Raw genomic sequence first — 135,296 nt, 5'->3', positions numbered from 1 at the left:
TACAACATTCGTTTTCTGTGAAACTGAATAAATCTGTATTATTCATCTGTAGAATTCTGAGGTAAAACATTAGCAGAGAATTCAGTCTGCAGTGTGAACAGGCATCAAAATCTTTATTTAAAGACTGAGTTGTTGTCTGTGCAGGTGATGAAACTTTAGATCAGTTTTTTTGTTAAGGGTTTTTCACATTTACTGTCCCGTGTGTGGACGCACGTCCTGTCCTAACAAACTTGAAAATGGAGTGTTTAAGCGTGTGTGTGTGTGTGTGGTTGGTTTAGGAGGGAATGGGTTTCAGTTTTTTAATGAATATCAGTTTCTAGTTGAATTTTAAATGTAGTGTTTTTGGTAATAAGCATTATATATTTTGTCAATTGTACAGAATGGCTTTGTATTTATAATGATTATTTGACCGAAATAATTGTATTAGTGTAAGCGTGTAAATGAGCTTCTGTAAAACAGGCAGCACTTAATGTTTTCCAATGTAATGGTATTTTTTTTCAATGAATAAAACCCTGGTGTGATGATGGTTACTTGTTGTCCCTTCACTGGAACTAAGGGGCCCAAACCCTGAGAAACAGCCCCAGGTCATTATCCCTCCTCTACCAAACTTACTGTTGACACTATACATACATCCACAGAACGCTACTTCCAGTGACGGCCTGCTTTACACCACTCCAGTCGATGCTTGGCATTGCACATAGTGATCTTAGGCTTATGTGCTGATGCTGCTTCAAGAAGCAATTTGGAACTCTGTAGCGAGTGATGCAGTAGAGGATACAAAATTTTTATTTGCTGGGCACTTCAGTGCTCGCCAGCCCCATTCTTTAAGTTTGTGTGGTCTACCTCTTCGTTGCTGAGCTGTTGTTTCTCCTAGACGCTTCCATTTCACAATCACAGCACTTACAGTTGGCAGGGGTAGATCCAGCAGGGCAGAAATTTCACACAACTGACCTGTAGCAGAGGTGGCATCCTGTGACATTGTCACATTTAAAGTCACTGAGCTCTTCAATAAGACCTTACTGCCTGTGTTTGTCTATAGAGACTGCAAGGTTATGTTCTTGGTTTTATTCACGTGTTAAAAAACCTGGCCAGACATTAAATTAAATACTTTCTCATTGGGTCATGTATAAAAACACAGTAAGCCTCAAAAGTGAATATATGTACAACCCCAATTCCAATGAAGTTGGGACGTTGTGTAAAACAAATAAAAACAGAATATGATGATTTGCAAGTCATTTTCAACATATATTTAATTGAATACACTACAAAGACAAGATATTTAATGTTTAAATGGATAAACTTTATTGTTTTTTGCAAATATTCACTCATTTTGAATTTGATGCCTGCAACACGTTCCAAAGAAGTTGGGACAGGGGCAAGAAAAGACTGGGAAAGTTGAGGAATGCTCAAAAAAACACCTGTTTGGAACATTCCACAGGTGAACAGGTAAATTGGAAACAGGTGAGTGTCATAATTGGGTATAAAGGGAGCATCCCTGAAAGGCTGAGTCGTTCACAAGCAAGGATGGGGTGAGGTTCACCACTTTGTGAACAACTGTGTGAGCAAATAGTCCAACAGTTTAAGAACAACGTTTCTCAACGTGCAATTGCAAGGAATTTAGTGATTTCATCATCTACAGTCCATAATATCATCAAAAGATTCAGAGAATCTGGAGAAATCTCTGCAAGTAAGCAGCAAGGCAGAAAACCAACATTGAATGCCCGTGACCTTCGATCCCTCAGGCAGCTCTGCATTAAAAACTGATATCATTCTGTAACTGATATTATCACATGGGCTCAGGAACACTTCAGAAAACCATCGTCAGTGAACACAGTTCATCGCTCCATCTACAAGTGCAAGTTAAAACTCTGCCATGCAAAGCGAAAGCCAGATATCAACAACCCTTTTTCAGGGACGTCTCTGCTTATTTCAGCAAGACAATGTCAAGCTACATTCTGCACATGTTACAACAGTGTGGCTTCGTAGTAAAAGAGTGCGGGTACTAGACTAGCCCCCCTGCTGTCCAGACCTGTCTCCCACTGAAAATTTGTGGCTCATTATGAAGCGCAAAATATGACAACAGAGACCCCGGACTGTTGAGCAACTGAAGTTGTACATTAAGCAAGACTGGGAAAGAATTCCACTGACAAAGCTTCAACAATTAGTGTCCTCAGTTCCCAAACGCTTATTGAGTGTTGTTAAAAGGAAAGGTGATGTAACACAGTGGTAAACATGCCCCTGTCCCAACTTCTTTGGAACATGTTGCAGGCATCAAATTCAAAATGAGTGAATATTTTTTATAAAGTTTATCCGTTTGAACATTAAATATCTTGTCTTTGTTGTGTATTCAATTGAATATAGGTTGAAAAGGATTTGCAAATCATCGTATTCTGTTTTTATTTATATTTTACACAACATCCCAACTTCATTGGAATTGGGGTTGTTTTCCTCGCTTCATCTGCAAATGCATTAATAGATATACATTTTTCAGCGGTCATGTTTTCAGATAAAACCTTTTATCTGTATGCTGTCGGCCCCACCAAGATGGATATATTCATAGGCTGGGACTCTTAGGGACAGCGATTGTAACAGTCAAATATGTCAAACTATTTTCCACATAAAGGAGGAAATTCAATGCAACACGTTGTGTGGCAGTTGTCAATCAGTTCTTGCACTCATTGCTTTTGACAAGACCTTTTTTCCAAACTTATTGGATCCATGTTCAGACAGTCTTCTGGAGCAACTAACAAGTGCAGGATTATTTTGATGCATAAGGATTTAACAATAGTGTTGAAGGCAGGAAGTTAAACCAGGTAAAAGAATGCTCAGATTTTTTTAAAGTAAACCAACAAGGCTTTGCATAGACAGCAGAGTCTGAGGCTTAAGTCACAAAGACGTTTGCTGACTTAACACATGTGCAACAATCTAACTCAGTACTGGAGCAAGGTTTGGGACATGGGACAATTAGGCCTACATACAATTGGAATGTAATTAGACGTTCCTTGAATTATTTTAACCAGTTTAGGAATGTTATAGGAATGTATATGAACAGAGGCCACTGTAGTAACAATCTGAACATTAAAATGGAAAAGTGAACCAAACAAGATTACTGAGATGCAGATGCTGAAGAAAAAAAGATCTCTGACTCCGAAGGATAGAGTCTATCAAAAATTTGATTTAGAAGAGCTGGAATTCTAGCTTACTGCAAACAATGGAAACGAGACATTTTATCTCAACCTCTTTGTTGTGTTTGTTTACTTTCTACTTTTTCTTCACGCTGTTATGATGACAAAATCAAACTTTATCTGCAATCTTGTTTTTTTCATCCACACTGCACAAAGTCCCTCCCCTCTGCGCTGATTGGCTAATGGTCTATAGTTTGAGTATTCTCAGTTTCTTTTCTAACATTCGTCATCAAAAAGAGCTGAGTACCAGCAGGTAAGTAGTTTTCTAACTTAATCACAAAACTGTTAGAATGAAACAAATTTTTCCAAATGAGATGAGAATAAAAAAAGATCAATGTGGTCATGTGCATGACTCAGGATAAAATATGCTTTAAATGGTTCAAAAGAGAAATTATAGATTGGTAAAATAATAGAAAAAGATATGATTTGAGCATTATATTTCATTTTATTAAAGGGGAATTCCAGTATTTTTTTTCTAAACAAACCTACATAATGAAATAATTAAAACGTAGACAAAGTTGTTCAGACTGGTTTGGTGTGAAATTCTGTTCTAGAGAAACTGAGTGAGAATAGTTCACAGTGATGGTGATAGGAACCAGACATCTGCCTCTAAAAGCTCAGAAAGTTATTACATGAAATGGTTATGAATTCACTGCCTGATGTCTGAGACACTGTTTTATGATCGTTTTGAGAAGATTTTGGCCTTACAATCTATTCCTGGTGGAGGGATACATAACATAAATGATGTGATGTGAGGCAAAATAGTCCCCAAAAAGCTTTTTTTTTCAGATTTATTACTTTCTATCATAAACATTCCAAACAAAACTCAGAAGACTCATGGAGGTTCACTGGTGGGTTGGGATAGTAAATAAAATTTCTACATTTGTGTTGTAGTTATGTTGACCCCTAGTTCTTATCTCTACCACTGTAAAGAAATCTGAGTCTTTGAATGTTATAAACTGTATCTAAAAATGAATTTGTCATCTTTTTACATTTTTCTATAGGATAACAAGCCAACTGGAGTACAACTGTAATGGACTCACTGTACAACAGGGTAAGCCTTTTGCTTTTAATATTAAGTGATAGTTTGTTAATCCCACAAACGGGGAAATTCCACCTCTGCATTTACCCCATCCGTGAAGTGAAACACCACATACACACTAGGGAATACACACACACTAGGGGGCAGTGAGCAGCCCTATCCATGGCACCCGGGGAGCAATTGGGGGTTAGGTGTCTTGCTCAAGGACACCTCAGTCATGGACCGTCAGCACTGGGGATCATCCGACAGCATTCCGGTCACAGGGCCAGTTCCCTAACCTCCAGCCCACAACTGCCCCCTTAGTTGTCTGATTTGGCTCATGAGTCTCAAAATGCCCTCGAAAATGCATTCCCAAAATGACTTCCCAATCTCTTAATCATACCATCTTGATGGCGCCAACAGCACATAGATAAAACACTCTATCTGAAAACATGGTAGCTGAAGAATTTACAGCTACTTTCATGTTAGCAGGTGAGATGAAGCACAGCAATATATAACCTTGTGAAGCTCACTCTGTCTGTATACGTGTACTTTATACGAGATATATGATAAACACAAGGCAGAAGTTGTCATCTTATTCATAGCTTATTTTCTGAATTTTCCATCCCACCTGAAACTGTGCAGCAGATGCCTAAATGCACCAGACTGTAACTACTGCACCATGTAAGGGGCACTGTAAAAAAATGTAGTTGTCAGGCTGCCTTAAAATTTTGAATTAACTCAATTTGGAATCGTGTGTTAAGAGAAACATACTGGAAAAATATGTTAACAGAACAAGAATTTGTGCTTTATGCCCTACTGTTACCGTTTGAAGTTCAGAAAAATGTAAAAACTCAAAATTTTAAGACAGCCCGGACTCAAACTTTTGTGAGAAAAGCTGGTTTTACAATTTTTTTTCACAGTGTCAAACAGAAAGATTCCAGTTGATGTCATTTAGGGCTATCTTTTACAAAAGGAGCATCAAATTGCTTTACCATCACCACAATCGCTAACGTTAATGTGCTGTGTAAACTGTGGAGAGCTGCAGAATAAAGCAAGTTAACATTACATTCCCAAACAGGGCCTCTCTACTGCTTTTACCAGCTGGCTAACATGAACCAGCTCACTGTGCTACTTACATACTACTCTTTTTTTAAATAATATTACTTTTACTTTTAGTATTTAGCTAACTTTTAGCTTTGCAGTTGCCTAGCTGGCTACAGGTGCCAAACTAGCAGTAGGTGGCTGAGTTGAGTCATATTTCAACCAAATTCAGCTAAGGGGTCTCTAAACAAATGCCATATAATGTCATGGGTCTATCATAAACAGAGATAATACTGACACACTGCGTGACATTCTTATGAAACTGTAGGACAGTCAGACTGTGTGACGACATACCACTAGTGCTAGTTTAGCTCCTGTAGCTAGCTAGGCTACGAGCTGAGAGTTAGGTAAGTATAAACAAACAAACTCACACAGCATAAAAGTTCTGCTTTACTTTTAAAATAAATGTCAGTACTAGTCTACCAAATGGTACATTAAAATCACAGTACTGAATTAGATTTTTCATTTTGAGCCCACAGTGCATGCATAAGTGGAAAATTTAAGTATAACCATTCAAATGCATTGCACTTTTACATAATATGTTTTCATTTTTCTTTTGATACTGATGTCTTTTCATGACTTTTCCAGAATGCAGAATCCAGTGACTGGTGGGAAGGGCACCAGAACCCCTCGCAACCCAGCAGGCGAAGCTGCTTAGAAAATGTATGTGTGTGTGTGTGTGTGTGTGTGTGTGTGAGTGTGTGTGTGTGTGTGTATCCTTCCATATTTGACAGCATCATCTATTTTGATGCTTTTTGTTTACACTGTACTGCTTAATTTCAAACAGGACCTCTTACTGAATGTTGTGCAAAATAGGGCAACCAATCAAAACAGTACTCATTTAAATATTATATATTAAACTTAAGTTTTTTTTTCCTGGTTCACAGCAAGCAACGAATAGTCCAGCTGCTCCAAGAGATGGTGCGTCCCTGGCAGGCACCTCTATTGAGCAAATATCCCGGAGTATGAAAACATGGAGAAACGTCACCATTCAAATCTCCAATTACAGCACAACTTACACCTTAGTAAACCCAAGGCAAGTACATTTTGATTATTGGTCAATGAGAAATATATGTCAGTGTAATGAATACATAATGACTCATCATCTTGAAATATTTCCCTTATTCATGAAAGTTGAGAATATGGCAAAACCTGATTGCTAAATGAGCGCTTGTAAATTTCACAGAGAGTTTTGTTTTTCATCAGTTTCATCTTTGCTGTATCTGTATGATCAAACTCACGTCTGGAGGGAGTGAGTGTAAACTTGAGCATAAGAGACTAACCAAAACCATTATTAGTACCTTCTGCAACATCTAGAATAATAAATAACCATAATACTAATAATTTGTGCACGTGGCAATCCAGTACAAAACTATATTTATTTAATGTACTTATTTTATATGTATATTAGTATAAACTAGTATCACCTACCATGGTGATATAATGATGGATTAAACTGTGCTTATGTTTTATACTACTGACCCCGCCCACAAAATAAACAGTATAAGGCACGGCTAATATCATACACATAATATCATAAATACAGTGTTTAAATATGGTGTTTTCTAAAAAATAAGCGCACAAGCCTCTCATGTCATTTTATTTCACATTTTATTCTTTCCAGTCGCTGTAATTTTAACACTATAAAGTTTGCTCAGTAGGGGGAATATGAACCTACCAAAACATCTGCATGAATTAGGGCATGATTCATGTAAATGAAGTGCTGGAAGGCCGGTGCTTGATTTCACGCACTGAAGCTGATTCATCATTTGCACTCAAATCTCCACTCAATTCAACGACATACGATAGTTTCATGAGTCAGATGCAGAGCAGTGCATACGCCCTCAAAGACAGTCAAATCGGTGCTCTTTTATTTGCAACTTGAACAAGAACATGCAAAGTTATCCTATCTTACCTGTGAAGGGCTGGTGTGGGTGCAGGTTTCACTCCAGACAATTTAACGAGTTGGTCTGCTTTGTTGTAGTGAAAACCTGCATCCACATCAGCCCTTAGCTGATAAGATTGGACACCCCTGGTTTAATGCAACAAATATGCCTTCTGTTGTAAAATATTATCTGTCTTTCTGTGTATTAGGATCCACACCACCCAGGGATACTGTTTCCATCCTCCACAGCCTACGATTGAAAAAAACACTAGAGAAGCCTGCTGCTTCTCCAAAACCAATCATGTAGCTCGTGGAGCTATCGGAGTCATGACGTACCAAATTTGTACAGATGATAAACGCTGTTTTGGTGAACTGGCCATTATGTTCTCCGTGCCTTATGACTACAACTTCTTTAGAAACTGGTTTGCTCTTGGCATTTATGAAAGGCCCATTTCATGTGATTATAATCTGTTCTATCAGATGTACTATAATAATGGTTCATTCACCAGAGCCAAAGGTAAAGGAAACTCCATAGACTATACTGGAAAACATGCTTATGTGACAGGAACGATGTCTGCTTTTGGGCAGTCAATAATGAAAGTTGAATTTAGGGATCGTTAGTCTTGCTGCCATTTACATCTATCCCTAGAGTGGAGATCTCATGTTCGGGCGGTCTGTCCTTTTCTAGTGGTCTGCAGGCTGCAGGGCTGGAGAAATAGCATTAGAGACATAACATAACCTGGAAAATGCCTTTATCTTAACATAATCATGACAATTAATATGAAACAAACTAATGCTAATTAAATAAGATAATTAAGCTAGATAACTAATCCAATATTTTTGAGCATTTCCTGCATCCTCCTCAAATGCTTTTATGTGATTCATGTATGGAAATGTCTGTATTTGTAAACCCAATAAGCCTATTAATCATCAATTTGAGGGGTCTTCTGCTTTAGCCTCTAAATCACACAATTATACCTTTGAGTGTAATATTTACAGTTTGTGTGTATATTCATGTGTTTATGTATTTCTTTAGCAAACAGTAGACTGGCCCTAAGAATAGGTGAACCTGTGTCTATAAAGGCAGACACAACATCAAAAATGGAAGGAGAAGAACACGGATAGGAGGCAGAGCAAATGGCTTGTCTCCTCCTTTTGTTTATCTCTTTGTCTAAACATATTAAGGCAGGTATTCATGGATTATATCATTTACGGCATTTGGCTGACGCTCTTATCCAGAGTGACTTACAATTTGATCATTATACATATAGGCTAAGGTGGTGTTAGGAGTCCCAAGGACCCTTATTGGTATAGTGTAGGGTGCTTGCCCTGGTGGGGGATTGAACCCCAATCTACAGCGTAGAAGGGAGAGGTGTTAACCACTACACTAACCAACCATTATAAGGAATATAATAATAATAATATAATATTAATATTAAATAATTATATAATATTATATTATTATTATAAGGAAGGAAGGAATATGTAGATTTGTGGTTTGTCTTCTGTTGGTCTAGTGAGATACTGTGACTGGGAAGAGTATTTGGTTTTACTTCATCATCAGGGCTTATATACCCCTATTCTACTTCTATGTGAATGTCTTTATGTATTAATAAAGAAGCATATAATAACACTAATTGTCATTGTTTGTGTGGCGCTTCACTGTTCTGTGACTCCTGCATGTTGCATTAAGAAGCTACTGTGGTCAAGGTGAAGATATGCTTGCAGGCCATGCACTTGCTGAATTAGGATGTGGTCACTGCAGAACTTCATGCACATGAATTACAAAGACCTCTCCTTGGATCACCACCTTATCGTGGTGGAGGGGTTTGCGTGCTTGAATGATCTTAGGAGCTATGTTGTCTGGAGCAAAAGCTCCTGGTAGGGTCTCCCATGGCAAACTGGTCCTAGGTGACAGGTCAGACAAAGTGTGATCCATAATAACCCCTATGAAGACACAAAAACAGGACTTGTGTACCCTGCCCGGAACAGGGTTACCGGGGCCCCACCCTGGAGCCAGGCCTGGGGGAGGGGCTCGCCAGCGAGCGTCTGGTGGCCGGGCATTTACTCATGGTGCCCGGCCGGGCCCAGCCCGAAGGAGTTACATGAGTCCCCCCTCCCATCGACCCACCACCAATGGGAGGGGCAGTAGTAGGGGTTCGGTGCGTTGTGGATCGGGCAGTGTCCGAAGGCGTGGGCCTTGGCGTTCTGATCCTCGGTTGCTGAAACTGGCTTTTGGAACTTGGAACGTTACCTCACTGGCGGGGAAGGAGCCTGAGTTGGTGCGCGAGGTTGAGAGATACCGGCTAGATATAGTCGGGCTCACCTCAACACACAGCTTGGGCTCTGGGTCCAATCTCCTTGAGAGAGGCTGGACTTTATTCTTTTCTGGAGTTGCCCATGGTGAGAGGCGGCGGGCAGGTGTGGCAATGACAGTGAGACCTGGAGGGGTGTGATTGGGAGGAATGGCCTCTCTGATCTGAACCCGAGTGGTGTTCAGTTTTTGGACTTCTGCGCAAACCACAGTTTGTCCATCACGAACACCATGTTTGAACACAAGGATGTCCATAAGTGCACATGGCACCAGGACACCCTAGGCCGCAGTTCAATGATTGACTTTGTAGTCGTGTCATCGGACTTGCGGCCATGTGTTTTGGACACTCGGGTAAAGAGAGGAGCTGAGCTGTCAACTGATCACCACCTGGTGGTGAGTTGGATCAGGTGGTGGGGGAAGATGCCGGTCAGACCAGGCAAGCCCAAACGTATAGTGAGGGTTTGCTGGGAACGTCTAGCAGAAGAACCTGTCAGATTGATCTTCAACTCACACCTCCATCAGAACTTTGACCAGATATCGGGGGAGGTGGGGGACATTGACTCAGAATAGGCCATGTTCCGTTCCTCCATTGCTGAAGTGGCTGACTGTAGCTGTGGCCGTAAGGTAGTTGGTGCCAGTCGGGGCGGTAATCCTCAAACCCGGTGGTGGACACCCCAGGTGAGAAATGCCGTCAAGCTGAAGAAGGAGTCCTACCGGGCATGGTTGGCCTGTGGGACACCAGAGGCAGCAGGCAGGTATCGACAGGCCAAGCGATCTGCGGCTTCAGTTGTCGCCAAGGCAAAAACCCGTGTATGGGAGGAGTTTAGTGAGGCCTTGGAAAGTGACTTTAAGTCGGCTCCGAAAAGATTCTGGCAAACCGTCAGGCGACTCAGAAGGGGAAAGCAGTGTGCCACTAGCACTGTATATAGTGGAGATGGTGTGCTGCTGACTTCGACTGAAGACGTCATTGGGCGGTGGAAGGAATACTTTGAGGACCTTCTCAATCCCACCGACACGTTCTCCATTGAGGAGGCTGAGTCTGGGGACATGGGAATAGGCTTGTCTATTACTGAGGCCGAAGTCGCTAAGGTAGTTAAGAAGCTCCTTGGTGGCAAGGCTCCAGGGGTGGATGAGATCCGCCCTGAGTTCCTCAAGGCTCTGGATGTTGTGGGGCTGTCTTGGCTGACACGCCTTTTCAACATTGCATGGACATTGGGGGCAGTGCCACTGGATTGGCAGACTGGGGTGGTGGTGCCTCTTTTTAAAAAAGGGGACCGGAGGGTGTGTTCCAACTACAGGGGAATCACACTCCTCAGCCTCCCTGGCAAGGTCTATGCAGGGGTACTGGAGAAGAGAGTCCGGCTTATAGTCGAACCTCGGATCCAGGAGGAACAGTGCGGGTTCCGCCCTGGTCGTGGAACACTGGACCAACTCTTCACCCTCTCCAGGATTCTGGAGGGTTCATGGGAGTTTGCCCAACCAGTCCACATGTGCTTTGTGGATCTGGAGAAGGCATTCAACTGTGTTCCCCGGGGTATTCTGTGGGAGGTGCTTCGGGAGTACGGGGTACATGGCTCTTTGCTACGAGCCATTCAGGCCCTGTACAAACAAAGCAGGAGTTTGGTTCGCATGGCCGGCAGTAAGTCAGACTCGTTCCCAGTGAGAGTTGGACTCCGTCAGGGCTGCCCTTTGTCACCGATTCTATTCATAATTTTTATGGATAGAATTTCTAGGCGCAGTCAAGGGATGGAGGGTGTCCGGTTTGGTGACCTCAGGGTCACATCGCTGCTGTTTGCAGATGATGTGGTCCTATTGGGGACATCAGGCCGCGAACTTCAGCTTTCGCTGGATCGGTTTGCAGCCGAGTGTGAAGCGGCTGGGATGAGAATCAGTACCTCTAAATCCGAGACCATGGTTCTCAGGCGGAAAAGGGTGGAGAGCCCTCTCTGGGTCGGGGATAGGCTCTTGCCTCAAGTGGAGGAGTTCAAGTATCTCGGGGTCTTGTTCATGAGTGATGGTACAAGGGAGCAGGAGATTGACAGGCGGATTGGTGCTGGGTCAGCAGTGATGCGGGCTCTTTACCGGTCTGTTGTGGTAAAGAAAGAGCTGAGCCATAAGGTAAGGCTCTCGATTTACCGGTCGATCTACGTTCCCATCCTCACCTATGGTCATGAGCTTTGGGTAATGACCGAAAGAATAAGATCGCGAATACAAGCGGCCGAAATGAGTTTCCTCCGCAGGGTGTCTGGACTCTCCCTTAGAAATAGGGTGAGAAGTTCAGTCATCCGGGAGGGACTCGGAGTAGAGCCGCTGCTTCTTCACGTCGAGAGGAGCCAGCTGAGGTGGTTCGGGCATCTAGTTAGGATGCCTCCTGGACGTCTCCCTCGGGAGGTGTCACAGGCGAGTCCACCTGGGAGGAGACCCCGGGGAAGACCCAGGACACGCTGGCGCGACTATATCGCCCAGCTGGCCTGGGAGCGCCTCGGAATCCCCCTTGGAGAGCTGGTGGAAGTGGCTGGGGAAAGGGAGGTCTGGGCTTCATTGCTTAGGATGCTGCCCCCGCGACCCGAACCCCGGAGAAGCGGAAGATAATGGATGGATGGATGGATGGATGGATGGAATTACAAAGACTTCGAAGTGAAAACAGTAAAGTGTGTTTTGGTTTAAGTGTCATGGAAACCAACAGCTAAAAGCTTAGTAGCCACAGCTATAAACACTCCGCCCACAGAGCTACACAGACTGTTTTTTTCATTAGTCCAACAGGACTTTTCATTAACCAGCTTGTTGCTATCTATTCACCTTTAGCAAGCAAATAAGCAAGATATAGAGGCAGGATTTAAAAAGGTTTACTAACAGAGTATTTCCAAATGACCAATGCCACTTTTAATGACTTCCCTGCAGAAAAAAATTGGCTTAGTCCAGCATGAAATCCACGCTGGTCCAAGCTAATTTATCCTGGTTAGTGTTGGCCTCGTGCTGGTTTAGCTGGCCTGAAGCACCAGAATGTATGTGCTCCACCATTTACTGTGGACCGGGGAAATTCAAACGAGAAGAGGTGAAGAGGCCGATTTCAGCCTCATCTATCTTGATAACCAAGCAGCACAAGGACCACAGAGTATGAATGCAGTTGTGATAAGTTAGCTAAGGTTAGCTAACCTTAGCTGAAGCTCAATGCTTACATGTCCAGGAGAAAATTACCCAACTCGATATCCATCTTAAAGTCTTACTGGGCTCTAAACTTTCTCATTCCTTCAAATGCGCCACAAATATATACTCAAGTTTTACTGCATCTCTGGTCATGGAGGTTTTTAGAAGTATGCAGAGGTTTTATTTAGTTTGGGTCAAATTTGATTGCTTTCATGGCTGCAGCACACTGCACTCGCCGGAACAATGTGATACACATCTGGAAACCCAGGGCGTCAAAATGATGCTGGGAAATGGGCAGTGGGTGGGCTCACAGGCCAAAACACAAATAGACTGTCCACTCTGAAACGGAAATAGCGCTGTTGATGGAGAAGCCAGTATTTCAACTTAGCATGTTTCCTTAATCTCTGACGACACCTCATGGTCATTTTATGATTTAGTGCAGTAAATATATTACATATTGCTCCTTTAATACTAATGGAATAAACACGCTGTTATTTACATTTATTCATCAAGTTTAATAGAGTCTACAAAAAATAAGAGAGTGGGATGTGTCTAATAACATCAAAGGTTTCAACCCACAGATGCTGAAGAGTTTTCAATGACAGATCAACTTACTACACACTTGAAAAATGGTTCTTGAAGGGTTCTTTAGAAAAGAAAATGGTTCTATATAGAACCATGAACACTCATTGCATGGTGAAGTGGTTCTTCAGATAGATGGAGAATGGGCTGTAGGTGGTTCTATATAGCACCAAAAAGGCTTTTTCTATTCGAGCAGGCTTGATAATGTAACACTTTTGGAACCTTTTTGGTGCTATATAGAACCCTTTTTAAAATGGTTCTATATAGAACCATATACAGCATGTTCTCCATCAATGTGAAGAACTATGCAAAGAAAGTTATATATAAAACCATTTACTTTGCTAAAGAGCCCTTGAAGAACCGTCATTTTAGAGTGTACAGTAGCCTTTTCTTTGAATGTTAAAAAGGATTTTCACAGAAATGTATGTCTTTAAATACTGGACTGGAGGAGAGCTTTGAAAATGGTTACTTCCCACATAAAATCACAATGTATTATTATGCAGGATATGTCAGGGATAGAGGAGGAAGAACAAGGACACGCATATATATATATGTGTGTGTAAAATTTTTAAACAATTTTACCTGAGCGGGCGGCACGGTGGCGTGGCGGGTAGCGCTGTCGCCTCACAGCGAGGAGGGCCTGGGTTCGATTCCCCGGCTGGGCGACCGGGGTCCTCTCTGTGTGGAGTTTGCATGTTCTCCCCGTGTCTGCGTGGGTTTCCTCTGGGTTCTCTGGTTTCCTCCCACAGTCCAAAGACATGCAACTGGACATGCTAAATTGCCCCTGGGTGTGAGTGACTGTCTGTCTGCCCTGCGATGGACTGGCGACCTGTCCAGGGTGTATCCTGCCTTCCACCCGAAGACTGCTGGGATAGGCTCCAGCCCCCCACCCCCCCCCCCCCTGGCGACCCTGACGGAGAAGCGGCTTAGAAAATGGATGGATGGATGGATTTACCTGAGCAGTGAGATTATCACAATATACATAAGAATAAAGTCATATTTATAATTCATAAAAACAATAAACAGTAACAAGAATTTCTTGGGTCCATATTTTTCCTTGACACCTTGACACCACAGAGACTTGTTAAGATCATCAATTACATCATGAGCACAATTTAATGAAGCACTGATTGGTCAAACCAGGAGCTGCTTTTTAACTACATATAATACTGGGCTTCCTCGAGTAGAGGTTTCAAAATGATTAAACAAACACAGTAACGTCCATAACACCACTATTTATTATTTAATGACCAGCACACCAGAAACCATTCTTTTGATGCTCTGTGCCTCACAGAAACATGGCTTAGACCCAATAACCTAATATACTTGATCAAGGAACAAATAAAAACTCATTTTTATTAATTAAGATTTACAGGCCTCCTGGGCTGTATTCTCAGTTCTTACAAGAATTCAGGATGTTCTATCAAGCTTAATAACATTTTCAAGTAAAATCATAATTGTTGTAGATTTTAATATCCACATTGACAATCCTCATGATGCACTAAGTAAGGCATTTTTATCTATCATAGACTCCATAGGTTTCACCCAAATTATAAAAGGGCCCACACACCACCACAACCACACTCTAGACTTAATACTGACCTTTGGTGTAGACATAGATAACTTAGCCATTCTCCCCCAGAGCACAGCGGTCTCAGACCATTACTTAATCTCATACGAAATTCAGTTTAGTGGTAGTATGCGTTCATCACCATGTTATCATATTAAGAGGACTATAACTTCCCCCACAGCTTTATCAGAAACCTTCCGCAGTTATCAGCTTCTGCCAGCTGTCCATCTAACCCTACCGAGTTAGATATTTTGATCAAGTGCCTAGAGGATACTTTTCGATCTACCCTAGAAAATGTGGCTCCATTAAAATATAATAGTACGGCAGAAAAAACTCGCCACTTGGTATAATGATCATACCCAAGCTTTAAAACAGACTGCCAGACAACTAGAGCGAAAATGGTGACTGACTACATTAGAAGTGTTCCAGTCCGCCTGGAAGGTGAGCCTTATAGAATATAGAAGAGCTCTTTCTGCAGCACGCTCAGCCTATCTCTCCTCTCTCATAGAAAACAATAAGAATAATCCTAGACTACTATTTTGCACAATTTTTAAAATAACAGAATAAAACAGTTACTGAGATGCCATTAGCCTTTAGCAGCAATGATTTTATGAATTTCTTTAGTGAAAAAATTGAAAAAATTAGGCAGAAAATTCTGAATGCACAGTTAAACTCTACAAATCTGCTGGTTTATAATGCTAGTCTAGAGCCTGAGAATATTATAATCACTGCAGAGAGGCTGGAATCATTTACATTACTTCAAGAAAATGAACTAGTTAAAATGGTCTCTTCCGCAAAATCATCTACCTGTATTTTAGATCTGATTCCTACAGGTTTACTCAAGGAAGTTTTACCAGAAATAACCAAGCCTATTCTGTCAATAATAAACGCCTCTCTAAGTCTTGGATATATCCCAAAAACTCTTAAACTAGCAGTAATTAGACCGCTGATTAAGAAAACTAACCTCAATCCCTGTGATTTATCAAATTATAGACCTATCTCGAATCTCCCCTTTATACCTAAGATCTTGGAAAAAGCAGTAGCAAAACAATTAACCTCTTATTTGCATAGGAATCATCTATTTGAAAATTTTCAGTCTGGTTTTAGGCCACATCACAGTACAGAAAAAGCACTAGTAAAAATTGTAAATGATCTTTTATTATTCTCTGACAAAGGAAATGTGTCTTTGCTAGTTCTTCTTGATCTTAGTGCAGCATTTGACATAATAGACCATGCTATCTTACTAGATAGACTGGAAAACCTTGCAGGGATAAGAGGAATAGCTCTTTCCTGGTTCAGGTCCTACCTCACTGATCGCTATCAGTTGGTTAATATACAGGGTGAATCATCTGTCCTTGCAAAAGTAAAGTATGGTGTTCCACAAGGCTCTGTTTTAGGGCCTATATTATTCACAATTTATATGTTACCATTGGGCACCATTATCAGAAAACACAGTATAAATTTCCACTGCTATGCCAATGACACTCAGTTATACATATCAAGCGAACCTAACATAAAATCAAACTTGGCAAGATTGAGGACTGTGTAAAAGACATAAAAGACGGGATGTCGAGTAACCTTATCTTACTTAACTCGGATAAAACAGAGGTCCTGCTTCTTGGTCCAAAAGCAGCTAGAAACAAACTTCACTCTTAAACTTACCAATTTCTCAGTTGCACCAAGCTCATCTGTTAAAAATCTGGGTGTCATGATAGACCCTGATCTGTCCTTCAATGCACATATAACTAATATCACTAAAACAGCCTTCCTGCATCTCCGCAATATTGCTAAATTAAAAAATTCATTATCGCTACAGGATGCAGAAAAACTACTCTATGCTTTTATTACTTCAAGGTTAGATTACCATTATCTTAGGTGTGAAAGTAGAGGAGGCAGTGGATAGGGCAAGATGGAGGCAGATGATCCGCTGTGGCAACCCCTAAAGGGAGCAGCCGAAAGAAAAAGAAGACTGTAATGCCCTGCTGTCTGGCTGTCCCAGCAAAAGCCTCAACAAGCTTCAGCTAGTTCAGAACACTGCAGCCAGAGTCCTCACAAGAACCAGAAAATTCAACCATATTAGCCCAGTTTTATCAACCCTGCACTGGTTACCAGTTCAATTTCGCATTGATTATAACATTTTATTATTGACCTATAAAGCTCTAAATGGACTCGCCCCTCAGTACCTGAGTGAACTTCTCTCCCACTATGAACCATCACGCCTGGCTTAGTGCTGGTACCTAGAATTAATAAAGTTACTTCGGGGGGGAGAGCTTTCTCATACAAAGCCCCCCAGCTCTGGAATAATCTTCCTGTTAATGTTCGAGACTCAGACACAGCCTCAGTCAGGCTAAAAACTAACTTGTATAGTCAAGCCTTTGGTAATTAGTCTTCCCTGTCAGATCTTGACCTGCCCTAGTCTCTGCTGCTCCGTTTACACCATGATCTGTGGTCAGCCACTCCTTACTGAACTGACTCTATGTTTTCTTCCATTCTTTGCTGAGTTGAACAGCTGCCCATCCTGAGCGTCTGATGCTGTTGGCCCTTCTGCCCTGATTGGGTGCCACTGCTCACCAGCCATCGGCTTGACCACCACTGTTGCTGCTGCTGCATAATCATAAGCTAATCAAATTAAATTTAAATTAAAACAAATTGAGATGACACCAGACGCCAGAGGGTTAATATTTGCTGGCAACAACTGTTCAAATGAACTGCAGTTGAACTGAATTGAAGATGCTAAATTGCCCCTAGGTGTGAATGTATATGACTATGTCTGCACTGTTCTGACGTGATGGTGTCCAGGGTTTTTCCTGTCCACTGCCTAATGAGTGCTGGATAGGCTCCAGCATTGACCCATTATCATCATCAGATGAATTTATGAAGGAATATAGGATTTTGGTCTGGTCTAACTGCTGTCACCATTATTAGGATGCAATCATCCAGCATTCTGTGCTGGTAACCAGCATTCCAATATACTAGTGCCCAGAACACAACATGCTGGTCTTGCTGGTGAGCAGCATTTGTTGTGTTTCAGAGATGCTCTTGCTGGTGACCAGCATCACCAGCACAAACCAGCAGCTATGTGACCACCAGCAAAAAAAGTTGACAACAAATGCAGTTCACCAGCATCATGTGGGTCCGTGCTGTTTTTTACAGCAGGCTTTGTTTAACCAGTGTGTCTTCATTCCACATGTACGATAAGCGTATCGTCATTCCCAGCCAGCATTGTGCAGATTCTGCAACTGTGTGACCTGTGCATGTAGGGAAGATTCTAGAGATAGACCCTACAGTGTTTTTGGGGCTGAGACCGATACTGCTTTAAAACATTTATTGCCAAACTCTGCAATCAGAGCACTGACTGTGTGCAAGTCTGTGAGTTCTTGTGTATGCAGCATGGCACTGTGAGGAAGTTAGAATCGACTGAAATGTTAAGCTTAACACAGATGTGGGACTGATATCGTGATTCTTTTATCCTTCTGACTGTTACTGCTGTATGTTTGGTATTGGTCAAATGTGGTCTGCATAGTTTTGTGGCTTAATTTTGGGTTATTGTTGTGTTAGTGGTCTTCACTAGCTCTGCTGTCTTCTGATACTGTACTAGGTTGAGCGATGTCCTCTCAAGCATCGTGGGGTTAAAAGACTTTACTTTGAATCTTTGAGTCACATAGGGTAGAATCTGCCAGATAAATGATGTTTTCTATCAGCGCTCACAGCGAAATCCAATAAGGGGTTTCTGAAGCCCTGCACAAGGCCCACTGGAGAACTTCATCTTAAAGGATTCGCTCAACTGTGGTTAGTGAGTGCTAGTGAAAACAGACAATCATTGATGGGACCAATTCTGTTTATAACAGTTCTACCTGCTTTCGATAGCTGGAAGACAGGAAAAAACATAAATTAAATCCATTACATATTTGGTTACGTTTGACATCAAAGACTGAAACACAACAAGAATTTACTCCATTTGGTTATGTTAACATTTATTGCAAATTAAGTTGTGAAAACTTCCACCTGAAATGTTTACAAGTATTCTGATTTTGTCTATAAAGACATACACTTGGGAGTAGAATTGAATACAAGAGAGTAAGCCAGTGGTGGATGAAGTAAAACTAAACCTTTTTGCAGTGATTTAATAGACTAAAGCCTACATACTTTGTTCTTACTGATAAGAAACCAAAATACTCCATACCTGCTGACTTGATGTGTCTAGACAGGAAAGTACCCTACATGTGCAGCAGACAAGCCTTACCTGTATAACTACCCTAACTACTAAGCTAGAGTTCAGACTATTGAAATGGTGTATCAAGAAAATGTGCTCCAGTGTGTCAATGTTATATGTTTGCCTTATTACCCATCTTTAATTGTGTTGAAAGGTTACATTTGGGTCACAATGAAAAATGACAGACACATTTTTCTGATTATTTTATTGTGTTGCAGTCTCCTCCCACATTTCCCTCCCACAGTCAACTGAAATATGGGGACATCTTTTTTTTTTTTTTTTGACCAAAAGCAGCAAAACTACATGTCCTGTAATTCAACCTTCATGAATGATAGACCAGCAGCAGCCATCATTCCCCTCACAAGAGCAGCTTTTCCAGAATACCTGATGGCATTCCCAGTACCTCTGCTTCTGGTGAACAGACCAGTGTCATAGTACATCTACTTGAAAAGGTTATCATCACATGAAATGGATTCTTCATGAATGCTGAGAGCAAACCAGTTCTCTTACCAGTTGCAGTCAAAAGGCACAGAGAACATGACGGCCAGTGCACCAACAGTGTGCTTCTCATTTCTGAGCATTGGTACATCACGATCCCAATGGCACCACCAGCAATGAATGCAGTTTTGGAAAAGGAGCACACTGCTTTGGTGGGGTTTTTTTTGGGGGGGGGGGGGTTTTACCCAATTTTCTCCCTAATTTAGTCATTTCCAATTCCATCTGTTAGTTAGGACTCCTCCAACCACATGATACTATCAACACTAGGAGGGTGAACCACCTTCTTTTAGAACTGACTCTCACGCAACGTCCCTGGACAGCCGAAAGCGCTCGGAGGAGAGCGCCAACTGCCAGTTCTGATATGTCAGCTAACAGATGCCTGTGCTGACTAGCATCACGTTGAGTGATAGGAGGAGAAGGAAGGTCATCCTACCCACCCAGAGAGAGCGAGGCCTATTGTGTTGTCTTGGACTCCCGACTACGGATGGCTGTAGCATCACCAGGGATCGAACTCGCAATCTCCTGATGATAGGGACAACGCTTAGACGATTGCACCACTAGGGAGCCCTCACTGCTTTGGTGTTTTATGTCATTGCTCTTAATGTCATTTCATTTACCGTTGTTGAATTATAGAAAAAGGCTTCTAAACATGATTTTTCGCTCAGTGGGTGGGAGTTAAATATTCATTAAATATAATATTGGGGCATGAGCTTATAAAATGGAGATGGAGGAGATAAAATGAGGATAACTTCATGCATTTTGGAGCGCAAGCTAACTTCTTCTTTCGGCTGCTCCCTTTAGGGGTCGCCACAGCGGATCATCTGCCTCCATCTTGCCCTAACCATTGCCTCCTCTACTTTCACACCAACCATCTCCATGTCCACCTTCACTACATCCATAAACCTTCTCTGAGGTCTACCTCTTCTCCTTCTACCCGGCAGCTCCATCTCCAACATTCTTTGCCCAATATATCCACTATTCCTCCTCAACACATGTCCAAACCATCTCAACCTGGCCTCTCTGGCTTTATCTCCAAACTGCTCCACCTTCACTGTCCCTCTGATCTGCTCATTTCTAATCTTGTCCATCCTTGTAACTCCCAACAAAAATCTCAGCATCTTCATTTCCGCCACCTCCAGCTCAGCCTCCTGTCTTTTAGACAGAGCCACAGTCTCCAAAACATACATCATAGCAGGACGCACTACTGTCTTTGTAAACCTTCCCCTTCACTCTTGCTGCTATTCGTCACACATCAGCCCTGACATCCTTCTCCACCTACTCCATCCTGCCTGCACCCTCTTCTTCACCTCTTTTCTACACTGTCCATTGCTCTGGATGGTTGAACCAAGATATTTGAAGTCATCCACCTTTACGACCTCTACTCCTTGCATCTTCACCCTTCCACCTGCCTCTCTCTCATTCACACACATGTATTCCATCTTATCTCTACTGACCTTCATTCCTCTCCTCTTCAGTGCAAACCTCCACCTCTCCAGATTCTCCTCCACCTGCTCTCTACTCTCACCACAGATTACAATGTCATCTGTCATCGTTTTCCTCATTCATTAGTTCTTCAAAGTACTCCTTCCATCTACTCAACACTCTCTGTTCACTCACTAGAACATTTCCCTCTCTATCCTTTATCAGCCTAACCTGCTGTACATCATTTCCAGCTCTATCTCTCTGTTTAGCCAAATGATACAAATCCTTTACTCCTTCTTTACTGTCCAGCCTCTCATCCAGCTCATCATAGGCCTGAACCTTTGCCTTTGCCACCATTCTTTTTGCTATGCGACTAGCCTCACAGTACTCCTGCCTACTTCCTTCATCTCTCTGGTTATCCCACTTTTTCTTAGCTGCCTTCTTCTTCTGAATACTCTCATGGACGTCCTCATTACACCACCAACTTTCCTTGTCTTCTTTCCTCTGACCTGACCAAACCTCATTCTACAGACAACCACCCTATGCTGCCTTGCTACACTTTCCCCTGGCACCACTTTACAATCTCCAATAATCCACCTGTGTTCACCTCCCTCCACTCTTGTATGTCACCCTGTGTTCTTCCCTCTTCTGAAAATACGTGTTCACCACAGCCATTTCCATTCTCTTTGCAAAATCTACAACCATCTGACCTTCCGCATTTCTGTCTTTCACACCATACGTACCCAGCACCTCTTCATCCCCTCTGTTCCCTTTACCAACATGTCCATTGAAGTCTGCACCAATCACTAATCTCTCCTCTCTAGGGACACCATCTACCATCTATTCTCTTCCTCTCTATACCATGATAGAACAGTTTGAATCCACCTCCAATGTTCCTGGCCTTGCTTCCTTTCCATCTGGTCTCCTGGACACACAGAATACCTACCTTCCTTCTCTCCATCATGTCTGCAAGCTCTCTGCCTTTACCAGTCATTGTCCCTATGTTCAGAGTCCCTACTCTAACTTCCACACTCCTGCCTTTCCTTCTCTCTCGCTGCCTTCTAACCCGCCTTCCTCCTTTCCTCTTTGATGGTCTTCGACCTACAGTAGTCCAATTTCCACCTGCACCCTGCTGGTCAACAGCACCGGAGGCGGTCGTTGTTAACCCAGGCCTCGACCGATCCGGTATGGCAATCATATTTGTGATCCATGTGATAGTTTTAGTACAAGTTTTACGCCGGATGCCCTTCCTGACGCAACCCTCACCATTTATCCGGGCTTGGGACCGGCACCAGAAGTACACAAAGTACAGCCCTAATGGCTGGTTTGAGCGCAAGCTAACATAAGAGTTATTTTCGTAATGTGTCACTATAAATATGGATTTATATCACATATTGGAGACTTTAAAGAGTAAACAAATATAAGACTTGATTGAGTGTTTGCAGCCTTTGTGATTCTATTGACTATTATCTGATCATTATGTTGCACTTTAGTTGATTTTGGATTAATGGCAAGAACCACTGGGGTATTTAACTTGACCTAAAGACCCCCTACAATAAGACAGTACCCCCACCCTGCACCCTGAGTCTCAACTCCCTGAGTTTTGCCATTCTTTACCTGTTTCTTATTTTTAATAAACAAAACATTAAGCTTCCCAGTGATGTGGCTTGTGAAACATATGAAACATCATATTGTTATTGTTGTAATCTTTAGTGATGGTATGTAATTTAGTAATTGCTCCTGCTGACTTGAGCCAGCTGGTTTTTCTTCTCTGTGTCAGTGGAGAAACCAAACATTTTATTCCTTTCTCAGAGTGACTGAAGCATCTCCATGCAGCAGAGCAAATCATGCTGGGGACTCTGTGCAAGGACAACATGGAGAAAAGGGCACGGACAAACTGCCTGCCAGGCTATTCATGTTTGAGTTAGTTATAGCTTTATTTAATGAATCTATTTGCATAGTAAAAAGACAAGATACATAAATTATGTTTTTTATGTGTACAAGCAAATATAAATAGATGTGTTTATCATGTCCTGTCCTGTCCTATCCTGTCCTGTTGATGTGATGTGTTTTAATGTACCATTTTAAACAGCAGATTTTTGCATATGCAACCCAAACAAATTTCTTTTTATTAACCCAACATGTCAAAAAGGCAAGTAACAATAGCTGTTTAATCCTTAAATAGTAACAATTTTTACTTGTAACTACATACACATGTATGTAGTATGGTTTTCTATGTAAATATTGTAAATCAATGCATTTATTGACTGCTAAGTACCAAAAGATGCAGTTCTGTCCTTCTGTTTTTATGGGTTTAAATTGCCCGGAAAGAATGTCCTGGAACTATCACATGACCATCAAGCATTCAGAACTTCCATTGACGCTACTCTCTCTCTACATGGCTCTGCTCAGAACCCACCCGGATCCACCTATCACCATTCAGCCTGTCCGAACTTATAATCATGATCACCTGTCTTCACTGTGAAGTATCGTCACCATTTGCTGTGCATACTGAGCCTTTTGCCATGTTTGTAACTCAGTTTTTGACCCTGAGTTTTGCTTTGTTGTGTATCTTCGCTTTAGGGTTTCTGAATCAGCGCTTTGTTAGTAAAGCTCATAAAACTAGCCTCGTCTGTGAGCGCCTGGTTCCATCTGCTACCATTACACACAAAAAGGATTGCAACATTCTTTCAGTTATCTTGCAATCCAATGCAACCTAAATGTAAAGTACATATATGATAAATACCTAGCGAGACTGCTAACATCTGCCATTCACTGTGGACTAGCTCATGGGCATAGCCACAGGTAGGCCTGGGTGTGCTCAGGCCTACCCAATGAAATAAGGAGGAATATTTATTAAGACGTGTTTTTTTTTTTTTAAAGATAATGCTATTTGACTTGTGTTCTGTAAGTTCTGTCATTGTATTATGGCCAATCAAATTATTACTTTCCCTGCCAAGTTTTTTGGCTTCTCTCTCCAAAGTTAGCTCGCTCTTTTTTCTTTCAACTATCTTAGCTCCCTCTAGCCTTGTAAAAGCAAAATTTCTAAAATAAAATATTATTTGATGAAGACTCAATCAGATTATTGTGAGTGAAGACTAATTTTATTTGAATAGTGGTAAAGCTGGTCTGTCTCTCTCCATGTTTAAAGGTTGTTGAGAGGGTAAACTGATAGATGACAATCTGTTGTTCATGTACAGTCACTGAAGAGCCAAAATCTTTTTCTTGAAGAAGACATTTACAATATACTCCTGGATATTCCACAAATCTCCACAAATGCTCTAAAATATGTAGCTTAAAGAGAAATGTTTGTTTATGCCAAATGGCTACAGCCATCATTGCCTCCCCTGAGAGATTAGTCTAGCCATATACATACAGTGTGTTTTAAATGTAAGCAGGGTTTGAGAGCCAAATTAAAAATCTTATCAAAGTGCTTGGCAGCATCTCTGGACCGTCGTCATAGGACCCACTTTGGGGAAAGTCCACCCTAGAGGGTACATTGTGGTGGAGATTGTAGGGCACTTAGTGTTTTCATACTTGGAAGGGCATCTAAGAGGCACTGCATGAGTTTTTATTCATCGGAAAGGACCCATGTAGGGGATCAAGTGTATCGCATTCTGAGGACACCTGTATGGCACCACATCACATTTTCTCCACTTGAGGGGCAGCCATTCAGAAACCTCATGCATATACAGATGCATTTTACAGCACTGCTTCACATTTTCTCCACTTTACAGGCACTTTTCCATCAGAGAAGTACCTACTTTGGTGCTTTATCATGTTTTCCCATCTGTAGAGCTGCTGTACAGCACTTTATCCCATTTTCTCTACTGGAAAGGACAACTTTTTGGACACTGTCATGCATAGGTGGCATAGGGGGCATTTCACAGAGGCACCTTTTCCATTGGAAGGACACCCACAGGGAATGTAAGGGAATTATAAGGGCACTGTGTAGGGCACTGCGTGAAGGGCACTCATTAAGAGACATTATAGTAATTTCTTGCTCCAGATGGCACATCATAATTTATTATAAAAATGGGCAGCCTAGAAGGGCACACCATTTTTTTCTCATGTGAAAGGCAGCCACGAAATGTGTGATTGCGGTTCACAGGAGCGCGTGAAATAGGACTGGGCTTATGTTTTGGGGTTTTTTGTTTTTTTGTTTTTTTTTCAGACAAGACATTCACAGTGTCCACCACAGAGATTGGCAAGACAAGGTCTATGGTACAATAATAAAGCGGACAGCAATACATTGAACAGAATTAATTTTAGCATGTAAACATTTTAAATAAATATCTAATACATAACCTCTATATGCATTAGAGGACATGTACAGTGAGATTCACTTGAAAGAGGCCCCAAATATTCAGTAATGGCTCGCTAGGACAGAGCAATCTGAACGAAACAACATGCAATGTGCTCCTCAGTATATGGAGCTTGGAACAAGCTGGGATGCCCCTGTGTCGGAGCGATGAGGTAGGCACTGGATAGCCGTAACCTCCATTTGGAACTTCCAGGTGGATACCCCCCGTACCCCTTCATGTGTTTGTCAGAAAACAGAGATCACATCCACTATCGCATGTATTGCAATTAATTACACATACATCAAGGTAGGTAGTATACTGTTTGGTGGAGATTGCTTTTATTCAACGGGACTCTTTCGAGTGAATATACAGTAAATGAGCATAATTTGTCATTTTCCACAACACTTTTTGAAGTGCCTGATCTTGTCTCTTCTGCTTTTTAAAAGCAAATTCTGCCTTAAACCTGCCTCATCACTTTCGAAATAGGTCACAGAATTTTGATATTTGCCAAAACTAACCTGACTTAAATAACCCAAAACCCTGCTGTCTGGTAGATTATTGACGCCACGTCTTCCTGAAGAACCAGTTGCACCTTAAAAAAAAACACAAATATTTTAAATATGGCATAATGAACCTTTGCTGTGAATCTGTTTGTCATCAGTCATGCAAGCTTTTTTCCACACCCAGTCACACCTATGTCGGTCGGATGACACCCAGGTTTCCTTTCGATCTGATGCTGTGATAAAGTTATGAAGTTAGACTTTGGCTAATATCCTGATACCAGCACACGTACATTTAAATGTATTTTGCAATTGTAATTGCCCACTAAATGTGGATATCCAAAAATTATATTCAGAAGCCTTCACGTTCATATACACCCTTGTGTGGTGTTGATGTGTTTATTACGATGGTCTAGTTGACCCACCGCAGTATTGTTTTTTTTTTTTTTAAATCAGTACATCCATAACAATTCATGTAAAAGTACAAGATGTTTAAAATATCACAAGTGGCCAGGGTAGGTTTCTCTTTAAACAGCTGTAGCCAGTCATCAGCCTGTCCATGCTGTCCAACCTCACATGCACATATACAAACACATACACAGAGAGACATACACACTAACAGCAGGCCATGTAGGAGGAGAACAGAGTGAAGGGACAGCACCTCCACACGTTTATTCCCTGTGGGTTCACCCAACACCACATGTGGAATATAAATGTGTAGGGGGTTTACAGTTTTCAGAAAATGTGTCATTTTATATGTTTTTTACAGGAAATGAGCAAAGGCCAAGAAATCTGAGGTAATGTTTTCTTCTGCTAATCATTGAAAATGGGTCCCACAGACCTGAACACCACAAAGGGGCTAAAAAGACTGCTTTGAAAGCCATGACTGGCTTTAATTATGATCATATCAAGGCATGTTTTGCACTTCACTTGTGCTCCGTCTGGATCTTTAAAGTTTTAACACAAATAAAGGTCACTGACGGCAAGGATGGCACAGCCACGTGAGTTGTCACATTTAGAGTAGTCACGGTAAGCACACACCCTCCAAAAAAACTATTGTTATTTGTTAGAGTAATGATGTGATGTGTTTTTTTGTTATTTTGTGTGGGGTATGGGTTTAGTTAGTGTGGTTTGTGTTGATGGTTGGTCTGCCTTCAGTCTGAAGCATATTGCTAGTGGTGACCTCCCCTGCAAGTTCAGCGCTTTGTACATGCCTTTCAGCTCTAGTGTTTAATAAAGAGCACTTCTCATAGTGGAATCAGGGCCTCGGCAGTGTCTTACTCTAAGCTGATGCAACAATATGTAACCCGAAGGCTGATATACCTGATTTACCATTATTATTTAATGCAGTCTAAAGTTCCACAACATAAAGCTTTTCAGTGCAAGTTTACTGAGTCAGTAACAACAGTAGCTTGAAAAACTTGAGCACCTGATTTGGAGTGCAAGAATACTTCACCAAACGAGCTATAACTTTCTGTAGGGCAGAACATGCCCTGGGATCTGGATCGAATACACCGGTATCCATGGTGAGACTAAGAGGTCTCTGAGCTTTGCCGATACGAGCATCTACATATGTATATTTGGATTTCTCTATTTCTCACGCAGCATGGGTTTCTGCAGTTCTACACACCCACACAAAGTGTACCTTTTTTTTTTGCAATTCTTACAGATCACTACAGCTGCTGAATATTCAGATAGATTTTGCCAGGTGTTTTTCCAAGCCACAGTAGGAACATGAACTTCCTTCCCTGCAAATTAAAATGATTTACCTTGCTGTATTGATGGCCTCATTTAATGTACGATTGTCGTTCAATAGCAACCTATTTGAGCATTTATTTATTGCACTTTAGATTTACATAATTTACATAAAAATGTATGCTTTGTACAATGTATATGCCTTATGCCTCACAAAATAACATAACAGTAATTGTGGCCTGTGCAAAAGGAGCAGCATTTGATGAAAAGAACACCTTGCAAACTGTTAAGCATGGGAGTGGATCTATTATGCCTTAGGGACATATAATAGCTAGAAGGACATGAAACATTGCATGGGTGTATGGAAAAATGGTTGCAAGAAAATATCAGCAAGTTCTGGATACAGTCAGGCAAAACTGAAGCTAAAAAGAGGCTAGCTCCTAAAACAGGACAATGATCCAAAACATGCCTTAAAATCCACCAAGAACTACTTCAAGAAATATAACCTGAAGCTTTTGAAATGGCACTCTCAGTCCCTTGACTGACCATCACTGAAAATATGTGGATCTAAATTCCTAAGACAAGAATAGAAAGGTCCTTGTGCTGGCAACAAAAAAGCATTCACAAGCTGTGATATCAGGCAAAGGGGATGTTTCTAGTATTCAGGCTTTTGCACAATAAAATAACTTAATCAAATATAAAGCAACTCTGCATTGACCTTTATAATGTTAACATATATATTTTTAATTAATAATAAAAAAAATCATCCAAAGGGGATGAAATGAAGGGATGGTGGTTTTTCAAGCATGTTCTTTGTCAACTTTTATACATCCCTTCACATCCCCCCTCAAATTGAGCCCTGATTACAGTTGTATTTCACATCACCTTAATCTGTCATTATTGTTGAAAGGACAATCTAATATTTTCCATAACAATGTGCACTCAAATAATAATAACTTCAACATTGGAACTGATTGCGGTTTTGTAAGTACGTTCTGCGCGTGCGCGGCGCGTCACAGCGCGAGGTTTATAACGTTCAACATGGCGGAGCAGAAACTGGTCTGCTGAGGCGACGTTTACGCTCTGAGCTTTAAAAGACGGCGGCGGGACGGACGTCCAGCTTATGTGTCTCAGAGCACGACGTCTTCCTATATAAGCGCATGTGAAGGACGTTTCTCTGAGCCTGACGTCAGTTTAAAGCCATTAAAAACACAAGCGCGCCAACTGGAACCTCATCTCACGCCGACTGGACCTCACGTGATGTTCGCTGTCATGGTAACGTTTACATTAAGCGTTACTCCACGCAAGTACATCACTTTGCCTCGGATTACTTGTAGCGAGCATGTAAAGAAGATTTTCCGTCAGACTGTTGAATAGAGAGCATATAAACACCTCAGTCTGAATGTGTAATCCGATTGTATTCAGTCGGACTGGCAGAAATCTTTGCATGTAAACACAGCCAGTGACTATCTAAACAGAAGGAACATGTCTACCCTTATGTCCACATTTTTATAACAAATTTCTTTTGTTCTAATCCTCAGACATAGATTAATCTAGGTTGCAGGCACTGCTCTTGGTAGCTTTTATTTCTTTAACAACTGATCATGTTAATTAGAAAAGTATTCAGTCTGCAGCTGACGCTAAAAAGTGAGTTTAGCATGAGATGAAAGACAACACACACACACACACACACACGCACACACTAGCAAATCCATAAATTTGTGAATCTCTTCTAATCTTAATACACACAAAAACGAAAGAACCCCCTGAAACACAGTAAGAAGGACGAAGCTGGAGTTGGCTTCTTATTCACCAATTTATTTTCTAAAATGAAGAATTTTCAATGTAAATTAGCTAAAATATAAGCTAAAGCTTATGGTTGGGGTCTCCATTGTTGGGCCTTTTACGTGGAGTACCTGTTTAGCTCAGCTAGCTTGGCTAACACTGCCTCAGGCTGAGTCGAGCTGTGAGAGCGGATCTCAGCAGGTTTCGTGTTTGGTCGATGATGATAACGTTTTCTTTAGTTGTTAAATGAGCACAGATGACCATGTGGTCGCGGTCTGTTCCTCCTGCGTGCTGGTTCAGTTGTCCTCTGTCCTCCATTAAACTGGACATCTCGGTAGTGTTTTTCGTAGCGGAGCCGCTGTTTTTTGATTGGTGAATCTTTTAAATTTAACCGCGCTTCGCTGTTATTGGTTTCAGAGCTGATACTTTATTTTTACTCTGTAACGTTATTAAAAATGAACTCAAGTACGAGTAAAGGACTATAATTTAATTCTACTCCAAAAAAGTACCATTACAGGGAAAACTTAATTACAGTAATGAGAGTAAATATAATTTATTACTTACACTTCTGCTTAATTGCATAATAATAATAATACATTTTATTTATATAACTCGTGTGCTGTATAAAGAGCTTTATAATGATGAAGGCAAATAAAAAACAAAATTTTGACAAAAAAGTCAAGGAAGGATATTAAAAACGAATGTTAGATAGTAATGAAATGGGACAACAGGAAATTGTAGCACATAATAAAAAATGTAAATACAATAGATAATAAATAAAAGTAGAGAAAAGTTTTAATAGATATATTTTAAGCTGCTTTTTAAAGATGCTAGCTGAATATCTTTGCCATGTATTCTGTGCGAGGGAGTTAAGCAGATCCAAGTTGAATTTCAGTTTTGTCCTCATTCTTTAAAAAAAAACAAAAAAAAAAAAGCTGTTCCTTCAATGTGTGTTGCAACAGAAACGCAAAGCTGTTTACTGATGGCTTGGCCAAGTGGCAGCATTAAACCAAGGTGAACAGAAGTCCCCGTTTTCTGGAGACAGGCCCCTTTTTTTATTTCCTGTCCCTAGCTGGAGCTGTCCCTGGGAAATGTCTCCGTTTTTAACTGTGAGCCCACAGCATCATCACACACGTCTTTTCAAAGCACAAGGTGACCCAGGGGTTAAAGCAGAGGTGGAGTTACGGGACTTAATACTCCCAGGTGATCAGCGGGCTCTGAGTTGTACAGACATACAGTCTACTTGAATGTCACTTTGAGAGCTATAAATACTGCATCTTTTTTTTTTTTTTTTAGATTGTGTCACTTTTTAGAGGCCCACGTATGATATACGTACGGAAATTTGAAGAGACCATGAGGTGGCTAAAAGTTTCTGGATTGTTATCTTGAGATCACAACTTTGACGTGGGAACGAGATTGCGGCTTACTAAGTCGTGGCCACGCATTAGGATCTCATTCCCATGCTTTACTAAGTTGTGGCCATGCATTATTTTTCATTCATACAGGATGGCACCAGCCGGGCGTGGTACTCTTCAGACTTCCACAGGTATCCTAGAGTTTCAGTCACATGATTTTTCTGTTGTGGTTGCCATATTTGGGACTGAATTTCTGGCTTCGCTGCTCCACACAAATGTAACTAGAGGTAAAGATTAAATTATTCAGAAGTGTTACCTCAACAAAGTCGATAAAATAGGCTGCGATCCTTGCGATTCCCCCCTGAACTCCTGGTCCCACTTCAACTGGTGGAAATCTACCAAATTAGTTTTCCTGACATTTATATTTATCTCATAGACAGCCCCTCTCCGTATTCTGGAGAGTCTCTCGAAGCATTTAGAAGCACAGAAGCCCACCAGCTCTTCATATCAGAGTGGGTAAAGCATCTCATGATGTTTCATAAAGAGGAGAAAAAACTCTTTGTCATCATGTTCAGGGTAAAACTACATCAGCTAATTAACTCAGATGTGACCAGTGCCTTTAGATAACTTTTGCTTCTTCTCTAAAACTCATTCAGATTCATCACCTAAACTCAATTGAATATAAACCAAACAACATGTATACACATTTTATTTAAATTGAAAGATTCTGACCTGCCCTCAGGGGATTTTTGAATTAACTGCGTGCTTTGCACACAGTTAATACGTCATGTGGAGACAACTAGGAGTGGACAGATCTTATTTAAGCAAAGGACTGTTTATTTTGTTTGAATGTTTTGTCAATATTCAATAAGGACAGCAATAATGCTCAGTTTCCAGTTCCCTCAGGCAGAGACATTGAGCTCAACTGGCCTCAAGAACAAGTTCAACTTATCCCAGACCAAATGGTGTTGAGACAGAGACGAGACCAAGTCCAAATGATGTCGAGACCAGATCCAAATGATGTTGAGACAGAGATGAGACCAGATCCAAATGATGTCAAGACAGAGACGAGACCAAGTCCAAATGATGTCAAAACAGAGACAAGACCAATTCCAGATGATGTTGAGACCAAGTCCAAATGATGTCAAGACCAAATCCAAATGATTTTGAGACAGAAATGAGTTCAAATCCAAAAGATGTTGATACCGAGAAGAGGCTGAGACCAAATGATGTTGAGACCGATCTAGAGACGAAGACCAGACTTGAGTACTAAACACTAGCTTTAGTATTAATATTAGCATTAACTCCTTACTTAGGCCTTCTTTGTTATTTACATCTTCCCCTCAGTCTGGTTTTGATTTCTTAACCAGCTGTTAGCATCTGTTAGCCCCACCTAGCTATTCTTTCCTTTGTTTTTTAGGCCTTGGTGTTTTGTGTCTTGGTATTCTCAGTTCATGTTCTTTTTTCTTATTATGCTGGTCATAAATTCTCGGATAAGGGTCTTTATCTATCATACTTACATCTTCAATGAAGACGGTGTATGTTGCTAATTCAAGCTTAAAATGCTTAAAAGAGCGTGTATACAGTGTACAATGTGGATGTCTTTCTAATCATCATTCACTATGATACATAGATCCTAATTGAACCAGTTGCAGTGGCTTTGTTTAGCTGCGATTTGGAGTAGAGTCCACTCCATTGGAATGTGGCTGCTGTTATTTCATAAATTCCATTAACAAGTTTGCTTCATCCATACACGATCACGAAGCAATATAAAAAACATTCCAAAACTCTGCATTCTTAAAATAAGTACAGTTGTATGAGTGCTCTTTGAAAATATGTTGTGTTTAGTTTTTTCAAAGTTTCTCTAGCAAGGACAGTCATTCTGCATAGAACCATGAAAACTTAAAGAACCATTTACATAATTAAATGGTTCTTTGCAGGGTGACATGGTTCTTCAGATTGGTGGAGAATGTGTTGTATGTAGAACATTTTTTTTTTGTTTCACCAAAAGACACGAAAAAGGATTGACAAGCTTGACACTGTAACAATAGCAGAAGCTGTTTTGGTCAACGGTAATGTGTGGATATTTTATGAGACCTTTTTGTTATTACCAAATGTACTTCAGTCACAGTCATCACAGTCAATCTTTTTTTCACATTTCCTTTAACATCACAATGTGCACCCTGAGAGTTGCCAACAACCTTGGAATTCACATTTTGACTCCTATGCTAAACTGCTAATGTTTGTTTCTTGCAGTTAATATGATTTGCCAGTAGAGGGCAGGAGTAGACTGGTTTGCGCTTTATTTTGGTCACAGAGTTGATGTTGGTGCTTTTTGGCAACATGCACCATATAAGAATACACAACTCCTCTGTGTTGTGTATAACAGTGGCACTACAAATAACAGTGTTAACTAATATAATTGTATCTATTGAATGATTGGTTTATTGTGGCACTGTGCTACAATAAACCAATCATTCAATAGATACAATTATATTAGTTTACATCTAGATATACAACCCCATTTTCAAAAAAGTCAGGATGCTATATAAAAATGAAACAGAATGCATTGATGTGCAAATCATTTAAGCCCTATATTTAATTGAAACTAGCACAAACACAAAATATTAAAGGCTAAAACTGAAAATTGTTGTAGTTCCTCAAAAATATATGCCCATTTGATGCCAAAATAATGTACCAAAAAAGGTGGGATGGGAGCAACAAAAGACTGGTAAAGGTTGTGCAGTGGCTAAAAAAAAACACCTGGTGGTTGATTGGCAGCAGGTCAGTAACATGACTGTGTCTTTCAGAAGAAAAGATGAGGAGGGCTTCACCACTCTATGAAAGACTGTACAATCGAATAGTGCAACAATTCAAGAATGTTTCTCAATGTAAAATAGCAAAGAACTGTTGTTTTTCATCGTCTACAGTACATAATAACATTAAAAGATTCAGAGAATCTGGAGAAATAGAAATGTATGCAAGGGACAAGACCAAAAACCAGTATTGGCTAGCCATGATCTTTGGGCCCTCAGGTGGCACTGTATTAAAAACAGACTTGATTCTGTGGTGGAAATCACTGCATGGGGCTCGGAAACACTTTGAAAACCACTCTTTGTGAAAACAGTTCATAGCTGCATCCACAAATGCAAGTTAAAACTCTAAAATGCAAATAAGACATTACATTTACACTCTATACAGCACTCTATACACAATCTATACAACTTTTTTGGAAATCTAGATTATCTCGATCCAGATCTTTCTGCTACTTCACTAGCTTTACCTTGCTAAACACCTTATATAACTGCTTCACAGTTCTGCATATCAGTGGTCAAATCCAAAAAGACCAACACTTTACCATTCACATATACGGCTACAGGTAATTGTAACACTGTTTTTGTATGTTCATTAATCCAAACTAATGTTACAAAGGGATTTTGTTGTTCTTCTTCGTCTACGTAGTAACTTTACTAACCTTTTTGATTATATTAAACGCAAAGTGTTTGATTAGTACTGTTGTGATAATGCTAATTTAGCTAGCTATGGGATTCAATCTATATGGGATTTACCATGTCACTTTAGCACCAAGCTAATGGTGGGGCACATTCTCTTTCCCACATTGAGTTTAATTCTGTATATAGTATTATTCATTCACTCATGACATTTGGCTGATGCTCTTATCCAGAGCGACTTACAATTTGATCATTTTACATAGATAGGCCATGGCAGGGTTAGGAGTCTTGCCCAAGGACTCTTATTGGTATAGTGTAGGGTGTTTGCCAAGGTGGGGATTGAACCCCAGTCTACAGCGTAGAAGGCAGAGGTGTTAACCACTACACTATCCCAACCACAACATTATATATGTATTCATAAAGTTCAGGCTTAAACACTAATGTTTGGAGTTTGTAAAACATATTTTTTATTTTGTTTATTGCAGTTTTTCGTTAAAATGTTTAGTAATTACATCAAATTAAAGCCAAACTGTTAGCATTTGACAGAGTAGCTGTTTGCATGTTTAAGACCTGACAGTTGTTTCTTTTATTAGGACTTTACAATATTACAAATTTAATGCAGTAAATTAAATGCAATTTAACTGCTGCTTCTTTTATCATTCCGGAACGTGCGTGTGCACATATATGATATTCAGAAAAGGGGAGATTATTGATAGCAGTCATATATTGCTGTCAATGTGTAGTCTTAGAGAAATGCAATTCACTGCATTTAAATGTACAGTGTGTCATTGCTGTAAACTAATATTACTGTATGAATCCTGTAAATATTCATAAAGTCTATTGCCAGTAAGTCACTATAAACCTGCAGAGTAAACGTTACAGTGCAGCTCTGGCAATGATTCTGTGTTGAGCTGCTAGCGAGCAATTAAACCAGTCCTCATCTCTCTACAAAGACGGTTATGTCAGCTGCAGCTTTCTTCACCTTGAACAATCCTGTACAACTGACACAATAAACACACAGCAGTTAACCACAACTAAAACATTTCTGATTTAGTAAATCATACACATTTTCAGAGTTACTGAAGAACAAAAATACTACCTTAGATTTAGCACAGGAGCTACATTAAACCATACTCCACCAATTAGCGTGATGCTCTTTTCAAGATGGCTACTGTTTATAGTTATGTTACACATTGGTTCCATTTTTATTATGTTTTTAAAGTTTTCTTCCAACTTTTGCCCATGTGTGTGATGTTACAGGGCACCTGGCACAATGCTAATGGGTGCATATAAGCTTCTGTTACTTGTAAGTGATTTGATTTTACTGCTTTAGATTTAGACACTGAAAAATTCCTCAAAAAATAAATTGTTGCGTTAATTCAATTATGCCACACATTTCCATTGAGTCAAACTGAGTGGAATCAGTAAACAAGAATAAAAGAGAAAGTTCAATTATTGGAACAAAAAATTGTAATATTTAAATGCAGTTTATATGGGATACATTTGCATGGATTTGTTTTGGGATCAAAATAAATACTTTTCATTTATTACATTTTTTTTGCCCATTTTACGTAAACCACAACACAAAGACAACATAATTTGTTTATTTTACAAGGATACGTTTTCAATTTATAAGTCAAATAACCCGCTGGTTCATTTTTTTGAGTATAAACTGTTCATGATAATAATCAATGAATTGGTTAATATTTGCTGAAACAGCTTTAATTTCAATAATTCTGCGAAAAATGTAGTTAAGAATGTTCATATTTTAAGTTTAATTGTACATTTCAGCTTGTGCATTGGTTACATGTTGCCCAGTCAGGTGATTTCCACTGATTCGATATTTTAAAAAGAGCAATGTAAAGTGTAGAAAGGGATTTGTAATCATTTGCGCTTGTAAACTCCCTGTAGAAGCCGGTCCTAACTGGAATGCCGCTGGGGAAAGTGTCTGCTGTGAGGAAATAGAGTTAGCTGGGGTAAAGTGAGTGTTGTGGTGAGGAACGCTGACTAGTTTGACAACAGATTTCCCACGCTGACGTTTCTCCTTCTTGGCGCAGATGATTCAGTCAGACAGGTAGACAGCCACACTAATCCTGACTCAGCCTTCGTCTTCTAAGCCGCCACCAACCGACAGCCTGTAGGAACAAAAAGGTCAGAGGAAAGGTCAGAGGTCAGCGCTGTTGTTATTACAATTTAAAACAATATAACATCATTTGTGCTGTAAAATCATTGCATCATGTGTGGGAACAAAACCTTGTATCTATTTTACACAGTTTGAAAATAGCAGCTGCTGTTTATGCTGTGTCAGTTTCACAACAGACAAGTCAAGAAAAATTTTCCAAAATGACTTAATAAAATGAAATAATGCTACTTTGACTCACATTAAAAGTGAAGAAGCCTCCGTTTCCTTTGAAGTAAATAATGATTTTATGCATAGTCAAATTTTACATATTTGTTGTTGCCTCTCCAGTTTGGGTCATGTAGCAGTTTGGGTCATCAATGCCTGATAACACGACAGTCTTCAGTCTATATCTGCTGGACGGGTTCAGACCTGTGACCTGATCCTGCTGTTCACTAAAGCTGCACTATCTGATAAAGAGATAGCATCCCTTACTGGCTTATCTGTCTCACTAACAGCCCCATTAAAGTTCACATCACTGTGCCAAACTGCTCAGTATGATGGCAGCGTTGAAAGATTAATTTGGCAAAAAATTATATTTAACCCCCCCACCATGCTGTGGCTGTGGTGAGTGTGGGCGGAGCTAAGCCTTTGTTAAGGTTTTTTGAAAAACACAGTTAAACAAGGGTGGATGCTGAAATAGATACATTTCTGTAGAGCTGTGAGAGTTTCAGTATTACATTTTCCAGAATAGACCTTTTCCAAACATCTGAATAATGATTAACAGGACTGAACTCATCATTTCTGCCCACAGAGTCTTTACCTTAACATGTTTTCTGAGGGCAGAGGGGGACGAGGGGAACACTTTCTCCACATAGGATGGTTGTTCATGAAAATACCTAGTCAATATTATTGATAATACTTTCCAATAGGTCTCCCATACTAGTCATATTGTGTTGTCCTTACAAGCTAAAACAGAGGGCGGGACAACACTGCCTGCACACCAAACTGCCAAAAAGGGTCTCTGTCATTGTGCAGCAGTGGTCAGTGAAGCAGCTAACCCAGGGGTCTGCAACATGTGGCTCCAGAGCTGCATGCGGCTCTTTTACTGCCCTGTTGTGGCTCCACAGCAGAATTAGATTTGTAGGTAAAAATAAAATAATTCTCCTTTACAGTAAAATAAAACTCTGTTGATCATTTTAACACAGTTTCACAATAAATGATCTAAAAAGACACTAAAAAGTTGCCAGCTTCTTGTTTGAATTTTCTCATTCCATCTAAAATGGTGCTGCAGTTTTCTGGCACCCCAGGCATCATTTAAGGCGGAACAGGAAAATTCAAACAAACAGCTGGAGAGTGAGAAACTTCAGCTTCGTAAAAAAACGTAGTACATTTGAAGGCAAATACTTCTGTATTTTTACTAAAGTGGAGGTCTAGAGTAAGGACTTCTACTTTTACTGGAGTAATATTTTACCTTGGGTGTCTCTACTTTAACTCAAGTACATGATTTGTGTACTTCGTCCACCTCTGATTGAGAAACTATTCCACTATTGTAGGAAAAGTTTCCTGCCAGAGATGTGAGAAAGCAGCTATAGCTGATCTTAAGCTTAAAGCAGAGCAAAGTCTGTGTTTTCATTTGTTTTATGTTTGTTAGCCTATATTAGCACATTTGCACATACTGAGACACATTTACAGCCAAGATGGTGGGTTGATTTTCGTGAAAAGGACAAAATGGCTCTTCTTAGCATTTGGGTTGGGACCCCTGAGCTAGCCTAACAGCTAACTTCACTAGCTTTTATAAATATCAGAAGTACTTGATTATTGTCTGTCTACACTACAAAGAGTCCATGCATGTCATTTCTGTTAGTAGTATTGCTTTGCATTTGATGAGAATTTGGTCAGTTGCAGTATTTTATTTACCCAGATTTATGTATTGTAATGTGCTACAGGTTTCAATATCGATATCAGAAAAGGAAAAGTGGTATCGTGTTTTGTGTGCTAGCATTCTGTGTATGGTGTAGCCTCTTGATGTTGAGCCCCGTTGTTGAACCAAATCTGTACCTCTTACCATCTCGACACAGTTTTAGGAGAGCATTTAATGATTTAGCTATGCAGTTAGCACCATGCTAACAAGTGCTTCCATATTCTTCTATTACTTGTTAGCTACTTTAGCCTCGTAGCTCCGGTGCTAAATCTAAAGAAGGAGTCTTCAGACACCAAGCATGCCTTGGCTGATCATTTACTTTTGAGATAAAGTGTGTAAAAGTGAACAGATTTGAAACAATGAAACTATCCTTAGAATAATCTACAGTCCTGCTTCTGGTGAGTGAGGGAGTTCTGGTATTTTTCATCCTCTAGTTGGTAGCTCTGTTCGATTTTTAGAATGAGATTTTTTGTTCTTTGTCAGAAGAATTTCAGGAATGTGCTGGTGGCGGTTCCCTGTGGGTATACGCACGTGTTGACTGCATGCTTTTCAAGTGTTTAGCACTGATGGACTGCTTAGGCCTGTCTGAGCAGATCTAGCTGAAGAATTCCTGCAGGTCCTGCAGCAGGTCTATCAGGATGGGTTTTAGTTTAGATGCATTCTATAAAGTGAAGTTCACCTTAACCCTCTGGGGTGGACAAACTCCCCCACATCAAATCTGACATTTCTATATGTGTTTCTGTATCGCTGTAATAATCCAGCACAGAAATACAGTTCAAACATTTCCTGAATCTGTAGAGTCGCCTTTTCCATTCCATATTATCACAAGACCACATGTGACTCACATCCAGAGTTATGAGGCTATGAAGAGGGGCTGAGATACACATCGTCTGCCTACCGTGTGGAACTGGTGGATTTGTGTGTCCGTCTACATTCTGTGTGAAACTGACCAATGCGTGCTCAGGACATCACTAAGGACTGACCCTTCATTCAGTCCACAATGGAGACACATGTGAAATGGTGTGCAGAGAGTTTACAACTTGAAGTTGCTGCAGCAGTTTTGGAAAGTAGTAATGAAGATAACGGAGCATCTTGATATGAAACATATGAGTATCATGCTCTATGAAGGGCCTTTAAAGGAGAGTTTAAGAAGATATGAATAAATTGAGAGAATGACCTCAGAGCCCAGAGGATTAAAGGGCTCATATCATGGAAAATTGAACTTTCCTCACTTATTTGAAATAAGAATTATGATTTAGGATGTAAACTTTATTAATGTTTCAAAATGTAGTCATTGTTTTGGTGACATAACAAACATATTTACTTATATTTGTCTACAGCTATTTAGGCCGGCCCATTCAGAGTACAAAAGCTTGGAGTGTTCTTGTTCTGAAACAAAGAAACTACTCTTCTGGGAGGGCTTTTCACTAAATGTTCAACATTGCTGTGAGGATTTGATTGAGCACCATCCCAAAGGCATTGGATGGAGCTCCATCACTCCACTGAACACAATTCCACTGCTCCACAGACCAATGCTGGGGGGCTTTATACCCCTCTCCCCCACTCACTGAACATGGTGACCTTGGCTCATGTGCGGCTGCTCCAGAGCGCCTGTAGGGCTGTCTAGATGAACGCAAAAGTGTATTGCTGTCCAAGTACGTAGACACTGATCAAAAGAACCGTTACTCATCACTTTCAGTTTCCTCATCCTTACAGTAAGTCCAGTGGAGTAACTAAAAGTGGTTCAGTTGGTCTGGGCTGGGTTTATTAAACATGTTTGAACACAACCTATAATTTAACACCCGCAAGTGAGCATTTGGCAATTTCAGAAAGGCACTGATTTCAGACCCAGCCACATCGTCACACCCTATATGGGAGCTCTTTAATTAAATGAATAAAAAACTGATTGTTTCCTTGTTTGGCAGATTATTCTTGTTTATTGGCTCTGCGGATTTGATAGTGACTCGAAATGGAAGATAAGAGACAGTGTGTGTGTGTGTGTGTGTGTTTGTATGTGTGTGTTTTTGTGTGTGTGAAAGAATGTTTTGGCGGCTCTTCTTGAAGGGCGTGGCTCAGTGACACATGCACTGCTCTTGTCAACGTTTCATTGTTGTAGGCGTTTCAGCAACAACTTATTTACTTGCTATATAGACACCATATACACTATATTGCCAAAGGTATTCACTTACCCATACAAATCAATACATTTAGGTGTTCCAATCACTTCCATGGCCACAGGTGTATAAAACCAAGCACCTAGGCCTGCAGACTTCTACAAACATTTGTGAAAGAATGGGCTCAGTGAATTCCAGTGTGGTACCCTGATAGGATGCCACCTGTGCAACAAGTCCAGTTGTGAAATTTCCACACTACTAAATATTCCACAGTCAACTGTCAGTGGTGTTATAACAAAGTGGAAGTGATTGGGAAAGACAACAACCCAGCCATGATCTTGTAGGCCACGTAAAATGACAAAGCAGGATCAGCACATAGTGCACAGAGGTCACCAACTTTCTGCAGAGTCAATCGCTACAGACCTCCAAACTTCATGTGGCCTTCAGATTAGCTCAAGAACAGCGTAGAGAGCTTCATGGTATGGCTTTCCAAGGCCGAACAGCTACATCCAAGCCTTACATTACCAAGCACAATGCAAAGCGTAGAATGCAGTGGTGTAAAGCGCCACCACTGGACTCTAAAGCAATGGAGATGTGTTCTCTAGAGTGACAATTCCCATCTGGGAGTTGAATTAATGACTGGGTTTGGCGGTCGGCCCCTTAGTTCCAGTGAAAGGAACTCTTAGTGCTTCAGCAGACCAGGAGATTTTGGACAATTTCATGCTCCTAATGTTGTGGGAACAGTTTGGGAAGGGCCCCTTCCTGTTCCAACATGACTGCGCACCAGGTCCAAAAAGACATGGATGAGTGAGTTTGGTGTGAAAGAACTTGATTGGCCTGCACAGAGTCCTGACTTCAACCCGATAGAACACCTTTGGGATGAATTAGAGCGGAGACTGCGAGCCAGGCCTTCTTGTCCAACATCAGTGCCTGACCTCACAAATGCGCTTCTGGAAGAATGGTCAAAAATTCCCATAAACACACTCCTAACACTTGTAGAAAGCCTTCCCAGAAGAGTCGAAGCTGTTATAACTGCAAAGGGCAGGCTGACATTATATCAACCCCTATGGATTAAGAATAGAATGTCACTCAAGTTCATATGTGTGTGAAGGCAGATGAGTGAATACTTATATAGTGTACTTTCTATACGTATCCTATAGACACTGTCTATACTTACTCTATACACCCTCTATACAGTCTATACACTATGTGCAGTTTATACTTAGTCTATAGACATGATATTCAGTATGTACTTGCCCTCTATACACCATACACACTCTATACTTACTCTGTAGACACTATAGAGACATTATATACAGTCTATACTTACTCTGTAGACACTATACACAGTCTATGCTTGCTCTATAGACATTATATACAGTCTATACATACCTTATAGAAACTGTATAGTGTACTTTTTTGTATAGTGTAGTCTATATTTACACTGTACTTACTATGTACAGTCTGTACTTACTCTGTATACACTTTATACAGTCTATACTTTCTCTATAGATACTATATGCAGTGTATACTTAGTCTATAGTCACTATATATACATTTTATACTTATCCTGTAGACACCCTGCATATATCTATATATACTCTATAAACACTATACATACACTATATACAGAATCTTTGAGATTCTATCTGGACCTGTTTTAGCACTCATAAAGAGGACATTGTCCTTAAATATGAGGACATACGCTCACTCTGATTTATACTCTAGACCAGAGCTGCCCTAACTGTGGTGTGCAGTATAAAACTGGTCTGTGAGGACGTGTCATTTGACCCACGTTACGTTACGTTAACACCCACCTCACCCTGCCGTTTTAAAAAAAGGTGTTTTTTCAAGGGTTCTTTGGTAAATAGAGCACCGTGAGCACTCAAAGAACCATTCACATGCTTAAATAGGCTCTTTGCGCAGTGAAAAGGTTCTTCAGATTGATGCGTCGACGATGCAATGTATGTGTGTATTGAAAATGATTCTTTATAGCAGCAAAAAAGGTTCTGCTATTTTTACAAGCTTGACGTCGTAACAATAGCAGATGGCTCTTTGAGTGTATATGTATATATATATATATATATATATATATATATATATATATATATATATGGTAATATATAGAACCAATGACTTTACTAAAGAACCCTTGAAGAACCATCTTTTGTAAGAGGGTAATGAGAGAATAAGCATATTTTTATACTGTCTGTAATGGTAACATACATAGTTTACATATAAACATAGTTTCATGTGTTAGTCTCCCCCCCTCCCTCTCCCTCCCTCTGGCTCATACGCTCTTTCTCTTACAGCCTTAAATCACTCGCCATCTCTCTCTCTCTCCCTCTTTCTCTCTCTTTCTCTCTGCACTCTGTTTCTCTCAGTTTTTATGGTAAGTGCGGGCCCCCTCTCCTGTTCTCTGCAGGATAACTGATAGCCCTTCTGCTGGCTTGAGTCAACAGTTCTTGGCGGTGCGGCTGGGGGTCATTACTGCCTGCTGGGAAATGTGACTACACACGCTCTACACACTCTCTACTCTCTCACCTTTTACTGGAAACCTTTAGCGTAGCCAAAACAAGCTGCTTTCAGGAACACTTTCTCTCACCTCCCGAACCTCGACTCAACTCTGAATTAACCCCCTCATTACATATTCAGGCTTATTACTTAGGGACTTCAGTCCAAACTGGGCTATTCATAGCTTATAGAAGTGTGTAACAAAACTTTGAGCCTGCCGATGGGCCCTGGCCATTTAAGGGGTTAAACTCTGACCTGACCGAGATTCAGTCCAGCAGGATTCTTTAGGAAATGATTCAGCAAATCTCAGATTACACAACTAGATTTATTTTTATATATTTGCATGAATCAGGGTCATGTTTAAAAACACACTGAATGCACAAACACAGCTGGAGGAACTGTTTACATAGTAGAGGAATAGACAATGAAAACAATACACTGAGCTTTTATTTACATTCAGCAAAAGCCTCAGAAAAAAGTGCATCATTAACTGAGTACTGTTATCATTTATTATAATTCATTATCAACTATGATTGATAATCAAAACACCTGTTGTGTCATTAGTTCTAACATTAATAAAAAGATGGTTCTTCAAGGGTTCTTCAGTAAAGACAATGTTCAAAGTTCTACTGAGATCCATTCAAATAATCATTTGCATGCTGAAATGATTCTTCAGAATGATGGAAAATGATAGGGTCCTATATAGCACCTAATAGGGCTCTGCTACTGTTCATATGTCAAGCTTGTATACAATAGGAGAACCCTTTTTTGTGCTATATAGAATCATATACAGCACATTCTCTATCAATCTGAAGGATTTCAGCATGCAGATTTTCCACTGTTTTAATAAAGGACCCTTGTAGAACCATTTTTTTAGGTGTATATGTTTTTTCTAAATTCTGCCTGTTTTGCACATTTTGTAATTTATTTTGATCATATATAATTATGATGTTTGTTGTGGATAACAAACATAACTAACAACATTTGTTGTGGACAACAAAACATAGAGAGGAAAAATAAAAACACAAAGTAACAAAAGAATATTGACGAGAATGAAGAATATTCAACCTTGAAGACAAAGAGCCCAGAAAAAAATGGAGAAGAATAAAAAATGTTGATACTAAATTTCTGAGAATAAATAATCCTGATAATAATACAAAAAAGGAATAGAAAGTCTTTTTAAAAATCTATTTTTTTTTCTTGGTTAGAAGAAATGTTTAAAAAGAATAACAGGTCTCATCTCCCCTCCCCCACAGTCGAACTAACCCAGCCCCCGCCCCACACAGCTCAGACTCCGACCAATCAGCTGAGGAAAGGGGCGGTGGCTGGGTTTAGGCAGTGAGCTGAGGGCTGGGTGAGGTGAGAGAGGGTCTCCGGGTGAGTGATGGAGGGGGAGAGAAGAATGAGAGAGAAAAGGGCAAACAGCGCTGAGTCATTGCAAACACTGACCGCAACCAGAGCTTAACAAGAAACGGCTGTTAGTCTTTTCTAAACGCTCTCTCTTCTCCCTGAGCTCTCTCCCCCACTCACTTCCTCTGCCCTACACATCCCTCCCTCTCTCTCTCTCTCTCAGTACACACACACACACACACATATTTGAAACATACAGTATCAGGACAAGGGCCAATGTGTAATAATATGTCCTATGTGTTTTACTGATTATATATCACTTTAGAGGAAAAAACATTCTTAACTTTTAATGGAGTTAATGGAAAAAATCTTTTATCAAAGTCATTTTGGAGCATTTGGTGTGTTCAAAGTTTTAATATGATAAAAAGCATGTTCACTGTTTTTGTAAACAAGTAAAACTGACCAAAAATGCATAACCACAATGTTATAAGAAATAATAATGATTCTGTGATGGCCGATGGCCTGGCAACCTGTCCAGGGTGTATCCTGCCCTCCATTGCAATGGGCTCCTGCAACCTCCCAAGAACCTCTTTGGAGATACAGTGTGTGTGTGTGTGTGTGTGTGTGTGTGTTAGTATTGTTATTTCTTGTTATTTATTGATTACAAAAACAGTGAAAGCACTTTATAAACATAATGAACACACCAATGGAAATGTTCCAAAATGACTTTGATAAAAGTCTTGCTGCATTTAGTCCCATTATAAGTTAAGTCCTATATATATATATATATTGCTCTGGTTTACTTTTTGATAGTTTTTTTTTTTTGATAGTTTACTTCATCAACATACATGGTTGCACCACCTACCATTTTTAGACCTTTGAGGCAAAACAATGCACACACACACCACACAGACACACACACAATATAGTCAATGTCCAAAACACATGTATCTCCATTTTTGTCCTTTGTGAACACAGCAGCTGTACTTTAATTAAAATCATTTGTTTCAATTTCAATGAAAATTCTCCAACTCATAAGACTCCTTTTCATTGACTTATATTGCAAGTATAATCATCTGTCCCTGATCTCAATTTCAGGAGCCAATTTCCGTTTTCCTGACATTTCTCTCTTCTCTGTGTTTGTGTGTCACTTTGTTTTTGTGTTGCACTTTACACACACTGTACACAAAGTGTGTGTGTGTGTGTGTGTTTGTGTGTGTGTTAGGGGGGGGCAAGGGGGGTGACCTACAAACCAGGAACCTACCAAATTCCCCCACAGAGCATCTGTTAGCAATGAAATAATGAGCCAATAACCCAGTGACCCGGAAGACCACTACTGAATATGAGACCCCCACACCTTCACCACCCAGAGGAACAGAATAGAACAGAACAGAGCTTTATTCAGGACAGAGAGAGAGGGCGAGAAAGAAACAGAGAAAAACGAAAGAGGGAGAGACAGAGAGGAGAGAGAGAGAAAGAGAGAGAAATGAAAGAGAGAAAAAGGACTGGAGGAGAGGATAGAAGGAGAAAGCAAAAGAAAGAAAGAAAGAAAGAAACAAAGAAAAGACAGTAAGAAAAGGATGGAAAGGACAGAAGGAGAGAAAGAAATAAAAAATGAAATAAAGAATGTTTTTTTAAGAAAAAGTCTCTGTTTTCTGTTCTGACTGCAGCTGATTCTATGCCAGTTCTGTTCTTTTAAATTAATGTGGCCTTGCAATGTGCATCATAAAATAATTAAAATCTCTAAACTGTACATGAGCTAGCCATTTCTCATCGGTTGTGGTAGATGCTCATTATACCAAGGCAATATAATGAGTCCTGTCAAAACAATAATAATAGTTAAATTAGATACCAGCTATAACAGCAGAAATTAGAGTTTAAATGTTTGGGATCACACCAGCAAGAGGACTTCAACATCATTCAGTCTGGAAAAGACAAAAACTGCTCCTTCACTCCAGAGAGGTTCAAAAGAAAAACATGGCTAACTGTGAGTGTAGCTAAAACACTCGTCTGCTTTCCTTTGATCACTGGAATTCATTCATGGATTGGTGGACTTGGAGAGAAAAGTTTTTGACAAGTTTGCCCAGATGAAAGATTGTCATACATCTTTCTCTTTCGATCAGTGAAGGTCAGTGCGAGTCATGCATTATTACAAGGTGCATTATTCCCAATTCCTGGAAAGTGTGTTTCCTGCTCTGATATGTATTTGCAGACCACAGTGATCATATACTGCTAGATAACTTTGGATTTGTAATGCGAATGCTGTTTTAAGGTTTTGTGAGATCTGATTATCATATCCCTCATGTTCTCCACTTTCATTCCTGCCTTAAGTTAATTTGTGAATTTGTGATTTAATTGATTGAGTGTGTTTGTGTTTGCGTCAGGTTTGTGTGTAGTTTCATTGATGAGTCGCTGCTGCCCCTACAGTTAATTGTGCCCCATCAGGCTTTCTGTGCCAGAGACGCCACTGGATGTGATTATATATACATACAGAAAATTACACACAAGCCTTAAATATCATATCAGTGCCGGCTGTTTGAGTGTTAAGTGAGTAACTCTTTACCTTTATTTCAGCTTCCATTCTTTTCAGGAGATTCACTTTCAGTTCCTCAAAGAATCTGCAGACACACCTCCAAGGTTCAGTTTTCAGTGTTGAGGTCTGGACTCTGGGGTGGTCAGTCCATTGTGCAGCTTCTTTGTTTGATGTGTCTGTCTCCTTTTCTCAGCAAGGCTTCTTATCTGATGGGAGGCTGTTTTGGTGTCTACCAGGTTTTCCAGGTGGTTGTTAGGAGCCCTGCTTTCTCTGTAGCTTTTAATCAGTTTTGGAGCTCCAGTTTTGGAAATTTTTGAGCAGTTTAGCCCTGCCTATTAACACTGAAGTTGTAAAGAGTGTTTCATCTGCTTTTTGCATGAGGTACAGTGTTGGGCAGCCATTCAGAACAGAGCTCAATTGTATATATCAGTCTTAAAGGCATAGTAACAAAAACACCCTGTTAGGATAAAGACAGGCTGGACAAAGATTTTGGTAGATCAAATCACACAAACATTAGGGCTTTAAACCATCATATGTGATCAGTTCCACTTCATAAATGCACATATTAGTGTTGTTTATGTTGTCCAAAAAACAAACAAAAAAATCTTCATTGATCAGTGGAACACATGGAGACTTCTCGGGGGCTCTGCTCTGTGGGGAACAGCACAGCTGCTTCAGACTAGCTGCACTCAAATATACTGTACTTTCAGTTCGATTGAGCTTTAACATGGTGAGTGAAGCGGTCAGCACTTCAAAGAGACTCACAGACCTTAATGCGGTCAGTGATCTTAAAAAAACACGTCCTGTCTGCCTCAGGGATGCTAGCTTATGGTAAATTAACCCTGACAGCATGGGAAACGGCCGGCCTGAAACTGTAAACGTTCCTGCTTCTTAAAGTCAGAGGCTGGGGAGCCTTAATACAAAACAGCAAGGCTGTAAAATCAGAGCTGCAGCTGATTTGTGGGCTTTACATTGTGAAACTTTCATGTAACTTTAATTGATTGAAATCTAAATGAAACTAAATTGTTCTGGGTTGAAAAACCTAAAGTGTCCTGCAACTCACTCACTCAATAATAAAAAATACATTTACAATAAACAAGTAAATAAACAACTAAATAAAAATATAACAAATATAAAAATAAACAATAAAAAACATGCAATATATAATAAATACATTTAAAAAATATTTATTATCATTTATTTATTTTGTATAGTATATAAATACAAAAAACAGCAGAAAAAGGCTTAAACATACAGTAAAAAACCCTAGCCAGACAGACAGACAAAGAGACAGAGAGAGAGAGAGACCAACAGCTAGATACATAGACAGGCAGATAGATAGACAGACGGACAAACAGACAGACAGATAGACAGACAGATGGACAGATAGACAGACAGACAGGTAGATGGATAGATAGACAGAAAGAGACAGACAGGTAGATAGACAGAAAGACAAACAGATTGATAGACAGGAGACAGACAGATAGATAAATAGATAGAGAGACAGATAGACAGACAGACAATGGATACAGAGAGACAGATAGATAGACAGACAGTCAGATAGACAGAGGACAGACAGACAGATAGATAAATATAGACAAAGACAGATAGAAAGACAGACAATGGATAGACAGACAGACAGACAGACAGACAGAGATAGATAGATAGATAGATAGATAGATAGATAGATAGATAGATAGATAGATAGATAGATAGATAGATAGATAGATAGATAAAACAAACAAATGTAATAAAAAACCTGCAAATGCATAAATTATACCTTGTGGATGGCGATGCTCAGCACTAACCATGCTAATGTTGGCCTGTTTAGCTGAGTGTCTCAGTCAGGGGTTTTCAGTCATGTTTCAAATGAACATTAAAGTGTCTGACAGGGGAGGCGAGTTGTACGGGACGCACGTGTGAGACAAATGATACCAAATGCTAAAATGTGGTACCTTAAATTCCACCTTAAATGGATCTATCTATCTATCTATCTATCTATCTATCTATCTATCTATCTATCTATCTATCTATCTATCTATCTACCTACCTACCTACCTACCTACCTACCTATCTATCTATCTATCTATACATTTATTACGCTGAAGGCTTACAGCCCTAAGAACTGATATGAACTTGTAATGCAGCTCACACAAATAGACCCTTCACAACCTGCAACTTCATATATTCATTATTCATCACTATACAATCTTTGTCATCACATCAACGTCACTCTAACGTTAATTAATATTAGTGTTACGTGCTAGTGGGTGGAGTGGCACATGTTCAGACCATCAGCTTTAGACTATAACAAGTAAAGAAGAAAATGACTCACTGACAACCTTCGTCATTCTGCAGTTAGCGTCAAGCTCTTATTAGCACCTCTGGGTCTAAGCTAGTTTCCTCTATGGGGAAAAATGAATGGCATTTCCAGATTTCGTCACCCTGTGGTGAACAAAAAGAAATGCTTATTGGCTTCTATGAGACATCATAAGTGCACAAAACTACCCCAAATAAACCAGTGAGCTCTGTCTAGTGTGGTAGTTTAGAGGCTTTGGCAGTTTCAGGCTGCAGTTTGAGTTTTAGCATATAACAGAGCGCAGGAGTGTTAGCTCACTATTAGCATTGATGTAGCAATGTTCATTTGGCTCCTTGAAGACCTTGTAATTCAGACAATCCAGTGACAAACCATGTAAAACTGTAAGTAGGACAAAATGTATCAGGCTTGGATCCTTTTCGTTAACAACACCTTAAGGTGAGTTTTTAGAATCCCATTCATTTTCACCATCCAGAAAAGCAGCTTAGCTTATGTGGAGTCGCTAATATGAGCATCACATCAACTACAGAATGACAACACGTCTTCAGATTCAGACGTCTGCGGTCAGTTTTTATTCAATAAAGTGGGGAAGGGGGGCGGATGTGACGACTCAGGCATGCAGTTAGCACCATGCTAATCACTAGATATATTAGCTTCCCAGATAACAAGAGGATAGCGGTCAGCCCGCTGACGGCAAAGCTGGTGGCCTACACAACTCAACACACTGGTGGTGGGTAATTACACAGTTAGACTAAATGTCTTTTTGGAAATTTTTCCATGCATAGTCCAATTAACTTATTTTCATTCATTCCTTTTTTTTCATTATTCTTTATTACATTGTTTAGAAAATATTTTTAATCTAGCACATTGGCAACAACGCCATATTCATCAAAATCATTATATATTGGGCCTCGTCATTCACTTTTCTCACAGACACGTGGAATTTATGTTTATTTTTGCAAAATAAAAGCTTGTGAGTGATTGAAATCTGTTTGAGGAGATTAAAAACTGGTTAGATGTTGTATGCAGGACTGTAGACATACATTATCTCACAAAAGTTAGGACAATCTTCACATTTCTGCAAATATTTTATTATATCTTTTCATGGGACACTATAGAAATTAAACTTGGATATAACAAAGTCGTTAGTGTACAGCTTGTATAGCAGTATAGATTTACGAGACGAGACCAAGATAAACTTGTTTGGCTCAGATGGTATCCAGCATGCGTTTTGGTACCCTGGTGAGGAGTACCATGACAACTGCCTCTTGCCTACAGTCAAGCATGTTGGTGTTAGCATCATGGTCTGGAGCTGCATGAGTGCTGCCAGCACTGGGGAGCTGCAGTTCATTAAGGGAAACATGAATTCCAACATGTACTGTGACATTTCTGCTAATATTTTAATATATCTTTTCATGGGACACTATAGAAATTAAATTTGGATATAACAAAGTCGTTAGTGTACATCTTGTATAGCAGTATAGATTTACTGTCCTCTGAAAAGAACTCAACACACAGCCATTAATGTCTAAATAGCTAGCAACACAAGTGAGTACACCTCACAGTGAACATGTCCAAATTGTGCCCAATTGTGTCGTTGTCCCTTTCTGGTGTCATGTGACTCGTTAGATCTAAAAGGTTCCAGGTGTGAAAGGGGAGCAGGGCAGTTAAAATTGGTACAAATATGGTATGAATTTTGGGTACAATTTGTACTGGCCACTGGATATTCAACATGGCACCTCATGGCAAAGAGCTCTCTGAGGATGTGAGAAATGGAATTGTTGCTCTCCAGAAAGATGGCCTAGGCTATAAGAAGATTGCTAATACCCTGAAACTGAGATTTAGCACACTGGCCAAGGTCATACAGTGGTTTCCAGGACAGGTTCCACTCAGAACAGGCCTTGCCAGGGTCGACCAAAGAGTCCACATGTTCAGTGTCATATCCAGAGGTTGGCTTCAAAAAATAGACACATGAGTGCTGCCAGCATTGCTGCAGAGGTTGAAGAAGTGGGAGGTCAGCCTGTCAGTGCTCAGACCACATGCCGCACAATGCATCAACTCTGTCTGCATGGCTGTCATCCCAGAAGGAAGCCTCTTCTGAAGCTGACACACAAGAAAGCCCACAAACAGTCTGCTGAAGCCAAGCAGTCCAAGAACATGGATTACTAGAACCATGTCCTGTGGTGTGACGAGACCAAGATAAACTTGTTTGGCTCAGATGGTGTCCACTATGTGTTTTGGCACCCTGGTGAGGAGTACCAAGACAACTGCCTCTTGCCTACAGTCAAGCATGGTGGTGGTAGCATCATGGTCTGGAGCTGCATGAGTGCTGCCAGCACTGGGAAGCTGCAGTTCATTAAGGGAAACATGAATTCCAAAGTACTGTAACATTTCTGAAGCAGATGACAGCATGATCTCCTCTCTTCGGAAACTGCGCCGCATGGCAGGTTTCCAACTTGATAACGACCCCAAACACACCTCCCAGATAACAACTGCCTTGCTGAAAGTAAAGGTGATGTCTCCAGACCTAAACCCAACTAGGGGCATCCTCAAGCGGGTGGAAAAGAAGCACAAGGTGTCTAACATCCACCAGCTCAAAAGCACACAATCACATATTGACACTTTTGGACATGTTCACTGTGAGGTGGACTCACTTGTGTTCCCAGCTATTTAGACATTAATGGCTGTGTGTTGAGTTATTTTCAGTGGACAGTAAATCTATACTGCTATACAAGCTGTACACTGACTAATTTAAGTTATATCCAAGTTTCATTTCTTTAGTGTCCCATGAAAAGATATAATAAAATATTTGCAGAAATGTGAGGGATGTACTCACTTTTGTGAGATACTGTATATGTCTACAGTCCTGCATACAAGATCTAACCAGTTTTTAATCTCCTCAAACAGATTTCAATCACACACAAACTTTTATTTTGCAGAAATAAGAGAAATATATCTGAGAGAAATATATAAGACTAGGGCCAATATATAATGATTTTGATGAAAACGGTGTTGCTGCCAATGTGCTAGATTAAAAATGTTTTCTAAACATTGTGATAAAGGATAATGAAAAAAAGGTGCTTTGGCTGCTTCAGCCTGTTTCTGTGATACGTCAATGTGTCCATCATTTTGGTCTGAGCCAGACTGGCCTGTAAACAAAAACAAGCAAATGGGGGATCTGCAGTTTTTCTGGATAAAAAGCACTCGTTTACATTTCTCAACTGATTTCAGTGAGTCATTTTTGTATTGATGGGTTTATGTTAAATATATAGTATTATATATGTATATAAAGTTTTGTCTCCAGTTACTTACATCTTGATAGTCCTCATCACTGCTAGTTGCTGAAGAGAGGAGTGTGTATCAATATCAGGCTCACGTGAACTGAATTGTTAATGAGGTGGAAAATAACTCATCATCAAACTGGCTTATTTTCCTTGGTTAACACTTGTGGAGACTCTTAATTTAAAGCATATCGCTGCTGTTGAAACAAAACCTTGTGTCTCCATTTTTGTCACTCTGTTTTTGACATAATTTGAAAATGTTGTTCTTTACATTGTGTGTAAATTTCATGATGAACGGACCAAAAGAAACACCCCAAAATTACTTGGAAAACGTCTGGATCCATTGACTTACGGTATGTCTTTTTCCTTCTCGTGTAAAGTTACCATTTTGGAGATACGAGGTTTTGCTCTGACAGCAGCGATATGAAATGTGTAGAAAGTGTTTTATATTGTGTAAATGGCTTTTCCGCCACTTTTCATAATATATCAGTCACTCAGCCGATATGAGTAGCTTGTCATAGAAATCAGTTTGGAGAAAAACACTAATTTAGATGAATATATTGATTATGGCCACTTTAGTTTCAATGCTTAACTATAAAGTCTCAAATGTCATAGCTAGTTAGCGTTATTGCTAACATTAGCTATTAATAATCTAACCTTGTTGGCTAGTTAGCTCCCCAGCTAGCAGGGAACGTTCCCACAACTTTGGCTAATGTTACCTACAAGTTCTAATAATAGTTACAGGAAACCTTTTAATCTAATGTTTAAAAACATTTTAAGGATGTTTAGCATTTCAAATAATGTTCCTATAAGGTTTCATGTTAACTAAGACATTTTAGCCTTTTAAATGCAACATTCACACAATGTTTTAAGGATGTTGTCAGGGCCACAGATTGTTATAATATTGATCCAGAGGCCAATGCAGCATACGCGTATACTTCTATGTGCAGGACAGTAATCTGGGTCAGCAGTCAGTGGGGTGCTGACCTTATCAAGCCAGCAGACTGATAAATGCTTGCTGTGGGTTCTATTACTTGTCAGTGAAATTAGCCTGGTAGCTCCAAAGAAGCAAACTTCAGACACCGACCATGCCTTGGCTAATCGCCTGCAGATGAGGTAAGAGGGGAAAACTGTTCACCTAACTATTCCTTTATGTAATTAAATATCCTATGAAATATGGTATGAATAAGCTGCAGGACTGAGAATGTAATAGTCATCTAGCAGAAATGGCCCTCAGAGCTCCTGCAGGTGGCAGGTGACAGGTGACGTAACACCTGTGTAGGCAAGAGATTTTGGCAGAGCTGCAGACGCTCTGAGCTGTAATGCTACACTGCTGAGGTGCAGAGCTAAGCACAGGTAACTGGTACGGCTGATTTGCCTAAGGGGACAGGTGTGCAGGACGGCACAAAACCATAACAGTGATAAAAAAATGCTACTTATCAAGCTTCACTGCTTGAAGGCAGCATGTGGAGCTGATATATAAGTTATTATACAGGCCAAAGTTGATTCAGAGTGGTTTGGTGTGAGATGGTTCAGATGTCACCACCACTGTAAAGACATGTGGACATTTTATTTACTATCCAAAACCACCAGTTAACCTACACATGTCTTCTGAGCTTTATATGGAACGTTGATGATGGGAAAATAGTGGAAAATCTGAAATAATATGTTTTTTTGGGACTATTTTGCCTCATGGTGCCCTGCATATTTTGTATCCCTCCATCATGAATTAATTTTAAGGCCAAAATCTTCTCAAAACTATCATAAAACAATGTCTTAATTGGTGGAAAATCCCTTTTAACCTTTACAAGTCTTTAACCATTACAAATTCTTTTAATAGAATAATACACAACCCCATTTCCAAAAAAAATGGGATGCTGTAAATAAAAATAGAATGCAATCATGTGCAAAGCACATTAACCATATTTTAAAAGAAAATACTTCAAATACAAAATATCAAATGTTGAAGTGTTTGGGAACTGAGGAGATCGACTACTTTAGTTTTGAAAGTGTAATGTTTTCATTCTGGTTTGACATAGGATTTCAGCTGCTCATCAGGTCAGGGTCTCTTTTCTCATATTTTTCATTCAATAACGTGCAAAATGTTCTTAGTGGGTGACAGTTCTGAACTGCAGGTAGATCAGTATAACCTGGACTTTCTTAATATGGAGCCATGCTGCTGTAATACATGCAGAATGTGATTTGACATTGTCTTGATGAAATAAACAAGGCCTTCCCTGAAAAAGACGTCATCTGGATGGCAGCATATGTTGCCAAAACGTGTATATATCCTTCAGCATTAATGGTGCCTTCATAGATGGGCACATCACCCATGCCATGTGCACTAAAGCACCCCATACCATCATATTACTGGCTTTTGAACTGTGCACCGATAACAAGCTGAGTGGTCTTTAGCGAGAGGACACAGTGTCCATGATTTCCAGAAAGAATTTTACATTTTTGATTTGTTAGACCACAGGACACTTGTCCACTTCACCTTAGTCCATTTTAAATTAGCTCTGGCCCAGAGAAGGCAGCGGCATTTCTGGATCCTATTTATGTAGTTTCTTCTTTGCGTTTTAGAGTTTTAACTTGCATTTGTGGATGCAGCGCCAAACTGTTTTCACAGACAGTGTTTTCCAAAGGTGTTTCTGAACCCATGTAGTGATTTCCTCTACATAATCATCTCTATTTTTAATGCAGTGCCGCTGAGGGCCCAAAGATTATGGCCAGCAAATACTGGCTTTTGGCCTTGTCACTTGAATACAGAGATTTCTCAAGATTCTGCAGCCTATTGCCCAGTCCCAACTTTTTTTGAACATGTTGTTGGCATCAAATTCAAAATTGGCATATATTTTCCAAAAAACAATCAAATTTCATAGTTTCAACATTTGATATGTTGTCTTTGTGCCATTTTCAATTAAATCTTCTTCTTCATTCAGCTGTTCCCTTTAGGGGTCGCCACAGCGGATCATCTGCCTCCATCTTGCTCTATCCATTACCTCCTCTACTTTCACACCAACCATCTCCATGTCCACATTCACTACATCCATAAACCTTCTCTGAGGTCTACCTCTTCTCCTTCTACCCGGCAGCTCCATCTCCAACATTCTTTGACCAATATATCCACTATTCCTCCTCAACACATGTCCAAACCATCTCAACCTGGCCTCTCTGGCTTTATCTCCAAACTGCTCCACCTTCACTGTCCCTCTGATCTGCTCATGTCTAATCTTGTCCAGCCTTGTCACTCCCAACAAAAATCTCAGCATCTTCATTTCCGCCACCTCCAGCTCAGCCTCCTGTCTTTTAGACAGAGCCACAGTCTCCAAACCATACATCATAGCAGGACGCACTACTGTCTTTGTAAACCTTCCATTTCACTCTTGCTGCTGTCCTTCTGTCACACATCAGCCCTGACATCCGTCTCCACCCACTCCATCCTGCCTGCACCCTCTTCTTCACCTCTTTTCTACACTGTCCATTGCTCTGGATGGTTGACCCAAGATATTTCAAGTCATCCACCTTTACGACCTCTACTCCTTGCATCTTCACCTTTCCACCTGCCTCCCTCTCATTCACACACATGTATTCCATCCTGTCTCTACTGACCTTCATTCCTCTCCTCTCCAGTGCAAACCTCCTCCTCTCCAGATTCCACCTGCTCTCTACTCTCACCACAGATTACAATGTCATCTGCAAACATCATGGTCCATGGAGCCTCCTGCATGACCTCATCTGTCAACCTGTCCATCACCATTGCAAACAAGAAAGGGCTCAAAGCTGATCCCTGATGTAACCCTACCTTCACCTTGAAACCATTTGTCACTCCAACAACTGCTTCAACAACTCTTTCCTTCATGGTGTGGCTCATCAACTTTATACCTCTGTAGTTACTGCAGCTCTGCCCATCACCCTTGTTCTTAAACTATTTTCAATTAAATATAGGGTTTAAATACTTTGCATATCATTGCATTTTGTTTTAATTTACATTTTGTACAGCATCCCAACTTTTTGGAAATAGGGTTGTACATAATTAGCTATATAATGAACAGTATTTACATTTAATTCATAATTTCTAAGTATGTAAATATTTCCATTGGTAAATAATTACTTTTTTATTTGTTTTATGGCAGTTTTGGTGTCTACCAAGTCTTCCAGCTGCTGTTAGAAGTCTCATTTTCTCTGTAGCTTTTTGAACTCAAGTTTTGGAAAATACTGCTTTCTGAAATTATACTGTGTTTCATCTGCTTTCTGAATGAGACACAGCCAATAAGAACAGAGTTCACCTACATATCTCAGTCTTAAAGGCACAATAACAAAAACAGCCACACAAGCGTCATGAATAGAGCTCAATGCTGGGCAGGCCTTTAAACCATAATTTGACAAATACACATATTTATATTATGCATATTATTTTGTATTTGTATTTTATTTAATCTTATTTGTGATGTAGATGATGCAAAGGTTGCAGGTTTATCCTTAAATCTCAAAACCAAATTATCTTTTCTTTGTCTTAACCGTTGAATTATGCTTAAAATTTTGAAAAATAGGTGGAGGAATCTCCTTCAAGTCTTATAAGTCTGGAGTTCTTCATGTTTTGATAGAATTATTTACATAATTAGCTATTGCAAATGTTTGTTTGTTTGCTGTGATGGACTGGCGACCTGGGTGTCCAGGGTGTATCCTGCCTTATGCCCGATGACAGCTGGGCTAGGCTCCAGCACCCCCACGACCCAGAAGGAGAAGCGGCTTAGAAGATGTGTGTGTGTGTGTGTGTGTGTGTGTGTTTGCTTGCTTCTTTCAGCAAATTCACATCATAATAAAATGTCTCTTCTACTGAGAGACTCTGATGTGATCTGGACTGAGATTACGAGCTGCTCAATCTCAGTCAACTACAAATTAGAAATGATCACCAGTCACCAGCAGTTAGTGATCAGGTTTAGTAAGCAGGAAAATCTCCAGCCTGAACTGGACTTCAGAGTAAGAGGCTGATTAAAGCATAAAGTTGAGTGAACAGGTTTTATATTGTTAAAATCATGGCTGTTATTTCTGGCCATGGTGGAAATTTGACCTGTTGGATCTTGTCGAACTAACCTGCACAACCAGGTCTTCACCGCCAGCGCCGTGAGAGATTAGAGCTGGGCGGTAAACAGAAACCAATGCGTTGTCAAGTGAGCTCTAATTTCTACATATTACCGCGCTCACCGCTATGAAGAGAGTCAGGCGTGGTGCTGTCTGTCCAGCTGTTGTCGGCCACAGCCACATAAGCTAAACCTCACTGTCTCGAGCAACTCGTTCTCTACCCAACTCCCTCTCTCTGTCTCTCATGCGCAAGAAATGCTGGAGAACACGTGACCACAGCACGTCCTGCGCGTGCTTACAGTATGATGCCCAATCAAATGAGGTGCTCAGTAAAGGGGACACAGCCACACTGATCACTGCTGAATTCAATTCAGTTCAGTTCAAAAAGATTCACTGATATTTTTATAGTAAGTGTGAAATTGAAACATAGAAAGGCATAATTTTGCAGTTTAATAATGTAGAAATTTACACGGTCTAGAAAAAATTAGCAGCAGGAGAGACGCAAACAGAGAAGATATCAATAATACTAACACGCTAAATGCTGCTAATGTAAATAATAAGCGCAATAGTAACGCTATATTTATGGTTTTATTATTGCTATATAACAACAACAATAGCCATAATAATAATGATCATCATCATAATCATAATTATAATGGTGTTATGTTTAAAGGTTGTTTAACTGAGGAGGCTCGCTGCTGCCCCCTTCCCACGGGAGGAGAAAAGCACGCACGCGGGCGCACACGCACTCAGACCGTGAAGTGAGCTGAGCAGCGCGCGCACTGCTTTCTCTCCGCACACACTCTCAGTCTCTCTCTCTCTCTCTCTCTCTCTCTCGGTCGGTGTGTGCTCGCGGACCGAGGCGCGTGCAGGCGGGTATGGCTCCGTTCTCGCTGCAGCCGCCTGGTCGTCGCTCTCTCGCGGACCTGACGGACTAGCTGACGACTCCGCCGCGCACGGTTTCGGTTTTTGTGTTGTGTGTGTGTTGCTGTGTCTCGCGCGGCCATGCCGGAGAAGCTGAGCGTGTGTGACTTCGTGTGTTTGACCAGCGAAGATCTGCAGAACCCGAACAACTCAGACTTCCAGAGCCGAGTCGGAGACTGCAGGAGCACCGTGAGCGCTTTGGAGGAGGTGAGAGAAAGGAAAGAGAGAGAGAGAGAGAAAACAACAGAAAGAGAGAAAGAATGAAAGAAAGAGAAAAGGAAGCGGGAGAGAGACAGTAAGAGTGAAAGAAGAGAGAGGACAAATGAAGGAAAAGACTAGAGAGAAAGAAAGAAAATGAGAGAGAAAAAGAAAGAGACCGTGAGCGTGACAGAAAAAGAAAAGAGGAAGGAATAGGGAGAGAGACAGTAAGAGAGTGACAGAAAGAGAAAGAAGGAAGAAAGTAGGAAAGGACTAGAGAAGAAGAAAGAAAGAAGGAGAAAGAGAATAGAGAGAGTGAGTGACAGAAATAGAGAAAAACAGAAAGAATGAGAAAAGGAAGAGGGAGAGAGAATAGAGAGAGACGGTAAGAGAGAAAGAAGAGAGAGGACAAATGAAGGAAAAGACTAGAGAAAAAGAAAGAAAATGAGAGAAAAAAATTGACGGAGAAAGAAAAGAAAGGAATAGGGAGAGAGACAGTGAGAGTGACAGAAAGGAAGAAAGTAGAAAAGGACTACAGAAAAAGACAAGAAGAAGTGAGAAAGAAATAGAAAGGAAGATTAAGAGAATAAAGAGAGAGAGAGAGGTGTGTGCACTGTAGCACTGTATATTTGTGTTGATGTGTGTGTGTGAGCCGTGGTGACGAGGTTACCTGTGTGGAGGGTATTTTGTTACTATTACAGCAGGAAGTTCTTTCTTCTGGGGATTTTGTTGGTCATTTTGAAGTTAATGATTTAAAGACGCTGAGTTCAGTATTCAAATGAAGCTTGAAGATGTAGGTGAGAACCTGAGTTTACCTGCCCACAGACTCACCTGTACAGCAGTGTTCCCAGCCGTCCTGCGCAGTTCACTTCCAAACTGCGTCTTACATGCAGCCCCAACCTTACCTACAGTAATGCATCTGATCCAGCCAGTCAGGGGCTTCTGAAAGAGTTAATTAGCTGGTACAGGTGTATAGTAGAAAATACATTCTGCAGAAAAGATCTCCAGGACCAGGTTTAGTGACCACTGGTGTACACACACTCACCTGTACACAGTTTTATCTGTAACCAGACTCACTTATACAGAGTCTCACCTGTACACAGACTGACCCATAGAGTTTTACCTGTACACAGACTCACCTGTACAAAACCACACCTGTACGGTCTCACCTGTACACAGACTGACCTGTACAGTGTCTTACCTGTACACAGACTCACCTCTACAGAACCTCACCTGTACAGTCTCACCTGTACAGTGTTTTACCTGTACACATACTGACCTGTACAGAACCTCACCTGTACAGATTTTTACCTGTACACGGACTCACCTGTGCAGAGTCTTACCTGTACACAACCTCACCAGTACAGAGACTCACCTGTACAGAGTTTTACCTGTACACAGTCTCACCTGTATAGGGTTTCAGGTGTACAGAACCTCACCTGTACAGAACCTCACCTGTACAGAGTTTTACCTATACACAAACTCACCTGTACACAGTCTCACTTATATAGGGTTTCAGGTGTACAGAACCTCACCTGTACAGAACCTCACCTGTACAGAATTTTACCTCTACACAAACTCACCTGTACAGTCACACCTGTATAGGGTTTCAGGTGTACAGAGGCTCACCTGTACAGAGGCTCACCTGGATCACAGAGTTAGGGTTGGGTGAGGTGAAGCACAGCAGCAATTAAATACACTCATACAGAAGACCATGGAAAAAGCACACACAGTACACACAGGTTAGTTGGTGTGTGTGGGTGTGTGTGTGTGTGTGTATAACTGTATTCTTAAGCTGAAGTGATCCTCTGTTTGTACATCTAAACTCTGGCAGCACGAGCCAAGAGTCCTGAAAGGCTTCCTGTGTGTGTGTGTGTGTGTGTGTGTGTGTGTGTGTGTGTGTGTGTGTGTGTGTGTGTGTGTGTGTGTGTGTGATTTCAGTCTCCTATTAATCTATTTCCTGATTGTGTGGTTACAGAGTGAGCATTCATATTGCCTTTATAACACTGAGGAGAGAGAGAGAGTGTGTGTGGGTGTGTGTGTGTGTGTATACATTTTCTGGACAAAAACACTGCTGACTTTCTGAGGTCAAAGGCTCCATGTTCCATTACGTACTTTGCTTCATTTTTCAATGTCAAAAAATATTTAACAGAAAATTACCCAGAATCCTCTACAGCTAAATCTAATATCAGCTGTTTGACTGTTCAGTGAGTCACTCTTTCCCTTTATTCCAGCTTCCATTCTTTTCAGGAGACTTACTTTCAGTTCCTCAAAGAGTCTGCAGACACACCTCCAAAGTTCAGTCTTAGAAGCTGGTTGATTGTTTTCTGAAGTAATCAAACACATTCAGTGATGTTGAGGTCTGGACTCTGGGGTGGTCAGTCCGTTGTTCAGCTTCTTTGTTTGATGTGTTTCCTTTTCTCAGCGAGGTTCTTCTTGACAGCTACACATCCTTTTAGACCCATAGCGCTGAGTGGTCTTCTCACAGAGGAAGGATGGACAGAAACACTTCTGGATGTTTTCAGATCTGAAGCAGCTTGATTTTCTCCTCCCTCTCAAAGATGAAAGCTTTAAGTGCTGTTTATCTGATAGGGACAGTTTTGGTGTCTACCAGATCTTCCAGGTGGTTGTTAGGAGGCCCATTTTCTCTGGAACTTTTAATCAGTTTTTGGACTTGAAGCTCGAGAAGTGGACGGTCTCATATCAGATCTCAGAAAAGTGTCTCTTGAAAAATGAATAACTTGTACCGGCTGTTTTAAAAATAAATCTGTGGTCTCTGACTTCTACACAGTTATGTAGGTACTTAAACAAACCTGCCTGTTTGTTTAAAAAAGAAAGAGAAGAAACCTGCCTGGGCTTTTAAGGGGATCTGTGTTTACACCTGATGATTATAGACCGTCTATGTGTATGTGAAGGTCAGTGTGTAGCCTGAAGGTGTGTTTGGGTTAAAGAGCCAGGGTCTTTGGAAGAGATTGAGAACCCCTCTACTAAAATATGTTAGCGTAGCTAAAAACACTAGCAGCCATCTTGAAGGCCGAACTGTGTCTTGTTTAAAAACAGCACAGTAACGCTGACCCTGTTACTGATTAGTGGCTGCTGTGATAAAGGCGGATAAGGCTGTTTAGAAGAAGAGAGGGAAAGAAAGAGAGAGCGAGAGAGAGAGAGAGAGAGACGCTCCAAGGTTAGCGCTGCGGGCTGTAAACAGAACATGTGTGCCGACTGAAATTACAGCTTGATTAATGGAGAGAGTCTCAAACAGCCGTTTGTCTGCAGCTCAGTGCCAACTGTCCTTATCTATTCGCTTTCCAGTTCAGCTTAACTCTCTTAACCCTGAGTCTTTGTGCCAGGAAAGGGGAATTCTGCCGATATTTCAGAATTTCTGCATGATTCAGAGTGGTTTGGTGTGAAATGGTTCTGATGTCTTTACAGTGGTGGTGATGGCAACCAGAGGTCGCCATGACTACAACACAGATATAGCCAGTTTATTTACTATCCATAAGCACCAGTAAACCTACAAAAGCTTCTGAGTTTTATATGAAATGTTGATGATTGTAAAATAGTGGGAAATCTAAAATAATAAGCTTTCTTTGGCGACTGTTTTGCCTCACAACACCCTGCATGTTATGTATCCCTCCACTATGAATGGACTTTAAAGCCAAATTCTTCTCAAAACTATCATAAAACAGTGCCTCAGTCATCAGGCAGTGATTTCATAACCATTTCTTGTAATGACTTTCTGTGAGGGAGCTTTCAGAGGTGGACGTCTGGTTCCTGTCACCACCACTGTGAACTTTTCTGACTATGTTTTTCTAGAACAGAGCGTTTCACACCAAAACACTCTGAATGTCTCTGTTTACATCTTATTATTTACATATCAGTGGGATTGGACTTTTTGGGTTTGAGGTTAAGGTTCAATTCAGATTTTTAGTACATGGAATGGCTCTATTTAAACCCATGAGTTCTTTATAGAACCATTTTGTGCTTAAGTTCTTCAGATTGATGGAGAATGTGTTGTATATGGTTCTATATGGAACCTTTTTGAAATGGGGCTAAATAGTCCCAAAGACGCTTGATATATTGTTACAACGCTCTTAAAAGCATGGTTCTTCAAAGGTTCTTTAGTAAAGAAAATGGTACTGTATAGAACCGTGAACACTTTACATGGTTACTAATACAAAAGAGGTAATACAAAAGAATTCATTACATGGTTAAAGGGTTCTTTACATCATAAAAAGGTTCTTTAAATGAGATGTGATGATGAATGTGTTGCATAGGGTTCTGTATAGCTCCAAAAAAGGTTCTTCTATTGTGACAATGTCAAGCTTCACCATGCAAAGAACAATTTATGCATGAAATGGTTCTATATAGAGCTCATGGTTCTAAATAGAACCACTCTATTTACTAAAGAACCCTTGAAGAACCTTTTTAATGGTGTGTACCACAAGCTGGTACAACTCTCACTTTGCTCTCTCACACATTTATGCATGTAGGAAAACGTATATAATCTTAAAATAACACAGTGTTTCTGGAATGAAGGGTATAAGTAGTGAGTTTGTGCTGCAGTAGAAGCCTCAGCTCTTCTTGAAGGGTTTGATGTTGAACATTGCTGTGAGGAATAGATTGAGCACAAAAAGGTTGCAAATCTGATTGTGTAGTTTACGTTTTCCTCTGAATGTCACTCTGAATTATGAGGTTGTTGTGGAGTCAAAATCTGTTGCTCCATGCAATTTTACAGCACTGAAAGTGCTGAAAACACCTAGGAGCACAAATTAGAACTGTAGTATAAATCATAACCTCGGTGTGGTTGTGTTTGGGTGTGTGTATGTGTGTTTTGGTGTCTGAGGGTTTGTGTTTACCTGACTCACGTTACTGTTGAGTCATCAGAGTCACCTGTCTGCAGTCAGTCTGTTTGTAGAAGAGGGATATGATGTGAAATTAAAAGTAAAACCTTTCAGTTAGCATTACTCTGCACAGCCTTTAATAATGTGTGTGTGTGTGTGTGTGTGTGTAGTCTCTGGAGCTGGATCTGAGCTGTCTACAGAGGATGAGGAAGATGGTGAAGAGCATCCACAGCACCGGTCTCAGTAAGTGTTACACTTTAACACACTGTTATACAAATTCTATGGCCACTTTGTTAGAAACACCTACCTCATGCTTCCACTCACTGGCTACTTTATTTGAAACACTCACCTTGTGCTTTCACGAACTGACCACTTTATTAGAAACACTGACCTTGTGCTTTCACTAACTGACCACTTTATTAGAAACACTGACCTTGTACTTTCACTAACTGACCACTTTATTAGAAACACTGACCTTGTACTTTCACTAACTGGCCACTTTATTAGAAAAACTCACCTTGTGAGGCTCCCGAGTGGCACAACTGTCTAAGGACTGGACCAAGAGATATACAATTAGCCTTGCTCTCTCTGGGTGGGTAGGATGGCCTCCCATCTCCTCCTATCACTCAACGTGATGCTACTCAGCGCAGGCGTCTGTTAGCTGACGTAACAGATCTGGTGCTTGGCGCTTTCCTCCGAGCGTGTTCGGCTGTCCCGTGACGTTGCGTGAGCGGCAGTTTGAAAAGAAGCAGTGGCTGGTTTCACAGGTTTCAGAGGAAGCCTGTGCTAGTCTTCACCCTCCTACTGTTGGTAGTATTGTGTGATTGGGGGAGTCCTAACTAGTGGGTGGAATTGGAAATGACTAAATTGGGGAGAAAATTGGGTAAAAATTAAATTACAAAAAAAAAGAAGAAAGAAACATCTTGTGCTTTCATTAACTGGCCGCTTTATTAGAAACACCTACCTTGTGCCCCCACTCACTGGCCACTTTATTAGAAACACCTACCTTGTGCTTCCACTCACTGGCTACTTTATTAGAAACACCTACCTTGTGCCCCCACTCACTGGCCACTTTATTAGAAACACCTACCTTGTGCCCCCACTCACTGGCCACTTTATTAGAAACACCTAACTTGTGCCCCCACTCACTGGCTACTTTATTAGAAACACCTACCTTGTGCCCCCACTCACTGGCCACTTTATTAGAAACACCTACCTTGTGCTTCCACTCACTGGCTACTTTATTAGAAACACTTACCTTGTGCTTTCACTAACTGGCCACTTTATTAGAAACACCTACCTAACAATAAAAGAAAAAGACAACATGGTCAAAATCACAGATCTGAATAGTGATTGGGGAATAGTTGGAGTGTTTGGTTTTGCGTCTGTATTTGAGCTGTCACAGCTTTCCTTTGTTTACTTTTTTTTTTCAGAATTCCAAAAAATATCTGTTATTTCCAGGCTTAAATGTGGTCAGTGTGGAGATCTCACTGTAAACCATCTTATGAATGAATGAGTGAAACATGTGCTCTGTAAACTAACTCACAAAATGTCAACTAATAAAAAAAATGTAAATCTTTTTTTCTGTAGTACAAAAAATATATGCGCATTGCTGCTGTTGGAAGAAAACCTCGTATCTCTAAAATGCTAACTTTACAGGAGAAGTGAGAAAACTTCTTTACTTTCCATGTAAGTCAAGGCCAAGCCATTTTGAACCATTTGTTTTGGTCCATTCATCAAGAAATTTCTACACACAAGGTAAAGGGGAACAAGCAAGTTTACATTATGTGAAAAACTGAAAAAATGGAGATACAAGGTTTTTTCCCGACAGCATTTTATATATATAATGAGTTGATTCTTGTTGTCACAAGTCACAAACATACAGTTAAACAGCACAACCCACTTTTCCCCTCCCATCTGTCTTAGTCACTCTCTCCCTCAATTTCTTTCTCTCTCTCTCTCTCTCTAATCAGTATCAGATGCTTTATTCCGGTAAATCCACAGTGAGGCCCCAATTTCCAGCTCCTGGTGTTTTTTGGTTTCTCTCTCTCTCTCTCTCTCTCTCTCTCTCTCTCTCTCTCTCTCTCTCTCTGTTGTGGTCTGTAAGTCGTCACTCACTGCTCTGTGTGTGTTAGCGGACAGAGAGAGAGAGAGAGAGAGAATTTATTCATTCATTCATCCATTCATGTCCCGTTTACACAGTAGAATACATGTCAGAGATGATGCATATTGTAGAAAACGGGCCCGTGATTGGTCAGTTTTGATTGCCCTTGAAGCTGTTTTTGACCACATTGAGTGATGAAACATACACACCTCTCTGACCGCAGCAAAGCTTTAGAGGCCACTCTCAGCCCAGCACTGACACTCAGCTCTTTATTCCTTTATTTACATCATAGATCATATCTGAGAAGATAATAATATCTTATAGTAGATCATATCAGTGCTCAGTCTCTGACCTGCTGTGCTGTCCATTGTAATATCTGAGCGCTCGGACTATGACCTCTCAGTCTTTCACTTCTCTGATGGGTCAGGTCTGTGTTAAGAGGTTGTGACCTCTGAGTGATGGTGACGTGTGTGCAGCTGTGTTCAAGCTGCTGTGTTGTTTGTGCTGAATCAGCTCTGTTGACTGTCAGCTGAGTCAGTGAAAGTGCTGAAATACAGACTACAGATCTCTTACTGCATGTTTGTGCCGCAGAGCAGATAAAGTAGTTATTTACCATGCATGTATGTATACATGCAAACTGTACAAACTATGCATTATACAGTATGTGCGTTATACAAATTTTGCATTATAAATCCATTATAATGGATTATAATATTGTTATAACATTATAAACGTTATGGCGAAATAACAGGATGGTTAGAATGCTTCTCAACCAATCAGCTTGCGTGGCCGGAGGTAACTGTTGTATAAAAATACAGTATTATACATAGCTTATTATTAGTGATTGTGCAGTGCAAAGCAATGCAAAATGTATGCTATATACAGCTTTTTCGTGATAGCATAGCAGCCACCTGGGATACCATAGCAACACCCTAGCAACCACCTAGGATACCATAACAGCCACCTAGCAACACCCTAGCAACCACCTGTGAAAGAAATGAGACTCATTCTCTCATTTCATCTCACCTTGGCCCATGCACTTGTCCTCACTCTCCCCTTCATAGAGCTCCAGGAACATCTTGCTCAGACAGAAAAAAGGAGTCGATCTCTCATGAGCAAAGCATTCAGTTAGTTGCAAAATACACACAGCTTTTATAGGCAGTGTTACATAAGTGCTTCATCACACAGCATTTCTTACAAGATGAGGAAAAAAATTGTTTCAAGGCAAAAAGTGGTTTCAATCATTACAGAGCCAAGGACTCCTGCTCTGTCCGTCATCCCCTTCCCTACTAAAAGCACAGCAGGACATACCAGAGGAAAAGGAGGCAGAGATAAGCATGTTCCCGCATGTATGCATATTTAGTGCTTTTACAACATAGCAAGGTGCTATGGGTGCAACCACCTAGCAACAATCTAGCAACCACCTGGGATACCATAGCAACCACCTAGCAACCACCTGAGGTACCATAGCAACCACCTAGCAACCACCTGGATTACCATTGCAATCACTGATCAACACCTTTCAATCTCCTAAAATGTCTTAGCAACCGTGGGGCAACACCTTAGCAACCACTAACCATTGTGTGTATTAGAGAATCTCTGCATTGCAAAGTTTGTTTATGTGTTCAGCTTGTTTGGTTTCTCTGTGCTCCAGGCCATGTGGAGAGTAAGGAACAGTACACAGAAGTTCTGGAGAACCTGGGGAACAGTCACCTCTCTCAGGACAATAACGAGATCTCCACCGGCTTCCTGAACCTGGCCGTGTTCACTCGAGAGGTCACGACACTATTCAAAACTCTGGTAAGTCTTGATTATGTGGTGCCTGACACTGTGAAACTCTGTTATCTATAAACGTCGGCAGAAGTGCTAACGTACTTTTGTTTATATATAACAGTGTGCATTTGAGGCTTTTAAAGGACGTTTGTGTTGGAAATGTTTAAATGTGTAGAGCAGCATTACATTTGTGTATAATATCATGTGTGGGTTTTGTTTCTGTGTTTGGTGGAGTCTGCCATTAGACTAGGTCAGTCTGAGCGTCTGTGCTGCGAGCCGTCTGTGTCCTGCAGTCTGAACATGTAGAGTAGCTGTGACTGCAGGAACGTCGTGTTAATGTAAACACAGTGACACACCTTTCAGTCCTGTGACACGGAGCCGCAGTGAGATTTAAACACTCGGTCTGAAGAGTTACCCGACTCAAACGTCTGTTCTCATTTATTTTCAGTATAAACCAGAAAATAACAGCACTCTGCTAAAGCTCTTTGTGAAAGTCAGAGTTTAAGATTAGAGTTGGGTTTAATGTTGGGCTCAGAAAATTTGCTGTTGTCGTTGTTATTGTTACATATAGGTTGCATGCATACAATACATACAGGACACTTATAATGGCACTTATAATACTTACAGGTAGGGCTGGGCGATAAAAAGAAAATGCTAATTATCGTAATATCATTTTCCTTGATAGAACTATAAGTAATGTTTGATAAATTTTCAATATAATACATCATTCTCACACTTCTGAATTCTAGTGACAGCCCTGGTGGCAAGGAAAGTGATGCTACTCTGCTGCCACAATGAGAGGGCACAATTCTGAGTTTTTCGACATGGCTGTCACTAGAATCCAATATAATATATATATAATACATCATTCTCACACTTCTGGATTCTAGTGACAGCCCTGGTGGCAAGGAAAGCGACGCTACCCTGCTGCCACAACGAGAGGGCACAATTCTGAGTTTTTCGACATGGCTGGTAGGGGTGCCAGATATACTTTACCAATGTCTGAAACATGGATTTATATAGTGCCTGTTTGAGTGGAGCGACCGGTGTTCTCTTCTCCTGTGACCAAGTGTGAGTGTCGAGATAAGTGGCATAACTGTACTGTCCGGCGAACTCACCTCTATCCTAACATCCAAACAAGCTTTAGCAGCGTTGAACCTCATCTGCTCCACACAACAGCTGTTATAGCACCAGAGAATCATATTTTAGTATGAGTGCATTCCCAACCAAGTGAAAGAAAGAAGTGGGTTCATGCAACTTGCAGGCCTGTTTTAAATGAAAGCAAACTGAGGATGCTGTGTGTGGCATTGGAGTGTAGGAGAACACTAACTTCCCAGCCTAGCTGTTTTTAGCACCTGGCTAACATAAAGCATCACGTTCTCACTCACGTAGCACAGCGAAATTATGTTACTGTAGATCAAACAAGACCAAAAAAGCACTGATTCCATTTAAAACGTCCCTAAAAGGAGGACTCTGTTTGTCTGATGCAAGAAAAGCAAACTGCAGTTAATTCTTTTACACAGCGAGTGTCTGATGTATTGCTGTACATCCCTCAAACTACTATGATAGAATAGATAAACCCAGACGTCGCTAGCTGCTGTTTGAATACTGTGATATGCTCTGACATGGATGTGGTAGGAGTGATGGCAGCAAGGCAGCATGATCCATTACTGACCTATCAAGCCAGCTAATCTTTGCCGTTCGTAATAAGCTAAATCGTTTGGCACCTGTAACCAGATAGCCTAGCACTCGTCACCAGACAGCTAAAATACAGAATAATATAAATATAAAATAATTTTCTGTCTTAAATCATGACTATTACAAACATTTTGGCCATACTTTTCCAGCTGGTAAAAACAGCCAACCAGAAACTTTCTCCCACTGTGCCATGACAGATTTGTGAAATGTTCCACTGTTTGGTGAGTGTTTGTCGTGTTCTGACCATAAAGGATAGTTTAAAACAGCGCTTAACCACTATGGAGCAAAAATCTAACTTCAATCTTCAAAACTATCATGATATGTACTGATATCAACAGATGTGAAATTTTTTATTGTGATTTTGTGATATCACCCAGCCCTAACCACAGGACTGGTTATTATTACATATCACTGCTGTCGGATCAAAACCTTGCATCTCCAAAGTAGTAACTTTACAGGAGAAAGGAAAAACCGTTTGCTTTTAATGTAAATCAGCGGAACCAGACATCTTTACGCGTCATTTTGGGCCGTTTCTGTTGGTCTGTTTATCCTAAGATTTACACACAATGTAAAAAGTAACAGGCCTTTTCAAATTGTGTCATAAACTGAAAAATAACAAAAATGGAGATATGAGGTTTTGCTCCAACAGCAGCGATATAGATGGTTACGCTTATGCAATACATACAAGATATATTTTTATTACATATAGTTACTTACATACACATATAATACATACAGGGCAGGTTATTATTAAATATTAGGCCTGCAACAAACGGCTAATTTGATAGTCGAATAATCAATTGATTACTGAAACGAGCGATTATTCGGATTATGAATCACTGCATTACACAGTGTAACTTTTATGTAGCTATATGCTTTTAAATTTAGCTTGATGTTGTTTTATGCATTTGCAAACTAACAATGAAGGCAACAAAGATGAATAACATTCAAGAATTCACTGGTTTAATGAACTTTCATGCAAATACAGAAGATACTCCCCGCTGCTGAGGAGATGCGCTCTAGTGTAGGAGAGGAAAAAGTGGCGAATGTGGCGAACTTCTTTATAAACAGTTAAATTTGAACGATTGTGTAAACGCTAAATGTCAACGGTAACCCTTTGTCCAGCTATCCTGTGTGTTCAAGGAGAACTACGTCCTAAAACTGTTAGCGAGTTCGAGGAGAGCAGAAAACTGTGTGGAAACGCCCTCCTGTGTTCACCAGCAGCCTCAGCGTTAAGACGACGATACAAACGTTTTCATTTGAAAAGTGAACAGGCTGGCTGTGAATTATAGTTACTTGCTTCTCTGTTCCAGGTCCATGAATGATTCTAAAGAACATGCATTTCGAAATAGAAAATGGTACAGCTCGGCTCACAACATGAAGTAGGACAGAATTTAACATTAGCATTAGCTAACTAGCTAGCACAATTATCACTGCGTCCCAAACCACACACTTCTGTACTTCACACACTACGCTAATGTGTGCACTTCTAATGGTATGTGCCCTGTTTTTATACACTATTTAGTGAGCTAGTGTGTGGTTTGGGACGCAGCATATCTTCCCGAGATGAATCTTCCTCACAGCGAGCTGCCGTGTTGTTAACTCTCTGGTAAGCGGTAATGTCAAAACATTCCTAGTGAATATGAGAAACACGTGTAATGACATCACCAACTAATCATCTACTAAATTAGTTGGCAACTAATTTGGTCATCGATTTTAGTCGACTAAGTCAAATAATCGCTGCACCTCTATTACATATAGGTACTTACATACATATAATGCATATAGGACATTAGTTTGGAGAAGAGCCTTTCTTTTTCCAGCATGACTGAGCCCCTGTGCACAAAGCGAGCTTTATAAAGACATAGTTTGACCAGCCTGGTGGTCCTGGAACTCCAGTGTCTTGCACAGAGCCCTGACCTCAACCCCACTGAACACCTTTGAACTTGAATGTTGGTTGTGAGCCAGAACATCAGTGTCTGACCTTACAAATGCTCTTTTGACTGAATGGGCACAACTTTTTTTGATTGAAGGCATCATTAATGCTGATAAGTACACACATTGATACACATGAGATGCAGAAAATGATCAACCAGCTTCTAAGACTGAACTGTGGAGGAGTGAGTGCAGATTTCTTTGAGATCAAAAGTGACACATTCAACACTCAAACAGCTGATATTAGATTAAGTTGTAATTTCATGTTAAATATATGAATAATTTGGCCGTTTTTGACTGGAGATAAAACAACTGAAGGGTGTTTAGCACAGTCCTGTGTGTATAATACATATGGAACGTTTGTATGTTGTATGACCTCATGTCCTGACAGATCTATGAGCATGTGCGGTGGTTTATTTATGGCTGAGCGGCGCTCTGGCTCCTGCTGGACGGTGAGAACGCACCGGGGACGGGAGGGGAGCGGAGCTGTGCGCAGCAGCTGCAGGCTCTCAAACCAGTGCGGTCCGGATCCCTCCCACTGGCAGTCTCCACTGCAGTCTTTATTTATTCCAGACATGAGCGCATGATTGGACAGCACCTGGTCCCCCAACTTGTCAATCATAAAAGTCACCAGGGACCTGGAGCTCAGCTAGCGGCTGCACAGGAGAAACCAGGCTAGAAAAACAAACTCAATATGATTTAGCATTCGTCCTCCACTGACTCTACTCTCTCTCTTTTTCTGTCTGTCTCTGTCGCTTTTCCACTTCAGCAGAGCTGAAGGTTTCTGCTGAACAATTTGAGGTTTGGGATCTGTGACTGGTACCTCAGAACTTCCAACAATGTGGGGTCAGCTGAGGATATGAACTGAATAAATCAGACTTAAAGGGCCCATATTGTGGAAAAAGGGATTTTCCTTGCTTTTGTGAAATAAAATGGTTTGTATAGTACATAAACACTGTTAAAGCTCTTTTCCAGCACATATGCAGAAGCTAAGCTGGAAAAACAACCTGTTGTGAGTTGATCATAGTTGTGATGTCACAACTACAGACACATTCGAATATAACCGCTCATTCCTCGTACAGCAGTGATTTATGAATGAGCCACATTACAGGGCAGCTCATTTAAGTAACAGTAACAGAAGAAGCCTGATCTTATCTGAGATAAGGAAAGTTTGGAAAATGATCGTGGAATGCATGATGGGTGATGGGATAGTTAGAGAGCCCCTGCACTATAGGATATTACATTACAAATAGCATATTAAACTCTTGTTTTAGGCCAGATTTCCCCTTTAATGAGCTATGTCCTGTGACCACTGTATTGTTGATTTTGGCTCAGATACTGGGATGGTTTCTATAAACATAGTCATGTATTGTATAGTGTAGTAATGTAACCCTCATTGTCATGTGAGGGACAGAGGGTAACTTGGGGTCACCGCTGCTGTTGGCACAGAGTCATCAGAATGCCACTCTTCAGTACGTGTGTGTGTGTGTGTGTGTGTGTGCGTGTGCGTGTGTGTGTGTGATCGCTCTCTAAAAAGGGGCAAATTCTCCACAGTGTCTGTCTTTTAAAGGGCATATATGGCTGTTTTTATTTCTTTGGCCTTTAAGATTGATGTAAGTAAATGAGCTCTGTCTGCAGGAACAACGCTCCACATTACATTACTAAACAGCTGTAGGGTAAATGGGTGGGATTAATCTCCTGTATACTGAAAGGGTGGGATTAAACTGCTATCAAGGGAGGGGTCTAAACTGCTGTAGGCCGAATCGGCAGGCTAAACTGCAGTAGAGTAAATGGGTGGGATTAATCTGTTGTAGCCTGAATGGGTGGTGCTAAACTGCTGTAGACTGAGTGGGTGGCCATATGTAATGACATCACACCCATGATGAATTCAAACAGGCTGTTTTTTGCAGTTCAGTCTCCATAAATAGACTGTGTGGATGGCATGTTTTGTACTACATCAAACTCTGTTATAAAAGAAAAGTGACAAATGAAGTTTTCCATGATTTGTATCTTTTAAGATAATAATTAAGATAATATTTGATTAAGATTTTCTTTTTAACATCCCCACAGCCCACACACTCCCTTTCTAGTTTGAAAGATCTCCAGACCATTTGTCTCCTTTGTTTGAGTTTATATTCCGCTCTCTGGTCATGGTAAATCCGCAGGTTCGTGCAATAATGTGCCTCTTTTAGCTCTGAATGGACTGAGGTGAATTTTTCCTGGAGTGGATTTTCTCACACATTCTTTCCAGAGGAAGATTTACACAAAGTCCTGCTGTGCCGTAAGCTGCTTGGCTTCAGCATGCGCCCCACGCTGCAGCGCCCCATTCATCTCTACAGGAAAGTTGAATGGAAACCAGGAGAAAATGGACGTTGTTGCTTTGCCCAGAAAATGGCCTAACGTTGTCATTTTTTGTCTGACAACTTGAGGCAGAGTTTACATTAAAGTGACAGTTTGGAAAAATGTACCATTTCTCCCTTCGTACCCCAGATATAGCCCATCAGCCAAGATGTGTTGGGTGAAGTTTGCTTCTTTGATTTTAGCGCTGGAGCTATGAAGCTAATTTAGCTAATAAGTAATGTAAGCTTATAGCCCACTTATTAGCATAGTGCTAACCTTATGCGTAAATCATCTCTTTTGCCTCAAACATGGTCTTAACGATTTGGCAGAAAATACCTAATTTGGGAATTTTCCGACCAGTAATGGGAATGTGGTTTAAATAAAGATATTTTCTGTATATTAAGATCCAAAGTTCCCTAGTTAAAGGGCCCACATAATGGAAAATCTGATCACTTTCATCCGTATGTAAACATTGCTAAAGTTTCAAGATATACCATTTACTCCTCAGTCCATAATACCGAAACAGACCATTTAGAAGTAAGTGGTGTTGTGATGTCACAAAACCCTACTTATTTACATATATCTAGCTATTCAGCCTACAGCAATGCAGCCCTGCCGACTCACACTAAAGTTATAGGCAGCGTTTCAACCCGAACTGTAGTTTTGATTGTTTTGTTTTTGTTTTTTAAGTAAGGCTCAGTACAGGGCAACCAGAGCTCATTTAAATATTTGTCATAAAATAATGGCTACAAAAACAGCCTGTTGAATTTTGAGGGTCAAAGAACATTGGAAAATGGTCATTGTCATTTGGTATATAAGAACACACAAATTTTGTAAGTCGAGGTCAGGAAAAAGATTTTCTCGATTTGAAAATTTTATTTGCGATTTTGATATAAATAATTATATCACTTATTATATAACACTTATCTGACACAGCACCAGGCAACGTGACAATATGTTGCTGTTGCCGGAATAAAACCTTGTATTTCAAAACTTAGAACTTAGGAAAAAATATACTTTACTTTTAATGTAGGTCAATGGAACCAGACTTTTTTCCAGGTAGTTTTAGGTTGTTTCTTATGGTCCATTCATCATTATAATGTACACACAATGTAAAGGGCAACAGGCATTTTCAAATGATGTCAAAACTGAAAAACGTCAAAAATGGATATAGGAGGTTTTGTCCAGGCAGCAGTGATACATTGTTATCGTGATATGCTTTTCTGAACATATTGTGTATATTGCCAGTATTTCTAGACACTGACCTACTACATGCTTCATTATAAAGAGAGCAAAAATAATCCAGTTTAACTGGATTTAGTGCCAAATATTGGATCATGTGACGTTGGACCAGAAGGCAGAAGCTCACAGATTGAGATCAAAAGAGAAGCTTTACTGGAGTAATCGTGGCAGCAGGGAGTAGTCAAGGTCCAGGAAGCACAGCAGAAGGATACAGGCGATCATAACCATCAGGGTTAAGACAGGGCAGAGTCCACAAGACAAGCAAGGAGTCAAAAAACAGGGAACTTGTGCAGAAGTACACAAAGAAAAAAAAGTCAAAAACACAACAGGCAAACAGTCAGAACACGATGCAAAACAGATCAGGAAGAACGCTCAGTAGTTACTCGAAGAAAGCAATACTTCGCAAAATGCTAAACTAAAGCCCGGGCTCTTATACTAGTCTACGTAGATCACATGATATACACACAGCTGTGGTGTGTTAGAACTCAGGCAATCTAGATCGCTGATAGGTCAAGGGTGAGATGTCCAGTGTCATGTGGTCTTGCAGTGGATTCTGGTAGTTGGAGTCCGAGTCCAGAAAAAAATGAGTGATGGGAATAGTTCTCTGTCTTGAGGCCGCAACAGACCCTGGGTAATATAGTGCCGGTCCATATGTGGAGGGGTTGCAGACGTGACAGATAAAAATGACTGTTCACAGTTTTTGATGTATCTTTTTTAAATATAGCACTGCTGGTTCTTTTTTCTCTGATCCAACTGATCAAATGTCTGCAAAAATAAATATCATGACATATGGTGCATCATGAAAATTTCTTGAATTGTATTTTTTTGCTTTATCGCCACAGCTAATCTCACATACAGGTGTGTATGAACATGCTCAGCTCTACCTCAAACCACTTGCTAATGTGGTTTGTGATGCTGTCTGACAGAACACAGTGTCATACAGCGCTGCGCAGCTTTTCCGTCTGTCTGCCGTCTGGCCTGAGTGTCTCTCTGTCTGTCTGTCTGCAGGTGCAAAATCTGAACAGTATTCTGTCCTTCCCTCTGGAGAGCATCCTGAAGAGTGAACTCAGAGACACCAGACTGGTGAGTTTCCACTGCCTCAGTGCCTCTTTAAATCATTGAGTCACTTTAGTGGATAATATGAACATCATCTAGAAGATGAAGAATATTTAAATCCTTTATTTCGCTGAGCATGTAGTCAGTTTCCACACATGCGCAGACTGAGAGAAATGAAAGAAATCAGAGTAAGAGTTTATCTGCACTGAAAACCCAATTACTAACTCTTACTCAGATTACTAACCTGATAATCACTTTATAATCAGACAACTGCAGGAATCCACTAATGATCGGATTACTAAATGCAGGTAAACTGTTATCTCTGAACATGGATTAAACATGGTCAGGCTTAAAGATTGCTGATGCTGTTTTTAGCTAGAAGACATTGATTTATTGCAGATGTCTCCAAAAAGGACTACTGTTAGTTACTGAGGGACGACTGCTCATCTGTAAATCTGTCTGTTTCTCTCTCAGGACCTGAGGAAGCAGATGGAGAGAAGCTGGAAGGATTACGATGTTAAAATGTGAGTTTCTCTACAAGTTACCCACACCAAGATGGGAGCTCAGATAGAAGAGGTAGAATGAATGAACGCCTGATTTTGAGAAGCGGACGGATGTAGAAGAGCAGTGAAAAACTAAAGATAAAAGCAAATTTTCTCCATTTCAGTGCAGCTACAGGTTCAGCAGTGACTAGCATTTGAACTGTGGTTAACAATGTGCTGAGAACAGAGGAGCAATTTTTCTTTCCTTTGACTCTAATACTCTAATACCCAATATCAGCTACCATCAGTCACAACGTTGTTAACAGTGAGTACAAAAATGGTTTTCAGATGTGATTTTTTTTTTTTACTAATATAATATAAATTGGAGTTTCCTCACTAGGCCTATCAGTTATTTGAGATGATCAGTTTCATTGAAGTGGTCATTTCCCACAGTCATTGGATTTCATCTGCATATTACAGTAATCCTTCGCTACATCGCGGTTCATCTTTCGCGGATTCGCTACTTCGCAGGTCTTTTCAAGGGGGCTTATTGGTGCAAAAGTTAGAGATGACGAATCACAGACTCCCATTTTGTATTCTGGCCTGTGATTGGTATTTTGAAAGATGCTCACATACCCAGCAACTCCTTGTCATCTCTCTCTCTCTCCGAGTCTCTCGCGACCACTTCATCAGAAGATTGCTTACAGCGCGGTCGTATTCAGTTGATCTTTACTTCGTGCAGTGTGTTTTTTGCGTTTATTTGCGATTTTGACCCTCTGCAATAGCTTCCAAGTGTGCTTCTTCATCCAAGGCTGGTACTGAGGCTAAACGCAAACGAAAAATGATGACGATTGCTGAGAAGATTAGGAATTACTCTATTAAAGAAACTGGTAGGATATCACATGTAGTTCCAGCTGAAAAAACATTATAGAATGACTGTTTAATGCAAAGGGTGGGTTGTTAACAGTACAGGGAGGGTTTTAAAAGTCCAAATACTCGTTAAATACATAAAAAAATATCTTTCCTCTATTTCGTGGAAATTCGTTTTTCGCGGTGGTCTTAGAACGCATCCCCTGCGAACAACGAGGGATCACTGTATACTGCAACAAACAAAATATGAATTCAGTTTTTTGGCAAATAAATATGAATAAAAGAAAGTAAATGCATTTATTGAGGCAATCGTGGGACTTATAAACAAAAAAAAGTTAAAGCTTCTACTTAGGTGCTATAACATGTTTGGAGGGCAGCGTGAGAAACGTTTGTTAGCAATGTAGCTAATTGTTTTAGCGTGCGTGCTAACAGAATGAATGCGCTTTTCTTATATTAATATACAACATGCAGTTTTGCTTAACTCTGCTTAATTCTCTGTAACTGTAGACATTTGTGTGGGTGTGCGCACAGTATTGATTCAACAGTACAAGCAGTGTTAGCTACTAAGTAAACATAAACACTAATCCTCAGTTAAAAAACAAAACATAAAGATATTATGAATTGATGGCACTTACAATGATTACACTGTAGTGATTAAATGAGTGACAAGATATGTTTAGTTTATGCATCCGTTGGTCATGTTGTCCATTGTTCCACAGTCATGTGATTGACTGACTGCTGCAGTTTAGTGTTTAGCCACCTTTTTAACCACCACATCCCTAAAATCACACTGGACATAATTTCCATTGATGTTAATGTAGCTTTCTTTGGATATTATATTGTCAGCGTGTTAATGGAACCTGCACCTTGTTGTGATCTTCTGCTCTCTCTTTCTCAGGATGAAGTTGGAGAGGGAGAAGCAGAAACAGGCCGGTTTGATCCGGCTGGACAGTGTGGACGTGGTGGAGGACATGGAGAGGGAGAGGAGGACCTTTCAGCTGCAGATGTGTGAGGTGTGTGTGCGCAGATCAGGGGAAACTTTCTGCTTTAGCTGCACTGCCTAACCCAGCTGTGGTGAAGACTGGAAATAAAGATGAGAGAGAGAGAGAGAGAGAGAGAGAGAGAGAGAGGGGCAGGCAGAGAGTTTATGGGGGAATTTTGTTTTACTGAAGCACCTCCTCTAGATGCCCTTCTGTCTGTTTTACTGCAGTAGATTATGAGTCACAATCTGAGCACAGAGCTACCTACTAAATAAGCAAAGACCAGTATGAATTCTAAGCTGGTGTAGTGCTGGTCTAGTGCTGGTATGGTGTTGGTTTAGCTGGTCACCCAGAATGATCATGCTTGTTTAGCAGCATACTAGCATCCAAAACACAACATGTGCTGGTTTTGCTGGTGACCAGACATGCAAGTCTTTGTTGGTTTTTCTAGCATGGCTAACATGGTTAATACAGCTAACATACACCCTGCTAACATACCTAACACAGCTCTTATACACCATGCTAACAAATACAGCTAACAGACACCACACATCCTGTCAGTCCTCTGCTGAATTTGCTTCTGTTAAGCTAGGCATGAGCTTTGTAAGGAGTCTTTATAATTTTTTAATGAATTATTATTATTTTTTTTATTATTGTTGCAGTATTTGCTCAAAGTTCAGGAGATGAAGATGCGTCAGGGTCCGGATCTGCTCCAGAGCCTAATCAAATACTTCCAGGCCCAGCTGAAGTATGTCTAACCACACACACTGTCTGTTCAGTCACCTGTATTCACACACACACACACACACACATCTCACACACACACACACACACACACACACACACGCACACATTTGTTAGCCTACAGCTCAGTGGCTAAGCTAGAAGTCTGAATTTATTAGGCATCAGAATCTTGATTAGCATCCATCATCTAGTTTCACACTGCAGCACAAATAATGTCGTCCAAATCTGTTTCCTAAAAATAAATAAATCTGTTGATTTTCCAATGAGAGTAATCTGAGCTGTCTAGAATAACAATAATAATAATAATATTTTATACAAATAATCCCTTCTTCAAATTCAAGGTTGCATTAAAAATACCATGAACATGTAGCTTAATAAAAATTTTCAAAAAGAGAATTCATTGAAAAAGAGGACTTTTTAAGATTTAACTTAATTTAAAAAGAGAAAATAGCACTTTGTATTAAAAAATATAGAAAAAGGAAATTAAAAATAAGTTTCGGTTTCATCCAGTTATTAAAAATGTATCTGTATATCTTTATCTGATCGAGGAAACACAACAACACAAAGTGGTGAATTCTGTAAAAAAGACATTGCAGTGCTCTACTACAGGACAAATCACACCAGATGTGTTTTATGCCAGAATATTGTTGAGGTTATTAGCCTGAACTACATTATTTGTCCAAAGGAACATGAGAAACATGCTTTTCGTTATTTTAAATTCAATGAGCAGCAAAATGTTAGTTCTCTCAGAGACAAAACTGTGTCAGAAAATAGAGCTTTTCTCTGAACGCTGACAATGCGCATTCAGGCTGCTTTAGTCTCCAGCAGGAACCGAACGCCTTTTCGGCTCCTCCTGTCTGTGTGAGATTATAAAGAAATCCTGTTTCTCTCGTTCATCTGAACACTGAACACATTTCTATTGTTTCTGTATCACCCAAACATGCAGACGCCTCAGTTTCAGCTCAACAATAGTGGCTGTTTTTAGGATTCAATACGAAATTGCGTCTTCTATATCCTGCCCTACATACAGGCGTGTGTATGTGTTTGTATTTGCAGTGAGGATGCCTTTTCAGAGAAGGCCTTAAGTTCCTGGGAACTAAAAAAACTAAGTGTAATTTAAAATTTATTTTTATGTAATTTAATCATCATACTTTTTGTGTTTAAACTCTGTATCAATATAGTAATACTCTTATTTAAGTTTTGGCTAGAAACAAAAGAGTTACAATCTTTAACCATCCAAAAGAAAATTATCCAATCAGGATTGTTCTCTCTGTGACATCTAGGTAGACATAGCTGAGTGAGCTCCCCTGTTGGTTAGGACTTAGAAGCTGGACTGAAGGCCTCACATGTTAGATTAACTACCAACATAATTAGAAACTGACAAAGTAATCAACAATGGGTGGTTTTCTGGAGATTCTAGTTACGTCACTGACTGTGAATATTAGCCGTAGTCTAAGGTTCCGGTTGGTTGTGCGGAATGGAAAACGGTGGCGGCAGCTCCATGACAAGAGTCACTGGAAAACCAGTACATACAAGCTTACATATATGCAAGCTTCAGATAAAACATCCTAAATGTCCATTACAAATTTAATCTAGAACAGTCAACAAATGTTCAAAGGCTTCAGATTTAGCTTAGCTTAGAAACCCCATAAGGTGTGCTAGCAGAAATGACCCTTATTGTAGATGTGAGGTTTTTCATTTATGGCCTAAACTCAAGGTGCAGCTCTGATACTCATAGTTCACCACACCATTTTTGCATCTGTCTGTATGTATCAGTATTTATATGTATGTGTGATGAATATGGTGATAAGAGTGACTTTTTTTCTCAGTTTTTTCCAGGATGGACTAAAAGCTGCTGAAAATCTCAATCCATTTGTGCAGAAGCTGGCAGCCTCTGTCCACACGGTAATATATGTAGCACTCTATATGTGTGCTTGTGTTTGAGCTAGAGGTCAGCATGGGTGTGAAATAGGCACCTGAACCTGACAGTATGTTTTTTCCAGCTTTCATTTTCTGGCAGGAGTCTGAATCAGTCTGCAGTGTCAGATTGCAGGGGTATTTAATTTAACTGGGAGTAATGAAACTGAAGTTAACTTCTTCTTGTTTGTCTTCTCTCTTGGCATTCTGTAAAAACATGTACAAAGTATGGTGATATAATTCAAAAGCTGCGCCTTACTTGATGATAGCAGTTGGCTCACTAGCAAAGCTTTGGCCAAATTGGGACATAACTCTAACTAAAAATGCTATCAACAGTTTTTGATAAATATAAACTCTTGTCTCTTGAAATTATCCACAAACTATATTGTGATATATATAATGTAAGCTTGGAACCGTCAGGGCCTGCTAGGAGGTCTAACAATTTCTGGGAACTAAAAACTAACTATTCAGTAGAATTATGTTTGTATTTAAACTCTGCATAACAGTAGTTCTCTTATTTTTTGTTAAGCATTTTAGATGGAAACAAATTGGTTAAATTCTAAAGTTCAGTGGAAAATTGGCCAGTCATGGTTGTTTTTTTCTGTGGTGTCTAAGCAGATGTAGTTAAGCGAGCTCTCCAATGGTTAGGACTTCAGGAGTTTAAGAGAAGTTCAAACATCTTAGAGGGATAAGTCAATGAGTCATATTTAGATTAACAATGAGACAGATTTTAAGAGCAAAAATCCAATCCCATTTCACCCCTTGCCCCACCACTTAGTCCTTCCCCTCCCTTTTGCACGTTCACAGGTAGGGTGGCCTGATTTTTGTTGAAATAGAGTGATAGGGTGAAGGGTTAGGGCTACCCTCCAAACAGAGGTCTTTCAGACTTCAAACAGAGTGTTATGAGGAAGAAAAGAAAAAACAGCAAGATGGCTGCGTAAGCGACCAAAGAAACACACAAAGATGAGAATGTTCTCTGTAAAAATGTACTATAACCATCGTATCATCTTTAATGTCGTTTCAATGTATTATGGCTTTTTTATTCATAACAAGCATAAAAAATCATTAGTAGTAGCTTAATTTCCCGTTCCACCTTAAATGGTTTACATTCTGGTGCCTCAGGCCTCAGAACTGCTACATCATTTAAGGTGGAATGGGAAAATTCAATCAAGAAGTTGGCGAATAGCTTGACTTCATCTTCATATCACAGACGAAACGGGGGTGGGCAATAATAAATAATTGCACCTCCCTCTTTGAAGGCATGTGATGCCCTAAATGTAACTAAAGCCCAGCAGTGAGGTTGCTGAACTTTACCCTCCTGACTGGCAGGGTCACCTACAGAGCACCATTAATAGTCTGTTAATGAAGTAATGTCCTTTTTATTTGCGGATCCCATTTCATAGGGACGTAAGATGTCAACCACTACCCTGTGTAACTCAGTTCCGAGGGGTAAGGTAACGGTCGAAAAGAGGCATAGGCCTAATCCTTCTATAGGGCCACTAGCAGAAGTTAGCATTAATGTAGGCGAGGGTTTTCTCCTTGTTTTTTTGACAGTTTTGGCAGTTAAATGCCAAATTGAAGGCTCTATCAGTTAAGGTTCAACACTGCGTAATGTAGAAGAGCGACGTACCTCACTGCGTCACACACTGTGAAATATCGGCTAACGTTACTGAGTGTTTAGAAGTCAGGACAGATCCAGGGCACTCGAGAATGATATAAATGGAAGGTGGCAAATGCTTTAGCCATTTTTTGCCTCTGAATGTGAACTCGGCTGTTCTTTTCCTTTAGTTTTCCGTGTTGGAAAGATATTCTGTTGTGATATTAACCCTGAGGGTGGTCTGTGCTGATGTGCAGTGATACTGTGATTCTGTGTGAGCAGCAGTGTGTGAGATTTCTGCATTTTTTTCTGGCTCGATGACTCAGAGTTTAAACATCACCTGCTGTAGGCTGAGCTATAGGCCTGTTTTCTCTCTTCACATGTACACGGAAGAAGGATAATAAGGAATTGTGCTGTAATTCCACTGTATACGGGCTGCTGGCTTCACCCTCCGCGTTGATAATACCTGTGTTGGGATATGGGACTGTGTTGGTGCTTGAGTTTAAGGAAGTAGTCTGAATTACTGATCCTGTGCTGTTTGATGAAAGAAGACTTTAAGAGAAAGATACACACGTGTGTTTGTGTGTCAGGCGGCTCCTCCTTTTTTTCCTTTCTTTCTTTTCTTTTTTTTAACTTTTAACCATTTAAAGAGACCACATGACCACAAGGAAGCTCACACTGACTGTACTGTACTGTCCAAGTCAGAAACCCAGTTCACTCTGTTTCTAGCCATTAAGTTGAATTTTTTAGCATAGAAAGCATATTCAGTGGAAGATTACCCAGAGGCCTCAGCAGCTAAATCTAAATATCATATGTTTGAGTGTTCAATAAGTCACTCTTTACTTTTATTCCAGCTTCCATTTTTTTCAGGAGACTCACTTTCAGTTTCTCCTCCTCAGCTCAGTCTTAGATGTTGGTTGATCATTTTCTGAAGCAATCAAACACATTCAGTGATGTTGAGGTCTGGACTTTGGGGTGGTCAGTCCATTGTTCAGCTTCTTTGTTTGATGTGTCTCCTTTTCTCAGTGGCGTTCTTCTTGAACAGCTACACATCCTTTCCGACCCATAGTGCTGAGCTGTCTTCTCACAGTGGAAGGATGGACAGAAACACCTGTGGATGTTTTCAGATCTGAAGCAGCTTGATTTTATCTTCTTTCTCAAAGATGACAGCTTGAGGTGCTGTTTATCTGATGGGGGTAGTTCTGGTGTTTTGGTTTTTTTTACTCAAGTTTTGGAAACTCTTGTTTTTTTTTTTTAATTTCTTATGCAAATGGATTGTCTTATATTTAATCTTCTCAGACATGTCTCCTGATAAATGAACAACTGGTCCTTAATGGTTGTGTTGAGTAAAGGTTCAGTAGCTAAAGTTAGTGTCTCATTTTGCTTAGTACTTTATTTGTTTATTATTTTGATTTGATATTTGTACTGATATATGAATCTCTCATGTCTGACTTGAGACATTTTTGTTATGTTGGTACTAATATTAAATAAAAGGGAATTCTCTGTTTGTTTTTCAGTGTAACACAATCTTGGATGAACTTATTTTTCTCCATAATGTCAGAGTTCCTCTGTAAGGCTGTTATTGTCAGTGCGCTGGTGGGGTTTGTGTGCTGAGGCGTGTTAGGACTAATCTAACAGAGGTAGGTGTTTCACTGAGGAACTGGTTTGGGCAATGCTTCTGAAAGCACACTTCTCCTGTGGAGACTTGCCCTCTTTTTATTCAAATCATAATAAAAATGCACGAGGAAGAAGAGATATAAAGAAATTTGTATGAACTTTTGGCATTAAGGCCTCAGATAGAAACTCCATTTGCAAAGAAGTTGGGATGCTGTGCAGAATGTAAATAAAAATAGTGTGTAAGCATTATGTTAGCATTTGGGACCTGAGGAGACTGATTGCTGTAGTTTTGAATGTTAAATATTTTTCCATTCTTGTTTGATACAGGATTTCAGCTGCGCAACAGTTCGGGGCCTCCTTTGTCATATTTTTCATATCATAATGCCCCATATGTTTTCAGTGTTGAGACTGCAGGCAGTTTCGCACCAGGACTTTTTAAAAACTGAGCAATGGTGTTGTAATACATGTACAATGTGATTTGGCATTGTTTTACTAAAATAATCAAGGCCTTCCCTGAAAAAGTTGTTGTCTGAATGGCAGCATATGTTGCCAAAACATGTATCTATCATACAGCATTAATGATGTTTCCACAGATGTGCACGTCACCCATGCCATGTGCACTAATGCACCCAATGATGTCATGAATACTGGCTTTTGAACTGTGCACTGATAACAAGCTGAGTGGTCTTTAGTCCAGAGGGGACAGTATCCATGATTTCCAAAAAGAATTTCAAATGTTGATTAGTCAGACCAAAGTACACTTCTCCAGTTCCCCTCAGTCCATTGTAAAGAAGCTTGGGCCCAGAGAAGGCAGCGGTGTTTCTTGATCCTATTTATGGAGTGATGATCATTTTATGATGGTGATGTTAATGATTTTGATAGTATGATGGTGATGGTAGTTGTCATGGTGATGGTGATGATGGTAAAGAGGAAGGTGATGATGGGGTGGTGATTATGGTCATTTTAATTATTTCAATAGTAATGATGGTCATGGTAGTCATGATGGTGATGAGAATGCTGATAGTAATAGTGATGATGAAGAGGATGGTGATGATTCCATTTTTGTTTAAAGTGAAGTTGTATGTCATTACAGCCCTGCTTTAACATGTTTAAATAATTTTCTAATCCCCAAAAAAATTCAGACACACCAACCCAGTGTTTGGGTTTATTTCACCCTGCATGTGCAAACTGAGAAACATGGAATGCATTAATGGTCAGAAAAAAAGAGTAAATAATTGTAAATTCAGCTGGAGTCTCTAATTGTACATGACTAAGGTAGAGATTCAGTGAGGATTCCTAGTTACTGCTGGAGTTTATAACTTCAGAGCTGATATAAGCACAGCCAATCAGAAGACTTTGTGGACAGATGAGCCCCTCCTTTACCACCTTTTTTTTGTTTTTTTTCACAGGTTCGTCAGGACCAGGATGATGAAGTGAAGAAGCTCTCTCAGCTCCGTGACTCTCTCAGGAGTCAGCTACAGGTGGATGGCAAAGAGGCAAGTTCAAACAGGACTACAACTCCCAGCATGCACTACAGGTGCAGGGCTGTTAACTCTAGAAGTTGAGATAATGATGTAGTCATGTTGGTGTGGTGGTCGTGATCATAGAGTGATGGTGGTGATGATCATGATGATGGTTGTGTTAATGATGATTTTGATAGTAATGGTGGTGGTGGTAGTCATGGTGATAGTAATGATATTGAAGAGGAAGATGATGGGGTGGTGATTGTTATGGTGATTTTATTGATTTTAATAGTAATGATGGTCATGGTTTTCATGATGGTGATCATGACACTGATATCGATGGTGAGGAAGATGGTGATGATAGTAATCATGATGAGGAGAGGGAAGATGTGATAATGGAGATATTGATGATTTCAAAAGTAATGATGTTGATGATAATAGTGATGGTAATGATGTAATAGTAGTAGTAATGATGGTGGTGATAATACTCATGATAATGATGATGGTAATGGCCATATTGGTAATGATATTGATGATAACAGTCAATGATAATCATGAGGGTGCTGATAGTAAAGACAAAAGTCACAATAATGGTGATGTAATGATGGGTGATAATAGTAGTCATGGTGGTGATCATGATGGTGATAAGGAGGATGATGGTAATGATCATGATGCTGATAGTGATGATGTTGATGATACTGGTGGTAATGGTGATGATAGTCATAATAATGGTGAATGGGAGGATGATGGTAATGATGATGCCTTTAGTGATGTTGATGGTAGTGATGATGATGTTATTGATGGTAATGATAGTGATGATAGTAATCATGATGATGAGGAGAAGATGTAATGATGGTGATATTGGTGGTAATGGTGATGATAGTAGTCATAATAATGGTGAATGGGAGGATGATGATGGTAATAATGATACAGATAGTGATGATGGTGATGGTAGTGATGGCAGTGATATTGGTGGTAATGATTGTGAGGTTAGTAGTCATGATAATGAGGAGGATAATGTAATGATGGTGATGATGATAGTGTTAGATTATGATGATGAGAAGAAGGAGAATGATGGTGGTGGTGGTGATATAAATGATGATAGTCATGATAATGATAATAGTAATGATGGGGTGATGATGATGTTCTTCCTCTTTTCAGGAATACTTAAACAGAAAGAATTCGGGTCATGGCTACAGTATCCACCAGCCACAGGGCAATAAGAAGTATGGCACAGAAAAATCCGGATTCCTGCTGAAAAAGAGTGTCGGGTGAGAAGTTGACTTTGCTTATTTGGTTCTTTTCCAAATCTCTTGAAGCCAAATGTTCATGTTCTTGTTTGTTGAGTCAGGGAGATTTGGCCTTGAGCAGTGGGGGGATGGGGGGGGGGGGGGTAGTCAGGGTTGTACCGCTGGAACTGCAGTTTTTGGTGCATGTCAGACTCAGCTGTTCTTCATTAGGTCTGGTTTGAACTCTGGCTGAGTTCTAGACTCGTACACTCTCAAAGCCAAACCCACTACAGCACACAAACAGTACCCGAGTCTCTCTGATCTCTCAGTGGAAGGATGGGAACATACTGAGATCAGATCATTCAAACTTTTGCTGACTCATAAACTATATGGCCCACAAACACCACTTTCCACTCTAACACTGCTGTCTTCACCTCTTTGCGAATCTACTGCCTCATTGAAAGGGAAGATTGTGCTTAATTAACAAGGTCTGATTATAATGTGTTTTTTTTTTTTTTTTTTTTTTTTTTTTTTAGTTTTTGGATGACGGAGTTATGTTTTTCAGTAATAAGCAGTTACACTGGCTTTTGTGGCCAGATCAGCTAGCAGAGATGTCAGATCATCCCCTTTTTCTAACTCTGAATTCAGTTATTTTTGGGAGCACATTCAGTTTAGATTCTGCTGTAAGTGGTGTTTTTAAATGTTGAAGGTTGTAATACAGTCATATCCAAAGTTTGGGCTCACCTGATTAAATTTTATGTTGCCATTGATTTTCTAAAGGAAAATAAGCTACACATTCTCTACAGAGAACACACTTCTGCATATTTTAATATACAATTACTTTTATTTGGCAAGTTTAACTTACTGGTAAAAAAAAAAAAAAAAATTAAAAATTGGCCTGGAAATAGTATATTTTATGTTTTCCAATTTCTGCTATGTTTAGTGCACAATTTCTGTTTATTTGCACTAAACGTTTAAGAAAAATGCTGCATCTAGCTGTGTTCTCTGTAGAGAATGTTTTAACTTCTTTTCACTTGGAAAAGCAACAAAATGTGCCTATTTGTCAACAGTAGTAGTTCCCTAAATATTAACCCTCAATCCTGAGTTAAAAAGTCTCTATTTTTTCATTATTCTTTCAATTATAACCTGATCTCTCCATACTGTGTTTATTTTTATATGTAAATAATAGCTAAATAAAGCTGATAGTTCGTAGATATTAATATTTTTTATCTTCTATTTTTGAACAAGTAAACACATGAATAGGTACTTATGTCACACTTCAGATTCCTTTTATTGATCCTCTGAGGAAATCTCAGTGCATCCAACAATAAAGGTAGCAGCTTCTATTATACAGTGATAAGAAACACAGCAGGTTTCAGAAAGCTCCAGTTCCGCTTGCTGATCCATTTTACTGACCAATATGGACATGCATGCTCACCGGCTGCTCTAGCTGCAGTAGGGTGAGCAAACTAGACTAGGGTGAGCAAACACACTGCATAGGGAACTAGGGCTCGATTTGAGACATAGCCTCATACAGATAGACCATCGTGCTGAGCTCAACTCTTGGGTGGTCGGAAATGTGGGCTGCAGGCTTCCTTTTCACTCCCTCAAAGAAAGTCCCACTGAGAAAGAACAAACGATGACTCATCAAGGCAGATGAGTTTGTTTTAGTTCTTCATCACTGCTGTGTAATTTCTGCCATTGATGACTGAAGTAGGCACTCGTTATGTTGTTGTAATAAACGTCATCTTCCTGCTTGACTGGGGATTTGAGGCTGTCAAGATGTTGGTCGTTGTGGTGATGTGCTTGGGAGGTGACGTTTCCATGGTGATTTTATTTTGTTTTGCAGGATCAGGAAGGTGTGGCAAAAGAGGAAGTGTGGGGTCAAATATGGCTGCCTGACCATCTCGCACAGCACGGTGACCACACACACACACACACGCACACTGTAACCTCACTATGGCTTGATTTGATTTAATTACTTTTCTTTAGGAAACGATTTGGTACATCACAAAATTTCTAATTTCACCATCATGGAAGTTTATTAGCTATTTTGTAATGTGCCACACTCTTGTTAACTGACTGTCTATCATTCTTCTTTTTTCATTCAGTTTTTCGCACAGTGATCAACTTTTTCCCCATGGGAATGAAAGTTATAACAAAAATTTTGCAGCACCCTAGCAACCACCTATCAACACCTTAGCAACCACCTGGCAACACCTTAGCAACCACTTAGCAACTTAGTGGCAACTACCTGGCAACACCTTATCAACCACTTGGCAACACTATAGCAACCCCCTAGCATTGCCTTAGCAACCCCATAGCAACATAGTAGCAACCACCTGGCAACAGCTTATCTACCACCTGGGAACACCATAGCATCCCCTTAGCAACATAGAAGCAACTACCTGGCGGCACCTTATCAACCACCTAGCAACACCATAGCAACGCCTTAGCAACCACTTGAAATACCATACACTTTTAAAACAGATGGCTCTTCAAGGGTTCTTTTGTAAAGAAAATAGTTCTAAAAAGAACCTTGAGCACTCAAATAACCCTTTTCCCAACTAAAGGGTTCTTTGCATCATTAAAGGATTCCTCAGATTGATGGAAAATGTGCTATAAATATATATCACCTTTTTGAGAAGGGTTCTATGTAGCACCAAAAAGGATTCCACCATTGTTACAAGCAAAAGAACACCTTTTTAGTACTAAATAGAACCCTTTTTGCTAAGAGTGTAGCAACCAGTTAGCAATACCATAATAACCACCTGGGATACTATTGCAACCACCTTGCAACACCCAAGCAACCAACTAGGATACCAGAGCAACTGGTTAACAAGACCCTAGCAACTACCTGGAACTGTAGCAGTATCATTGCTAATTCTGTTTTGCCACACTTTTAAAAAAGATAGGTCTTTGTGGGTTCTTTAGTAAAAAATGCTTCTCTATAGAACCCTTGAAAAGGGCTCTATATAGCACCAAAAAGGGTTCTATTGTTGTTACAAGCCAAAGAACCCTTTTTTTGGTACTATGTAGAACCATTTTTTCTAAGAGTGCAGCTAACAGACACTCATATTTGGCTACTATTATGCTGACTGTTGGTTGTAATGTATTATAATAATTAAACTAATTGAACTAAATATGTCTCTCTCAGATTAACAGGCCTCCCGCCAAACTCAACCTGCTCACCTGTCAGGTGCGGCCCAACCCCGAGGAGAAGAGGAGCTTTGACCTGGTGACCCGTAGGTTGATCTTTTGACCTTTGACCTCCTGCCTTGCCTGACCTCATCGTGGCTTTAGCAGTGGGATGAGCAAAGGGCAGCTGAGCAGCCCACCATCACAGGAATACCACACAGCACAGACATGTTTACTATACATTGAATTTACACACACACACAATCATTTAAATACCACTGCATAATTAGACAGTTATTGACACAGTTACATAATGAATTTTATTATTGTTTGATTTACATTCAGTTTAAACACCCTTTGTTTTGGTGTGTGGCAAAAGTGTAAAGGGATTCTTTCTGCAAAGCAAGACTGAGCAAACAATACGTATTCATCAAATTCAGATCATAATAAAACATCTTTTCCACTGACACACACAAATGTGGTCTGGATGGAACGTTTAGGAAATGGTGTGTGTGTGTGTGTGTGTTATAATGAGAAGCAGGTGCTGTGTGGGGCTGGGCTGGGCATGTTTCTGTGTGTGTGTTATAATGAGAAGCGTGTGTGTGATGAGGGCTTGTCTTGGCCTGTAATTTATGCCTACATTCACTTCATTTGTTGTTTTTCCCACATTTCCCCCTCAAACACTTATTCCATTCACACCCTTCTCTTTCTCTGTCTCTCTCTGTCCCGCTCAACCTCACAGATAACCGTACGTATCATTTCCAGGCAGAGGATGAACAGGAATGCATGATGTAAGGATTCATTTCTGTCCAAAAGTCCATGCACTCAAAGCTTACACTCTCTCTCTCTCTCTCTCTCTCTCTCTCTCTCTCTCTCTCTCTCTCTCTCTCTCTCTCTTTCTTTCTTTCTTTCTTTCTTTCTTTCTTTCTTTCTTTCTCACACATACACACAATGAATTAAGACATGCAAGATAATTTGAAAAATATGTTTAAGCAAAATAGTCAAACTTACCCTGTTCTTACCCCTTTACCCTGCCACGAATGTAGTGAAACCAAGAAAATGGGTGTAGAGTAACCACGGAGATGACCGCAGCGTAACCATGAAAATGACTCTGGCAGAACCATGAAAATGGGTGTAGTGAAACCTTGGAAATGAGTGTGGTGTAATCATTGAAATGGGTAGCTGAATAACCAGGGAAATTAGTGTAGTGTAACTATGGAAGTGACTGAAGTGTATCCACAGGAACGGATGATGCAGAATAACGATGGAAATTAGTGTGGCGTAACCATGAAAAAAAAGTGTGGTGCAACCATGGAATCAGGCATAGTGTAACCATGGAAATGAGAATGTCATAACCATGGAAATAAGTGTAGTTTAATGATTGAAATGACTGTGGTGTCACCACGAAAATGTGATGTAGAGCAGGATTTCTCAGGCACTGGGCCGTAGACCACAAGTGGTCCGCAAAGGACCTCTTGGAGCTATACTAGGGGGCCAGTGGTCTGTAGTGGGCCTGTGATGGTACTTTGTCATAGAAAACAGTGAAAACTAAAAATGTTCCAAAAATCACATTTTAAGCAAAAATGTTTTGAGCTTTTTCTTGTGGGCCTTCATGCTTTTTAGTGATAAACAGGTGGGCCTTGAGGTAGAAAAGTTGACAACCTCTGATGTAGAGTAACCATGGAACTTATTGTTGTGCAAAGGTAGAAATAGGTGTAGTGTAACCATGAAAATGGGTGTGACGTAGCTACAGAAAATGCATTGTAGCAGTGGAAACAAGTGTTTGATCATGTCAATGGAAATTAATGAAGTAGAGTAAGGAACCATGGGAATTGATGTGGGGTAACAATAGAATCTAATGTAGTATAACCATTAATTAATTAAATAACCAAAAATGAGTGCAGGGGTACCTTGGAAATGGGTGTAGAGTAACCATGGAAACGAGCATAGCTGACTGATCCTGTGTGGAGTAGCTGTAATTGAGATGGATTTTTATCAGTCAGCCCATGTTATCATTCTATTTCTGTTATCCCCAGTATACACAATGACCATGACTGGTGTAAAGCTAATAGATTAAAAGTAATGGAAGCATGTTCCCCACCAATTAGCCTGGTGCTAACATCACAGACTCTCCTTAAATGGTGTGGAGTTGTTCATTATCTTTAATACACTTCATTATGTGTTTTTTTTTGTCTCTGTTATCTATAAACATGGACTAATGTACCGACACAGTTCAGGCTTTTAATGGCTGCAAAAGAGGTTTGAAGTCATGTTGAAAATAAGTTGCCTGAATGTAGGTGCAGTTTTTTGTTTATCTCTGTGTCTCTCTCTGTAGCTGGGTATCGGTGTTGCAGAACAGTAAGGATGCTGCGTTAAACACGGCTCTGGGTGGTGATGAGCTGCAGTGGGGGAGCGGCCTGCAGGACCTGTCTCGCTCTGTCATCGCTGGACTACGAAACCTGCCGGGGAACGAGGCCTGCTGCGACTGTGGAGCTCCGGGTACACACACACTTATTCACACGCACATATTCTTACACTTTACTAACACATTACTCTGAATAATTATCCTCTCTAAACCCTGTCTACAAAAGTGATCTTTTACTGCTGCTGTTGGTAAAAATTCAATTCAGCCTAATGAGAAACTGTGGAACAGTTTATATCACAGTATTTGTCTCTACAGTTTCTCATAAAGCACCTATTTATTGGAAGCACAAGGTGGGTGTTTCTAATAAAGTGGCCAGTGAGTGGAAGTACAAGGTAGGCATTTCTAATAAAATAGCCAGCGAGTGGAGGTATAATAATGTGGCCAGCGAGGAGCAGTGCAGATTCAAGCGTAATGGCAGGAAGTGAAGCAGTAGTGGCTTGTTTGGTTTAAGACACCAATCAGCAGTCACTGTTATTGAAAACTGTTTTACAGCAGTGCAATTGTAGTGACCTTTGGACAGGACAGCATTTACATACCATAGTGATTCATTCATAATGGAGTTTAAGAGCCCAATAAAACAGTATTGTGTCTCCAGTTTGTTTACTGTTCTTTTTGTTAGTAAACACACATTTCTGTCCCGGAAGCTGTTTGAGTTTCAGAGCTGTTCTTATTTCTTGAAGCCAAATATGCCTTTACTCTCTGTGTTTTCTCAGCTGCTCTTTATTTTCTCTGTTAAATGGAAGCTGGAGGGTATGTCCAGTAGAAACTCTTCTCCTGTTGGACAGGCTTGACTTGAGGGTTAGGCTATTGGTTATTTCAGAATAGCCCATTGATCACTAAGCACCATTCCTTCTTATTTTTATTTATTATTACTGTTTTAGACTGTGTAGTGTTGTTGTTTATCTGTGGATCTTTCTCATTTCCCTTTTAGAGCCCAGCTGGTTGTCCACTAATCTCGGCATCCTGACCTGCATTGAATGTTCTGGAATCCACAGAGAGCTCGGAGTGCATTACTCACGGATACAGTCACTCACACTTGACATGCTGAGCACATCAGAGCTGCTGGTAAACACCACAGACACGTGCACTAGAGTTGTATTTGAAGGCCTATTACATGCACTTACATACTGATACATTACATGATCAGCCATAAGATTAAAACAGCCTCCTTGTATTTACACTCACTGTCCATAGTGTAGAGTGTAGATACAAGGAGTTGGACTACTATGTAAAAGAGTCTTATGCTGCATTTACATGTTGGCATTGAAATGCCAAGCCTGCATTTGGCTTCACCTTCCCAGCGCTGGTGCTATAATGTGATTGAGGGAGTCCTACGTAGTGGGTGGAACTGGATGCAAGTAAATCGGTGAGAAAATTGGGGAAAAATCCAAAAACAAAAGATCAAATTTAAATGCATTACAGAGATAGAAATGAAAAGAAGTGAAAATGCTGAAGTGCTAAGATAAAGTGCATTGCTAAACAACAACAAAAGAAACTCTGTGTCCGTATTTCCAACAAACATTTGGTTTATCTCACCTGATTTTTTTTGTTTTTTTTTTTTTTTTTTTTGCATTTTCCCCAGTTTTCTCTCTAGTTTAGTTGTATCCTATTCCACCCACTAGTTAGGACTCCCCCAATCATACAACCACCAGTGCTAGGAGGGCAAAGGTCAGCACATGCTTCCTCCAAGACCTGTGAAGCACCACTGCATCTGACTAGCATTGCACTGAGTGATGGGAGGAGGGGGGGCATACTGGCCACCCAGAGAGAGCAAGGTCAATTGCTCTCTTGACGTCCCGGCCATGGACGTCTGTAGCTTCACCAGGGATCGAACTTGTGATCTCCTGATGATGGGGCCAACTCAAGACAGAACATTGGTTGTAGAATTGTCCATACAGAAAAATGAAATTTCCAGTTTGCTGTCGTTCATCTACTGCCAATATGTAAATGCACCATTAGGCAGGAAGAAACCTGTCTGTCTGTTTCGTGTTGTATAAGACTGAGAATTAATGGTTCACTGGTTTGTATTCTGATGTTTCCCCACAGCTGGCGGTCAGTATCGGTAACAGCAGGTTTAATGACGTTCTGGAGGCCAACCTTCGAGACGACTCAATAAAACCTTTACCAACCAGCAACATGTGAGTTTTTAGAACACAGATGTTGGGGGGGGGGGTAGATCTAGAAGTTGCTAGAAAACTACACACTAAATACAAAAAAATGGTGCTCCAATCTGCCTTGTTTTTTCACAAAGAAAACTTTTCTATATAGAACTTTGAACACTCAAAGAATGCTTTGCATGATTAAAGAGTTCTTCACATCATGAAGGGTTCTTCAGACTTTTGGAGTATGTACATGAATGTGCTATAGAGGGTTCTAAATAGAACCATTTTGAACATGGTTCTATATAGCACCCAAAAGGGTTCTTCTATTGCTCCAGGATTGACATCATAACAATAGAGGAACCCTTTTGGGTGCTATATAAAAACATTTTCAAAATTTTCATCAGTCTGAAGAACTTTTTCATGATGCGAAGAACTCTTTAATCATGCAAAGGGTTTTTTGAGTGTTCATGGTTCTACATAAAACAATTTTCTTTACTAAAGAACCCTTGAAGCACCCTCTTTTGAAGAGTTTACTTCCTTTTTACCATCTCAGTTCTTGTTGGTAAGAATTTCAGATTCTACAGTCAAAGTTTGTTAGGTTTTTAATATAAAAATATCAAAATACTGTATTAAAAAGCATCCAGCTAGCAGTCTGCAGCAGCTGGAAACTTATTTGGACAGCAATTAGGGTTAAGTCTAATACTGTCACATCAAGTCAGAGCCAAAAACAGCATAAACACTCTTAAGAAAAGATGTTCCTTCAATGGTTTTATGCTTAAATGATTGTTTGCATGGTGAAACAGTTCTTGAGACTGATGGAGAATGTGTTGTAAATGGATCTATATTGCATCCAAGAGTCCTGCTTGTGTCAAGCTTGTATACTATAAAAGAACCCTTTTTGGTGCTATATAGAACCATGTTCAAAGGGGTTCTGTACAGAACCAAATACAACACATTCTCCATACAAAACCAGGTGCACTACATTGTACTTTGCACTACATTGTATTACTTGTATTACCAATCTACTCTGAGCCAAGGCAACAAAATTTCGTTCTAATGCACACTGTATAGTGTAAATTTGAATGACAAAGTCTGTTTAAGTCTATTTAGGCATGAAATGGTTCTAAGCAGAACTTATGGCTCTAAATGGAATAATTCCAATTATTAAAGAACCTGTTAAAGAAAGAAAAATTTGAAGTGTGTACTTGTCAAAAAATGACCACACAATGCAACATATATCAGATATCTTTCTGATTTGATTAAAGTTTTAGTAAAAGTATTGATCATTCAAATGATTTAGCTGTTGTTGTTTTTTTATTTTAATTAACTGAGTAAAAGCTTTATTCCATTGTATATATCTATTCAATATGTGATTTATCTGAGAGATAATCTCCCTCCCTCAGCGTATTTACGTAAACGTGTGTCTGTGTGTGCGTATGTGTGTGTGTATGTGCATGTCAGGAATGCACGTAAGGAATACATCACGGCTAAGTACGTGGAGAGACGCTACGTACTGCCTAAAGAACAGTCAGAGCCTCTGCGTGTGTACGACACTATAAAGTCCAGAGACATCACAGCTTTACTGCAGCTTTACGCTGAGGGGCAGGACCTCTCCAAACCTGCCCACATACCTGATCAGGTAACACACAAACAAGTCAACCTTCAACATTTCTGCATATGTAGCTGGTTAAGATGTAAACAGTCATCCAGAGTGATTTGGTGTGAAATGCTCTGTTCTAGAAAAACTTATAGAGTGAGGATTGTTCGCAGTGGTGGTGATAGGAACCAGACATCCACCTCAAAGTTCCCTCACAGAAACACCTCACATTACATGAAATGGTTAGGAATTCACCGCCTGAGACACTGTTTTATTATAGTTTTGAGAAGGTTTTAGCCTTAAACTCATTCACGGTGGAGGAATACATAACATGCATAACAGGCAAAATAGTCCCCAAAGAAAACTTATTATTTCAGATTTTTACCATCATCAACATTCCATATAAACTCAGAAGACATGTGTAGGTTTACCCAATTATCTCCCCAATCTAGTCGTCTCCAATTCCACCCGCTAGTTAGGACTCCCCCAATCACACGTTACTATCAACACTAGGAGGGTGAAGGCTAACATAGGCTTCCTCTGAGAACTGTGAAACCAGCCACCGATTCTTTTCGAAATACTGGACAGCCGAACGCGCTCAGAGGAAAGCGCCAACCAGCAGATCTGTTGCGTCAGCTAACAGACGCCTGCGCTGACTAGCATCACGTTGAGAGATGGGGGGAGAAGTGAGCGCCATCCTACCCACCCAGAGAGAGCAAGGCCAATTGTGCTGTCTAGGTCTCCCGGCTACGGATGGCTGTGGCATCACCAGGGATCAAACTCACGATCTCCTGATGATAGGTCCAGTGCTTAGACGGTTGAGCCACTCGGGAGGCATCAGCCAGCTATCATTTTAATATGTGTAGGATAAAGGTCACTTTCTAATGTGTGGTCAGAGCTTTCAGTATACATGTCAAAGTAATGGCTAGCTAGCTGTGTTTATTGTGGCTTGTATCTATTTTTGTCATTTTTACTTTTTGACATGATACAAAACCAACAGCTTCCCTTTACATTGTGTCAAAATTCCATGAGGAATGGTCCAATAGCAACACTCCAAAATGACTTAGAATAAATAAATGCTAAAAATACAGCTGACTGGCGGTTTTGATGCTAGTGTTGATCATCAGCGAGAAGAAGTGAAGACAAAGAAACAACCTTCAAAAAAAGGGAAAACGTGAAAGAAATGCTTTCTTCTTGTTTTAGCTTTGGGAAAAGCTTTCGGTGTGATCTGCCTCTGTGTGTGGAGTGGGCTGCCGTCGGGTTAGTCACACGGGTGTTCTGGAGATAAAACCCTCATCATGGTTGTTGGGGGGTTGAGGCTTGGGCGAGGGGGGCAGCGAATTTAATCTTAAATCAGTGTGTTTTTGGTGTAGGAGTGTGATTTACAGCTCAACTGCTTCTAGTAGATGCTTTTCAGTGCAGTCATTCATTACCGCCAGACATGGTGATGACATCACTTCCCCTGCTGTTACGGTCTCTCTCTCTCTCTCTCTTTCTCTCTCTCTCTCCCCCCCTCTCACTCAGTCCTTTAATCCTGCGTTTCCTCTCCTTCCTTCGTCTCTAATCAGATCTGTTTTGGCCTCCTCCACTCGAGGGCAGTGAAATCCCACCGCAGCGCGTACGTGTTTATTATTGTAAGGCTGAGATTTGAGGCTGTGACGATCTAAAGAGCTCTGGGTCAAAAATGACTTTTTTGTTTTTTCTCTTTCCCCCTCATTCACGCCCTCATTCTTATTCATGCTCTGTCTCACTGTGTTTTTCTTTTTCTTTTCTCATTTTCTTTTTTTCTCTCCATTTCGCCCCCTTTGACTTTGCCCTCTTCTTCTTCCTTTTTCTCTTTCTTTCTTTGTTTTTTATTTTTCTCTCCCTTTTCTTTCCTCTTTTGCTTTTTTCTTTTACTCTTACTCTCTCTCTTTGACTTGCTTTCTTTTTTCTTCTTCTTTCTTTCTTTACTTTTATTCGCTCCCTTTCTGTTTTTTCTTTTCCTCTTTCCTCTTGCTCTATTTATCTTTCTCTCACTTGCACTTTTTGACTTGCCCTCTTTTCCTTTTTTCCTTTCTTTTGTTCCTCTATTTACCTTTCTGTCATTTCCTCCCTTTTTTCTCTCTTTGACTTGCCTTCTTTTCCTTCTCTCTCTCTCTCTCTCTCTCTCTCTCTTTCTCTTTCTCTTTCTCTTTCTCTTTCTCTCTCTCTCTCTCTCTCTCTCTCTCTCTCTCTCTCTCTCTCTCTTTCTCTTTCTCTTTCTCTCTCTCTCTCTTGATCTCTAGGATCTGAAGGAGACTCCTCTCCACCTGGCAGTGCGTTTGGCGGAGAAAAGTTCTCTGGCTCTGGTTGATTTCCTCACACAGAACTGGTGAGTTTTGAGTGTGGTTGTAGTTTAGTCTCACCGTCGCTCTTGGAAGTGGAAAGGGAAATTTAACTAGCTACCAAGACATCACAGTATTAGCGATTGTTGAATGCTTGATATGAAGAAAATTACCATAATACAATGAAACAACATTAAACTAAGATAATATAATGGTTATTGTCATTTTTAACAGAGAAAGTTTTCATATTTGTGGGTTTCTTTGGGCGCTTGTTCAGCAATCTTGCTGTTTTTTCTCTAAACAGTCTGTTTGGAGTATGTCTCTGAAAACCCTCAGTGTAGAGGGTCATGTAGTTCTTACACTTCGCCCTACCCCTCAACATAAATTGGGACACCCTACCCTTAGGCATGAATGAGCAAAACGGAGGTGTCAGGGCTAAGTGGTAGGGGCGAGGAGTGAAATGGGATTGGGCCTAAGTAAGCTTTGTGTGCACTGTGGCGTACCCTCTGAAATTATATCTTGTGTGTGTGTGTTTCTCACAGTGGCTGTCTGGAGAAGAAGACAGTGGAAGGAAATACAGCTCTACACTACAGTGCAATGTACAACAGACCTGAGTGTTTGAAACTGCTGCTGAAGGGAAAAGCTACCTTACACACAGGTATACACACAAACATGTCCACACACACATTTACATTCCACTCCACCTCGCTGGTATACAGTTAGACTGTCACTCACCTGTTGATGGACAGGTTGTGTTGTCTGTCCTCCAGCCCATACGTGTCAAACCCAAGGCCTGCAAGCCATGTCAGGCCCGTGGTGAAATCCTAACTGGTCCACAAATTGATTTTAATTTTCTATTAACATTAGCATATATATATATACCACCATCTACATAGTATCTGGACAACAGTAGCCCTGTGGTCAGAAACTGATCACTGATGAGTGGGGGAGGGCTGATAAACTGTAAAGAAACAGAGGGATTACAGTATGTAACTGTACATCTAGTGTTTCTATTAAAGTGGGCAGTTAGTGGAAGTATATAGTAAGTGTTTCTGATGAAGTGGCCAGTTAGTGGAGGTACAAAGTAGGTGTTTCTAATAAAGTGGCCAGTTAGTGGAAGTACAAGGTAGATGTTTCTAATAAAGTGGCCAGTTAGTGGAAGTATGTGGTACGTGTTTCTAATGAAATGGCCAGTTAGTGGAAGTATATAGTGGTTGTTTCTAAAGAAGCAGATACAAATAATGGACACAGAACAGTAAACGGTTCTTTTCCTTTTTTGTACACTTTCTCTCTTCCTCTTCTTCAGTTAACTCAGCTGGTGAGACGGCACTGGACATCGCTAAGAGACTGCAGGACTCACAGTGTGTGGAGCTGGTGCGTTTGACCTCATGTTACCTGCTCCACCTACATGACGCAGTGTATCATAAACCTGAGTGAATAAAACTGTGGAGGCACCTGCTGAAACCAAAGGTGCACAGTGCCACCTAGTGTTCCAGAGTAGCACTTATTTAAAGTTAAACCTTCGCTGCTAATACCAAATCAAGGAACAGTGCCAGACTTGTGAAGCTTAAACAGAAGCTTCTTGGGTTTGACCTGCGGCTGTAGTTTGATTGTTCACCCTTAGAAGGCTTTTAGTTATTATTGTTATTTTCCTATACTATTTAAGTGTATTAACATAATTATATGAAGAATGGTAGTTACACATTGAATCAGATTTACATTCGATTTTCATTATAAATCGGCAGGTTTGAATCTGTGCTTCTGAATTTCTTTCTCAAAAAATGACAATAAGATGGCAAAAATACTTTTTTTCCAAAATAAAACACAGCAGTAAACATTTCATCAGACTAAAATCATAATAAAATATCTCCTTCTCTACTTACAAACACAACTGTGGTATGCACTGAAAGAGTTGAATCTGCATGTACAACACAATTTCTCCACTTGTTTTGCTACTGAAATATAAAATTTCAGCATTCATTCATTATTGTTGACGATAACTGCACCTTTCTAAGGGTTAATGTGAGAATCCCAGCTGCAGTTCTAAACAGACTGTCTCTGTCTCTGTGTTTGTATGTGTGTCTGTATTCAGCTGGAGCTGGCTCACAGTGGGAAGTTTAACTCCCAGATCCATGTGGAGTACATGTGGGAAACTCCGCAGGACATGTACGACAGCGAGGACGACCTGGACGAGAGGGTTCGTATCCTACTACATGGACCTTAAATAATAATGAATATGAAACGCCTTTACTTGTACTTCCACAAACTGGCCACTTTGTTAGAAACACCTACCTTAAGTTTCCACAAACTGGCCACTTTATTAGAAATATCTACCTTGTGTTTCGACAAACTGGCCACTTTATTTGAAACACCTACCTTATGCTTCCACAAACTGACCGCTTTATTAGAAATATCTACCTTGTGTTTCCACTAACTGGCCAAGTTATTGGAAACACTCACCTTGTGCTTCCACTAACTTTCAACTTTGTTAGAAACACCTACCTTGTGCTTCCACAAATTGGCCACTGGCCACTGTAGAAACACATACTGTATAGATCCATTTTGCAGATGTACAGTGTAGCCCATCAGTTCGGACGTCACTGCTGGGTTGAAAGTGGAACATCCATCCAAAAATATCCAACCAAAAGCTCCTCTGTCGTCAGAAACTGACCAATGATGAAGGGCTAGTGGATGGCCAACACAAATTGAGCATCAAGAAATACATTAGAATTACAATCTTTAACTATACAACAGCAGGGTAGAGGGGTTTCTGATAAAGTGGCCAGGAAATGTATTGTGATTAGAGGTGAGCAAATATGGGGTGCACAAATATGCAAAGACGAATAGTTTAATGTTAAAATTAACAAAAATAAATAATTTTATAGTAATTCTGCTTCATTTGTCAGTGTGAAATTTGAAATACTGTATGTTCAGTATTGTGTTTTTCAGAGTCTTAAATCACCCTAAATGACCTGACATCCAAAAACCTGGTTTGTTTCTTTCGGGACATGTGTTTTATATCTCTCTATCGTTGATGCAGGTCAGCCCACCCAGAAGCCTGCGCTCTCCTCTGCCCCCTGCTGTCAGTGGTGGGAATAGTCCCTGGAGCTTCAGCGCCGGCGTGACCAATAAAACCTACCAGAATGTGGACTTTCTGTACCGCAACCCGCCAGCCAACAGCGCCCCCTCTGGTGGTTCCATGCCCCCTCCGCTTCCTGCCAAGTCCATACAGAGAGGTCAGTCACTCACAACAAGCCACCTTGCAATAATTACTGAATAATTCCTAAATAATTAATTGTAGGTTCTGAATAATACACAGTCATTATTGAAAAAGGATATATATATATATGTTGGAAGAAAATTGAAATTACACAGTGCTAGGTTACATGCTAATAACCTTAGCATTAGCAGCTGAGCTAGTTTTTATAAAGTGAACATTTTAAAAACAGTAATATTAATACATAAGTCACTAAACTGATTTTCCTCCAATACTGAAGTTTGTTCTTGTTTACTTCGTGTTGTTGTAGGTCGATCGGACCCTCAGATCAGCATCTCAGTGCAGGAATCTCACTCCCGCCACAGCTCCAGCTCCTCTGGGGGGTCTTTTAGGAACAGCCCCCCCTCCCCGCTGTCCGAGGCCTCAGGAGCGTTGCCTCGCTCACCTCGCTCTACCACCGCCCTGAAGAGACAGACGGTGTCCTGGGAGGGACATCCTTCACCAACACATAGCTCCATAGGGCCTGTTGCGTAAGTAGGACTGGTTTCTATGGTTTGTAAGACCAACACTTCCTATGTTTTGAATTAGAGTTCATTTATGAAGCTTGCTATAGCCCTTTGCTCATATAACTCATGTAGTTGCACTTGCAAGCACAGTTTTTGGCAGTTTTAGCCTAAAGGCCACCCTCTGAGTCAACTGGGGGAAGCATGTTAGTATCGTGTATTATTCAAAAACGATCATCTAAATTATCATCAAAATTCCTTGTGCCAAACACAAGGCCCACGGGCCAAGTCAGGCCTTAATTAAATTAATTACATTTTCTATTAATATTAGCCCATTTTACCATCAGCTGCACTGCAACTTAATGTGTGCTCCCACCCCCTCCCCAACAACGATCTACAGGACAGCACCAAAAAACAACGAAAAAAGTGGCAGGTGTCTAGTTTCAAGCAAATGGGCAGTTTTAAAATAACCTACTGTAGACTGGGGAGATTTAGAGGTTTAACAGTGATCTGCAGCTAATCTATTCTGTTGTTTTATATAAAAAAATAAAATAAAAAACTTGTTTATATTTAGATTTATTTTTTAATCGTATTTATTGCCATTGTAGTTTTGGCATATTTTGAGTCTGATTCATGGCAAAATATTTAGTGAAAATAAAATAAAAACACAGCTGGCCCACAGATTAGTTGAGATTTTTAATATGGCCTTTTTAGAGGTTGAGTCACCACTGATCTAAACTGAATAAACTCTAGATCATTAACTGATGTTTACAGCTGGAACTAAACTGCTTTTGAAACTGGTCATCCTTGTCATGGTGCTTTTTCAGTGTTTTATGAAGTGAATGACCTGCCAAACTGAAAATAAAAAAAAATTGATTAACATAGCATTGCTGTTAGAACAAAACCTCATGTCTCCAAAATGGTTTCTATTCAGAAGAGGCAAAAAAAAACTAATTAATGTAAAAAAAAAATTTTTTTAAAAGTAGGTTAATGTAAAAACATCACTTTTGGGACACTCCTCATGAAATATCACAAATAGCTGGTGTTTTCAAATGATTTTTAAAAAGAGTCTCACGTTATATGATGAAATTTCACATCATGCATCGTAAAGGTTTTCACACCCCCAGTTAATTTAAAAAGATTTGTGTTTTACAGAGAACACACTCACATTCTTCTACAGATTTTAGCACACAGTTTACATTTGTCTACATAGCATCAGGTAAAAATCAACAAATTATGGAATATGACCGGGGTGCCGAGACTTTCACACATGACTGTATCTTGCTTGTAGCTGCTGTGTGAATCTTGTGTGTGCTAATCTGCTCACCTCTGTGTGTGTGTGCAGTTCAGAAAAGACCACATCATATCGGAGAACGAGCAGTGGAGGTCAAGGGAAGTCTGTGTCTGGTTCTCCAGGTTCGGGTTCTCCGGGTTCCGGTAGCAGCGTGGAGGAACTCTACTGCAGTTTGACCATCAAAACACCTAATACTAATGCTCAGGCTAAAGCTAATGCTAGCCCTAATGCCTCAGTGCCCCTCATACTGCCACCACCACGATCACGCAAGAACGCCATGGTAATGAACCAAACTCTGCCACTCTTACCACGAAAGTTCAGAAAATCAAGTTTACTGGAGTTAAGAGGCTAATGTAGCTAACAAGCAACAGTGCGTAAAGTCAAATAGAGTTGGTTTATGGCAATTTATGGTTTTCGAACATCTGTACATCTGCACTGCAATATACACTAAGCTACAAAGTCAATTGTGAAACTTGCTACACAGTAAAGCCAAAAGTATGTGGACACAACACTTAATCATTGAGTTCAGGTGTTTCAGCCACACTCATTGCTAACAGAAGAATAAAATCAAACACTTAGCCATGCATTCTCTATAGACAAACACTGGCAGTAGAATTTGCACTGAAATTTCTGCCCTGCTAGATCTGCCCCAACCAACTGTAAGTGCGATTACTGTGAAATGGAAGCATCTATGAGCAACAACAGCTCAGCCATGATTTACAGAGCAAGGCCACAAGCTTGTAGCGTGAGAAATCCCCAATTCTTTTAATCTGCCTCTGGAAGCAACATCTGCACAAGAACTGTGCATCAGAGCTTCATTAAGTGGGTTTTTGCAGCAAAGCAGCTGCACACAAGCCTAAGATCACTATGCTTAACGCCAAGCGTCGGCGGGAGTGGTGGAAAGCAGGCCACCACTGTACTCTGGAGCAGTGGAAACGTTCTCTGGGGTGATGAGTCACACTTCAGTATCTGGTAGTCTAATGATGAATCAGGGTTTAGTGGATGCCAGGAGAACACTACCTCCCGGAATGCATAGTGCCAGCAGTAAAGTTTGGTGGAGGAGGGATGATGTTCTGAGGCTGTTTTTCAGGCCCCTTAGTTCCAGTGAAGTGTGATATTAATGCTACAGATGATGATACAAATGATACAAAGACATTTCACACAATTATACACTTCCAGCTTTGTGTCAGCAGTTTGGGGAAGAAACTTTCCTGTTCCAGCAGGACGGAGTCCCTGTGCAGAACATGAGCTCCATAAGACATAGTTTGACCAGTTTGGAGTGGAGAAACTCCAAATACTTTTGAAAAAGTAGTTTTGGAAGGGGATGTCCCACAAACTCAGATCGGTGTGATGGTCAGGGGTCCACATACTTTTGGCCATAGAGAGTCTGTCTTTTCACCCCCACGTGGTCTGTTGGAATAAGCCTTTATCATTGTTCATGTAGCATAATGCAAGTTGTTGTTTCTAGCTTATGTAGCTTTATGAACACTGCCCTTCTCTATTAGAATTTATTTAGCAATAACTCCACACAGTTTGAGGCAAGCACATGATTTAGGCATGCTGTTAGCACCATGCTAATTGGGGGTGTGTTAGCTTCCATTACTTGCTAGCTACATTAGCCTCCAATATAAAACTAGCAAAGCACCAAACGTCTTGTCTACCTGAGAACTGGGTAAATTTGATTTTTAACTGAACTATCGCTTTAATTTCTAACAAATTACACAGAAATGTTTCCTGAACTAAAGGTTCTTTATTGTGTGTTTGTCAGTGCTCTGTGAGGCCACGGCTCAGGAAGGTTCAGGCTTTAGTGGACTGTATGGTGGGCAGTTCTGACCAGCTGTCCTTCTGTAAGGATGATATTATCATAGTAACCGCTGCTGATGATCCACACTGGTGGGTGAGTATACTCATATATCATTGATTTAAATTATTATTTAGATATGACTTATCTTTTATCACCAGTGCAGTTCTGTTTACAGTTTTACTGTTGTTTGCAGGTCGGGCACGTAGAGGGGAAGCCGTCCAAAAGCGGGTGCTTTCCAGTCAACTACGTGCTGAAGTTGGGAGAATGATTCTTCTGGAAATTTCCATCATATCTTCCCAAAACGCAACAGTGCTTTAGCTGAAAAACACCTGCTCCTGCCTGTTAATATGGAAACACTACCTGACACTCAGCTGGGATTTATCCAGCAGTAATGTGGGCTGTGGGAGTTCAGCGCTACATGCTAATCCTGACACTTGTGATATCTTTTAATGGAGCTGATGCAGTTTTTTGTGGATTTCTCGTCACGGTACCCACACAGCCTGCATACGGACTTCTTTGCTAGTGGGAGAGAACGTGTGGTGCAGTGCATGTAGTTTAACACTATAATGCTGTTTGGCACCCTCTACCTGCCATGTATATGCAATTGTAGTTTATTTTGCTAGCAGGCTAATGTAGCTACCTTGGCCGATTAAAGGGAGGTGATTTTTGCCATGGTAACAGACAAATCACAAATGGTGAAAGAGTTGAAATCGGTGATCTTAGAGCACTCATTGTGCTGTTTGGGGACCAGCGGCTGTTTTAGACCTTTTTTTGGAACCTAAGACAGCAGTGTTGGAGGTGCAACAAAGTGAGAACAAAATTGTTGAACAAGTGGCTCCACCCACAGCTAGATATCCACCAATAAGATAATTAAATGCCTCAAATTCCACCAAAGGAAAATTACACAGGTTGAAATCCACCAATATAAGAAGAGTACAGCTAAATATTCACCAATCAGAGAACAGCACAACTAAAAACCCACCAATAGGAGAACAGAAAATCTGAAAATCTTCCAGTCAGAGAACATCACAGCTGCAAAAACTACCATTAGGAGAACAAGACAGTTACAAACCACCCCAAAGGAGGACAATGTAACTAAAAATCCACCAATCAGGGAGCAGCATGGCTAAAAACCCACCAATCAGGGAGCAGCATGGCTAGCAAACGCATCAATGTGAAAGAAACATGTGGATGATAAAGTGGACTTTATGAAGAGCAATAATAACGAAGCAGCACTTATTAAATCATACAGAAAAGTTCTCAATGGCTTGGGGACATTTTGCCTTTTTTTTTCCTTGTAAAAGTTTAGTGGTGGGGTAAATACTGTCCATCCGTAAGAGTGACTGTAAGCCTAAATACAAAGGGGAGAGGAGACGGTAATATAAGCACTAAAGGGAAAATGGAAGCGTCGTCTAGACAGACAGACACCGGACACCCATCAGGTCGATTGGTTAATGGACGTCCAGTCTGCTTTTTGCCTGAAGGGGGGCGACACAATGAAAGGTAATGTTTATTGACTGAGTTTCAGGCCCTCCACTCAGTGTGGGATTGTATTTCCTTGATCTCTGACCGAACGGTCTGCACGTCTTTGCTGATCAGCAGTGTCTTTCGATCTGATCTGTACTGACTTATTTAATGCAGCTAGAGCACGACAGTCTCTTATTATTCTCTCTAATTCAGTCTTGGTGCATGGCTTAAAGCAATAGTTTGGCAGAAAAAGCAAATTTACACAATTTCTTTTCAATTTACACTTTTTCTCCAAATTTCAAGGCAGTTCATTTTAGTTCACAAACAATAATAAAATAAATAAAAGCCTCATAAAAAAACAGCACAGAACAATGAAATACAGTGTTAATACAAATATTCAGTCCACTGATTGTGTTTCAGTGCTATTCCTTAACATGACCTGCATTTGCAATGATGCTGAGCCTATTTAACAAAGCAAAAGATTGCTCATATTGATAAATATGAACAAAACACAGTTTAAGCAACTAAAACATAATACCCAAAACTAAGTAAGTCTAATGTAAAATAAAATCAAATACAACATTCGACTAAGAGGTCTAAAGACACAATAAGAAATGAATGAAGCTGCTCAGTCTTTAAAATGGTACATTGTTTCAGATTGAGAAAGAAAATCATGATCATTTGTATTTAACACATACTGGATTCATCCAAACGTTTATAGCAGACAGTGTATATTCACTGTAAAACTATACAGGAAGCTCAGCCTGTGAAGAAATAGTATACCTCTGAAAACAGCATTTCCTGAACAGCTTTTGCTGTACAAAACAAATAAGTATATTTTTTATGTAGGCCCACAAAATGAATAAATATAAATACAGTTCCTGAAAAAGTTCCTTATAGTGATGCAGGTTTGTTGTGACAGTAACCAAACGTAACATAGTTGAGGATGTTGGTGTAGTTTTTGAGCTGTGCACGTGTCCATGGCTGAATGGTTGAGTTCCCTGTTTCCACACGTTCAGGCACAGCAGAAAAACACTTTTCCCACCAACATTCCCACCAGCATTCCCACCAATCTAGTCACTTTGTGAGGTGTGAGGTCATTTGATCCATTCTGTTACCGTAGCTCTGTAATTAAGTGTTATTTTTAACAGTACAGAACTGTAGGACAGCTGCTAATGTTTTTAGCCATGCTAATGTACTTTAGTCCAAGCTTATAGATAAGAGTCTAAAATCTAAAGCCTTGTTTGTTGTGATTATTCAGATAGGATTCCATGAAGTGGATAATGCTAGTTCACCACAGAACTACCGTAATGTTTATGACAGATTTGCACAGAATAAGAATGGAAATGACAGAGATAGGAGCGGCTACTCGATTTACACACCATTTTTAGTCCAGAAAAGAGTAGAAAAAAAAATGTGTCCATTATTTTGGTTAGTTTAATAATTTACCTTGTTGAAGTGAATGCGGTGTGTCATTAGCAACAAGATTAGCTTGGAAATTCAACCTTTTTTCTACACGTGAGGTTGGACAGTAAGGTTACATATCGGTTTGATTTTAGCCACAGAGAACACAAGTAAACGCTTCTTTGATCCTCCTTCTCTTCAGGATATGATAGCATGTTCACCTCCTCATGTAAAACTAATCCCGTCCGAATAGAACTAAACAGTCAGAAACCACATAATCAAGTCTATCAGAGATTACTGAACAATTCTACACAGTGCATGTAGGCATGCTGTTAGCACCGTGCTAATTGCTGAGTCCATTAAATGTTAGCTACATTAGCCTTGTAGCTCCAGAACTGAAACTAAGCTAACAAACTTCAGACTCCAAACATGTCTTGACTGATTGACTACATGTGGAGTAAAAGGGGAGTGTAACTGAGCAAATTTGATTGATTCTGGCCAAATTTTTGCCCTTAGCATTTGTGAATGTCTGAAGTTATAAATGTGTCTGAGGGCAAAATAAGAGTTCTGCACTTCCTGCCTACCTAACACGTGCACTAGCAGCTGAAAAAGGATCTGTATGTGTTTAATTTGATCAGTATTTTGTTTCACATCATCACTTTGTGATCCTCATTTGTAAAAGCAGTTACTTTGTTGATTATTGGGATTAAAATGTTCAAACTGTAAAACAGGATTATTTTACTGCACGTCCACCTAAATCGAACCACTATGCCGATTAGAGCTGGCGCAGACTCAGCGTTGCGCTCCAGGCAGGATCAGATTTCTGCAGCCTGATGAAGGAGGTCATCAGATTCCTCCTGCCTTTGGCTTTAAACCAGGAAGGCTCTAACAGATTCATTGCCATTTTAATGGGATTCCAGTCTCGGAACATTTGTGTCCTTAAATATTTTGAATCAAGAGATTGTTATGAAGAATATTATAGAACTGTTCACCCTGTTTAACTTAATCTTATGCAAAAGTTTCTGGACCTACTGGTCAAATGACTTGTTTTGGGATAGTTACTGTCCTCTACAGGAAATGTTAAAGGGTTTCTATCATGCAAAATTGAATTTTCCTCATGCTTTTGGAACATAAGGGTTTATTTTATTGTTTAAACACTGTTAAAGTTTCATGTTGACTAAATATACATATATATGTAAAATGTATGTATATTAAAAATGTATTAAAATTATTAAGCTAAATTAAAATCACACAAGCCAATTATATATCCTCTTTACAGCCTACAATGGTTTAGCTCCACCGAATCACAATGAAGTTATAAGGTGTTGTTCAGCCTAGAATAAATAAATAAATAAGGAGAAGCCAATCAGAACAGAGCTCCTCTACATATATCAGTCTTAAAGGCACAGTAAGAAAAGGTCTGCAATTCTAAGAAATAATGAGAGGTTTGTAAAATTTGTTTGAAACATTCTGAAAATTCTACCTCTTTTTGGTGCATAAAACCATAAGTGGAATTCCGGTTTTAATGAAATGCAAGAAATATGTAGGATATGGACCCTTTAATGCACAGTTATTTATTTGCTGGATTTAATACACAGGAATAAAATTAAAGCCTAAATGTCACCTGCAAGTTGGGAAACAATCAAACGTCATGTTGAATCATCTCAAAGCAAGCAATATATGATATAATCTGAATTATTTCACTACACACTAGAGGTTTGCAGGAGGGAGTTTGTTGTGAGTTAATTGGCGATCTTGCTGTCTGTTATATTCTGATAAACCATGTTTATTTTTGCCTCTGAAGCTTTGGGCTTGTAGCTGTAACACTGCAGAGCTCTGGAGCTGCTCCCACAGATCCGTCTGCATTATTAATGAGGAAAGAGCCTCTTAATGACTTTCGGTAAAGAGGCTTCTTTGCATCTGTAATACTGCTTTTTAGAAAGGTTCTGTTGTAATGTTTGTCTTTATGGCTGTTTTATACGTTATTTCTTCTGTTCGCGTCTTAAACGTTCTGTGTTCATTTTTATAAGTCTGAATGTCACTTTTATAAGCTACATGCAGGAATAAAAACACAGCCTGAAACATTGCTGTAAAAGTGTTGGTGTGGATTCCTTTCAGAATATTAAGAAGGTGCTCCGTTTTTTGGTTGAAGTTTTTAACTAATTTCTGATGATGGGTAGAACATTGGGTAACACGGTCTGTTATAGTCCCTTAAGTACTAGATAATAAGACTGCCAGTAAGTTATGGTTGTGATGTCAACACATGAAGGTTTGGCTGCCTGTGATTGGTCTATCTCCTCTACAGGCAGTTCACAAACTCAGTGTTATTAGATTCAATTTCCCCACTTAAAATTTGATGGTTTTGATAATGTAGGCTATCAATTTTTAATAATTACAGCTCTTTTGATTTGAAAATTGCACACAGCAATCACTGTGTACAATTACTGAGAAATCATTTGTAATGAATTGCTTTTTTTAAAAAATAAATTAAATACCCCGACACTGATCATCACAAATTCATGACATAAGCATCAAAACCTCATTTTAAAAAATGCCTTTTTGAAGAAAAAAACAGACATACTGTATTTTAACACTGCTGTTTTTATTTGACAGGAATAGAATGGGAATACATGCACAAAAGACCACCTTTATTTCTCAGACATTTGCATTTACTTTAAAAGGTTGTTAATGTCAGAATTATTAGTTGAACTACTGAAACTTGAATTAAATCTTTTTTTTTGAGAAATTATGACTGTAATTTTACAGATTTTTAGCATCGTTGAGAAAACATACTTTACTGTTAATGTGTTTTGTCTGGCACCCCTGCTGCCGGACCTTTTACTGTTATACTTGTTTCAGATTTCTAATAGTATATTAGTGCTAAGCTTAAGCTAGTACATATGAACAATTTCTGTTTATCCAAAGCTTGGTACAGTCATTATGGTATATCTGAGCCTGTGTGTATCAGTGTTAGAGTGACTCTCTCAGTAAAAGTTCTGAGAGAATGGTAAACAGCAGCGACAGCTCTAACAATTAATCAGAATCAGCTTAGACTATGGCTCACATTCACGGTCAGTGACGTATCTAGAACTACCAGAATGACTAGAGTGATGTTTTCTTCTCTTAATATTGGCTACACACAAACTGATTGGTTGATTGGTTGTCCCTGATTATGTTGGTAGTCAATCTAGTATGTAAGGCCTTCTGTTCAGCTTCTGAAGTCCTAACCAATGGGAGAGTAGCTCATTTGTATCTACCAAGATATGACGGAGAAAACAATCCCGATTGGACAATTTTACATTGACTAAAAACTCAGGAAATAAGAATATCACCACAATACTTTAGATTTTAAATGAAACCAACATGATTCTATGAAGTAAAGTTAAATATTAGACATAATTTTCAGAAAACATTCAAAAAACAGCAAATGCATTGGTGTGATTTTGCTTTTGCTCAAAGAAAGGAAGTGCTCCACAAACCTGCTGTTAAATCATGTTTATTGTGGTTTTTTTTTTGGATGTTGCCCAGAGCCAGTGTTTAAACAGAGCACATTCAGGTCATTCATTCATTCAGTCAGAGCTTTCCGTACATTCATTTTTAGTGTGTATAAAACACAGCGAAACAGAACAAACATGATCAAAGAAATCAAATGTGCCTTTCCCCCATTCCAGACTGTAACCCTGGTTCCCTGAGCCCACGCCCAGACTAAATCTTCATTATTTCTCAGCCTTGGTGCCAGGAAGCTTATAATGAGTCTCGCAGCATGACATAAGAGGAGATTAATGTTGTACAGAAAACTGGAGCCAGAGTGAATTTTATCTGATTACGTAGCTGCATATCTGTTACACTGCTAATCCAACATCATAAGCATTTTAGTGAATCTTATAAAACCACCGCTTGATTCTTTCTCTAGCTTTGCTGATGCTGCCATTTGGCAGCTGTAACTTGTTACGCAACGCCTTTGCATCATGTTAATGGCAGCATAAGTGTTTTCCTACAAATCCCTCGTCTTTTGTCTGATCTTGGTGAGGATATCACTGTAGCCCTGCTTACAAATATGGTATGTCTCAAAGATTTGTTGGAACATTTGAGCACTTGCCTGGTGAGGCCACATAATTTTACCTTTGCAAGTTCTAAGATTGCCTGGCCAACAAAGTTCCAGAAATAGATAAACAGTTTTAGTTTAGTTTAGTCTAAAGTTTTAGAATGGCCTGGCCAACATAGTTTCAAGTATTACCTGGTCACCAGATTTTTTAAATTACCCATTCCCAGTTTGAACTGGTCAACACAGTTCTAGAACAACCATTTAAAGGGTTCTAGAATTGCCTGGTGGACAGAGTTCCAGAAACAGATCTCTAAATCTCTTTCTAGACAGTTCTAAAATGATCCTTTAAAAAAGCTCTATTTGGTTCTCGGTTCTAGAAATGAGATGCACTCTTTAAAGCCTGGTTTATATATGTTGGTCCTTTTTGCTTTAATTTTCATTTTTATTTCTACTGTTCTGTGATGCTTCAGCACAGCTCAGGGAACAACGGTTAAAATACCAGCTTTGAATTACAGAATGTGTCCAAAGTGCTTCGTCTTTTCCACGGGCCTCTCAAATTCTGCTGACCTGCTCTGCAGTGGATCAGCATTCTGTTTTATTGCTCTCTTAGATGCAATGACGTTCGTCTGTCCTCCAACCAGAACGTTTATTAGTGAGCAAACGTTCTGCAGTTTAGACCCTCGGATCAAATTCAACATAGTTATAGGAATAAATCCACGCTGTCTATTAAAGAACATAAACAGAACCTCAGAGTTGCAGCATTCGTACTGAGATGCTTCTGTTCCAGAAAAAAAATCTGTATAACAGCTAATAAACTATAGAGCATAACTATGTCGTGTAAAGAGAAAAGCATATAATAGGTGTATTTTTACAAGAACCAATAAAAAGCAAAGTCTCAAAGAACAATTACAATGCAGAACACTAAATAGCAGTACATTCAGGAACGCCTGCGGAGAGCCTGAAGCCAAGAACCAAAGTCCTTAAGTTTTCAGCAGTTTCATATTCAAACCAGCAAGTAAGAGCCAGATTGAGCGAAACAATAAACATTCTAGAGTGGCCATTCAGGAGAGGTGTAGAATTACCCTTTAACAGAGCTCTAGAACATACTGGGCAAGAGAGATCTAGAAAGGCCCTTTCAAAGAGTTCTAAACTAAACCAGTCAACAGAGTTCTACAATTAACTTCTCAACAGAATTCTAGAATGACTTAGACCGGAGATTTCTAGAATGACTCTCCAGGGGAGTTCTAGGATAGCCTGGAGAAGAGAATTCTAGAATCACCCTTTAAGAAGATTTGTAGAATAAATTTGTTAACAGAGATCTAGACTGAACATGTCAAGTTCAGCCTGGCCAAGAGAGTTCTAGGGTGGCCCCTCCAGAGAGTTCTAGAATGGCCTGGCCACGAGAGTTCTAGAGTAGCCTTTCCAGGGAGTTCTAGAATTGCCTGGACAAGAGACTTCCAGAGCAGCCTCTCCAGAGAATTCTAAAATGGCCAAGAAATGTATAATTTCTAAAATGTTACTTGTGTAACAAACGATACAGATTTATTAGGGGCTGCTTAACCCTTAGAAATCTACAGCTCTCAATGTTTTGCTATAGTATTTAAACAACATTAATTATTGAATTACTGTTACTTAATTAATCATGTTTACATTCTTTTAAGGGTTAAAGGAACAGCAGTCTGGTTTCAGACTCTCCACAGAAATAAAACTACAATAAAACTCACAAGGACATACAGTACAGTACATTCATTCTGCGAGTGGGCCCAGTCACTGAGGTCTTTGGAAAAGCTTTTTTTTTTTTTTTTGTTCTTAGCAAATGCGTAGTGCAGTGCAAAAGACAAGAAAGTGGTGGCTCAGCCAAATCCAAGGCCGAGGCTATACATTGTTTATCATGTACACAATATGTATATGTAATATACAGAGTGAGTAAGGCATTGGATGAATAATCAGCATTATATACATCTTTAGAGAGAGAAAGAGAGTATACATTATAACTGTAGTCAGTGGTGGTTTATGGCTCAATCGCACAAATCTAGATTCAACAACTGAGTGGCTGCTTGAATAAAACACCTAAAGTAAATTGTGGCCTCAAATTTTCATATATACAAAGTTTTATTGAAACTAAGCTGTGTACCATCAGTCCAGGGAAAATATTTAAAAGGACATTCCAGCCTAAAACATGAGTTAAGTCGGCTGTTCTTACTGTCCATTGTTTTAATATTGAAAGCTAATTTTTATACAATTTTAATGGGTTGCAGCTTTGGAGCTAGAACTACACAATTTTGCAGTATTGTCAAGCATAAACACAAATAGTATACTTGTGCTTTTACAACTCCCATATATGGTTATCGACCACAGCTTAGCAACCACCCAGCATTCTGCAGCAATGGCCTAGCAATGCCTTATCAACCACATGGAATACCACAGCAATGGCCCAGCAACATTTTAGAAACCTCCTGGGATACTGAACTAAAGGTCTAGCAATACCCTAGCAACCACCTGCAATGGCCCAGCAACATTTTAGCAACCTCCTGAGATACTGCAGCAATGGCCTATCAACATTTTAGCAACCACCTGGGATACTGCACTGATGGTCTAGAAATTCCTTAGCAACTACCTGGGATACCATAGCAAAGGCCTAGCAACATTTTAGCAACCACCTGGGGTACTGCAGCAATGGCCTAGTAATACATTAACAACCTCCTGGGATACCACAGGAATGGCTTAGCAATTCCTTAGCATCCACCTGGGATACTGCAGCAATGGCCTAGCAACATTTTATCATCCACCTGGAAAACCACTGCAATGGCACAGCAACATTTTAGCAACCACATGGGATACATAGCAAAACCTTACCAACCACCTGGGGTTTCATAGCTATTGCTTTGTCAAGCCAACTTTAGTATTTAGTTTGACCTCCTCCTCGGATGAGCCTTTTTGGTAATTCAAGTCACCCATTCTCTCCACTATAATAAAAAAAGTTGAAAGACTATAGTTCTATGTTCAGCTTCCTTGCAGCAAACGTTTGCCATCTCTCCTCAAAAATTCACCCTGAAGCAGCTTTATTTTTTTCAAAACCTTTTCCCACCTTCAACATGCATCATGAGAAGGGGGTTTTGCCCCTGTAAGAGGCAAATAGATATATTTACAGCCCATACCGTGATGGTTACATTCTGCATTGTGGTTGAAGTCCCCCTAGTTGACAAGAAGTAGAGATCACCAAGAAACAGCCAAAGAGGAGAAGATCTGAAGAACAAAGGTTGAAAAAGGGATTCTTAGATCAGGCGAGGCTGTAGTTCATTTCCTATTTGTATTTTCCTGTTCCAACTTAAATGGCTACACCAATTTTTTGGAATGTGAACAATCGAACAAGAAGCTGGTGAATAAGAAGCATCGGCTTCATTGAGAGTTCAAAGGCATGAAAACGGATGAGGAGGCTGCTCTTACTTGACAGGTGGGCAACATTAACTCATTTTTTCTGTATCAGAGATCCAATAGTGTTGTTTTGTCCCATTTGCTAATGTTTGTGATCGCTAATCCCAGCTGGTTAGCTTTGCTGCAGTATTTGTAGCAGTAGTTTTTTGTTTCAGTAGTCTTTCCCAGTGGAAGAAGCTAAAATGACTTAAAAAAGAAATAGGTAATTCTATATTCTTGCATAACATCAAAAAGCCATAATGAGAAATATTACATATATTAATGACATTTTTCACTTAAGTATTCAACCTTTACATTTTATGCAAGCAACCACTGGAGCTTTTGAAGAACCTAGATTTGCTTGATGTACTAGACCTGTTAGTGTTGCACTTCAGGTTTGTTCAATGCTGTCTATTGTGAAGCATTTATAATGCTTACAGAATAAATATTGACAAAACGTAGTTTGATATGCAGCTGTACATTACAGGCCCAAAGCAGCTTTTACATCTCTACCTACATGTACTCTAAATTAAAGCCCTCTGCATCTCAATTTTGTGATAAATTATCTACGTAGCCCTTGTTCAGATAGTTAGTTTAATCTAAGCAGAGCATATGCATTACGTCCACTAAAACAGCTTAATGCAATTCTAAGGATGTGTGTTAAATCTCTCAAATCAACCCCTTGTTCCCTAGAATAGTGAATTATTGTCTATGAAACGTTAAACAAAAGTGAGTGAGGCCAAAAAGGGCACAATATTTAGTGGAATATTGTGACCCTAAACACTTCAGGAAAATTTGGGGTGTCACAAGTACAAATACTTTAATAGTGACTACTTCAAATTAGCAGTAGTTTACAACTCAACCACTATCTTAGGTAAAATGATGTGCACTGCATTCTGGGATATGCTAGACTTTTGAGAGACATATTCATCTCCTACCTTTCGAAGCGCATTGCTGCATGGCTGTAGTTTGCTATATAGTTCCCTATATGGAAGCAAGGGCTCTATTTGAACACAGACACACATATCTTGAATTCCAGAGCTCTACACTAGTCGTCTGTTAGAAATGAGCAGTTTTAGAATGGTGTTCTATGTCAAGCTCACTACATAGAGCACAGGAGGTTGATTTGGGACACAGACACAGGCTTCAACATATGCTTACTCCTACTGATTTGGTGGATGAGACGGACTATAGACTACATGCTTAACACATTTCTGATCTGTCTGTTTATCACAGCTCTTCACAAATATGCCTTTTGATCAATTTAATAGCCAGATAAGCCTCAGCTTCTCCAGCTGACACACATCCAGCATTAACAAATGCATTCAATATAACAGAAAACACGGCCATCAGAGCAGACACGAAGACTCCTATTCGATATTAATGTCCTAACTGCATCCTAACCATCAAAGCATGCAGAATACAGTTTCATGCCAATCCAAGTGCACGTTTGGTGCCTTGAAACACGTCTGACGTTCATGAAGATGACGTAATGATGTTTCAGGAGGCCTTCATCTATCGCACATGCACAAATGCAGCATTTCTGGATCAAGCCAGAGAAAGAGATCCATATTTAGAAGACAGCAGGAGCACAAAAGCAGCGTAAATCTGCCTGAACAGCTCCTGTAAAGGTTATTCCGCTCATTAGAGGCCAGCAAGCCTGCATGTCTTCTTTATTTCCCTCTGTTTCTGGTACAGAATCCAGCCTGCGGTAACTGCACTTTGCTGAGAACAGACGTCCCTGGTGACCTCTCCATCTCCCCAGCTTCATAAACAGTTTTTCCTGCACTCAAACACTCATAGGTGAAGCCTTTTTACGAAGAGAGAGACAGAAGGCCATTAGGGAACAGATGGAAAATGGAGTCTAACTGAAGAAAGTAGGGCTGTCGCTATCGATTATGTTTATAATTGAGTAATATATAGATTATTTTGACAGGTTTAAACCAATGAAAATGATAAAATAATAGAAATGGACTTAACAATGACAGACCATTTGTAGCTCTTCAAAGACTCCAATACAGGCAAAAAGACTGCTTTATATACCGTATATAAACACATTGTGGCAAAAAATGCTTAAAAACGAGCTATTCCATCATTTATAATGTGTGTATGTAAATATAAAGTATAATTTCTGTTTTGTACCTGTAGTTTTGGTGTTTAGCGTGACCCCTACTGACCCATACTGACTCCTACTGAACAGGCCGCAATCCCAACAATAGCTCAAATGCACTCCACCACACAAGCCGTCAATCAAAAGCATGAGTGCTGTGGATCTAAGTGACAGAGCTTAGTTTTTTAGCACTTAGCTTTTCAGCCACTTTAACCACAAAATATGCCACTGCAGACTATAAAAAAGCTGATAGAAACTGTACACGGGTCCTAAAGCAGAAACGTCCAGAAGAAACACCTGGACAGCAGATCCAAGCTGCAGTTTCGGACATTGAGTTGATATGGTGATACATTCTGAAGCGAATAATACAGACCAAGCCCAGGGTTGCTAGGCAACAGCAGAGAGGAGGACACAGGTGGGATGTTTTGAGATAGAGGAGGCTCTGCCCACCTCGGTCTAGGCCACACCCCCCCCTCCAGGTAGAGAAGCAGGTGTAGACAGCAGCAGCTGCGTCTCCAAGGACGATGGAAAAGAGAGAGAGAGAGAGAGAGAGAGAGAGAAGGAGGGGTTCTTACATAACCTCATTTGTCCTCCTTCGCCTTCTGTCTCACACGCGGTGCTACACCTGAGACTCTTCACACGTCAGCACCTCTCCGTCTCTCTCTTTAAAAAACATAAATAACAGTCTGGCATCGTCACACATGCAAAACAAGGGTCTGAGCAGTAGCACGGTTTCTCACACGGCAGCAAAGCCTCACGTTCTAGCAGCGAGATGGTCCATGTCCACTTGGTGCCCAAGAGGAAGAGCAGATGAATTTTATTGATCTCCACATTCCATTCCTCTGTCCCTCTCATTTGTAGCTTCATTTGGACTGCAGCTCTCCTTTTTCAGCCTTTAGGGTGGTTTTCAAATCCAGACTTTAAATCTGGTTACCGGTCCTATATTTTATAGCTGTTGACTGGTTATCTAGTTCCACACCTACTACTGACCGCATGACTAGAATTCGAGGACCAGTTTTGGAGACCCCATAACTGAATAGTTCAGACCAAAAAAATAAATGTTGCTAAAGCGAACTGGCCAGCAGTTATCATGATGCTAATTGCTAATAGCATCATGCTAATTGGCGCCTACAGTCTTCTTATCACTGTTACCCTGCTACTAAAATGGCTGGTTATCAGCAAAACCTTTTGCTTTTGTCCAAAAAAACCAAAAGCTTTTGTCACTTTTCCTTTTTTGATATAATATGAAATATATAATTTTTAAAAATTTCATATGAAGCGACCAACAAAAATGCACATTTTTTTCCAAAATTACAAAAAAAAACTATCCAAAACCATTAATTTTTTTGTGCTGTAAACTTACTTTTGGAGAGATTTTGTTGTGACAGCAGCGACAATGTTGCGTTTTGGATACTGGTATGCTGGTCAACCAGTATGACAGTACTGGGTGATCAGCTACGTCAGCATCAGAATATCAATAGACCAGCTTAAACCAACATAAATGAGCTTAGACTATGAATTCCATGTGCTGTTTTTTTCAGCAGACTAGCAACTTTAGCATGTTTGAGCTATTCCTTTAAATATTTTAGAAACAGGGTCTAGAATGGAGACTTCAAATCTTCACTAATATAGTCGAGATCAGCATTTTCCTAAAGGCCAGCTCCCTGTTAACTCCTTGCGGCAAAGCAACAGCAGTGTTGTGTTAATTAGCTGTGAAGCTAGTTAGTTAATGTTTGCTGGCGTAGCTAAAAACGTGTAGGCAGAAAGCTCTAGTTGCCTTAGGAAACAATTTGACTAGCCAGGTTTGCTAGCAAAGGGCACCTTTAAGAAGGTGATCTACTACTGACTGGCAGGCTAGCATGGTTCTGCTAGCTAAAACAGAAGATCACTTTGGTCTCATGACACCTGTTAGATGTTTTGATGACATTCGATTCAAAATCTTCCCCAAACTCTGAACAGTTTTTCACGAAGCAGATCCTTCAAGGAGTCCATCATCCTAACCGCCACTGAAGGCCTGCCTTCGCATTGACTTGATCAGTCAGCGAAGGAAAAATGCTCATGAGGCTTGCTGACCACTGCGAGTTCTCAGCACGCCTGGAATGCTAAAATAGCGAGCTAAAAATGTCTCTGCTGTTGAAAACAATTAAAAAAGCACCTGGGTCTACATAAAAGACAAGATTCTGCTGTGTTGAAGCGCATAGATTCACTTGCAGCCATAGTTTTTGTGTTTAGAGTGACCCGCCTTACTGCGCAGGCCAGTGCAGTTTTTCCTGAAAGCCATGTTAGCGAGAGATAAGAAGACGTCCTCATCTGTCCACCATTGGTGGACACATTCAAGCAGCAAAAGAGAGTCCGTGTTTACTTCCCGGCACATTGAGTCGATGTCCAGGACTTCATGTGTCCGAGAAAAAAGAGTGGAAAGAATTGAAATGGTGAGGAAACTCCATTTTTAGTGATTTAAAAATTTCGACAAGCAAAATGTTTGACGTTAACTCATATTAAGCTTCTCCTGTGAAGAGATATGATGTTTCTTACGACACCAGCGTAAAGCAATGTTACGTAACGCTCCATCCCTTTCGTCTACTATTCGTCTGCTATTTGAGTTTGACAGGCCACGGCAGGCAGGTCCTGAGCCCCAGCATGGACGTGAAGACGATGGCGGGCCGGTGTCGCTTGAAGCGTAGCCCCTTTTTCAGCCTCTGTCCGTTTTCCGACACACGGAGCTCCCCCTGCTGGACAGAGGTTGTGATGCGGCTCAGCAGCTCACCGTGCTCGGCCGCCTGGCGCTCAGAACGCACAAACATCTCCCGAAGCTCCTCCAGCCGCTGCTCCATCTCCCGGATCACCAGCCGACGCTCCTCCACCTCCAGGAGGCGCCGCCGAGCTGCCTCAAACTCCATGCTGGAGCTTGGCGTCACCAGCTTGGAGGATGGGGCTGTGGATGGTCCAGAGGGGGGCTCTGATCCAGGCTGGGCTACAGGGAGACGCTGGAAATCCCCCATGGAGATGGACCGCCGCTTAGGGGGCAAGGAAGAGGAGGCGAATGAAGGTGGAGAAGGGGGCGGGGCTGCTGAAGAAGGGTACAGAGCTGTAGAAGAAGAGGGTCCGGCCAATGTCCCGTCCATGCTGTCATCCTCCTGCTGCTGTTTCAGCATCTTGCCTTAAAGATGAGGCCGATGATACTGAAGATGCTGTGAAGCTAATGCTACTTATGCTAATTAGCTTTGGTTGTCCTTTACTGCCCGTCTCACCGTAGTTGGGGTCCTGTTACGTGGCTGCTGTCGCTCCTGTGTAGTTTTTGGATCTGCTAAGAGAGAGAGAGAGAGAGAGAGAGAGAGAGAGAGAGAGAGAGAGAGAGAGAGAGAGAGCGAGTGTCGTGATGCCGATGCCAAAGCTGCTTTGGTCGATCTTTTTCTACCCGTCTGACCGCAGAAGGGTCCTGTTTTGCGGCTGCTGCTGTCGTCGTTTTCAGCTGTGCTGAGAGAGAGAAACAGGGAGAGAGAGAGAGGGAGAGCAAGCGAGCGAGTCTGGTGATGCTAGCGGAGAGAAGCACCATTCATTAACAGCAGCAGAGCAGCTTCTCTCATCAGGACCAGCCTGCTGCAACGCAATTGGACAGGATTATGACTCAAATGATGCTGATTGGACAGATACTCTCGCTCTCTCCCTTCCATCCTCTTCTCTCTCTCTTTCTCTCTCTTTCATCCTCCCCTCTTTTTCTTCCATACATCCTCTTCTCTCTCCATTCCATCCTCTTCTCTCTCCCATCCTCCTATCCATTTACATTTACATTTATCCCAATATCTCTCCTTTACATCCTGCTCTCTCTCCCTTCCATCCTCTCTTTCTCCCTCCCCATCATTTTCTTCTCTTTCATCCTTTTCTCTCTCTTTCGTCCCTTTCTCTTTCTCTCTCCTTCATTTTCTTCTCTATCTCTCTTTCATCCTTTTCTTTCTCTCTCCCTCTCATTTTCTTTTTTCTCTTCCATCCTCTTCCTCTCTCACTTCCTTCCTCTCATCTTTCTTTTTCATCCTCCTCTCTTTCTCTTTCCCTTCCTTCCTCCTCTCCTCTCTCTCTCCTTCTCTCACTTTCGTCCTCCTCTCTTCTCTCTCCCTTCCATCCTCCTACCTTCTCTCTCTCCCTCTCTCACTTTCATCCTCCTCTCCTCTCCCTTCCATCCTCCTCTCTTCTCTCTCTTCCTCTCTCACTTTCATCCTTCTCTCCTCTCTCTCCCTTCCATCCTCTTCTCTCTCTTTCACTGACCCTCCCTCAGATTCTAGAACAAAAAAGGTGAACCAAAATACCTGACCACTTTTTCTTTTCTGGGATCTCTCATCCTCTCAGAGTATTTCTCTCTTCCTCTTTCTCTTTCCGCCGTCCGTCTTTGGCTCGTCCTCCCCCGCACTGGTCAGAAATAGCTGAATGTGAGCTGGACACCTTTCAAACACAGCATTTGGTGATCTGTCTCAGCTGGTCCGTTGCTAAGTAACAGAGACTGGTACAGATACAGGATGGCAGAGAGACGAGAGCATGTTCATATCAGTGACCACACAAAGCTGAAGATCCTGTATGAGCTGCACATCAGAGAAGAAGATCTGACACCAACATATAATAATAATGCTAAAAATAATAGGATAATTCTGAGGATTGTTATTATGTTAAATGAAATTATTGGGTGTTATGGTATTATTTTTACAATATTATAACACAATATATTATGTTTGATTTCATATTTTAACATTCGCTGATGTTCCTTAACTCTGTAATCCGAGCATGAGCAACACAAACAACCCGTTACTGTAGCGTTAATAAAGCTGAACTGCACACACCTGTCGTTTGACGATATATTTTGTTATTGTAATATGTTATGTCACAATACAGTTCAATACGAACACTGACCAACTGCATGTTTCATTATAAAGAGAGCAAAATAAGTCCCGTTTAACTGGATTTAGTGCCAACAGTTTATGATAATTTTTTTTTTTTAATGTCGCACTGCTGGTTCTTTTTCCTCTGATCAGACGTCTGATGAATCTTCCATCAAAGAAATTTCGTTAAGTATCGCAATATTAGATTATTGCCATATCACCCACCTCTACTTTGACCTGTGTTCTCCTGATTCTTGACCAAACTGAAGCTGAACAATGCAGAGCTGATGAGTCTCTGTTTATTCAGCTGCTCTCTCTCTCTCTCTCTCTCTCTCTCTGTATCTGTCAGTCACAGAGCAGCAAAGGAAGATGCAGCTTTCTACAGTCACCAAGTACAATGTACAAAAAGAGCAAACAGAGTGAAAAAACACTTCTTCTACTAAAAGTATTAATAATAGTATTATAATAATAATAATTATTATTATTATTGTGATTATTATGGAAATACATATAAATGTAATAATAGTAATATGCATTATACAAATAAGAATCATTTATATATCTACGTTCCGACTCTCACCTATGGTCACGAGCTTTGGGTAGTGACCGAAAGAACGAGATTGCAGATACAAGCAGCCGAAGTGAGCTTTCTCCGCAGGGTCGCCGGGCTCTCCCTTAGAGATAGGGTGAGAAGATTGGCAATTCAGGAGAGGCTCGGAGTAGAGCCGCTGCTCCTCCACGTTGAAAGAAGCCAGTTGAGGTGATTCGGGCATCTGGTAAGGAGGTGTTCCAGACATGTCCGACGGAGAGGAGACCCTGGGGAAGACCCAGGACACGTTGGAGGGATTATATCTCTCGACTGTCTTGGGAACGCCTCGGTATCCCTCTGGAAGAGCTGGAGGAGGTGGCGGGGGAGAGGGAGGCCTGGGCCTCTTCTTAGGCTGCTGCCCCTGCGACCCGGACTCGGATAAGCGGTTGAGGATGGATGGATGGATGGATGGATGGATGGATATGTATGTGTGTGTATATATATATATATATATATATATATATACACACACACACATATATATATATATACTGCGATCGACCTGTCCAGGGTGTATCCTCCCTTTCGCCCGAAGACTGCTGGGATAGGCTCCAGCGATCCCAAGGTGGTTTGAATTTTTCTGAAAGGAGAAAATGGCTGTTCTGGACATTTGGGTTGTGGCTCCTGATCTAACCCAGCTTTTAACAGAGCCGGTCGGATTTCTCGCTCATCCGTGTGTGTTTCTGTTATGTGCCGCCACAGACTGTCCTGGCGCTGCACTTACCCACTTCCAAGTTCCGCACTTTGCGTTCCGTCAACATTACGTTCTAAATTAAAATTGAGAAAATAGATTTTTGACATTTGTAAATCGATTCAGAATCGTTCACGTCCGCATCGCGATGCATCTAAGAATCAATTATTTCCCGCACCCCTAATACAGTATAAATGTATATATATATATATATATATATACACAGTATATAGACTGACACATATTGAGCACTTTATTAGAAACACCTCCTTGTATCTACACTCACTGTCCATCTTATCAGCTCCACTGACCATAAAGGTTCACTTTGTAGTTCTGCAGTTACAGACTGTAGTCCATCTGTTTCTCTGAATTCTTTGTTACTCTGCAATGCTCAGGACCCTTACAGGACCCCCACAGAGCAGGTATTATGTGGGTGGGGGGTCATTCTCAGCACAGCAGTGACACTGATGGTGGGGTTGTACAGTGTACAGAGAGAGAGGGTAGAGAGAAAGAGAAAGTAAGAGGGTAGAGAGAGAGAGAGAAAGAGAGGGTAGAGATAGAAACAGATAGACGGTAGAGAGATAAAAAGAGAGAGGGTAGCAAGAGAGAGAGAAAGCGAGAGGGTAGAGAGAAAGAGAGATGGTAGAGAGAAAGAAGGTAGAGATAAAGAGAGAGGGTAGAGAGAAAGAGAGAGAGAGGGAAAAAGGAAAGCAAGAGGGTAGAGAGAGAGAGAGAGAGAGACACTGATAAAGACACAAGAGAGAGACAGAAAGAGGTGCCGCAGCTCTGTCTCTGAATTCAGTCATCTGACCTTCATTCTGTCATCCTGTTTCTTTCTGTTCCTTCTCTGCAGCTGTTATGTAACTAACGAAGTTCTTTAATAAAGAGAATGATTCAATTTACAGCAATGGGTTCTATGTAGAACCGTTTGCATGCTTAAACCGTTCTTTTATGGTGGAATGGTTGCATATGGTTCTATATAGCACCAAAAAGGGCTTGGCATAGTAACAATAGCAGAACCCCTTTTTGGTTCTATACAGAACCATTTTCAAAAAGGTTCTATATAGAACCACATACAGCAATTCAGCAGTTCAACACCAATCTGAAGAACCGTTTCACCATGCAAAGAACTATTTAAGCATGCAAATTGCTCTGTACAGAATTTATGGTTCTAAATAGAGCCATTGCCTTCATTAAAGTACCTTTGAAGAACCATCTTTTTCAAGAAGAAGAAAGGCCCTGAGGATTCCCCTCAGGGTTATTTGTTGTTTTGTTTTTACAGCAGTGACAGTGCAATTCAATCAGACAAAGTTTAGTTGTGATTATTATTATTGTAAGCCCCCTGAAAAAATATTAACAAGGACATAGTGTTACTGATGTGAAGCACTGCTCTTAAGAAGCTATTATTGTTCAAACAGCACCCCCTTGTGGAGAGTTTTCATCCTGCTAAATCTGACTGAGTGATTCCCAAGCCAGTTCCATTCAGTGTTTCACATCTAAAAGCGTATTAATGTTTAAACACAATCAACAGAAATCATCTGCATTAGCACATGTATAAAAGGAGGGGTGATGCCTTAGAAGAACCTTTCTTGGTTCTCTAAAGAACCTTTTAATTGGCGTTTTTTTAAAGAAATATTTTTGCTCATAAAATGATGCTGAAAATAACTATTTACAGCATGATGTTTGTCTTTAACAGGTTCGTCATGGATCCCTGACTGATTCCGTCACCAGTCAAACGGTTCTTCAGAACTTCACAACCAGATCAGCAGACCCAAAAATGAGCCTGGGTGTGAGCGAAAGAGGTGAAGCTGTCAGACAGACAGGTCTGTTTCGCTCCATTTCTCTTTTATTCACAGACTCACTGTAGGAAATTAATCTTGAGGTGAACACATTTCCACCGTGACCCAAATCCTCCTGACTGTATGTGTGTCAGAGTGTTTCAGTGCATTAATCCAACCAGCAGATCAGATAGAAGACAACAGCACCTGCACATACTGACTAATCCCACGCAGCACTAGACAGCTGACTAAAAACAACAACTACGCTTAATAATTTTAGGGGGAATTACACAGATCTTTAGAAATTCCTGCATAATTCAGTGTGTGAGATGTGAACAGAGTGATTCAGAGTGGTTTGCTGTGAAATGGTTCTGATTTCTTTACAGTGGTGGAGATGGGACCCAGGGGTCGCCATGACTACAACACAGATATAGACATTTTGTTCACTATCTAAAACCACCAGTGAACCTACACCTGTCTTCTGAGTTTTATATGGAATGTTGATGATGGAAAATCTGAAATAATAAGTTTTCTTTGGGGACTACTTTGCCTCACAACAACCTGCATATTATGTATCCCTCCACCATGAATGGATTTTAAGGCAAAAATCTTCTTAAAACTATCAAAAAAACAGTGTCACAGACATCAGGCATAACCATTTCATGTAATAACTTTCTGTGAGGGATCTTTCAGAGGTGGACGTCTGGTTCCTATCATCACCACTGTGAACAAGTCTGACTCTAGAACATAGTGTTTCACACCAAACCACTCTGAATGACTGTTTACATCTTAACCAGTTAATAATGCAGAAAGTTTTGACAAATTATGTTGATTTAAAAAAAAGAAGAAGAATTTCCCTTAAATTTTAGGGGAAAAAATGTTTTTAGAGAAAGAATGGTTCTATACCAATTTAAACATTCTTACTAGAACCCATCTTTATCAGTCTCTTAGAAAAATGAGCCAAAAAGCACCAGCGTTTAGTTGTTTTATATTGTAACAAACTAAAAAGCACACCTAATGTGAACGTGTAACTCTATAAACTAGAACCATGCATTTCCTGAAGACTATGCAGACAGAGCAGCTTAAGCAATCCCCACGGTATTGCTAGTGTTCCAGGTGGTTTCTAGGGTTAGGTCTGGGCAATATGTCAATATGTAACATTATCGTGATAAATTATGTCACAATACAATATGCTTTTCTGAATATATCGTGTATATAGTCAGTACTTGTAGACCAATTGCATGTTTTGTTCTAAAGAGAGCAAAATTAGTCCCATTTAACTGGATTTAGTGCCAAATAATGAATAAAAATCACTGTGTTCACAGTATTTTTAAAAATGTAACACTGCTGTCTGAACACATCTGGAAAAAAATATAGTTTGACATATTATGTAACATGCAAATATATCTTATTAGGATATTGCTATGGTATTCCAGATGGTTGCTAGGGTGTTGATATGGTATTCTAAGTGGTTTTTAGGGTATGGTAGGGTGTTGCTATGGTATCCCAAGTGGTTGTTAGGGTATTGTCAGTGTCCTTACATCATGGTGTCTTAAGAGGGGTTTACAAACGCTTGGCCATGTAGTGCACAGTGACTGTGGTGGAGTGAAAAGTCTATATATGAAGACCAATTCAGTTTTAAAATGTTACACATTACGCCATTCATTCAAGTTTAAACGGTTGCTATGTGGAAGCCACACATGCAAGCAAAAGCTGAGCACAAGCACACGTCGCGGTCAGGCCAAACATTCTCAAATTCGGTTTGGTCTTGATATTTCAAAAAACTGGCAGAATAATAAAAAGAAGAAAAACAAAATGGCAAGTTAATACAAGCTGGATAACTACAGCTAATCACTAAGGCTGGTACATGGTGATACTATAATGCAACTACGTGCATGATGCGAGTTGCCTGCACATAATTTCTGTGCAACTTGACAGTTAGACCAGGAGACCACCAGTGGGCCTCAGTGCTATTTATGCATTTTTATAACGCATAGCATTTATTTATTTATTTATTTACACATTTACCACACAAATGAGTTATGACAAATGTTAATCTTCTGATATTTGTTTTCAAAAATGAAATATTTAGGTGGAGTTCGTTTATTGATGTGGCAAGACTATAGTTTAGATTTAAATATTTACATTAGCTGGCTAGTTAACACAGGTGGTTACACAAACAGTAGCTTCAAGAAACTCACGTTTGTTGTTCTGCCTCAGAATCACTACCAACTATGATTGAGTCAGGAGGATCTCATTTTCAAGCGCACAACAGCCCATTTTCTGTTTTATTTTCCTGTCCGTTGATCTGGTGTGGTCAACAGTCTGAAAGTATATTGTTCGATGTGATCAGCTGATGCTTTTTCCTGTTTCCTGAAACGTGCTTCAAGATCAAGTCGAGATGCTCGCAACTGTTGCGTCCGAGTTTCAAGTGAGTTGCAGGCACTTTTCGGTATGACCCACCCACCAAGCTTCCAAGATGCTTTGCCTTATGCAACTCAAGTGCAATTTAGTTTCATGCAGGTTTTAAGCAACTAAAGTTGCATGAAAGTTTCACCGTGTAAAGCTACCAGCCTAATAAACAGTGTGAACAGCAGTGTGAACATCAGGGTGAAGGCACTAACACTCAGAAATGCACCGAAGTTGGACAGAAGCAGAAACAGAGACAGAGAAGTAGCTGAGGGCAGAGAAACTGGGTTTGTTTTAATAGAAAGGCATCAGGAATCAAACGCACACTCTTATCCCAGCCACACACACACACACACACACACACCTGAGCCCTAAATCACCCCCACTGCCCCATCCTGCCTCCCACCACCAACAATCAGTCAGGCACAACGCAAACCATGAGCTACATGGCAGCAATATCAAAGAAAAACATGAACATCTGTTTGTATTAACACATCATCGACCCAAACCCGCACCAAATAAAGCTCCTCCTTCTTTTCATTAAAGGGATACTCCAGCGTTCTCTAGCATCTGTCTGCAGCGTCTGCACGCTCGTTTACAGAAACACTTTTACAATATCAGTCAATGGGTTATTAGCTTTTAGGCTAAATGTGTAAAGACCCCGTATCTTACATTTTCCTTGTTTCTTATTACATTTGTGAGGTTTCACGTTGTGCATTTTTACATGTATATTTTCCAACTTCTCTTTGAGACTCTTTTAGAGTCTGTTAATTGCACCGTGATTTTAAGACATATTTATGCAAATTAGTTCTGTTCTGATTGGCTTTCCTGCAGCGTGCCTAATTGAAAAAGCAGTCTGAGCTGAAACACTTCTTAGTGAGTGGATGAGACTAAACTACAGAATAGGCGGATATATGTACGTGCTGGTATTTGTGACATCACAAGGAAGGCAAATTCAAAACAAGCTGCAACAATTTAGCCCTGCTCACTAATGTTGATATTATAAAAAGTATTTCAGCCTGGACTGCTTTCAGTACTGTGCCTTTAATACTGACACATGCAAACAAGCTCTGTTCTAATTGGCTGCCCGGCATTACGCCTCATCCAGAAAGCAGTGCGCGCTGAAACACTCCTTATAATGGCAACATTAGTGCGGGGCTAAACTGTTTCAGTTGGAGCATATATATGTAAATATGCTGGTTTTTGTGACATCACAAAAACAGAAAATTCTAAACAGGCTGTTTTTTGCAGCATAGTTTCCACATATGGTGTTACTTTGATGTTATAAAGAGTGTCTTAGCCTGGACTGATGTATGCAAATTTGAACTGTTTTGGTTGGCTGCTCCATATTGTGTCTCATATAAAAAGCAGTCCAGGGTGAAACACTCTTTATAAAGTCAGCATGAGTGGGAGGGGCTAAACTGCTGTAGGTGGTATTGACAGACTTATGTAAATGAGTTGGTTTTTGTGACATCACAAAAACAGAAAATTCAAAACAGGCTGTGGAAAGCTATGCCGCAAAAAAAACAAAAAAAAAACCCAGCCTGTTTTGGGGACGTGCTTGAAATTCTGTGGGTGGAATTTTCACAGGCTCAGACCACCATGGATGCCAGAAAATCCTTGGAAAAGTGAAAGTAACCGGAACTTTGAGTCTCTCACTCTGTTGTTTTGAATTCAATGATTTTGACGTTTTAAATTCATGTTAAGGTCTCGCATTTAAATATATATTAACAGAATTCAACTGCCCACTAAGGCAGAATCTGTATGCTGCACACACTGCAAACTAAAGAGCACTGGATTATTCCTTTAAAGAAGAAGAAAAAAAAAAATGAAATTTTCATAATTTCATATTTCTTTTTTGATTTAAAGAAGACAAGAAAAGAAGTGACACATTGTGTTGAGTCTCAGAAGCAAAGAGGAGGAAAGAAAAAAAAAACTCACCATTTACATACAGGAAAATAGATATATATTATACTTCAACATATACAGTACAAAGAAGAGTCACAATCTTTTTCTGCCCCCAAAAACAATCTGAAGCTGCACATCACTCTCTCATTTAAACACACTATTAATCGTAGGGACATCAGGTCTTCATCATGAATAAGATTCTGATTTCACTTCTTTACAGTCCAAACCTGACAGACATTCAGGAGTGATTTGGTACTTGAACGGTGTCATTTAGCAGTAATTCAGTGCCTCAAATAGAGTGAGCCATTTAACTGGGATCAGTAATGAATGAAACTGAGCAAGACGGGGTGAATCAGTAATGAAATGCTGTTGATACTGACTCTGCAACTGAATCGAGCCACTGAGGAGTGATTCAGTAAATCAACTCAGTTACTCAAGAGTGATTCGGTGCTTAACCAAACTGAGCCATGTAATAGTCATTTAGAAGTGAATCAGTCAATTAACTGAATCAGGAGTGATTCAGTGCTTAGTCAGAGTCTGTAGCAGCAAATCAGTACTTCAGTGCTTTAAACAGAGTGAGCCATTTAACTGAGATCAGTAATTAATGAAACTGAGAAATATAGAGGTGAATCAGAAATCAGTAAGACTGATTCAGTAATTAAAACAGTTGTGAAGTCGTTGATAGAGATTCAGCATTTGAATTGAGCCACTGAGGTGTGATTCAGTGAATAAACTCATTCACTCAAGAGTGATTTAGTGCTTAAACAAACTGGGCAATATAACAGTAATTTAGTACTAAATGAAACTGACTCATTTAGAAGTGAATCAGTAATTAACATGAGTAATTTAAGAGTGAGACAGTAATGAGACTGGGTAATTTAAGAATGATTCAGTAATTAACATGAGTAATTTGGGAGTGAGACAGTGAGGCTGGGTAATTTAGGAATGATTCAGTAAATTAACTGAGTCACTCAGGAGTGATTTGGTGCTTAAAAGAAACTGAGCCATAACAGTGATTCAGTAATTTAAAAAAACGGAGTCATTTAGGAGTGATTCAGTAAATATCAATTGGGAACAACCTGATAGTGATTCACAAAATTAAAAAGAGCTATTTCATGGTTAAACTTAGCCTTTTTATAGTGATTCAGTAATACAACAGAGCCATTTAGGAGTGATTCAGTGATGGGCCATTTCACATCAATTCAGTTCTTAATTTATTATGAAAGTTATGAAAGTATTTAGTGAGTCATTCAGTAATTCATCACCTAATAAAATATTTCATGGTGATTCAGTAAAGAATCATGACAGGGTCATTTAGAAATAATTCAGTACCTAAAATGGATCTTTAAATCTAATATTTATTGACTTATTTAGGTTGATCATCTGCATTTAACCCAAATGGAGAGGTTTATTGGTGTTGGAAGGGTGGGAGATGTTAGCGACATTGTGGGAGACGTTAGTGGAAGTCTGCTCTGTGAAACAAGGTGGATTTTTGTGGCTCTCAGATGGTCAGACGTCCGGTTCATTGATTAGCGATGAGGAAAGGAGTTCTGTGTGACTCAGGGGGGAAAAGAGTGTGCAACAGCAAAACGTTTCAATCAATATACTTTCATCTGAACAAAAGAACAAACAGGTCGTAAAAAACACAACAGAAAAGCACGAATACCCACAAAGACCTGGGGTTATTTCTCCAGCTCTTACCTTTATCTCAATCATGATCAGCATGCCTTTTATAAAATGACTTTACTTTTCTTTAACAGAACAAACAAAAACAAAGAAAAAACAGCAGAACTATAAACATTCAAATGGTGAAAAACAAACACAGGGGACAGCATTCAATATCCAGAAAAAGTCACGGCTTTGCAAAACACAAGACCGAAAGCATGCCACTACAGAGCTTTGGAGGATTTAATACATCGTCGTCTTCATCTTTTTCTTCTTTGTCTGTCTGGACGACAAAAAAAGCTCAGAAACACTTCAGGGCGACCTGCAGCAAGGCGAAGCGACAACACGGCACTGAGCGAATCGGAAACCATGCAATAGAAACAGTCCCATCACCCGCAATGCATCTGTCCACGTGACCACATGCGTTTAGATTCACTTGAAGGAGAAGTTCTCGAGTTCAGAGGCCTTCAGATGGTCAAAGTAGCCCAGGAGGATGCTGGACTTGGAAAAGCTCCCATACGTTAGCAATTAGTCTCTCTGTGAGTGACCTGATTTGGCAATTTCCTTCTCGCGGCTCCACCTACAAAGGTGTTCTTTTATAGCTACCATTGTGATGTTGGACAAGCTTTTTTTCAGCTAAAACCCCATTTAAACTAAAGAGAAGCCGCAGCCAGCTAAACTAAACTAGGAACACTGAAAACCGGAATGAATTCATCATGTTAGCTTAACACGGCAACACGTAACCTACACCCTACCTAGTAACCTACACCTACCTAATAGTGAGATCTTTCACCCACATACAAATAAAACTTAATTTGAAACTGATAATGGCAATTTAACAATTTATGCATTTTGACTGTAAATGTAGGTATTGTGACATGAACTGAGTCTGTTCTACAGTTTCTCATTAGGTTGAATGAATAACTCACTCTAAATGTAGATATTGTGATATAAACTGAGTCTGTTCTACAGTTTCTCATTAGGCTGAATGTATAACTGGCTCTAAATGTAGGTATTGTGATATAAACTGAGTCTGTTCTACAGTTTCTCATTAGGCTGAATGTATAACTGGCTCTAAATGTAGGTATTATGATATACACTGAGTCTGTTCTACTGTTTCTCATTAGGCTGAATTAATAACTAACTCTAAATGTAGGCTTGTCCAACCTAGCAACAGTAGCTATATAAAAACATTTGTGGGTGTAGCCTGGAGTGAACAAGACCTCTGAAATCATGCATCATTCTGTAGTTGGTGTCATGCCCATATTAGGAATTTTGGGTCTAAGCTGTTTTTTGCTATGGGAAAAATGAATGGCGGGTTTGACCTACAATCACCAATATTGATCTTTTGTTGGCGATACTTTGTTTTTTTTTGTTCTGGCTACCTTGAATTGCCATGTTGTTTAGCAATCAATATACAAATAATGAACATACATACTACAAGAAAGCTGCACACTGAAATGATGCATGAAAGTAAGTCTACTATTAAATGTTAACACTGTTATACATCAACACCAGCTACTCAAACTGCACAAAGCCTCGAAACTACCACACTGGACAGAGCCTGCTGGTTTGTGTGAAGTATTTTGGTGAGGTCAGTCTTATGATGTCCATTCAGTGCACAGCAGCATTAGCATGTAGCATTATTCTTATTTTGACCTTGTTATTGTGAGGATCCAGTGACAAAAGGTACAAAACTTATCAGCTTCACAATATGTCAGTTTATCCCAGCAGTGGTTTTTAAAAAAATGTCCATTTTCCTTGTAGAGAAAAACAGGAAAAACAGGCCTGGATATCCTGATATGGGCATGACAGCAAAATGATGCACGACTTCAGGGGTCTATTAAACAAAGCAAATAATAATAATAAAAAAAAGAGCAGACAAATAATCTTCTCGAAACAATGAACTGAACTATATTCGAATACAGCAGCATCAAAGGCTGGAAAACGAGGATCACAAATGTCCGCTTTATAACAGGAGCATCACACACACACACATACATACATACACACACGCATACGCACACTCCTATGGCGCATTAAATTCCAGCATTTTGACCCCCGACCCCATCTGCCAATCACATCCACCGTCTGCTCTGACTGACAGCGTGTGTAACCTCCATGAGCCTGAAGAAGGTGAAGAGCGTTTTCAGTCCACACAGCTTCGCACTGTGTCTCCATGACAGTACTTCTTTTCTTCTGTTACCTCTCGCTCTACCCCGCTCTCTCGCACTCTCTCTCTACAGAGAGGTGGAAGGCAGTTTTTTGACGCGTCTCTGGGCGAGGAATGAAGACTCAATGGGTTTGAGTTCGGGGGTGGGCTGGGAACTCTTCAGAGCAGAGTAGGTGGCAGCCATTGCTCCCTGAGAAAGAGAAAGGTTATATATTATTGATAATATGTGTAAATAATGTATGACAACATGATGTAACTTTAACTTTTAGCTTTGACTCTCAGACATTTCACTAAAATAAACATGAATCAGCCCTTCATCTGCATTCAGAGAGTGAAAAAGGGTACGAAGGGTTAGGCAACTAGGCCTAGAGCTTAGGAAGCTAGGGTTTAGTGGTTAGTCAGCTATGGCTCAGGCTTCGTGGCTAAGGTTAGTGGTAAAGGGTGGGCACTTAGGGAATAGGCTGTTAGGTTTAGGGGTTAAGTCACCGTGGGTAAGGTTTAGCTGCTAGGTTGAGGGTATAGGAACTAGGGGTTAAGGTTAGGCAGTCAGGGAACAGTTTAAGGGGTTAAGTAGCTAAGGGTATAGCTCAGTAGCTAGGTTAAGGGAGTAAGGAGCTAGAGTTAGCGGTTAAGGTCAAGTAGTTAAGGGACAGGCTGGTTAAAGGGTTAAGTGGTTAAGTGACAGGCTGGTTAAAGGGTTAAGTAGCTAAGGGTAGGGGTTAGCAACTAGGTGAAGGGCTTAGCTTCTAGCCAGCTAGGCTTAAGGCTTACTTAGCTAAAGGTAAGGCTTAGCAGCTAGGTTGTGTACACAGCTAAGCAGCTAGGGTTAGGGGTCAGGCAGCAAGGGTTCAGGCTTTGGCAGCTAGTGTTAGGGGTCAGGCAGCTAGAGTTAGGGGTTAAGGTCAAGTAGTTAAGGGACAGGCTGGTTAAGGGGTTAAGTAGCTAAGGTAGGGCTTTAGCAACTAGGCGAAGGGCTTAGCCATTTAGGCAGCTAAGTTTAGGGGTTAAGTAACTAAAGGTAGGGTTTAACAGCTAGGATACATACACAGCTAGGATACATACACAGCTAAGCAGCTAGGGTTAGGGGTCAGGCAGCAAGGGTCCAGCCTTAGGCAGCAAGGGTCCAGCCTTAGCCAGCTAGTGTTAGGGGTCAGGCAGCTAGAGTTAGGTGTTGCGTTGCTATGGGTAGGATTTAGCAGCTAGGTTAAGGGTGTACACAGCTAGGCAGCTAGAGTTAAGGGTTAGCTAACTACGGGTAGGATTTAACAAATAGGTTAAGGGCATACACAGCTTGGGAGCTGAAGTTAGGGGTTAGGTGGCTAGATTTAGGGATTAGGCAGATAGTGTTAGGTGTCAGGCAGCTACAGTTAGGTAGCTATGGGTAGGGTTTAGCAGCTAGGTTAATAGCTTAGCCAACTAGGCAGCTAAGAGTTCAGGGATAATCAGCTAGAGTTATGGTTTGTGCTTAGGCAGCTAGAGTATGTGCTTAGAGATAGGTACTAGAAATCAGGCAGCCAGAGTTAGAGCTTAGTGTTAGGCTTTTATGGGACAGGCAACCAGAAGTAGTGCTTAGGGTTAGGCAGTTCAGCGATAAGCATGTACAACCCCAATTCCAATGAAGTTGGGACGTTGTGTAAAACAAAAAAAGAATACGATGATTTTCCAATCCTTTTCAACCTATATTCAATAGAATACACTACAAAGACAAGATATTTGACGTTCAAACGGATAAACTTTGTTTTTTTGCAAATATTTACTCATTTTGAATTTGATGCCTGCAACACGTTCCAAAGAAGTTGGGACAGGGGCATGTTTAACCACTGTGTTACATCACCTTTCCTTTTAACAGCGCTCAATAAGCATTTGGGAATGGAGGACTCTAATTGTTGAAGCTTTGTAGGTGGAATTCTTCCCCATTCTTGCTTGATGTACAACTTCAGATGCTCAACAGTCCGGGGTCTCCGTTGTCGTATTTTGCGCTTCATAATGCGCCACACATTTTCAATGGGAGACAGGTCTGGACAGCAGGGGGGCTAGTCTAGTACCCGCACTCTTTTACTACAAAGCCACGCTGTTGTAACACGTGCAAGATGTGGCTTGGCATTGTCTT

General features: G+C 40.2%; 2 protein-coding genes across 8 annotated transcripts in view; one reads left to right on the top strand and one right to left on the bottom strand.

Annotated features, from left to right (window-relative positions):
* Positions 1-58,035: 58,035 nt before the first annotated feature.
* asap3 (ArfGAP with SH3 domain, ankyrin repeat and PH domain 3) lies at positions 58,036-109,622 on the top strand. The gene is made up of 26 exons (XM_017716763.1): positions 58,036-58,400; positions 63,403-63,475; positions 66,991-67,136; positions 75,333-75,407; positions 75,855-75,904; positions 77,631-77,745; positions 78,375-78,460; positions 80,286-80,361; positions 84,997-85,083; positions 86,212-86,321; positions 88,129-88,198; positions 89,437-89,524; positions 90,160-90,208; positions 91,753-91,916; positions 92,774-92,907; positions 93,889-93,980; positions 95,406-95,583; positions 97,809-97,894; positions 98,390-98,505; positions 99,154-99,221; positions 99,940-100,044; positions 100,888-101,083; positions 101,375-101,594; positions 102,913-103,141; positions 104,630-104,758; positions 104,859-109,622. The coding sequence occupies exons 1-26, from the start codon at positions 58,275-58,277 to the stop codon at positions 104,931-104,933; spliced, it is 2,943 nt and encodes a 980-aa protein (XP_017572252.1). The 5' UTR covers positions 58,036-58,274; the 3' UTR covers positions 104,934-109,622.
* A 22,719-nt stretch (positions 109,623-132,341) lies between these two features.
* The window catches only part of rps6ka1 (ribosomal protein S6 kinase a, polypeptide 1), a 108,955-nt gene continuing 106,000 nt past the window's right edge, over positions 132,342-135,296 (bottom strand). For all 7 annotated transcript variants that reach the window (XM_017716757.2, XM_017716758.2, XM_017716759.2 and 4 more), the window contains one exon: positions 132,342-133,376. In XM_017716757.2, the coding sequence (XP_017572246.1) occupies positions 133,254-133,376 (123 nt within the window). In that variant the 3' untranslated portion in view covers positions 132,342-133,253. The remainder of the gene's footprint in view (positions 133,377-135,296) is intronic.

The sequence above is a fragment of the Pygocentrus nattereri genome, chromosome 10 (genome assembly GCF_015220715.1).
Source record: "Pygocentrus nattereri isolate fPygNat1 chromosome 10, fPygNat1.pri, whole genome shotgun sequence".
Classification (NCBI taxonomy): domain Eukaryota; kingdom Metazoa; phylum Chordata; class Actinopteri; order Characiformes; family Serrasalmidae; genus Pygocentrus; species Pygocentrus nattereri.
The sequence above is the reverse complement of the archived record's forward strand: the minus strand, read 5'-3'. Positions and strand labels throughout refer to the sequence as shown.

What these genes read in the sequence shown, in the direction of transcription:
- asap3 (XM_017716763.1), top strand. Translation starts at nt 58,275, where the DNA reads ATGCCGGAGAAGCTGAGCGTGTGTGACTTCGTGTGTTTGACCAGCGAA. An exon ending in CTGCTGAAAAAGAGTGTCGG is followed by an intron (nt 86,322 to 88,128) that starts GTGAGAAGTTGA and finishes TTTGTTTTGCAG; the next exon opens with GATCAGGAAGGTGTGGCAAA. An exon ending in CTGATGATCCACACTGGTGG is followed by an intron (nt 104,759 to 104,858) that starts GTGAGTATACTC and finishes TGTTGTTTGCAG; the next exon opens with GTCGGGCACGTAGAGGGGAA.